Source organism: Rhipicephalus microplus, chromosome 1 (assembly GCF_043290135.1).
Source record: "Rhipicephalus microplus isolate Deutch F79 chromosome 1, USDA_Rmic, whole genome shotgun sequence".
Lineage (NCBI taxonomy): Eukaryota > Metazoa > Arthropoda > Arachnida > Ixodida > Ixodidae > Rhipicephalus > Rhipicephalus microplus.
This window is the reverse complement of record NC_134700.1, coordinates 186,160,288-186,304,466: the sequence shown is the minus strand read 5'-3', so window position 1 is coordinate 186,304,466 and position 144,179 is coordinate 186,160,288. Positions and strand designations below refer to the sequence as shown.

The 144,179-nt window shown below is 44.3% G+C and overlaps 1 protein-coding gene and 1 long non-coding RNA gene across 2 annotated transcripts; one reads left to right on the top strand and one right to left on the bottom strand.

The window, feature by feature from the left end:
• The first annotated feature begins 38,637 nt into the window (after positions 1 to 38,637).
• LOC119178533 (neuroligin-4, X-linked) lies at positions 38,638 to 121,065 on the top strand. Its single transcript, XM_075867983.1, is given in 11 exon segments — positions 38,638 to 38,860; positions 45,595 to 45,744; positions 64,322 to 64,507; positions 77,051 to 77,424; positions 82,715 to 83,199; positions 93,798 to 93,916; positions 97,758 to 98,053; positions 100,630 to 100,842; positions 101,789 to 101,974; positions 111,694 to 111,884; positions 119,052 to 121,065. Coding segments are annotated over 10 exon segments (2,388 nt in total). The 3' UTR covers positions 111,850 to 111,884; positions 119,052 to 121,065.
• On the bottom strand, positions 53,734 to 54,248 carry LOC119159880 (uncharacterized). The gene is made up of 3 exons (XR_012894177.1): positions 54,215 to 54,248; positions 53,941 to 54,147; positions 53,734 to 53,863 (listed from the first exon to the last, which is right to left on the bottom strand). It is a non-coding gene; the product is annotated as an uncharacterized LOC119159880 (long non-coding RNA).
• Positions 121,066 to 144,179: the final 23,114 nt, after the last annotated feature.

Sequence of the window (144,179 nt, the reverse complement as noted above, 5' to 3'; positions counted from 1 at the left end):
CCATTAGATTACAACGTCATGTATCGTCGATAAAACTTGGTGAAGGACTTCTCTCATTTCATTTACTAGCTTTTCAGGCGCCCTTCGTCTTGACGCTGATTAGAAACTGAAAAGATGCCTTATACTCGCAGAAGACAGCCCATTTTCGAGGCTGGGCTTCCACGATATAAAACTATAGCGGCACGCATGGCAGCAAGCTCCGCTACTGCTGCTGTTGTGCTGCGGGACAATATCAACATTGGAGTCTTGGCACGTCCGAATAACAATGTCACCTGTGGAACTGTCAGCCGATACCGAAGCATCGTTGCGAGCGTGGGTCCTTTGGCCATATTCTTTGTGGAGTAGTGACAATGCCCTCTGTCGTATGACCCCTGTTGAATGACGGCTCTTGTTTGTATTTCCCGGAGTGAAGTGCTCCTTTGGTTGTTGCAAGCACCTCGGAGGTGTGGTCTTGCTGCTGGAGTGAACCCGACAGAAGACATTCTCCATGAGCATAAATAATCTTTGAAAACATGGATAGTGGTCTCATAACATGCTTAGTACAGCTTCTATATGCTACAATGATGCATCTCCTCCATCTGTTTTATACGAGTGTGATTTTACTGACTACGACAATTGCTGCATTAATCGTCGCCGAAAGGCACTGGCGTTGACGGGTGAATATTGTGCATGAGAGTTTGATACAAACATGAACACGCTAGCATTGAGCGGGATGCCTTTGCGCATTCACGGCTCAAGCTGAGAACTTTGTATCTCAAGTTTGTGAACTTGAGCGCATCGTGACTCAACTGGCTGCCATACAGACACCTATGCAGGACCGAAATGGTCGCCTCTTTTCCGAAGCGACCCATCAGCAGGACGCTGCTCTCCAAAACGACGCCGCATGCCAACAACCTCCACAGGACGGTCGCCAACGCGCAAATGACGCTTGTTCCGAACCACCAAAAAACGATTAAGTGAAAACCCGTTCGGTTTTGCTTAACGATTTGCGAACACCCGTGGATCAAGTATGATCTGCGCGATGCTCCGGTGGGTGCAATGCAGTCTCTCTGGGAAGTGTATCCTCATCGCGAATCATTGGTTGTAAGATTGAAGAGAATGTGCCACCAGGTGCCAGCATGGGTGCGTCAACATCTAAGAGGGCCGTCGCAACTGAACACCAATAGACATTAGGTACCAAGGTGTAATAAACATTGAAATAATTCTGTGAAGACACGTTTCACTTTCGTGTGTTATACCGATCTTTATGTCGGAAGGATCAGCCACATCTTTAAATAATATTTCAATTATTTCAAACAAAAGACTAAGAATATGCCCAGTGTTTTTATGAGCCCGGAGGTCTTCTGATATTTAGCTCGCGATTCTGTTTATTTTGTTATATAGGACATTGCAAATCTGCAAAAATAATTTTATCAGAGGCTTGTAACATTTGCTAGCCTACAGATTATTTCTTAGTGACTTCTCCAAGCAACTCTTGTTTAATTCATTTGTCTGCATGACATAAGGTTGCTTATATAAGAGTTGCTTGACGTCGATGCCGCTGCATACATATACATTGCCACACCTCTTCTCACTATATACTAAGTTTTTCCTAACGTACACTGCATAGCAGCTATTCCCTTAAGCTTATGCCGAGATTTTTCGCCAATCATTTGGCGAGAAAGATTTTTCGCTTGCTTAGTCGTCTTTCGCTCTTTTTCTTTTTGGTAAGAAAGATATACGCATTTTTCCCTCTCGCGACGGCGGGCTCTCCAGCCGAGAGAAAGGTTGATTGATTGATTTATTTATAGAGTTTAACGTCCCAAAACCACCATATGATTATGAGAGACGCCGTAGTGGAGGGCTCCGGAAATTTTGACCACCTGGGGTTCTTTACCATGCACTCAAATCTGAGTACACAGGCCTACAACATTTCCGCCTCCATCGGAAATGCAGCCGCCATAGCCGGGATTCGATCCCGTGACCTGCGGGTCAGTAGCCGAGTGCCTCTTCCACAAGACCACCGTGGCGGGGCGGCCGAGAGAAAGAAGCGAGACGACTTTCCTGATTGGGTATTCTGAAACGACTTTCCTGTTACAAACTCCTCAATGTGACCGGAAAAAAATTTTTTTGTTCTATTATTGCGGTTCCTGGTTTGATACGAACTATGTATCACCTGTGGCTCATATCTATTTGCGGTTATATTATAAGGGTGTGTGGCATACGTGACTAAATTGATTGATTGATATGTGGGGTTGAACGTCCCAAAACCACTATATGATTATGAGAGACGCCGTAGTGGAGGGCGCCGGAAATTTCGACCACCTGGGGTTCTTTAACTTGCACCCAAATCTGAGCACACGGGCCTACAACATTTCCGCCTCCATTGGAAATGCAGCCGCCGCAGCCGGAATTCGATCCCGCGACCTGCGGTCAGCAGCCGAGTACCTTAGCCACTAGACCACCGCGGCGGGGCTACGTGACTCAATGCAATGGTTTCATGGCGCATGGAACGAATCTTTCATGCTATTCGCCTAATGACCAGTTGATATTGTGGGCCCACTCTAAGACGCTCCCGTGCAAATTCTCGTGCGAGTCAAATAATGAAGATGAAAATGACAGTGCCCAGACGTATGCGGTGAGATGAATAGAGAGATAGGTGGATAAGTAGAAGGATAGATACGTAGGCAGAAATGGCCAAAGGGCACTTGGTTCACTAATACTTCTCACCTGATACACTGTTCTTACGTAGTCCAAACAGACCAACGTTTCATTACGGCATTCTTAGCACCAAAGAAATCCTATAAAAACGCTCCCTGGAAGTATCATTCCAGCGAATGCAGCCTATATGAACGGTATAGCACATTTTGGAATTCTGGTTAGCAGAAATTTTGTCATAACCATATACATGGTGTGAGTTCAATTGTAGAAAATACACGAACACAGTGGGCCCTGATACTTATTCTCAAGTACGTCTAGTTTACCGCCGACGACACTTTTTTTTTGTCACTTCACAACGTACCAATCTTTCTTTGCATTTTGCGATCAGCCATTGCTATCGTCTTGCCGCCATATGCATTTCATTTGAGGCTACGAATTACTCATCTGAGACTGTGCCACATTACAGAGGCACGTGAAAACTAGGAAAAAACTGCATCAAAAATGCGCCCTTAACGCTCTCCTTGCCCCGATGCATATAGTAAAGTACGCCCACACGTCTTGCTTCTATGGCCACACCGTATATTTTTTCTGGGGACGCTGAGCTCTGGCTATGTCTATATTATTTCACACGTGCGCAACAAAGGCGGCAAGCTTGGTATTCATGTATGCCACGGAGTTCTCACTAGTCTCCTACTGAAACAGTGCAGCTCGAAACTTTGGTGTCTCATAACAGCCGCTTTGAAGGCTCCCCTTGCAATTTGAGTGAGAACCTGAAAAAAAAAGGTAACTTATCTTACTTCGTCATCTAGGTTCCGCATTCAGTGTCGTTTCTTTTTATACCTCCTTTTTGCAATTTCTGGTTGTTTGTCACCTCCACCACCACCTAAAATATCGCGGGAATGAATGATTTCTTGAGTTGCTACCCCTTATGTCAACTTTGGTGGTGCTGCTCTGCAGTTCCATTATTCATGAAGGCAGGAGCAAGAAAAAATTTACGTAGTCCGGTGCTCTTTTTGATGTGTCTCACTTCATGCATTTCATACCGGGATGTTGTAGTCTTCTTGGGGTTGCTTATAGCCTAGATGTGCATAGTGAAGGCTGCTTCGAAAGCTTGGTACGCAGGTATTTTTACTACTGTTGCTGGTCACACGTCTGTGGAGGTGCTAGCGTGCTAAATGTAGCACTTCGTCTTACGGCTTCTGCTTATTTATGTACTTTCTGCATTTCTTCGTTTTGTTTACAGCAACGTGCCTATCGAGTCTCGGTGTCACACGCCCAGTATAATTGACGATCAGGTCACTGACATGCTCATGCACGGCATTGTGCATCCTTAAATAAGTCCTTGGCGCCACCAGGCGTTCTTGTTAAGAAAAAAGATTGCTTGATTTGATTTTGTGTCGACGTTTAAACACGACAACCCGGTATGACATTTTCTATTAAAACGACGTTACCACGACGTTACCCTGCAGTTTATGAAGTGTCTCCTGACGGGGAGGGTAGCAGAGTATTGAAAGAATGCTAACGTTCCCTTAATCTATAAGGTAGAGGATGACAATGACTTGAAGAATTGCAAGCTGATCAACTTGCTTTTCGTTGTAGTCAAACTACTTACAAAAGTAATTGCTAAGAGAATTAACACAAAACATTAAATTTGATTAACCAAAAGAATAATTAGGACTTCGTACTGGCTACTCAACAATTGACCACATCGCACTATCAATCTGATAATAGACAAATACTCAGGATATATACTACTACTATACATAGCTTTCGTAGATTAGAACAAGGCATTTGATTCAGTAGAACTATCAGCTGTCATGCAGACACTGCAAAATCAGACCGTCTACGAAGCATATGTAAACGTATTCTAGGAAAATTCTACAGTGGATGAATTGAGTTGTCCATAAAAAAAGCGAAAGAACACCAATTAGGAAGGGTCTTTGACAAGAAGATAAGATTTATGTAATGCTATTTAGCACGTGCTTACAGAATGTTTTCAGAGGCTTAGAACGGCATGAGTTAGAGATTCAATTTAGTGAAGAGTAGCTTAGTAACCACTCTGCCACGGTGGTCTAGTGGCTAAGGTACTCGGCTGCTGACCCGTAGGTCGCGGGATCAAATCCCGGCTGCGGCAGCTGGATTTCTGATGGAGGCGGAAATGTTGTATGCCTGTGTGCTCATATTTGGGTGCACGTTAAAGAACCCCATGTGTTCGAAATTTCCGGAGCCCTCCACTACGGCGTCTCTCATAATGATATCGTGGTTTTGGGACGGTAACCCCACAAATCATCAGTAGCTTAGTAACCTGCGCTGCGCTGATGACAATGCATTTGTGAGTTACTCAAAGGACGAATGGCAATTCATGATTACCAAATCAGACAAGGAGATCAGAGACGAAGGTATTAAAACTATTCCGCAGAAAACGAAAGTAATATACTACAACCTAGGAAGAGAGCCGCGCTTTGAGATAGGTAGCAGTGCACTTCAAGTTGTAGATGAGTACGTCTACTCAGGGCAGGTATTAACATCGGAGCTGAACCACCAGGTTAGAGAAACTATACACATAAGAATGGGGTGTAGCACATTTGGCAAGCATTCTCGAATTATGAATGGTAAATTGCCATTACCACTCAAGAAGAATATATATATATATATATATGACAGCCGCATTTCACCAGTGCTTACCTATGTAGCAGAAACCTTGAGATTTAAAAAAGGGTTCAACGTAAGTAGAGGTCGACACAGCGAGCGATGAATATGAAAATGATAGGTATGGCCCTAACGAACAAGAAGAGTGCAAAGTGTATCAGGGAACAAACGGGTGTTAAGGGCATGATAGTCGAAATAAAAAAAAAGAAGTGGTCATGGGCAGGGCACGTAGCATGACGGCAACATAACCGCTGGTCAGTAAGGATCACAGACTGGATTCCAAGAGAAGGCAAGCGGGTGAAGGGAAGACATAAAGTTAATTGGGAATAGGGGACTAGAAAGTTTGCGGGTATAAAGTGGCAGCAGCAAGCACAGGTCCAAGTAACTGGCGAAGCATTAAAAAGGCTTGTGTCCTGCCGTGGGCATAGCCACACTGATGATGGTGATGATGATGTTTTTGCTGCGAGTGAAATACTTTTCTTCAATGTATTTACGTTTCGTACAGCGGCAAGTTCCTACGGAAGCATCTGATTTACCTAAATTGTATTTGTTACGCCTCACAAATTATACGAATTTGCTCTCATGACTTTTCAGCAACGTCATACCCCAGCCACTTTTGATAGCATCATGAACACAATTTTACGGTGCCTCTTGCTAAACTCACGGTTATGCTATCTCAATGACTTTGCTGTTTGTTTCCACCGATTTACACACATATTTGGGTCATTTTGACCGCGTCCTGGCATGCCTTGTGGACGCAGGACTTCAACAAGGTAACAGAATATCGTTTCGTAGCCCGAGAGGTCACCATCATTGATCATGTCGTATCGCGGGATGTCATTCTTCAAGGCCAGGTTAAGCTTCACACTGTCTCGCATTCACCACACTCAGAGAGAGAGAGAGATAAAGATGCAAGGGAAGGCAGGGAGCTTAACCAGACGCACATCCGGTTTGCTAACCTGCACTGGGGAAGGGATAAAGGGGAGAAAAGAGGTTGCAGAGACATGAGAAGGTACACACAATCACGAGCACACTCGGGGAGCACACACAGTCTACAGTCGGTCGCTCAGATTTGTTGACTTTAGGTAAAGTAGCAGTGCTTTAGTTGCTTTCTGCGCAACTGAGGCAGATGCCAAAGGTCCTAGTATCTTCTGCACACAAAATGGTCCGGGTCAAGTTGATTCAAAACCATCCGGAGCTGGCATCGCTGCGTGTCGTAGCAAGCGCAGCTGCACAGGACGTGTTCGATGGTCTCTTCAGCTCCGCAGTAGTCGCACCACACTCAAACAGCCTAAAGGACCTCAGAGGTTATGTTGGCTTGTCATGCTTCATAACACGTTGATGGTATAGGAGAGGTGGCTAAACAAGCGCTGCGAGCCCATAACTAAACTGCTCGAGCTGCTCGCGTCCATCGCTATGTTTGCTTACAAGTGTGGCAGCTTGGGATAGTTGGTATGACATGACGATTCGCGCTATAACTATCGCTATGTTCCCGATGGGTTTTTGGGCCTAAAGTTACGCATCGCACGCTTTCTCGATGTGGTACAGGCTGGTTATTAAAACTGTTTTAATCGCTTTAAGACGTGGTTTGGGATTTATAAGCTGGCTTGTGCAGCCGAGCCCGGGAAGCGGGACTCGAGCCCGGGCCTCCTGGGTGAGAGCCAGGTATCCTAACCACTAGACCATGCCGGAACCAGAAGGATGGCGCGTGGCACGTGAAGTGGTTCTTGGATCTACGCTGAACTAAACAGACGTCGAGACGCTCTTCTCTTCATCTCCGAGCGGATTAGTCCTTTGAACCCGGTTTTCCACGAAAGAAGTCTTCGAATTTCACAGAGCCTGTCTGTCAGCTTCGCCAATGAAAGAAGCCTAGGTATAAGTATACTAAGCTCCATGCAGCTTAACATTTTGTAATCAGTGGGGGTAACCTCGATAACACAGAGAAAGAGCACCAACCACAAGGAACGCGTTTTTTTAGGAAGTGTACAAACTGTTAGCCAGATGTGTAAAGTACACCAAAAATTATTCGCTTTTCTCTCCATTGCATGTGGGGTTGGGTTTATGAACGTGGTTAACTTATGCTCTGCTGGCTGCAACGAAATTGCATCGTAAAGCGTGGTCACGTATTGCTTCATATGCGTATGTTGCCAACAGTATAGTGTAGCTGGGAAAAATACTGTTCGTGCGTACACGTGCTTTTAGTAAACAACTTCATAACCTCGCTGTCATAATGAATAAAAAACACATGTACGTAGTAGCGCACGTATTAAATAGATCTATGTATTAAGCGTGATTCACATGGCAATGAGGGTTTGTCGCCGTTAGATTTTGAAAATTAATGTGCCTTCAGAAAACAAAAAATCTGCAATAAACAAACAAAAAATGAACAACGGGTCTGAAATTGCCCTACAAGCACAAATCCGTGAGAAAAGTTTGTGTTTGGTGACGGCAACTTTTTAGCGTTATTCCAGACCTCTCTGGTATAGTGCTGTTCGCCACTATTTGTTTAAATACAAAGACGTAAATAAAAATGCAGTTTGAATACTCGCGACGCATGCCGGTTACATGTTTTCGAAAGCACCAGAGTGTAGAAATCGGCTAACAGTAACCCTGCTGCCACCTCGCGGAGAAAGTGCGGCATCTCGTAGACGTTTGTCAAACTCGTGGCACGCTACTGAAACGGTGCCCGTTGGCCACCTCTATTATCAACCACCATGCTTCAGACGCTGCATTCGAAAATTTTCCTGAATATGCGTACTCCTGATGGCCCTAGCCACGACAAGGACTTTCTCGCTTGGTTATCAGACAGCAACGACACCGTCAGCGCGTCTCGCTGCCTTCACCAAACCACGCTGCTTGCTCACTTCACCATGTACTCGTCCTTCCAGTCCTGCCACTTTGGCGGAGGTTCATTCTGGTGCTAGCATCGTAGGACTTGGCACTGTACTTGCACAAACGCAAACATGGTTTCGTCTACGTGAGCCTATCTCTAAAAAAAGGGGAAGCTCACAACTGGAAAGAGCGTTTAGCCATTATTTGGGTTCTCCAAAAATTTTGCCTTTAGCTGCATGATCCAGTGTTTGACGTCGTCACTGACCACTACGCCCTCTTTGGTTAGCATTTTTAAGAACCGTTCAGGGTGACTCGTTCGCTAGGCACTCCAAATAAACGAGCACGATATCCGTGTTATTTACATATTTGATGGTTATCATATGGACTATGACGAACTTTCTTCCTCACCAGTACCAGATGGCGGTGTTTGCTCATCTGCCTTTGAGCCTGCACTTGGACCACCCGTCCTACGCAACGTGATGGAGCAGCGAAGCAATAACCCTTCAGAATGGGACCTTTATCAGCATCCTTTTTTATCATGTTGCCTCTTGCCTGCCTAGGGTCTTACGCCACCAGGCGGCCAACTTCTGCATACGCGATGGGTTTCTATATGACGCAACTAGCCTGCCGACAGTAGAAAATGGCTTCTTGCGATATGCCACACCTCCAATTGCTTATAACAAAGGTAAAGGGCGCAGCACGTATCACGCATGAGGCGTGCCAACCCACAACTCATCTCTTCCCAGTAGAACCAAAAATAATCCTTAGAAGTTCATTAGCAGTGGATGTAGGAGAACGGGCAGCGGTCAGCAGCGGGCGGCCAAAGGCAACAACTAAGATCTCATGTCAAACATCTGAGGAGCAGAGAAATGCCACTTAGGTCATTCTTTTCACAAAATTTCATTCGGATCAAGACGTCCTGTCTGTAAGAAATGCACGTGCATTTTCAGACGTCTGTGCTTGAAAGCATTTGCTTACTTTGTAAAGTCAAGTTTCCTGCTCTGAGGTTACCAGCTTATTCGAGTAAAGTGTAAGCCTATAGCAGATAGAAATAAATATGTGAAAGGCATGAAAGAAAAGGATACCAGCTGATATTTTTACTTCTTGTCGCTATAGGACCATTAATTTTGATGTTTTATTCAGCATGCAGATATTTCTAACTGATCGAACTCAAAAAGCCGACACAGCTCTGCCCCCCCTCCCCTTGGCATATGAACTCATATTCGAACACCTCATACCGGCAGCCTTAATAATTTAAATGTCAGATGCCAAATTTTCTCGAGTTTTGGTGAAGGTATTATAAGCACACGTCACAGTAAACGAATATATGAAAGGGTAAATAAGTTAAGTTAGCAACAGTGGATGCCAATGTTTGTTGAAAACACAATACCAGAGATCCCAAAATGGCATACCGTAGAGTGCGAGCAGCGAACGAATGCATTGTTGTTTCGTTTTCCGAGTTGTATTTTTTTGGTTGTGAAGTGAGGAAATGGCAATGAAAACAACGCAGTCAATTGATGTGACCATGTAGCGTTCCGTCATGCAAAAGGTAGCAGTTCCACAAGTTCACTTCCGTAGTTCAAGAAGTGCGATTACAAAAAAAAAGTGAGAGAAAGAAAAAAAGAAAGAATGGTGACGATAAAACCAAGCTTAGAGATTAAAAAAAAAACAGTACGACACTTTTTGAAAAGCCCTCTATCATCTTTAGCAGTGGTGCGTTTCTGTTACGAAAATTGCGGGTCTTCGTTACACCCAAGTGCTCTGGCCGTCCTGACGCGTGTTGATAGATTGACGAGCCCGTGGACCACGCCCATCCGCTGGTGCTCCCATTTACATGTTCTCACCGTCGCAATAACGCGAATTGTAGCAGCACGCCACCTTCCCCATTTCTTCGCTTTCTTTTTCTGCCGAAAACATGGCGCTTGCTATTTGCCGATTTCTTCGTGCGCACGCATTCCTATTGAAGCTCTGTGCAAGAGGGCGTGCCTTCTCAGCCCCGCTTCCCAAGAGCAAAAAACGAGGATCATGGCGCCGCGGGCGTGTCGCCTTTCTTTCGCGGGATCACCGCAACAATCTGCGCTTCCGTACGCGCCCGAGCTTTACCGTGGCTTAGGAAACCAACACGTAGTGTAGAGCTTGCGAGGAATCCCCGACGTGGCTCTTTTCATCTTAGGAAGGCTATTTGCCTCTGTTCCGGAGATATTAGTATGCCCAGGGGTGTGTGTCTCAACCTTGTCCCTTTTATTGTCATGTTTCATCGCACACGTGCACGCTTATGCACCCACGATAAATCTTCTGCACTTATGTATACGCGACGCAGCACGTGACGTGTTCACAGATTGGCCCTTACAGCGACTGCAAGACCTTAGGCGGGAATGAAGCTACTGAATGGGAGTTCGTTTCATTTTCACGGTGCCTCCAAAGAATATGCGCGTAGCGCCCGTGAGTCGCTGCAGCTGTTGGTTACTAATGATAATCCCAAGAGCAATGCTTTGTTTGTTGTGTTTACTGTATGAGTGGTAAATAATAAATGAATGCAAAAGTAAAAAAAAAAAAACGGGGCGCATATGATTGTATGTAGGAGGGTGCGGACAAGAAAACAGTGCCAAATGCTGTTTCGCAAGCCGACATCGTAATTATTTTCAAAAATGTTGAGCTTCCGCTTTGAGAGTTAACCAGCTGTCTGCGTATAAACAGTTCATTTATGATCATCGACAAGAACACAAGAGGGCGTGCCTTCTCATACCCGCTTCCAAAGAGCAAAAAACGAGGATCATGGCACCGCGGGCGTGTCGCCTTTCTTTCGCGGGATCCCCGCAACAATCTGCGCTTCCGTACGCGCCAGAGCTTTACCGTGGCTTAGGGAACCAACACGTAGTGTAGAGCTTGCGAGGAATCCCCGACGTGGCTCTTTTCATCTTAGGGAGGCTATTTGCCTTCGTTATACTCGACTAATCACATTTTCTCAATTCTTGTAGAGACGTGCCCACAGACTCAATACTTATTCAGTTCAAAATGTTTTTGAAATTGAGATATTGTAGAACTCTGAATATTACTATGCAAAAATACATTCAAATGAAGGATGGTTAGCACAGAAGATGAATATTTGCAGTGGTTAGCTGTGAAAAAAAATTCGTAATTATAAGGCTTTTCGGCAAGTGGGACTGAGCATCACTTCAGGACTCCACTGGCCTTTGCGACTCGCTAGGCTTGGTCGAACAGAATGAGCTGGCTTTTTCCGACCCTTGCTAGCAATCCAGGCACCATGCTATGGCTTGTTCGAGATGTTCTCATGAAAAGGGGAGAATTAATATTTCGGGGTCACCGTTTGTGCTCCACGCACAGCGTGAATTTGACGGTCATGTCATTTCTAACGTTTTATTCTGATTTTTGGAAAGAAGAGACGTTCATTATGCATTATATTTCAAACATTGGATATGCAGTTTTCAATTGGCATGTATTAAAATTATTTATCAATTATTAATTACGTCGAAAGCATTCATGAGATCGCAACAAGGGCCGATTTTGTCGCCGTATTTGTTTGCCGCATCTGCCGTTGTCTGTAACCACTATCACGTAAAATTATAAAATATACTAAGTGAATAAAAACACACCAACACAGTGTACGGGCATCAAAACCGGACCATCTGGGTGGTAGCCCAAAACTCTACGACTGAGCTACGCTGATGCTTGAAACTTCGTTGCAAATTGACCTATGCAGGCTTCAGGTTGAGTAAGCAGTCACGTTAACATGCGTAATAAAAATATTTGGAACAGTCAAGCAACAACCACGTGTCACGCAATCGGAATGGCATAATTAATGGGCCGCGGAATGCCCCAACCCATAAAAACAGCCTCGGACAAAATTATTCATCGCGGTAAGTCAAATGTGGTGGTGGTGGCGGTGGTGGTGTTCCAGTAGGCGAGTTAGCCTGGCCTGCATGGCCAGCCGGTAAATCAAAGCATCAACAACGTGCGCATAATTTCTTACTAGTGTGTAGCGGGTACCACTATTTTCCAGAGAATGACCAATGATGACATAGTGAATGCTTCCGCATTACACAAAGTTTATGATTCACGGCGTGCTGGGAACCGTGCAAGTGTACTTGTAGCAGTTGTCCTAAGACAGTTTTGAAAAGTCTAGAAAGGCCACTCTTCCAGCGTTCACTGTGACTGTGCTGAAAATTCTGCGCAAGTCTGGCGTTTTTTTTTCTTTTTGCTGAAATTCAGTGACAAAAATAAAAGTAACAATTAAAAGTATTACCTCATGGCCCGGAGGAAAAAAAAACAAAACTAGTTGCTTTTCGATGCATCGCCCCTCCCCCCCCCCCTTTTTCTTCTTAAGAATGCTCCGTGTGGGTAGATAAAGCACGAGAACAGAACCACGACGAAGGGACAAGAAAGAGCATTACGTTCTCGCGCTATATCTACCGTCATGTCATACTAACCATCCCAAACAGCAACACCTCCATGTGAGGTCTCAAACGTAGGGCTTTCGCGCAAAGAAAAAAAATCGCAGCATATCCTCAGAGGGAATGATGGAGAGTGGGGCGAAGCATTCGTCCGTCCATTCGTTTTTGCTTTCATCCGTCCATGGGTCCGCCTGTGTGACCATCCATGTGTCCATCCGCCCTTCCGTGTGTGCGTGTGTTTGCGCGTCCGTCCCTGCGTTCGTCCATGCATCCGCCCCTGCGTCCCTTCATGCATCCATCCATGCATCTGTCTGTGTGTCCGTTCGTCCATCTATTCAACACTCCAAGCACCACCATCTCGCATCTTTTCATCATATATTCCCCATATAGAAGCACCGCCATCCAGCGGACATTCCAAGGACTAAACGAGAGGTGGCACACCCACACTTTCTACCGCTTGTGCTTCGGGTCTACTTCCCACCTTTAACCGCCTCGAGTTCATGGTAAATACTAGTTCACTGTATTCATGGCACTGCTGCCCAACGCTCACTAAACCTTTCTAAAACCAAGGACGTCATGCCCAGCAAGTATAACGTAGCAACCTTTTGCTGTCAGATAGTGCTCAATGTACATGCTAATGGCTGCTAATGGGAAATGAGAGACAGGAGAATTCAACTTTTACTTTCTTACGGCTTGCGTTTCCTATCTACTTCCCACCTTTAACCACCTCGAGTTCATGTTATATACTAGTTCACTGTATTCATGGCACTGCGGCTCAACGCTCACTAAACCTTTCTAAAATTAAGGAGGTTACACCCAGCGAGTATAACGCAGCAACCCTTTCTTGTCAGATAGTGCTTAATGTACATTCCAATAGCTTCTAATGGAGATCGCAGCGTGCGCGTCACCTAAAAGCCGAATGCTCCTGTCTCTCATTGCCCCTTAGCAGTCATTGGCATGTACATTGAGCACCATGTTTTAGTGCTCAACAATGCACAGAAGAAATCTCTCACCGGCACCACCTTGGCGGTCAAAACTTTATACCTGTTACACACTACAACGGCTACGAGAGACGAACGGGGGCCGCTATAAAAAGCTTCGCCCCTAAAAAAACCTTTCGACATTTCATCAGTGCCTTGGTGCTGTCATGCTGTCTACCTGACAGATCTAAAGTAAATGATAAACTCTACTAATAATATTCAGGATTAACGTCTCAAAACCACCATATAATTACGAATTTCGATCACTGGGAATTCTTTGACGTGCACCCCAATCTGAGCACACAGGCTCGTAGCATTTTCAATTTTCGCCTCCATCGAAAATTCAGTAGTTCTGCCTATATAGTGTGCTTATGCTTAATCGACGCGCTCTGAGTATATATATATATATATATATATATATATATATATATATATATATATATATATATATATATATATATATATATATATATATATATATATATATATATATATATATATATATATAATGTATATCGACTAGGTTGTCAATAGTCGCTTCTTTAGTTGACTTATATTGTTTGGCATAGTGTCGAGCAATACAGACGAACGCCGTCTGAAAGAGGAAAAAATTTAAACAAAAGCCAATATGCTCAGAACACGGTAAGTTTCACAATCTGCTAGTCGCCTTGCGTCACCAGCGGTGAGCTTTGCGCAAGGCGGTAAGGTTGGAGCTCGCCTTAATGCAAAATCGATTCCGATTTCGGCGGAGAAACCGCCTCAAAATTTTAGGTTGGTGGACAAGGAACCTCGTTTACGTAGCTTGGATATTTTCTTTTTTTTACCTAGTTCTCTTTATGTGCTCGTGGCAAAAAAAAAATGTTTCCTAAAAATGCACCAATTTGCATCCCTCTTATGTTTTCTCACTTGTAGTACGAGTGCAGAGAGTGCGGCATTCCATCAAGATGAATAAAAAGGGAAGATATGTGTGTTTTTTTTTGTTGTAATTTCCCTATGACTCTCTTACATATGGCGCCCCCGTTCCTAACATAATAATGGCGCGTTATATTTCATGCCTGAAAACATTTTGTAGTCTTATATTATGTTGTTTTCTCGGGAGTTTCCCGTATCATTCATAAATCGGATAAAAGTCCGTGCCCTCGAAACGTTTCAGCTATGTATTCTGGCAGTCAGGTCTAAGGTAACCTAGCTTCATATTCGTGTTCCAATATTTGGCAGCAGCCGTAGCCAAGGCGTGAGTTATAACCCACAATACGGTGCTCACGAAGTAGACATTTTGTCTTTGTTCATTATAGCATCGCCCTGTATCATGAAGTATGCTCTTTTTGGCTTAGGGCTCAAATTGCAGTTGTTCAGGTGGTAATGCAAAGCCTACGTGCCCAGTCATTCGGAGCTGAGTCCATATGCCGAAAAAATCGTGTCATACTCATAATTTTGGTAAGTTATCGCAGCTAACGCTGCTATGAGATCACAACATGAGTATCATGGACCGTTTGTCTCCGCCGTTTCCGCACGGTGTCCGTAACCACTAGCGCTCGAAATTAGAGACAAAACTAAGCAAATCTAAAGCACCAGAAACACAATGGAGTTCGAACACGGGTCTCCTTTGTGCCAGCCTTGCGTGCTACCACAGTTCCACGGCAGTTTTTGGAACTCCGTTGCAAACTGGCTTTAGGCAGGTTTGATGTCGGGAAAAAAATCACTTTAATATAAGTGATGAACATTTTAGAACAGCGAAGAAACAACCAGGCGTCACGCATTGCAATTTTCGTAACGAATAGCTTTTCCATTGCTCCCACCCCGATATTACAAGAGCTCCAGGCATCATCCTTTGTCATCGTTGCCTACAGCAGTGAAAAACTGCACAAAATTTCCTGTGAGTGCGTAGAGGGTACCACACATCAACGAAAAAGAATGGAGGATTGCATAGTTATTGCCTACTGCACAAGGAATATGATCAATAAAGGCGTAGTGGGTACCTTACAAGTATGCTTGTAATAGTTACCCAATCGGTATTTAAAAAAAGGTTCTGAAAAGCTGCTCTGCCAGCTTTCGTTGTGACTATGCTGCGCCTTCTGCGCAAGCCTGGCGGTTTTTTGTTTCAGCCAACCATGATGGGGTCAGGTTACTAAGAAAGCGCCCCGCAGAGGGCAACAGGAAAAGTTTTTTTAAAACGAAATTGAGCCACAGTAGACCAAAGGAGTGAATAAAGAGTTTAATACCTGTTGTTACTCTCTCGATAGACAGCTGCTTTGTTTTTTTTTACTGTTCACGACTTAAGTCAACTAACGCCAAAGACAGGCCAAAGTAGCAGTCGTATCGACACAAGGCAGATTTTTTTTATGTTAGGTCATCTACACTATCGTTAAACGACCTGTATCTCTGTTATCGTTGACAAATTTACCCTGACAATGCCATCCCATGTTTCACGCTTCATTTTTTCTTTATATTGGAGGAGCCTACTACACGACCGACTGCCTTCTAGGAGATTTTTTTTTTAATTTTCAGCGGAACCAAGATATTATGAAGTTGCCAGGGCCCGCGAATTACTTCAATAAATCGGGAACTTCGCAAAGCCAATAACGGAGATATTTTGGTCCTTATAAATTAAAAAAATGGTATCACAGAGACTTACAACAGCCTCACGTCAGCGTGTATGCCATGAACTCCTACCGGAGTGCTTAAGAAGCATGTACGTGCGAATTAGCGCACGCTTTACCAGTCGCAGCCGCATTTGTGCACTTTCGCCATCTGGCGGAAGTATATTAAATCCTAGAAAGAAATGCGAAGTCTGCAAATTCGTGCAGTTTTGGTTTGTTGTTTTGGAAGAACCCCCCCCCCCCCCCAAAAAAAAAATGCCTTTGTCGCGCCAATTTTCCCGCTCCTACGCTGGCAGCACACCGCCAGGCATTCTCATACCTTAAGTTTACATGTACAAGTATAGGCATTTCGCACAGTGATTTCTCTACAGACTATGATTTCTCTACAGAACTGTATTAAACCCACCTGATCGCACATTGTGTACAAAAGAGAACTTTCGCCGACTGTTTTTACTCTCTTGAGAACGTAAGTTGATGCTAGCGTCTCAGGTTGTGTCCCAAAAACGGCAAGTGAGAAAATATCCATATTGCAAGATACGGAAATGGGCTTCTTGAGTAATAATTTGTGAACACGATTCCATTTTAAGTTAGCTTTCTTGAAGAACACTCTGTTTAGTAGCAGAGACCGATAAAGTTAACGATTAATTTATCGCTTCACCAGCGTATGTGTATTTCACGCGTGAAGCACGCCACCTGAGGAAAGAAAGGAGCAGATATAACATCACCTCGATACTGGAGTAGCGCACAGTCCGAGCCCAGTGTATATACACACTTTGTATACAAGGTGTGTGTACCTGTGAGTATCGCTTGCGACGTACTCAGCTGAGAAACAGGCCCACATAGCGTTCCACATTTACGACTCAGTGATAATAAATGCTAAGTGATAATAAGTCATAATAAAAAAGTGAAATAAGGAAGGTATACAACAGCTGCATCTTGCCGGTACTTAGCTACGGAGCAGAAATCTGGAGACACACAAAAAGGGTTCAGCTTAAATTGAGGACGACGCAGCGAGCAATTGAAAGAAAAATGGTAGGTGCAACCTTAAGAGACAAGAAGAGAGCAGAGTGGATTAGGGAAGAAACGGGGGTTAAGGATGTCATAGTTGAAATCAAGAAGAGGAAATGGAAATGGGCTGGGCATGTAGCGGGTCGACAGGATAACCACTGCTCATTAAGGGTAACAAACTGGATTCCCAGAGAAGGCAAGCGGGTTAGGGGGAGACAGAAGGTTAGGTGGGCAGATAAGATTACGAAGTTTGTGGGTATAAATTGGCAACAGCAAGCACAGGACCGAGTTAACTGGCGGAACATGGGAGAGGCTTTTGTCTGGCAGTGCACGTAGTCAGGCTGATGATGATGGTGATGATGATGATGATAAATGCATAGATCTTTCGTTATCGCACCAACTAAAGAGAGTGTCGTTTAGAGAGGGCTGCATCAAACAATATTCTGTCCGCAAATAAATCGAAACTTCGGAGTCCTCTTTGAGGATCGCCAATGAGGACATCAATATGTCTGTATGTCTGTCCGTCCGTCTGCTTGTTATAGAGTTACTGTATATGCTACCTTTAGGTAGCAAAGGCGCGCCACTGTTTTCCGGGCGCCACTCGCTCCGTCTACAAGAGTTCAGTGCCCCTATTCGCCGAGCGCCATCACGTGGTCATAGGTGGTTCATTTGCACTGCGGAGAAGCCAACGGGAAGATTACGGGCAGATCAAACAGGGTTGACAACGGCTGTTGTCATTCTCGCCACGCTTCTTCGGTAATGTAGCCATGCTGCCTATTGGTCACGAGAAATGTGGCAGCAAGTGCATTCTGTGTTGAATTGTACTGCGTAGAGCCCACGCGATCAGACGCTGCAGTGCTCAGTCGGAAGGAATAAACTCTTGGCCATTGTCGTCGGCAGGATTTTTACTTGGGCGTGCAAATCATTGTTGCATTGCGGCTCAGGGAGAGCGAGAGCACTGGTCTAGCTTGGGTGAGGTCAAGTGCTGTTGTGGCTTGAGGCGGGCTGCCCACTTCTCTGCTGACGCACATGCGCTCGGCTTTTTTTTTTCTAATCTGTCCACCGCACTGCAAACCTTGCTCTATTTGTATTAACCACAGATGCAGTAGTGAATACGTTATACATGCAGAGTAAGGCAGTGTGTGTCAGCTGCATACGTCCAAGTTAGTCTCGCGGTTAAAACGCTAAAGATAAAGGGAGAATTTAAATTAGAACTATTTGAATCGGCAAGGTGTTGCTGCTAGTGCGTGAAAAGAATGCAGCTTTGAAACCTTAAGCGAAAAGAATGTTGGACTTGACAGGGTTTTTGAACTACGATTCACATCAATTGTCGTGAGCCGCGATTGTAATACGAGCGTAATACGAGATGCGCGCTTAACGCGGGCGTCGTACGCCCACTCTCGATCGCTATGCAGCTCTATTCAGTTGAAGACTACAAAGCTTTAGCTGGTTAACTCACACAGGCAACGAATGATCCCAAGGCGATGAAAATATTCCATCCCTGGCTCGATAGCGATTAAGAGTGAAAAATAATTTCATATATGTGAATAGGAAACATTGTGCAAAAGAAGCCGAAGCTAATCTGTGGCCTACTAAAAATATACTCATGTACCACTGGTTAAAAGAGCTGACGCACGTTATTTCATTATTACTTACCGAAATGGTAAACACAAAATCAAGGCTTCAAGGCGTGACCAGAGTAACTGAGTTTGCCTCGTACTTTTATAAAAAAATGGAAAGAAAAGAAAGCAAAAATTAAGCAACGCTACAAGCGCGAGCGCTACTCCTGCACGGGGGGTGAGTGGCTTTCCCGCAAGACATTTGAACCCATGATGGCGTATCTTGGCGCAACTCTGCTACGTTATAGTAGAATATACAGTACCTTTAGTCTGTCACTCACACTAGCACCACCTGCTGAGAAAGTCATACAACTAGGTGGTTACGAACCAGTCGCAGACATGCATGGACAAACCCACGGCCTTAGGAGCTTCGCCCCTCAAAGTGGGTTACAATTTAGAGTACTTGGTACTCTACTGTGGAAGAGCTTAGAGCCACCCCGTGGGCATCACACTTGATTAAGCTGTCCCGACAAATATAATAGAGTTCTTAAAGAGCTTCCTAATTACGGGTACAACGGCTGCGACCAAAGGAGAGTCCTACAGTTATTATTATGAAGTAATAAATTGTGGTTGTTTGTCATGTCATAACCAAAATAATGAGTCCAATCTACAGTCCTGCTTACTGATCCAAGACACTGCTGTCCTTGTGGTCTATAGAAGGTTCTAAGGGAAGCGTAGATAAAACAACCGCAAGGACATTGCCAAAGAAGCGTTTCTTTTTATGTAACACATTGAAGCCTTTTTGTATATGAAGAAAAATAACACTAGTGAGAAAGGTTATATCTCCCCTTCTGGGCCCCCGCAAACCAACGCCTTTTCGTAAACTAAGGTTCGTAGATGCGTGAGTAGTGAGAGCTGCATTGCATGCTCAATTGAGGCGTGATGTAGAAATCTGTAAGAACTCGAATGCCATTTTTCGACTAATGTTTTAGAGCGTCCAAGGTAGTTTATAGACAAGAAACTATTTGTTGAAAATTGTTATTTTCAATGACCTCGATTGGCACAATGTGGTAGAACATTCAGAATTTTATTATCTGGTGGCCAAATTGCCCAAAGCTGCCCAAATAAAAATTGTATTAGGCAGGAAAGCAGTAATGACCGAACCCTCCATAGAGCTAACAACCCCGTAATCTGCATAACCTACCTGGGCGTTTTTAACTCTTTCGTTACCACACCTATTCAAATCGATCACTGGTGATTCACGCTTTGTATAGTCAATTTTGGCGTGTCCACTTTGCTTCTCCTGCACCCAGCACTTTCTCGTAGTTAGTTCAGCCACTGAATGCTCGGAATCTATACGAATTTGCCTGTTTTGGCAATATCGTGATTACAGACACGCGTTTGCGTCAATCAACGGGGATCTGTTTTTGAGAATATGGACCTAGCTGGTGAACTCAGAGAGGTTGAAAAAAACTGCTGGAGCGGCAATTATTGCCCACGAGTGAAGCCGCACCCACAGTAACACGGCGGCCAGGAGCATGATGAGCTGTTGGCGTTCGGCGATTGACAAGATGCATTTTCCTCGCACGCCCAACGAGTTTGAAGTGGCAACTTTTTCGGGGCAGATAGTGCTAAAGTGCGTTTTTGTGTTTCTAGTAATCTATTGTAACGCTCCAAATCAGGGCAAACTTATTAGAGATTGAGTCGCGAATATTCGTCTCTGTTGGTTATTTCATTGAAAACAACTATTCGTAAATATAATAAAGTATTTTTAGACTAACAGATCACAGCCACTTGATTTACAAGTAGACAGCACCACAAACTAGCAAGTTTCTGAGATCATTGGAGGGCGAAACCTGGCTTCACCATGGCCGGCAAAGCATTCTGGGAGATTTCACTTCAGCCATTTCGCAGGGGTAAAGCTCTTTATGTCATGGGTCGTGCGTCCGCGATGTATGTAGCAGTTATAGTCGTCGTAGTAATAGGTAGCCACTGGTCATTTAGTCCTTGAAACGTCCGCTGGATGGTGATACTTCTATATGATGAATATATGATGAAAAGATACGAGGGGGTTGTACTTGGAGTGTTCACTAGATGTACGCACACACGGGCGCACGCATGGATAGACGAACGAACGCATGAACGGGTGCATGGACGGAGGGACAGACGCACGCACAAATGGACGCACAGTCGCACGGACGGGTGCACAGGTGGACGGGCAGACGGTTGTTGCATGGACAGAAGGTGGTCGCACGGATGGACGGAGGCGTAGAATGACTGACGAACGCTTCGTCCCACTTATCATCATTCAGCTCGTGAATATGCAGTGATTTTCAGGGGCGAAGCTCCTTTTAGCAGCACCCGTTCGTCCCTTGTAGTTGTAGTAGTAGTCGTAGTGTGTAACCAGTCTTACATTTTGACCTCCAAGGTGGAGCCGGTGAGAGATTTCTTCTGTGCGTTGTTGAACAGTTGTTCTGTGCGTTGTTGAAAGCGTGCGCGTTTACTAAAAGACGAATTCTCCTGTCTATCGTTCCCACTTAGCAGCCATTGGCATGTACATTGAGCACTATCTGACAAAAAAGGGTTGCCAAGTTATACTCACTGTGCATAACCTCCTTGGTTTTAAAAAGGTTTAGCGAGCGTTGGGTCGCAGTGCCATGAATACAGTGAACTACTATATACCATAAACTCGAGGTGGTTAAAGGTGGGAAGTAGACACGAAGCGCAAGCCGTAAGAAAGTGTGCGCGTGGCACCTCTCGTTCAGTCCCTATAATGTCCGCTGGATGGCGGTGCATATGCGAAATATATGACGAAAAGATGCGACATGGTGGTACTTGGAGGGTTGAATAGATGGACGAACTGACACACAGACAGATGCATAAACGGACTCACGGATGGCTGCACCGACGGATGGACGCATGGACGGACGCATGGACGGACGTAGGGGCGGATGCATGGATGAACGCAGGAACGGACGCACAGATGGACTTGCGCACGCGCGAACAGACGCACGCACGGACGGGTGAATGGATGCACGGTCGGTCACACAGACGGACTCATGGACGAACGGAAGCAAGATTGAATGGACGGACGGATGCTTCGTCCCACTCTCCATCATTTGCTCCGTGGATATGCTGGCAGTTTTTTTAACCTCCTTGGGCAAACTTAAAAGCAGCGCGTGCCCCTCGTGGTTATGCTACAGTAGCATCAAAGCGGTGTAATCAAAAGAATTTTTACAAGTCAAAAGTCATAATAAGGTGTCAGCTTCGCAATCTCAGTGTTGAGCAGTAAGTGAGTGAGTGAAACAATTCTATTGTCTATCCGGCATAAAGGGAAAAAGGTAGGGAAATTGTCAGAAATTTATGCCAACCGTTCAATAGAGAGCGGTTTCTAGAAGCAGCGAAAATATATTCTACAAAAAAATTTCGAAGGTCCGCCTCATGTGGTTAGTTTAGATGTGGCCTTCTCAGACAGCTGCTAGCATATTTTATTTCCCTTGTATCGTTATATCAGATGCAAGGCCGAATCTGCTTTCACTAGTCGCTCCTATGGCGTTTCCGTCATGTGCGTATGGTTGCGCGCCTGCGCAAAAAAAAAAAAATAAACACGCGCCACTTGAAACTGTCTTGCGACCGCACCTGAAGGGAATTAAGACAAACTTAGAGTCCAATGATGACAGCACCTGAGCCTCAAGCTTTACGTTGGCCACGCTTTGCGTCAGCCCCAGACATCCGATTCCATCCTTAGGTTTGTTTTGCTTAGATCCTTAAGTTGTCTCCTCCACCGCAAATGCGCAACTGCGAGCCTTTGTGCACAGTTTTGTAACTACTTTTGTTACGTGCGAGGTCCCCACGTCGCTGGAGTGCGTTGTGCTGGCGCCAGCTGTGGAGCTACTCCTTTCGAGAAGAAGGCCACCGAGCATATCTTGGCCCGGACTACGGTGCAGCGCAAAACGTGTTGTAACTGCGCGTGCTTTGTTCCTTTTTTCTAACGATGCGCAAAAAAAAGCAAAGAAATATGCTTGGATGCATCTATTGGAACACTAACCTGTGCGGAGTGAGGTGGCTTATGGAAAGAGATAGCATTAGAAGAAATGGCAATGTTCATTGGTCATCAAATTTATAGAGAGTTTATTCACATGACGGGAATCCATCTATAGTCTGCATGCTATCATCGCAAGAAAACAAAAATTTACTAAAAAAAGTGTACGAATTCACTATTGTCTCGCGAAAAATGAATAAATGCTTCACCGCATGACGCAATCAATAAAGCAGCACCACTGTTCTGGTTTTCTTTGTCAATGTGAATAGAAACATTTTGTACTAAGGTTATTATATTTGAATACTGCTCCTGTGTCATTTATCTTCATTCATTAGTTCGATTGCAAAAATTCTTATACAATGATACAGACTTTAAAAGATGCTGCTCTAGGCAGCTTAAAAAGCTTTTGGCCCCCGTTCTTTATGACGGCAGCAGGTGGCGGAAAGAGAAAAACAAGTACTTGGGTTAATATTCAGTATGACATCAACAATGTTTAAAAAGTACACAATACAAACAAAAAGAAATAAAGATACAATATAATATGTAGTACATGAATTTACATGGATGTAAGTGTATATATAAATGTCTTTAAAGCTGATATTCTAAATTTTCTTTGCTCTGAATATTTTGATTATATAGTGTTTTTATTGCGCAGTTTTCCAGCTGGCTACATGAAATTTCATACTTGTCACATTTTTCTTCATTTGAAAAATATTTTTGTTGCTTTACAACTTATATTTTTTGGAAAGAGAATTTCATTATGCGAACATTGATATGCTGCAGTGTGTGCTGGAGTACTTTTGAAACTGGCAAAAGCTGTTTTCCCGAGACACGTGAGAAATAACAATTTTCGTGCGGTAACGAAAGAGTTAGTGCTTTTCGCTCCTTATGAGCGCACAGTGTCCGTAAACCGCCACATGGCACCTACAGCAAATGTTCCGCAGGTGCATGTGAACAAACCGGAAATCATTCGAACAACAAAAAAGGTTATACAAAGGCTCTTGACTGAAACAAACATAAAATGCCTCAATACCGTATAAACACTGACATTTACACACACATTAGTCAAAGCGCTTGACGAAAAGAAAAGTGGACAAGTACACAATACATTAACCAGAACAATATACAGGCCACGATTCATAATAAGATACCCACTGCTTTGCGCCGTCGTCAGCATTAACTTTGTGTATGTGTGTAGATTTTTTCAAACATCCTAGAGATTTACGCGTTTGTTTTTCTTGAAGGGACGGCTTTCAGCTTTCCCGTGGCATAGTATCAAGTACTGCAAATCATTCACCACTTTTTCTAAAGAGACATCCTGATTTTGGTTAGTTGGGGAATCCTGTATTTGCTTTGTCCATGTTGTCTGCTCGCTTCTAACGTCTCTTTATTACTGTTAATATTTGTTTGTGCGCAATCTGCAGGCAGCGCTTGTCTCACGCGTATATTACGTGTCTCATGCTGACCAATGAAGTTCCATATTTTAAGTAACGTACTTTCTTTCCCTTCTTCTCTGCGTTGGTCTAAACTTATTTCACGCAGCTCTTTGAAATCTCCGCTCCACATCGTGCGTGCTCTGACTGTGACGCAAGATATTGCAGCGCCACTATTTTATGTATGCGGTGTCACAAGCTATTCGACGATCTGAAAGTAAGTTAGGCGAGGCGTTCACCTGGCCTTCGGCTGGCAAGAGCTGTATGGCCGGTCTCTAGCCTTAGATTTGCATGTCAATGAAGCTGACCCACGCCTGCCTTGAATGCTCATTGTCCTGGCTTGACCTCACTGCACTTCACTTCAGGAAGTGCCTTCTCAGTGGACGCTTAAGTGCACGCTGTATACGAGCGACAATATCTGTAGTGATCAGGCGTTCTATGTGTTAGTTGGAAGAAAAAACAGCGTGAATGGAATGTTTACCAGAGGTACCACGGTGTTGCTTTGTTTACATGTAATGTGGTTTGTTATGTCTTAGCTAACTTGCTGTGACGAAGTTAATTTTTACAGCACTTTACCTACTTCATTTCTATAAGTTTTGCTGCAAGAACAAAGGTGATACTCAAAATAAAAAAGATGCACAAGTTAAAAAAACACACGTAGCCAACTGTCAGGAGCTAGAAATACAACATGATAATGTGCAATTCGCATGTAGAATTTCCGATTTGCAGTAGGACGCTCACTCTAATGCATTGCTGGTTCTGCCCACATTTCACGGAATGACACCAAATTCGTTGACAGGAAGCCATAGCTGTTCACCACAAATGATTATCTAACCCACTTTCTGGTATAGCCTTCAGGAAGACATGTCCGCTTTTCGAAATGGCGACACGGTACAAATGCTGTTTACGGATTTCTCATCGCAAGCTTCCATTTTCCCCTTCCTATTGTTAAGTGTGTTTTGTTTTTTTTAGGAACAGGTTCGCTTTTTGCTGAAAATTTCTTTCAGGTCATGGTGCAAGTATTATCTGTAATATGAGAGGGCGTCTGTACAAACTCGGTCGTTCCCTCTCTAAACGTTTACTTTTGGTTGCGTACTTGACGCATTTGAAAAGAATAGGTTCGCATGCTCGTCTTCATCACCACACTAGCATTCCGGCGTGTGGAATGGCCGTGTCTTGTTCAGGAAACTGTTTCCGTGTGCTAGGTCCCCATTCATGATTGTGAAGTAGCGTCTCTAGGGCTTGTGAGAGATTTAGCCCTAATCAGAAGGTTCTTTGTCGGTCGACTTCATGAAGTAACGATTGATCCCATTCAGTGATGTAAAACTGAGCTCTCTTAAGAACAACGGTGACTTCCTCGTATTGCAAAAGAAAATTTTTTCCATACATACAGTGTCACTCATGAGCTTAATATTACCGCGTTCTCATAAAACCTATTCAAAATCTATTGGATTCCCAGATTTTACGCAGGAAGATATTACAACAGAAAAAACTGCCGAAAAATCTGCACAAGTCTAGCTGCCATATAAATTTTCAATTTCTTGACTGCATTCAAACTACCTATGTCGTGATTCGTCAGAATAAAGAGCTGCCTGCTGAATAAACTGCAGGGTAGTCTTACCTACTCTTTTCTGAAAAGGTACCTTCAGCTTGCTGTGAAACGCCTGTTATCCAACTCCTACGAGGATATCAGTTGAGAAACGGTTGTCTGCTTCAGATGGGCAAGTATCTGTACCGATTTATTTATGCTCAACAATTTTAGCCCTAACAAAACGTCCACATTGCGAGTATAAGGCTGCATTGTACCGCATTACGTGGGGATCTCTGCGTAAGCTGGGAGTAATGATTCACAAAAGGCTCGTTCCGGAACATTTGTAGGCTGCTTTGAACAGCTCACTTTTAGAACCAAAGTATGCATGGGTTTTTTCTCCATGATTTGAATCTGGGCTTGAACCAGGAAGCCCCAAATGACCCATGTCCTTTTAAGCAAGAAAGAAGACCTTTTGCAACAAAAATAAAACACAATTTTCTGTTTTTTTTCGGCATAAAGACATACAATTGGGGCTTTTAGTCATACAGAGTAGGAAATCTCACAACGCCATGCAGTGCGAGAGAAGACAAAGTTAGGTCGTCCTGCATTGGACGCTGGTTTTCTAAGAGGTATGCTTACATACTGTTATGTTTCTTTTTTTTCCGCCTCTCTCACTGCCTGGAACGTCGCCAGAAAGATAAAAGTGTGGGCTTGTGCAACTTGGCACGTCTATTTCTTTCAGCGTTGTGTATATCAGACAAATTTTGCTTTACTTACACAAGTTTGCTTTTAATAGGTATACAAGATATCGCGCAAAAGTCTATTGAAATGTCATGAACTACTACTACGCATTAACACGACAGGAAACTGAACGCCAACACCAAGGAGGAAGAAAAAAAGTAAGCGAATAAATAGGGAGGTTAGCCAGTTATTAGACCAGCTAAAAACACTGTGCTGGGAAAAGGGGTAAGGGGAATAAGAGATTATCAAAAAGAGGTGTTGTGAAGACAGACAGAAAATGCAATAGATAACGACATAGTACAAGCAAAATGAAAGATAATACGACTCTGTAGCCTGTATCTAATGCCAGTTGTCCGCGGAAAATTGTAATAAAGCTTTCAAATCTTTCTGGGCTTAGAATAGATTCGACCAATAGCCCAGAATCATGTATTTTCGCAAAACCCGATCATCTAGTTTATTTAAAGCTTCGGTAGGTTCTTTTCTGGGCGCGTTGAAACGGTACAGTCGCACAGAAGATGGGCGATTGTTTCTTAGCAGCTGCAGTAATTGCTCGTAAATGTGTTGGCCATTGCAATAAAACAAGGCTATTCGTTCTTTCAGGACACGCCAAGTCACATGTAGGTGGTATAAAAAAGTCTCCTCAGCTCGAGATATTCCTGAGAAAAAAGAAACACTAAGGATTATTGAAATTGCTATGGTTTGTCAGCAAAACCAACAATTCAGGCTAGAAGGAGTGTATTGTGTGTCCTGTGTTTATTAACATTAAAACAGGTGTGGTGCAGACAAAAGCAATAAATACTTTGTAGACTATAAGAAAATTACCCCATTTTTGCAAGAATTGTGAGTAATCATAAACATTCAATACATATTTTCAATGAAATTCAAGTACTACCATTTTGATTGTTTAATTTTACAGTGATCGTTTCAGTCAATACACACTTTCTTGTTTATGTTATAACAGCGGAGCTGTTATTGGTCGAGCTCTTCATGTCCGCTCTCCGTCGTAGGTTGTAGATAATAGTAGGATCTGCCCAGAAAGAGGGGGTAGTCTCAATCGTACTATGAATATGTGCCACTCCTCCAACGATTCGCACTACTCCCATAACTCACCACTACGCCCACCACTTCTCTCACCCTTTCATTCAACGCACTTCATTCAACCCACTTTGTTCAATCCACTTCATTCATCCTAATTCATTCAATCTAGTTCATCCCACTTCATTCAACCCAAGTACAAGTCACTAGCTTCTCTGTTTCACCAGTGTCCTCCAAGCGGCGCTGGCTGAAGTTTTTCGATAAACTATTTTGACCAAGATTCAAAAGGAAGCTCATATTACTATGCCCATCAAAGTTGCCTCGCGAGCAAAGACTTCTGCCCCGCCGCGGTGGTCTAGTGGCTAAGGTACTCGGCTGCTGACCCGCAGGTCGCGGGTCCGAATCCCGGCTGCGGCGGCTGCATTTTTGATGGAGGCGGAAATGTTGTGGGCCCGTGTGCTCAGATTTGGGTGCACGTTAAAGAACCCCAGGTGGTCAAAATTTCCGGAGCCCTCCAAAACGGCGTCTCTCATAATCAAATGGTGGTTGTGGGACGTTAAACCCAACATATCAATCAATCAATTAGCTACTGTGGTTGCCGAGTAAAAGAAACATTAGCTGAAAAAACTGTTTTGAGATAATCGCAATTAAAGTTGAAAATCTGAAGTATTTCAAATGTACAACGAGATAAAAGGAAATTGATGAAGCCGTTCAATAGGCCACACACTCATCACCAATATCATGTTTTTTTTTTCGCGTTAAAACGTCCTGCCTCGTGAACCTCCTTTGTCGCCTGCTATGCAAGCGTGAAGGCACAGTCCTGTTGACACAGTTCAATGTTGCGTAGGCTCTGCACTGTGTAGTGCCCTGGCGAAATCGCAAACTATTTCAGCACATTCACACGGGCTATACTGCCATCATTAAAAGTCAACTTAGCGTCAAGAGTGTATATTGGCGATGTTTGATGTCAGAACAAAACGTTTTTTTAAACGTGCTTCCACACGATAATTCGACGACTTGTTATGGTTTTGAGTTTTCCCATGAATAAATTTGGCAAGTCATTCAGGATGAGCTAGTTCTAGACAATTTTGTATGAAAGCTCAATATTAGATGCTAGAAGATGTTCTTTATGAGCAAATGGTTAACCGTTCTACTGGGCTTTGTGGAATATACACCAAGTTTCGGCGCCCTTCAAGCAAAGGCCGTAGGATTAATTGGAATACTAGTGTGCTCATGATTGTGTGTACCTTCTCATCTTTCTGCAACCTCTTTTCTCCCCTTTATCCCTTCCCCAGTGCAGGGTAGCAAACCGGATGTACATCTGGTTAACCTCCCTGCCTTTCCTTGCATCTTTATCTCTCTCTCTCTCTCTCTCTCTCTCTCTCTCTTTGATGCTATGTGAACATATGTGGACCGGACAGGCTTTAGCATGTCCTCCAGGTTTGCTCTATTTTTTTAACGACCCTACGGTAATAGTTTTGGTGCTTGCCAATGATGACACCACTGAAAAGTTCCCGACCAGATATATATTTTTCGACAAAAAGCTGGATGTCTCTGCTTTATTTTGCTTTTGCATCCCTGGGCTCATTCCTTGCAAACCTTACCTTCTCCATATGGAAATGGTAGCTTGTAAACTGTAGCTTTTCCATATGGCAATGATGTTTGAACTGCAAGAAATCCCTTGTATACGCAAGTATGGGGGCGTGGCTGGCCACCGCTCAAACTTTGAAGTATGCCGTTTTTAGAGAAAAAAATTGTACAAAGACAAAGAAACGACTAATTCGGAATCAGAAATAACTGCAGATTTCAATTAAATCAAAAAGGCAGAAATAAATTTTTCTATAGCTTCGCTTACCCTCTACCCTTACAAAAATGTAGCGACTAAGGCCAGTTACAAAACACATATAAAGAGAAAGAAGGGCAGGCAGAGAGAAACTGCTTTGCGGAGCCGATAATGGTGGAACAGACATTCAAATGTCAGAACAAATGTTCCCGAATTTTCTACGAATGAAAGCGCAGGGGATTATATGATCGGTGAGAGCATTTGAATCTTCAAGTGCCTTTATTACTCTTCTCAAAGTGGCTGCTCTTATTTCGCCGCTCTTACTGCCTAATCAGCCCGTTTATTGTACATGCAGTACGCTTGCTTCATTGCCAAATTTTCGTTGTTTGCTCTAATTTATTGATGTATTTTATACTTTATTAAGTAACCATTTTCGCTGTCCGCTGAACATTGAGAATTTTCTCCACCATTCGCCGTCGACTTAATCATGCAGCTCAGCAAGGATGTACCGACGGGTGATCTTTTTGTCATGCGTGAATGGTAATCTTAATAGCCACTTCAAAAATATTCCTGCAGTATTTCTACAGACACTGCTGACAGAACCTTCTGCAAGCAGCACGTCTTTTTGTTTTTGTTACCTTTATTAATACCTCTCGGTCCTTCTTTAATATACGTTCATATTCATTTTGGGTGTCATTTAGAGACCGACACATTTATTTCAAAGTGTAGCTCGCCTTCTGAATAACATTTGCATTGCTACATAATAGAAAAGAAGGGCGCACCTGTCCTACAGAGAGTCATTACGCTTCAGCAGATAATGCATAATTATCATACTTTTGTCCCAGCAGTTTGCTTAGAAAACTTTTTTTTGTTTTACAAACTTATTTTCACCATAGTCTTTTTAGGTGCGCGGTAATTTTCGCTCTTTTCTCAGTGCCTTGACTTATTTCGTTCTTCAGAGTCTGTTTGTATTGAGGTCGGTTAAGGGTTCCTTTTTAAAAGCAGTCGTTAAAGCGCATTGGTGGCGTTGTAGTTATAGAATAGGACTGTTTCACTGTCAGACCATTTAGATCGATACGTTCAGCGTTCGAAAAAATTCTAATTATTGTTTTGCATTCGACACTCTCTGTTGCCTTTGCAGCAGCCGCATTAATCACAGATGATTTAGAAGAGCGCCAAGCGAAAATGTCAGTACGCTTTATTTTGTTCATTTGTGGGTTTGGCTTATGAAAGGACAGTGTCAATAATGTATTCTCTTGGAACGACATTTTTAAGTATATTTTTTTTCTCAGCAAACACCTTCCGGGACAGGTGCAGGAGGTCTCGAAAAAATAAAATACTAGTATTGATTGCCTCCTAGTGTCGAGACACTGGAATATGGTGCCTGCAGCAAAACAGTGAATGATTTGAGCGTAAGATACTTATTTGAAACGCATAACTTCATAGTAAAATATTTATGAAGAGAATGTGCGCCTTAGCCTGCAAGAGAAAGAAAAAAAAACAAAAGTACCTAATTGACTGGCAGGTTATCATGTTATTTGTTTTCCTATGAGATTTTAGGAAGACCTTTATCATGAGGTAAATGGAACTGAAAACAACAGAGTAAATACACAAAGCATCCAATAAACAGACCGTTTTCTATGTCCAAGGGATGTGTCTTTTCGCAACATCCGGCATTGTTGCAAAAGAGTACACTAAGGCCAACAAAGTACGGCATTTTAATCTTGTTGCTTACTCCTTTCATGAAGATTAAATGATATCCTCATGAAGCGGCTAAAAACAACCATCGTGAAGCGACTAAGAAAGCTTCAGCTTTAGGCTATAAAAATTATGCATGTTCTGGCAAAAACTCATCGGACGCGTGAATTACTGATTTGCTTGAGAGCATACGTGTTAGTTGGCGTTTCAAAACACGGCCAGTATTTTACCTATCGCAAGTACGCTACACGCATGTGGAAATACTTTCATACGTTAGTAGTCCAGGTGTGAAATATGTATACGTTTACCAATATTGAACGTGAGCCGATGAATTAAATGTATGGAAAATATTAAGGCAGCTAGCTCACAGTTGTCGTCCCAAACTTGAAGGAAGCGCAATCATGAGTGGGCGCCTTTGCTTATCTCTATTTTTTTGTTACTTTCTTCTTCCCCTTTTTTCCTGAAGCCTCTGTTTTTTGGTCTTTTTTCTGTGCGTTTTTTTCTGTTTATTTCTTTCTCTTCATGTGTTTATTTTCTTTTCTTTTTATCAAGTTTACTTTTTTATCTTTTTTTCTACCTCTAATAGTTTATCCCTCTTTCTTTCTTTTACCCCTTTTCCTCGTTTGTGTGTTTTTTTGCTTTTGTTCTTTCCAATTTTCTTTGACTGATATGTGGGGTTTAACGTCCCAAAACCACCATATGGTTATGAGAGACGCCATAGTGGAGGGCTCCGGAAATGTCGACCACCTGGGGCTCTTTAACGTGCACCTAAATCTGAGCACACGGGCCTACAACATTTCCGCCTCCATCGCAAATGCAGCCGCTGCAGCCGGGATTCGATCCCGCGACATGCGGGTCAGCAGACGAGTACCTTAGACACTAGACCACCGCGGCGGGGCTTTCCTAATTTCTTTTTTTTTTCAATTCTATGCTATGCTCTACCAGGCACTTTTTTTCTTTCCTTTCTGCTCATGCTCAAAGCTCTGCTCCTGATACCGACTTATCTTTCCCACCCACTTGCTATTCTATGCTACTGAAGGCTACGCTTTCTTCTGCTTGCGTATCAGGGTAGCCAAGTGATTACGACGCTCGCTTTTCAATCATGAGGGCACTTGTTCGAATAATGCCTCGCCAAAAAAGCTTTTCCACCAAAATTTCCTTTCACTTCTTTCACTCTCTTCGCTCACTAAGCACGTATTTTTTCTCCCTGTTTTTTACCTGGTTTTCTTGGCCATTAGGGTTCTTTCAGTCTACGTAGGACAAAAAGGCGGACGTGTTCTTTGAAGATGAGGACGAAATTTTGTGATTCGGGTAATTTTCTGTTTCCTCCACACAGACTAGTGGTTGGCCCAAACAGATGAGCTATTGAAAGAAAACAACAATTACAACCATTGGTGTCTGTAGCGCACTGCCAATTGATTCCTTATAATTCACCAGGTGCGCCTATTCTACGGTTAACCCTTTCACCTTTGAATTTTCAAACAGATAGAGAGTTTTGTTTCTTGTTTATTTGGCTTTACTACAACCCCAAGAGCACTAAAATAGTGTATTTTAAGCAACCCATCAGTATAGAAGACAAATGGCGGTATGTCTAATGTATAAGACACGAGGATTCAGTTGGTTGTCAAGGAAATATGGTGAGCTAAAGTGCTTCTATTTATTTTTCTCTTAGCCCGTGTAATGGTTGTGATACTAGCACGTATGCGAACAACACATTAGTTACAACGCCTAAAGGTCAAAAAGGAGATTTTGCATTCGTGATACACAGCTTCTCATAGCACTTGAATGACCGTCGTCTAACTGTGGGACTCTTTCAGTACCAACGTAATGAAAGATTGCTGAATTCTGCTTCGCAGCACCGAAAATATTTCCGCTCATGTCTGCAAGGGCAAGCTGATTGAACTGCAATTCGTCGGGGTCATCTTCTAGCTCCCGCACGCAGCATTCACATAGTGCGAAAACAAATTCAAACACATTTCGTACTATCTCGCTGTTAGTGACACAATACATATCAACTAAAAGATTACGGCCGAGTTATCGTTTATAATAACAAGAAATTCGGAGCTGTCACAAAAGCTACAACTTCGGAATCACACGAACAGATTGCAGAGCTAAGACAACCAATGTGCACCGGTGTCCTACATTTAAGACACGAAGATTGTTCCTTTCTGAAGGCTACATATTAGTGTTAGAAAGGTCAACAATGGAAGTAGGAAGTTTCAAATTTTAGAAACAATATGAAAAGATATGAAAGCTACCGATATAGTATTTATTGCATAAAACATTATCAAATATACGGTTGGGGTGAGTGTCCTTTTTTTCCAGCTTTCGCCATCTTGCTTTCCGCTTTGCCGATTTCCGAAAAAGGTGATGACACAGAAAAAAAATACTGCCTAATATTTTTGTGGATGTATGCAGGATGCCTCAGATATCTTTTTTTAATTTCTGAGTTAATTCTGTCCCAATCGGCAGCCAAACTATTTCACGTTGTTTTTATAGAACCCCATACCTGAAAGAGTTAAGGCTGTAAAAATATCAAGGACGCAACGCACGCAGACGAAAAAGGGAATCACGAGGCCTGCGTGAAACACGCAGCACAGTCACAACGAAAGCTGGATGAGCGGCTTTTCAGAATATTTTCTAAGCAATGTTTGTGCAACGGCAACAAGCATGCTTGTGGGGGCCAACTACGTCCTAAATATTCAGAAATTAGTGTAGTATGCCGGCATTCTCTATACTATCTTTCGTCATTCTTCGAGGTGTGGTACCCGCTACACGATTACAAGGAGTTGTTTCTTGCAATTTTAATGCAGTGGCTGATGACGACGAAAATTTATGCCTGAAGTGCGTATCGCCACCATTATTAGGTGAACTGGAACAAGCTTTTGTGATGGGTTGGAGCATTGTACAACCCACTCGTTACAAAATTCGTATTGTGTGACGCCTAGCTGTTCATTTGCTGTTCTAAAACTCTTTATCACTCATACGAACGCAATCCATTTCCCGACATCAAGCCTGCCTAAGGCAAGTTTGCAACGGAGTTTCAAGTACCAGCGTAGCTCTGTGATAGAACACTTGGCTGGCACGCAGGGAGCCTCAATTTGAATTTCGTTGTGTCTTTAATGTATTCAATTACTAAATGTTCGCTAACTTCGTGAGAAAGGGGTTACACACACCGGTGGCGGAGGGACAAAAACGGTGCACGATACCATTTCATAAGTTTAAGCTGTAAAAATAAAGGCGACAGGATGGGGCATCAACATTCAACTGATTTTGTTTGCAAAAATAAAAGCTGTTTCTTATTTGCGTGCAAATATGAACATGCAAGTGGTTTCATTCTCTATATTCTTTATTTTTCAGAAGAATTGGTTTGTTCTTCTTAAGGGTCGGTTTATTCTTCAGAATGAAACAAATAGCCCAACAACACGTTCCAGTGGATTAAGCTTTGCTGTCCAGAAGCACCGAAGAATTTTCGTACGTTATATGACGTCTGTAAGACAGTTCTTGGTCTGCAGAAATGACTGGGTGGCCATCAAATGCCGGTCCAGCTTTATCTTCAAAACAAAAGGTTTAGCGTCGGACACAATGCCACAAAGTCATTAGCGGCGAAACAAGCGACAAACAAAGAATAGCAAAAGTAGAGGTTCGATAACAACAAACGAGGCGACGAAATGACAAAAGGCATGAATGTTCGCCTTTAGCTCGTTTGTTTCTTTGTTTTCAATGGAAATGTACTAGTAAAGCTCGCCAGTAGGCGAGCTTTACTAGTAAATTTTCATTTCCAGAAGTAGTAGAAAGTAATAAATTGAAATGTATTTATTGATGTACGAGCACGAGCTGGGAAAAAAAATGTTCGCGAGGAGACGCGAGGTCGGCGCTTTTTCTGGCTGACCGCGCACAGCGACAGTCACCGCAGTCGCCGCATCACGTCCAGCCGCGTCCGCTCTGCGGACGCGGCCTGCTTTTTTGCATGGCTTGTTCTGAAGCTCTTCGGGGCCTCCAAACCGTTCTTGGCGACGGCCGCTGGCTGACTCTTTCGGAGAGTCGCGCTCGTTTGTCCGCCTTCGTCGCGTCCACGCTACGCGGTGTGAAGAAACAAGAACAAGCAAGGGACATCAGTTGGGAAATCAAACAAAACAACTGAGAATACTAGCCTGAGAACTGAGACCGCTAGCCGGTATGGGTGCCAAAAGAAAAACACTAAAGAAGCAAAGCACAAAAGAAAGTACATCAGTGAAAACGAATGACAATGCTAAGGGTTATCCGTGGCAAAGCGACAGGAAGCAGGCCTGCGGCGAACAAAATGGGTGTAAGCAGGACAGAAACGCGAAATAAGGAAAATAAAATAAGAGAAAAAGCTGTGAAACTACTCTGAGGTGCTAGAGCGCGAATAAGCTTGTTTATTTGTTTCTTACGCATGACCAGTGACAAAGTGGACACATAGTAACCCCAGTTTATGTGGTTTCCGCAACGAAGTTTATTTTTTTTATTTTTTACTATAGTACCTGTGTATTCATTCCTTTTTCAACACCGTGACTTCTTTCGTGTTGGCGTACTCCTCTACTGCGTTTGTATATAACAAACAAATGCCTAACAGTCCATTTTTTTCCCTTTCCGCGTTTCTGCTTTTTCTCTTTTGCACGATGTATACATCTGCATCTTCCTGCTTTCTTATCAATTGGACTTACGGCCGTAGCGGATCAGAAACGCGCTGTTTTGACGAATCCCTATATGTCTGTTTCAAATCCGAATTTCTGTGGTAGGTCGGTTCTTGTCGTAGTTAGTTGCCTAGATTTGCCGCCATTTGGATCCACTTGACTTTTGTCTTTCGCCTGCTCACTCCTGCGAGCTTCTTGGTACACGAGAACTCCTCGAACACTTTTTGTTCGTGTGCTTTGTGTTTTTTGTTGGCTTTTGGATACGTCACAGAATGGTTCCTCTTCACTCTCCACCGTTATTTAGCCTTTACACCATTCTCTTCCTCTCCGTTTTTGCGAGGTTGACCATTCCGCACGAACTCGTTCTATGCAACTTGCGAATGACCAACTGTGACAAGTGGAGATCTCTAGAGATCAGCTACATTTGTGGTTTGGGTGACTGGCTTTTAAGGCTCCATTAAAGGAAAGGATCTTTAGGAAAATAGGGTTTCTTACTGCAATTTCCCCACAGCTAAAGAATAGTACAGATCTGTCATGCTATATAGATAGCATGACCAAAATTAGAAATTTAAGAGGTGTACTTAAGCACGTAAGTGCAAATGGTAGTATTACACGTTGTTTTTTTCTTTAACGAAGGTAACCAAACCACATGTGTATTTTCTGTATTCAAATGAAAACCACGAGTTTTACGCATGTGCCATCTATCGAAACGTTTAGAGCAAATACCAGCGGTTATACGCGTCCTTCGCGTACACGCAGGCAGGCATGCCACCGAGACCAGGAGAACCCATATTATACAGAAACGTCATATTTCGAAGCGTTCCTAAACAGCTATTTCCCACCAATTTGTGTGTCTGAATATTTAGAGATGCCTAAACATAAGTCTATGAATCCAAGACTTGTGACCGCACTGTCCGCATTACCTAGACATTGCTAATTGACGCACCATTTGAACTTCTGATTCTAGGAAAAAAATGTCTGACGAAAAACATTTAAGATGAAAAGTAGCCTGCATTCTTTTAATCTGTAAGTCAAACTTGCCATGAAACAAGTGAAAAAATGTGAGGTGCCGCAGAGAAGCGTGCACGCGGATTCTCCCGTTCGCCACTAGTGCATACGGAAGAGCAGTTATGAATGTCGTACGTATGAGTTACCGGATTACGCATGTTGTCACGTGATTTATTTGCGTACAGACGAACTGGAAGGCCGAGGAACGTCACCACACCGAGGAATGTCAGTAGCCCAAAAACCAAGAAAGCGCCAGCTCGGGTCATGCGCCTATATCACCAACGCAGTACGTGGCTTGCCTTGCTTGCTGATTCGTCTTCGTCTCGCATTCTTCCCTACAAAGTCAAGAATTTTAAAAAGGGAAATTTAGATAAAGTTCAGTTTTCTTTTACCAAGAAGGCACTTGTTCGCAAAAGTTTCAGGAAATAAAATTACCATTAACCCGCTAAAACAATAATTATGCCAACTTTGCAACACTGTGGTCTAAAAATATATGCATAATAATTGGTTTCCGCATATCATGGCAGTTATTATTAGGGCATAATCAATGATTATGCCTTGAAAAAGACGGGGCTCCCGTCGAAAGGTCGGGTGAATAAACAAGTTATGTGAAAGCACATTATATATATATATATATATATATATATATATATATTATTTTATATATATATATATATATATATGAGTAATTTTTTTATTAGGCGAATGCACTCTGAAATCAACTTTATCAAAATAGTGCTGCTAAATATGTTTTATCTGTGGCTGTGCAATTAATGGCTCGTAACTCTCACACAGTCTCAATAAATAATAGTTGCGTGAACCAGCCATTAGCAGTTTATTCCCTGTGCCACATTTCTACCCACATGGTAGATAGGCGATCTTACTATTGACTGACCTCACTGTCTTTCTAACTATTGATTCTCTTCTTCGCACTAAAAATAAACGTGGTTAAAATATCAAAGGTAAACATCACAGATGTATATATCAGCTCGCATTTAATGATGACCGAAGCGTATTGCTTATGCAAAGGCGCCGGTTTTGTTCACACCTCGATATGAATTCTTGGTGGCACATCAAAAAGAGCATCGCGCAAGGAGAGCAGGACAACGGTCATGCAAGTAAATTAAGTACAATGGGGAACGAAGCAACGTAGAAGCATTCAACGGCACCCTTTACCGACGTTTACTTCGAGCTCTCGCTGTACCGCCATGCATACGCAGTAGATTGCTCTTACGCATGCACAGATTGCGGACAGAGACGAAAGAAGAGGGCGTCGAAAACAGCTGCTCTGCTGCTCGGCTCGTCCTACGAGGCCTGTCCGCTCGCTTTGCTTTCTTTAGACAACGACGAGGCCACCCGCTTCGAACGACGACTGCTCCGCTCGGCTCGTGGACTTTTGTGGTCTCGTCGGCATGCATAATCAACTAGAATCACACTCCCGGCATCACAGACGAAAGAAAAAAAAACGAAGATCAGCCAGCATTATCTCCCTACACTCTCTCCTTCTACTCAGCTGTTCGTGCTTCTTTAACCACCCGCAGGGGCATCCACGTATGTGCGCTTCTTTTCGTAGATCTGCCCTGTAGCCAAGAGTATACCTTTTGTTGTACGTGGTAAGGGCCCGTTGAGACAGCTATTTTTATACGCAGAGCTTGTTACGCATGCGCTCGCGTTCTTGAAATGCCTGACGGCTACTTTGTGGTTACGACACTGCGAAGGATTCACCAAGATTTCACTGAAGCGCTTGCTCTATGAGACGGGTGTCGTTATCGAGTTATGAACGGCTCCACGTGTTGAAATGAATATCCACGTGTCAAATGAATGAGCAGTGGAGCAGACGCGTCATTCTTACTACACACTTCGAACGCAGCCGTCTCAAAGGACGGTGATACCTCTAGAGGCAATGCGGGTGACGCTTGGCCCGTACTCCCAGAGTTTCATGCACCTAATGAGAGGCATCAGACTTCGACAGTGAGGGTCACTTCATTGGTACCTCATAACTTGACGGGCGAAGGACAGCTGATCGGCATGGTCAGCAGCCTGGTCAGAGCTACGGGCGTGATGCTGAGCAAGATGCAGGCACCGACAGCTCGAAGCGTGTTGCAACTGCTTGACACCATCACTTCAGTTCTCGCAATCCTTCAGAATTCTACTGCTTGGGAACGCAAGTGGAACTATCAACAGAAAGATTTTGGGTGCATGGGACCACGCATACAAGTTATTTCAACGAATGAGCTCATTTCATCAAGACGTGGGTGTAACTCACCGTCTCTGATGCTAAGCACATAACTGCCGTTTTGGTCAACGCTGTAAGCGACAGCTCTCCCTTTGTTTCTCTAACTTTTATTCCCCTTACCCTCTCTCTAGTGCAAGGTAGCTTACCAGGCCCAGCCATGGTTAACCTCCCTGCCTTTCTTTCAACATTATTCTCTCTCTCTTTTACTGTGAGAAGGGTGATCAGAACATGCATATTTAAAGTCGTCCCTGTGGCAAAATTATAGAACTACCTATCTCTGGTTTTTGTATTTGGAATAAAAGACGAGAAAAAGAGGCCAGTAAACACCGGTGGGCATTTGGCACACTTAATCATTGCTATTATAGTACCAGGATTGCTCTAAGAGAGCGAGAGAAATACCTTTTGCAAAGTCCAATGAGTATTGGGGATTACGTGTGCGCCTGAAAGGTGGACAGTAGCTCTTCGAGCTTGGCGGGAAGTTCGGCTGGCTGGACGGCCACTAATTTGGTCTTTAGGGTCAAAAATGCAGGTGTAAAGAAGAGAGAATGAAAGCTCTTCTTCTGATTCCATTCTCCCTCGTGAATTTTGTGTTCCTTATCCAACATTTCAAGCAACTCTACCAATCACTGGTGGACTTCTTGGTGCGGCAGTTTTCTGCCTGACCTCGTTTTCTAATTTTAGTCTTAAAGGGGCCCTGTCACACTTTTACAAGATGCCATGAAATGAATTCACTGAAGGCGCTTATTGCCTCACGAATTCACCGCCGTAAAAAAAAAAAAACTCACAGCTTTGCCGCAAAGACGAAGCATTGAACGTGATTGCAACCACGTAACTATGTGGAAGGTCACACGCACAATGACATGCAGATTGAAACGTGCCGCGCGTTTCTCAAATTTCCATTGTAAATGAAACATATAATGATTTCATTTTTTTAAAACACTTTCCAGTATTTTAACTTTGTTACGACTTATCTTAATAAAGAGTGACGCGCGATATGTACACATTTTAGAGCTTTATTCAAATTAACATTCTATTTTAATTTTGCTTTGAAATCCTAAATTAAAATTTTAATTCAAATAATATCTTAAAAGAATTGTAATTCACTTCATTCTTAAATTTTTACTGCACCTTGACGTTTTTCAATTTATATAAATTTTATAAATTATTAATAATAATTAATTTAATAGTCGTATACAAATTGACTTAACAAATTTAAGAAAGATTTAGGTGTTTTATTCATTAAAGAGCAAATTTCTCTGAAAAGCTTAAAGTACCGCCATAATTTTTTGCTTTCGTAATTAATCTTTACTTACAATGTAAAGCTCTAAACATTTTATTTATATGGTTGATATGGCATATTATTAATAATAATTAAGCATGGTTTATGTATATCAGGGCTTTTTTGTTTAAGTAATTTAATTTATGAACGATTTTATACCCGAAATAGTTTTATAAATAAAGGAATAAATTTAATTTTTCCAAATTGAACTTTATGATCATTTTTATTTAGAATCGTAAATATGTCAGCTCCTACAACAATAAATTTATTAAGAGAATAATTTTTAGGTTTAAGAGTAATAAAATTTAGAATATTAATAATAATTCCAATAATAATATTAATTTTTTAAGAGCTTGTTGTTCAATATTTATATATAGATATATATAAATGACGCGCGAAACGTACTCACAGTTACAGCTGAATGCGAATAGGCGTCCCAGTTGTTACTTCGCTGTGTCTGAAAAGCACGCCCTTTTCGAAAACGGAGGCTGTGCAACGATTTCAGTAACGTTTGTGTGCCCCGTAACTACAACAGAATCGTTTCAAGCCTAACGCCAGCCAAGACGTATGATCCTCCCCACCGGGAGATAAGTGTGGGCGAGAGGTCGTCCACTCTCTTTCTCTCCGCGGGCCAAAGTACGCGTGAGAGATGAGAGCCACCGCGCGCTCGTGGCGCCATGTTGCTGATAATGCTGAAAACACGATAGTTCCCCCCCAAGGCTTCCAAGATGCCTGTCAACAGAAGTGAATGGTAGGTATAAATAGCTTGCCATTTGAGCAACCTCGAGCCTAGACAATTTTCTGGGATGTCAAACACACTTTGCAAACCTATAGTTGCATCATGAAGCAAGGTCCGTATTACATCTTGGCAATAGAAATCGCAGAACTTATTCTGGTTGTTTCAACAAACGGCCATCTTATCACTTTCTAGTGGATTACCGCTCATTGCGGCGTGATGCGAAACGAAGAGGCAGACGCTGAAGCTAAAATGCTTTAAGCAGTGCCTCTGAAGTACGCATTGCGTTTTCACGAGCTGACATAAACGCCCTGCTTCCCGCAGGGCGTTCATGTCAGCTACACACTTGCGCAGCTACACACTTCAGCACTGGACCAAAGGGAATGACGACACCAGCGACTTCACAAATGGGACCCGGAAACGAGGTTCCGCATGTCCCCTAAATTGAAACGGCAACTCGCAAGTACGGTTCACCGCATTCGTCTTGGTGTGGCATACACCTGACGTTACGCACTTATCATCAGTCGCAGTGACACAGGTCCTAATTGTGAACACTGTGATGTGCCAGAAACACTTGCGCACATATTTTGTGAGTGCCCAGCATACGCACGTGAACGACAAACACTGATTTCTTCTACTGAACGATATCGCAGTAGGTCAATAACTGATGAGACCATGTTGGGCTCTTGGCAAGACACCGACAGTGCAACTGGGATCATAAGAGCGTTATAACCTTTTTGGAAGTAGCTTGAATATATGCGCGGCTATAAAATTTTTCGCAGCTAGAAAGACTTCTACATTCTCACCTCTCTATCTCATTATCGTCATATATTAGCTTTTCGTCTCCCCTTTCCCTTCCCCCAGTGTAGAGTAGCAGGCAAGAGCAAGCTATCACTCAGGCCGATCTCTCTGCCTTTCTGTAAATAAACCTGTCTCTCTCAAGCGTCGAAGAAGGTGCATCTCGGTGGCTGAGTAATTAACGCCTCGCATTCATGACACGGAGTTAACACATTCGATTCCGCACACCGGAGTATTTTTTTCAGGATTTATTTTGCGTTTTCATACATATGGATACGTATACATATACGGTGCATGACATTGACGCTGACGTCGACGCCGACCCCGGCAGCAAAATGCAGCCGAGAGTGCCCATATAATTGCTATCGCAATAAAAATAAGAATCTATCTAGTTCAAGCGGAAGTGCGAAGATTTCTTGCACGTGTGTATTGCTTTCTCTCGTCTCTCATCCAGACAAAACAGCTGGAAGCTAAGCAGAGCGGGATCGTACGATGGTAAAAAATACGTCACGCGTGCCTGATGACTTTCAGCACTTCTATTGTAAACGAAGAGGTGCGTATAAACGAAGAGGTGCGTCTTGCCGAACCACGTTATATTTTAAACATTTCAGTCTAAGAACTTTTCATATGCACTATTTCAATAACATTCCCTGCTCCACATTGTGGGCTTGTATAAAGCAACAGATAGCAATGCACTTAATGAACACCTCACCCAGTGCCGGGACTCTCGGATGGGGAAAATGGCATCGTCGTTTACCACAATTACTCGCAGTTTTGAAGATCCTACTTCTTTTAACTACAAAAGAACAGAACAAATACATGTTCCCCGTTTATCTTTCCGTTCCCGGAATGCTCAAAAAGTTTTACCAACCTGTTTCGGTACTATTTTGGTTGGCCCAGTCCCACCTATTTGATAAAATTCACTGGTATCTTAAAATTTTCACAGACAGATCTGTATGTAGTGACGGCCAAGATGGCGCTGCTGCTTTTTTTTTCCTTTTCAATCAGCGTCTGACGGGTGTTTCGTATACCGCATCCATCGTGTATAACAAATGCAGAACTAGCTGTAATTGATGTTGCTCTGAAATACGCACTAGAAGAATGAGAAGTATCAAAAGAATGTATCAAATGATATCATACTTGTAGACTCTCGTGCTGCTCTAATATGATGGTTGAGCAAAGACTTGAATGAGCCAGTTATATGCAGCATCGTTAAATCTGCCACAAAACCTATTACTCGGGAGGTGTCTCTACTGTGTGAAGGGATACCTTTGCATGTTGGAGTTCCTGGGAATGAAAATCCGCAAACCTCGCCTACATTTGTGCCCACCACAAATGTGACTGCCAAGAAATTTCATGCAAGTTTCACAATGCTCGTCTAATGATCCGCCGATTTCTCTTGAAGCAGCTCAACGATCAGCGTGTCGCAAGCGGATTGTTTTTCCCTCGTGCTCGTGGTCGCGGATGGGCTCCTCATGAGAGAACCCCGTTGTATTAGCTAAAGGTTGGTTGTGTGTGTCTGTGCGCGATGTATTATATCGTCAAGGACGTGTACACATGTTCGTCGTGTAGCTCCTGCGAGACACTACAACAAATAAGTTCAGAATGCCATACATTCGTTGAGCAGCGAGCACTGCTAATGAAGAAAAATGAACCTATTCGTCTTAGGTGCATGATCCTTGACGACTGCCTGTTTCTAGGAGAATATGCTGCTAGGCGTGATAAGGCACATCAAGCTCTGCTAAGGTTCCCAAATAAAACAAGCTTGTCGCGATCAGCGCCAAAAAAGCACAAAAAACTAATGATAGTTCAATGGAGAAAACGGTATAACTTAGAGGCGCAAAAGAAGGCACTGAAAATCTCAACTTCCACTGAACAAGTAATTACGTATGCTGTGGATATAAAATCTCTGCATCCGTGAGAGTGATTGAAGGCTGGCTCTCGTGCCTGTCTCTGACTTTTATGATTTCAAACGCTTCTGTGATTTTACGCGTGCGCTGGTACCAGCGCATCATCACCGCAGCGATTTTTTTGTAGTTCGGCTGCGCAACTGCGCTGCCGACAATGGAGGAAGAGATGCGTAGATGGTGTACCTTTCGGAGAGTTAGCGTGCCTCCTTAGATGGATGTTGAGACAACCTTCCGTCTGCCTAATGTGCGTACCACCACATGACAAAGGGTTGGCCCATGGCCTCAGATTTGAATGCACGTTAAAGAACCCCAAGTTGTCAAAATTGCTGAGGCCCAACACTGCGCCGTCTCTCATAATCATATCGTGATTTTGGGACGTTAAACCTCACATATCTATCAATCAAGGAATGAAGTACACCACTCCACTCGCATAGTCAGTGAAACCCCCGCCGCGATGGTTTAGTGGCTAAGGTACTCGGCTGCTGACTCGCAGGTCACAGGGTCAAATCCCGGATGCGGCGACTGCATTTCCGATGGAGGCGGAAACGTTGTAGGCCCGTGTGCTCAGGTTTAGGTGCACGTTAAACAACCCCAGGTGGTCGACATTGCTGGAGCCATCCACTACTGCGTCTCTCATAATAAGGTGGTTTTGGGACGTCAAACCCCACATATCAATCAATAGTCAGTGAAACGCTTACATTGCTTTATAGAGCAACCTTTAGGGCAGACAGTGGCCTGCTCTTCAGCACTCTTTTTATCAACTCTTTCGCACACGCTGCCCAGCTTTCTGCCAGCACGTAATGCAACACTTATGTCATAATGACTGGCAACATTCTTCAAATGTTGTGAGAGCAAGTGCAGGTATGAAATAACAACAAAGTTTTTTTCGCCTATCCGCGCGAAAAACTACAGCATCAAGGCTCTCTTTTGGTTCTCTTTTCGAGTGATGAAACACTCGCAGTGAAGTGGAGGCAAGGACCAGGTGCGGCAAACCAGCCGCTTCCAATCTGTTAAACTGCTATAAAAACTCTCACGTACAGCGTGAGGACAAGGCCCTGTCTTGTTTGAAGTGGAATCAACACATGACCCGCAGTATGATATTCACACGGAGGAATAACACATGACCGACAGTACGATATTCACAAAATGATCCTGATGACGTCAGAATTACAGCCTACAATTAATCACTAATAATCAAACTAGCTGCACTAAGTGAAGAATTTCGAGGAGATGTAATAAAATGCTGCTTGTTTTGCTTTCGTTTGAAATATGAAAAAAAAAACGCTAGACGTTACTTTGAGGATTGGTGCGAGTGATTGAAAAGTTCAATTTCAGCCTGGTTAAACTGTACAGGTTATGCCACATAGCGGGGTCTAGTTGAACCAAGCACGTCTGCTATCTCGGAGCCAATCGCAGGAAATTGTTCAATCACCGTTGTTACTACTGTGGCTTCCGCTGCTTTCGTTGTGCCGCTAGTGTTGTCGGTCACCGCACAGTAATGCCGAAAACGTTCTGCACAGCAACAGTGACGTGAGACGTTCTGCTTGAGGCTGATATTCTGAATTGCGCTAACCCGATGTGGACTAATAAAACCAATTTTATTTCAAAATAAGCACTTCCTTGGCGCAAAAGCAACACTATGATTTTTGTGGACCACTATGTCAACAATCAACGTCGACCTAATATTTGCCTTTATTGGAGCTCTAAAGTTCCCTTCCACGGCATCTATGGCTTTCTTATTATACAGATTTGGCCTCGTGTTTACAGACATTCTTCATGTGTCTATTTATTTAAGCTTACGTGTTATTTTCTTTTTTTCTTTTACTTTCCCCTTTCTTTCCTTTTTGTCTGCCCTCCTGCATCCCTTTCCTCTTTGTCTCCCCTTCAGGCAGGAGTTGTGCCCCTATAGGTGGCAGTTGTCAGCCTGTTCTCTCCCTGTTTTCTCTGTGACTTCGTGTTTTCTATGTATACTAACGAAATAATAACATTGGAGTAACCTTTCGCATTTCGTTTTTTATTTGTGCAGTGGCGCGGGATCCTACGAAACTTCCGGTCATCATGTTCATCCACGGCGAGCCATATGAACGGAACTCTGGGAATGCTTACGATGGCTCCGTACTTGCCAGCAACGGAAATGTGGTCGTTGTCACCATCAACTACAGGCTCGGAATTCTAGGTATGCCCTGCATAGACATCTTGAGCTAATCACGTATCTGAAGGCAGTTCAGATACGAGATACGTGTGTGGAATTTTGTGATTGTCACTTGTGCCTGTCACAGTCTTGTTGTTTTTGAATATAAAGGAGGCAGTAATTAGCGTTACATCGTACGCCTCGAAAAATTAGCTCTTCGAGTGAGCCATCCATAAGTGTACTCACTTGGTGTCCTTGAAAGGAGTCTTATATGAGACAGCATTACCACATACACTGTGTTTATGAATTTGCCAGGAATAAGATAATAGAGCAATAATCAATGACACCACGTGGTATTGCACTGTTCCTGTCAAGTCAGAAACTTCTTATTGAGCCCACAATCATTCAAAATCACACAACTATAAAACCATAGAGTTTCCTATTCGAGGGAACTCTGGCGCAAGTGTCTATGAGAGCTGCAACGCACGGCACTTCATCGAGCCTGGGAACGATAGGTAGTAAGCACATTTGTCTAATCTTCATACTTCTGGCCTGCTTTTCACTCCGTGTGTGTTCGTGTGGATTGGAGATGTTTTATCACGAAATAAAAATCGGCAAATGTTCAGTGGTTGCGCTTCACCACCTTATTCTTTTAGACTTACCTTTCCAAATCCGGTCACGAAGTTCAAAAGGGGTGAATCTTTCTTTCAAAACGAAACCCAAACACAGCAATAAATGAAGCCGCAAGTACGATTTGCCACCCGCAAGTACGAAGACTAGGCAAATGTGTGTACTACTTGGTGGCTGAACGATTGCAGTGACAGTTTTCCCTCTAGCTAATTAAAAAAAAAAACTTTATGTGTAAAACAACTGCACCATGAAATTTTAGACACATTAGTTTGACTGTAGCTTGTGAATGGATAAAATGCTGAAAAAACGGAGTTGTTATTTTATTTGAAGTAATTCTATCACAATGAAATCACCACCGTTTCGACACAAGTTGTTCCGCGATTTGATAATGGGCTGAAGAAAGAAAACAGAGTCAATGATAAGGAACCACAGTGAAAATTTTGACGGAATGCAGCGCTCTTTAGGTGGTCGGTATAAACGGAAAACTGCTAACAAGTTTGTCCAAGCAAAACTTTTACAATATCGCCAGGATGAAATGTCACAAATGAAAGCCCTGCAAGCGCTACTGCACTTTTTGCAATCGACCGGCCTTTCTGAACGGTTGAAGCTAGCACGCCCTTCCTGTGTGCGTTTTTTGTTTCCTCTCTTTCTACACACTCTCGTGCATATTGCCCCACCAACACTGCTGGGTAGCGAACCGAATGCCAATATATGGTTAACCTCCCCGCCTTCCTCTTCTCTTTCTCTCTTTCTCTGCTAACAAGATTGACTGGGACAATATACGCTGGCATAGCATGTCAGCCGAAACGTTTCTTTTTTTCTTTACGGCTACTACCCAGAGTTGACACGAAAGAATATACGCCGCCCAAAATCATAGCAACAGCCGGTGGTTCAATTTAACTTGGCTTTTGATGCGAAGCAGCTTACGGCGGGGGCTTTGTCTCTTACCCCCTAGTCCTTCCCACGGCGTCCACACCTCCTTATCTTCACTGTGCATTCCCTCCCTTTTTCTATTTCTTCTCCTATGCCCACCCTCCTCCTACTTCCTCTAGGAATCATCTGTTCCATGGAGTGGTGCTAATGACAGGTGGTGCGACAGCTGCATACTCTGCTGGGGGTGCCAAGGTATTTCCGCAGTATAAAATGACGGAGCGCGTGTGCCTCAAGGCCTGATCCCACGCACCCGTTGAAGCTCGTCATTGCACGGCTTTTTGTCGCGGTGCCCTGTCCTGTGCCTATGAACAGAGAGGGCGCCTGGCTGCCAGATGCTTCGCGCCTTCTTTCTCCATATATGGAGAGGCTGCCGCGCCGCTTCGAGAAAGCCGCTCACTCACGCGCTGCAAGAAGTGCATGTGGTCAGGAATCCATTCTCTCCTGTGCAACGCCGAGATGACCACCGGCATCCACGACCCCGCCAGTGTCAGCGTTAGCGCTAGAACAAGCCCTCGATAAAGTACACAGTCTCTCACTGCTCAGGGGTGCAACACCTGCGCCACTTACGCCAATTTGATACAATTCCCTATTGTTGCGCCGAACTGCGCCAAGACCATGAAACATGCTTCAATTTCGTCACGCTGCGCCAAAATACCCGACCAGCCTGGAAATTATCTCAGGTATGCTAATTCCAGCAATAAATGGGTGCCACATTGGCCACCTGCACTTTGCTTCATCATTCAAACCAAGCACGTAGACCCGTTTGCTAACTAGGAAATGTCAGCAAACACGGTTACGGAATGTTGGGAACGTGTGCCGCGTTTTCCACGTGCGAATAAAGCTGAAGTGCTACGAACTCCGTTGTTTCCAGGCACCCCGTCGGTTACCATAGCAACAGCTCAGAAAACATTTTTCTGGGTTTAGGTTGCGTCATCGCGACGGCAGATATTCAGCGCCGCCGCCACGCCACTAGATGCGCGCTGTTGTTACTTTATATGGTTGAACGCTCCTTGCAAGCGAGTCCAGAATTTGCGCCCTAAACCTAGCCCCATTGAGAAAGAAAAAACGAAAAAAAATAGAGTGGGGGTTGGGTGATGGGTGCAGTGGTTCGAAATCATCCTGGCCTTGTTCTAACCCACTCAGAACGCTGCTTAAACCACCCTCGGCGCAGTACAATGGTGTCCCGCAAAAAAGTGTATTATAATTTCGAAGGGGCTGTTAGCGTTAGTCACGGGACACAGCACATTTTGTTCAATTAGCCATGCATGTATGCGCCGCATCATTGTGAGTACTAGTATGACCGCTGACGTCTAAAAAAAGTTACTGGCAATCATCTGTAGCACCAAATGACATTTCTGCTGCCATAAAAAATAAACACTTGAGCGTCACCTTTTAGTTGTTTTTTTTTTCGCCACCCCTCTTGCTCGAGTTCACGAATCTCCTCGATTTGGATGTCGCAAACTTGGCAGATTAACATTTCATTTCAAAGAGTGTGTCGAAGAGTTTGACAGGCATGGCAAAGGCTAATGTAGACTTTATTGTCTGCTCAGTGGGCTAATTAAAAATACTACTTTAATTGGAATAGGAGCGCTCATGTTGACTCTGCCCAATTTAGGTGGGTTCAACACTTTTTTATATATCTATATGTTTTTCTAAATGAAAGCCTTCTTTTTTATATTGCGCCTAGTTTAGATTCTAGTGCTCCAATAGCAACACTTTGCTGCTCAAACAATTACTCCGAAATTTATTTTGGCTGTTGTACCCCGGCTCGCTCAAGCGAACCATCTCCCCGCTGCTTCACATCGACACATGGTTCGCTTTGGCGGGAGATGGCGCATTTTAAATTGGTGGTATTGTTGTCTGTCTTGTTTGTGCTTATTAACACGAAAGTGTTTTATGCCAGGGTCCAGCAAGGTTCCGCTGACGTAATTCTATTGCTGATGTGAAAACAAATTCTAATATATTGCAATGTAAGAAATCACCACCATATCCATTAAGTCAATGATGTTAGAGGGGCTTGCTTGGAGGTGCACCAGGTGTTTCTTAGCGATACCATTTCTGTTGGCGGGTTTGTTACCGAGCCAGTAAATGATGTATACAGTACGTTGAAGAAGCGTTGTCAAGCACGTTCTGCGGTCGGAACTGCACAGTGCTAGCCATGATCAGCATGATAACCACCTGACCATTTATTCCATACTAGCCGCTGCTATCAGTCAAATGCCTAACGCTCAGAAATGGCAGACGCGAAGCTATGAGGCGTTCTTCAACGGGGTTGAGAGCAGGCAGGGGAGGGGGCTTGAGGAGATATCGGCACCCGTGCGTAACACTTACTGTAGGAGCTTGTCGTGTACCGCCCTGACTACGAAGTGAGGAGAACGAAGTGGAGGAAATCGCGAGGAGTTGAGCGCGTGGGCTACGGAAAATCTTCGCCTTCTAGGAAGCCTTCATTTGTGCGCTGAGTCACCTCTTCTGGCGCGCGCATGAAGACTTTCTAACGCCCTGGGTGTTGGAATTGGGAGAAGTATGCTCTGGGAACACTGGTGTTCACGCCGGCTGCCGGAGATTGCCGCCGCCGCCGCTGGACAAGGCGCGACCTTTAGAACCTTGGCGTTCAAGCTCCTGAGAAAAAAAAAAGAAAAGACAAAGAAAACACTGTTACAGGGACTCAAACCAGCGGCCTTTCACTGCGCACAATGCGGTGGTAACCACTATAGGCCACGCAGCACACGTTGTCTAAGATGGTGACGGCAAATCCTTTATATACACCGTCTGCCGTTGGTGGTCGTCAGGGCTGAGCAGCTTCAGCGTGTTTTCGTCATTAGTAGCGAGATGGCGCGAGAAGCGCACATTTTGAGCACTCGCTCAAATGGTCGTCCCCCTCGCGTTGCTGAACTGACTTAACGCCTCGCTATGCGCGCGCACCTCCACATGGCGTAGTCATAGTGCGTATAGATGCTGGTCGCTCAAACTGGTCGCTCACTAGCGCAAGCGCGATTATCTCGTTATTCAGGTGCTTTGTACTGTTGTCCTTTCACAGCCATGTTGCTTCGAAGTTACAGTGGCTGAAGAAAGCACGAAGGTCACTACTCCACCCACTGTTATAGCCGCGTTTATGAAAAGAGCAGGCTGCTCACACATGAAGAAGTAAAATTGTCACAGTTCGCGCATGTCTTAGGTATGCATGTGCATTCGTTTCCTGCGTCTTTATTTCTGTTTGAGCAGCGTGCTTTAAGTGTGGAGCTAGTGCAGTTATTGTCCGCGCCCGTCCTGTGTGTGCTTATTCAGTGCGTCCTTTCTAATTGAAATGCATGTGGCATGTTTTGAGCTGCTTGCCGTTATTTGCCGGACATCGCAATTTGTTGCTGTAGCATTCGTTTCTACGCCCTTATGCTGGAACAGTACACAAGAAACGCTCATTTGCCTCTGTGAAGACGCGTTTCACTTTCGTGTTATACCGATTCCTAAAAAGAGGGATCATCCACGTTTTATTTTCTTTGTGCCAGTTTTAACTGAGTGGCCGAGGCCAGTCACCTAGCTCCCGACTCAACCTCACAAGATGCTCGATGATTCGTTTTATGTCGAGCACGCAGCGAAGCCATGAAGCAAGCCATAATAGCCATAATGAAAGAAAGTCGTGGCGAGGAATCCCTGCAGTTAAGAAAGAGAGCAATTCGAAAAAAAAATATGAGGATACCCTAACTAGTATAGGTACTCAGTGAAAAGGAGTGCTTACAACAGCCAGCCCAGTAGAAGAACGAATGCACAAAAACGCAAAAGTATATAAGTACGGCCCGACGATTGCGGCAAGACTGTGTGGCGGTGACAGCTGCGACACAGTAGAGGTGAAATAATTCATTAACATGTAATGTCTGCAGGCTTCCGGCTCCTTGAGCTTTCGCTGCAGGATGGAGTTGTCGTTTCATCAAAGGTCGCTCTGAGAATCCCTGCGATTTCTCTTTTGCGCGCCCGCGTGCGACTGCTTAGGAGCAACTGCGGATAAGAATGAGCGGCAAAACAAGGAGACGTAGCAGCGAGAAGCCGGTGCAACATACTGTTGGCCCACCACGTCGTAGCAGCGCCAGATGCTGTGCTTAGGTTAAAGGCACCAGCGGCAACGCCCCCCGATTCGTCAGCTCTGAAGCAAAGCCGTTCACTTCGTGGAAGGCAGAGAAAGGAGCTCCTTGCTTTGATTTACCGTGGAAGGGCAGTCATAAAGACTTGTGGCACACCCACATTTCCTTGCGCCTCCCTTTCGCTGAGCTCCGTTCTAGCCAGTCCTGTTTTCGCGGTGCTTCTTCTTGGCTGTTGTACTTTCCCCAGTTACCACTGACCTTTACCAGAGTCCTTCAATGCTTTTCTGGTCACGAAACTCCGGCCGAAGTTTCATTCAGGGACAAAAGCTGCCGCTAGGATCGCCCCTGTTAGCGTGAAGGCTTCGCCGGCGGCCGGCGACGCTTGCGGGCCGGCTGTTTCTCCGTCGGCAATGCGCCTAATTTCATCTGCTCTTCATTTCCACCTGTAAAAACGCGACCTGTAAAAACGCGAGCGACGCGAGCGAAGTGTGCGTGTTTTTGATTCAGTTGACGCTTAGCTTAGCTGTGAAATAGAGGCAAGGCCACGCGTGTTACTGAGTCGTATATGTTGCAGCGTTCGTTCGTTGCGGTAGTCACGGCCGCTACGTTCTCGCTTTGAGAAAGAGGACATCTGGCGTTTTCGATTTTTGAGTAGTCTTTTCAGTTTCCTGCATTTGAGTTAACTAGCACCAGATTTAAATCGGTATATACAGCCCTGGGCGACATGCTGCGCTTAGCAAATAGGTGTGCAAACATACAGCACGTTGGGTTAGCGCTGTGTCTGCGCGATTTTATAGCGCGCTAATAATGTACAAAAATTACCTAGGTTTGGAAAGTGAGCATCAACATGATGAAGAAAAACGCTCACGAAATGGAAGCCGCATAATGAGCGCGCGTAGGAGTAAATGCTACACACTTGACCGACTTTCCCGGCTGTCAACATAGGTATAGGGTGTCAACAGAAAAACTCGTATGGTCAGTGTCTGACACACTAGTCCCACCAAAACGACAAGTTAATTGATTACTTGGTTATGAGGTTTAACGCGCTGCCGCTATGCAGGCAATTGGGCGCGCGCCGTAGTGTAGCTCTCCGGAATAATTTTAACCACCCAGGTATCTTTAACATGCGCGGGAATCTCTAAAACACAGGCATTTTCTCTTTTCGCCTCCATCAGAAAAGCGAATGGGAACCCGCGTCCTTGGGCTCATCATCATCAGCACAGCGCCCTAGCCCCTGAGCCACCGCGGCGGGGACACTAAAAAAATTAAAAAAAGAAATACAGGCAAAGCTAGCCATGCTCCGCTTTGCAAATTCAAAATACCTGATTGGATAATCAAAATGTCGCCGCCGTGGATTTTGGTTCCGCCACACAGATGACAGTAACCTGACTGGCCACTTGCTGATCGTCGCAGGCAGCTGCCAAGCGCATGCAAATGACTAGAAAACGCGCCGCGGCTGTGGTGCAAGTGTTTATTCATACAAGTTTACGGCAATAGCATGGCGGATAAAGGAAATAAACAACGTCACACAAGCAACTAGGAACACAAATGTGCGAGTGTTTTTTGTCACTAGCAAACACAAAACACAACAGTTGGGCTTTACATAGCATGACAAACAGAACATCTGCTACCCATGGGGCTTGTGGCCACCATTTGCTGGGCAGTTTGCTCGCCGCGTCGCTCGTGTCAGCTTGTTTTTTTCCCTGGTGTAAAAGTGCAGGCGGCACCTCAAGAAAAAATGAACAACCTCTGCTGTGGTACCCACATAGTGCAACCTACAGCCCACACCAGCAGAAGCAATGCGGCTGTCGAGCAAAACTTGGTCAACAATGTTCGCATACACATCGGCACATGCAACTGTGTCCACAGTCAGTTCTTCAACATGTCCTTCCACAATGCGCAACAGGCTGAGAAGCTGGGATGAGGGCACTTGCAGGAATCCTCTTGACTTCTTCTGGATTAGGTCAGTTGGCTCTCGTGTCTGGCTCTTGAGTGTTCCCACGCAGTCAGTGCAGCTTATCGTTGAAAACTTCTTTACCACGTAACCGGCAAGATAATCAAGAATGCACTCTTTGGTGGAGAGCGTAACGTCAGGCACGGATGCATTGTTCACTGCCTCTCCCGGCTCCTCAAGAACGTCATCAAAGAGGACCGCCGACAGGTCAATCTGCAAAATACATTCCAAGTTTCAAATCTTTCAATGTATAAGTTGAGATTCGTAAATGCAAAAACACATTATGTTTCATTTGGTTATTTGGTCATTTGTGTAGTGAAACTGCTCCTGAAAAAAAGAAACTAGAGCTAATAAATAAAAGCAAGGGGCACGTTACCTGACTGGAGGCAGGTTTTCCCTTGTCAAAGAGGCCCTGGAGCTTGAGCAACAGCTGGGGTCCATCTCCCTTGACCGAGGCCCGTTTTGGCGGCCGAACTAGGTTGTTTACAGAGAGCATCCGATAGATGAACAAAAAATGTTGCACAGTCGGCTGCCCTCCGTCACCAGCAACATGCCTGACGATGCCGAAAAACCTCTAGAAAAAAAAATCAATTTATCGCAACAATGAGAAATTCATAGCACATTTATACACATAAAAGTGATCATGTTTACCTCTAGAGGATCTTGTCCGAAGTTCCCAACGAGAACGTAACGAAACCCAGACAACAGCAAGCTCTCGATGAGTGCAACTGAGCTATGCAGTGTCAGTCTGAGGGCTCCACATGTCTGCTTACTCAGAAAGCAGACTTGCCTCTGGGTCGGTAATGTCTTGATGTATTTCTCCCAGTTGTCCAGCCATGCAATGCTGTCCTTCAACACCTGGAATAAAATTATGCTTCATCTATAGTACACGAAAAACACTTCATAACACATCTAATAATCTCACAGCAATGTGTTGTGCTTCGTTGAATCGAACATGGCCTGGCCTCCGAGAGTTCAGGCAGTCGAACAGCTTGTTCAATGTTCTTCGGAATTGCGATGTTGCAGCCGAGCCATGGAGCTTCTTGCAGTCTTCCTGCTCGCTATAAAACTCCATGGCCGAAGCAGTACTCTCACTGAACAGCTGTAAAATGTGTGGAAAAAAAGGATTTTAAGTTTACTTCCCAAAAGGTGTGAGCAGATGTTTTTGAAATACACTTTGCACTGAACATAGCTGCGTGCATGACTTGCCTGGACAGCCAACTTCACGCTCATCTTTTGGAACGCATTGGGGAAAATATGGGCTTTCGTTAACTTCGGTACAGCCCGGAGTCCAGCCTGTTCTTCTTCATAGTCCAGTAAGTCCTTGTTGTGACAGTGGAACACCTCCTGTCCTTGAGGTAGCTGCAACATAAGGACAAGTGACAATTTTTTTTTTAACTGAATAGTATATGCACAGGTCAAGGCATTCACATGCAACTTTTTTTACTTACCAAAAACTTGCCCACTTTGAGCAAGTTGTTTCTGATGCACTTAAATATGTGCGGTGGATCAATTACAACGTGGACTTGCTTTGAGGGCTCACACGGGTGTTCAAAACACGTTTGAAGCTTGTGCATGTCCCCGTTGACACCTTGAGAGAAAAACAGTTTAATAGTACACTTGTTTTTCTACTACATCACTAACCACAGCTAAATAAAATTTGAAAAGACGTACCCAGAGATCTCAAGGCTGATTGGTTTGATGTGGACTTGTCGCAGGTCACTGCGTCAACAACAACACCAGCGTTTGTAAGGTGAACAATGCACTGCAAAAGGAGCTTCGCCACGATTGATCCTGGGGCAGCACCAGAAGCACAAAATGTGCCCACAGTTTGTGACCACCCTCCCAGAAAAGGCCAAAACAGAAAGACCAGCACGTGGTCGCCGTCTTTGCCATGGTCACCTGGTCGTGTGTGTTCGGCGAAATCCACCTTGCCCAGCAGTGCCACGTCCGACTCGCGAATGTGGACGCTTTTTCTGACGCTCATTTCATCGAACATGAGCACTCCTGGAAAGTTTTGGGTAGGTTAACATCTTGTCTCAATTGCGCTGCTGAATATAATACAATTATAAAAATGAGTACTGCTTCTTACCTCGACGCTCTCTTTCTGGAACTGCTTCTAGCTTTTCACACAGAACCGTGAACAAAGTGCTGTCGAAGCCAAAATCAGCTTTCAGATTTCTGAGGTAGCCATAGAGGGTGCGGGGATTTGGAAGGGGCAAAAATTCATTTTCATGAAGAAAAGTGTAGACTGCTGTGGACTTTATCTTTAGCAGCAAGCAGTCATAAATCCACTCTTTTTTGTACTTGGAGAAAATGAATTGCAAATTTGTTTTCCACAATGAGCGTGTTGGAAACTATTCATGCAAAGCAAAAAAATAATGAGAATGGTGTTATAAAAACTGAAGAAAGTATATTTGCCCAAACAAACCTGCAATTTTTCCCGAAATTAGAAATAACACTACACAAAACGGCCAAACCAACGTCTGCCTCAATAGCATATTGTTTTGCGGTACAACAGATACAAATACATGATGAATAAATGAAGGCTACACCTTGAGATAACATTTTCAAACGCAAAAGGGGCAATCCAACAGCAATGTTACGTGTGTGATGGGGTATTTGGAACTTACCGCGCAGCTGTTGCAGACTTCGCGTTGGCTTTCTTGAGCCAGTGGTCAAAAATGAGCTTCCCGCGAGCCGAAAGCTTCTGAACGTCTTGGTGCGATCTTCTGCTCCTATTCGCTTGCACTGTCAATTTCGCAATCTTCACTTGGCGCAAACGAAGTTGCTGCTTAGTGCTTCGAAGCTGGTCTTTAACTGCGTGGAGCTCTGAGATGGAGCAGACATTTCCCTCTGTCTGGCATGCCATCTCTGTGCAGCTTCCAGTGCTTATCACTCCACCTGTCAAACGAAGAAATATGGATCAATATAATGCGACATCACGCAGCACACAGGCAATACAGGCTCTCAACATAGTGAAACAAGAAAACAAGGCAACGCGAATGGAGGCTTACCATCATCTCCGGCTGCTTCAGGATCGCAGGGCTCTGTGATGGAGCTCACAGAAGCTGCAGTGCCATCGTTGTTCGGCGACGAAACGCGACGACGTTTTGCAGGCGGATTTTCTCGCTGTGAGCGCGACCGTGGCTTGGGCTTCGTAAGATACGCCGGCAGGTTTTCAAATATCCGGGGTATGGCACCGACGCGGAGCTTAGGCTTCTCGCGCTGCAGAAGCACAGATTGTCCACTTATTCTGAACTCATCGGCTCGAATAATGTCCGTGGTGTCGAAATGTTTCTCGCACACACGAACGGCCTTCAACTCGAAGTTGAAAGCGCCCGTCTTCTGTCGTGGAATGGCTCGCTTCCACCTGTCGCGTTGTTCGCGGTCGCTTGGGAGGCAGAACAGCGAAGCTTTTTCTGTACAACTCCGATAGCCAGAGCGGCAACCAGGGACGCAGCACGTCAGAGGCATGGTAGTTCACATAGTTTGCCGTCCGTGATGAGTGTAGACAGCTATACCCCACAACAAACAAACCAGTAAGCTCGCGCTCCAACGCACTGCAAACGCTGCAAATGCGGCCGCCGCCGTCCAAGCCGCCTTCACCAGACTCGTAGTGCCACCGCGCGGGAGCTTTGATCCTCATATGAAGCTCTCCCATAGCGTTACGGAGAAGTTTCGTGACCAGAAAAGTATTGAAGGACTCTGCCTTTACTAAGGAGTAAAAGCGACAGAAGCCAAGGTCATTACTCCGGTTCCTTCATCGGGACTCGGACATGGCGAGGGAGGTATGCGCTATATATATCAAGGTCCTGACGTTTGCCGAGGTTCTTTGGTTATGTGCTACCCTGCCTATATTTTCTTTGCGTTCCGTTACGTACTCTTCCTTTAAGAAACATACTACTGCGTCCTTCTTTGAAGTACTCTGCTGGAAAGTAGTGAAGTTTCAGATAAGCGATGGAGCCGCTTCCCTTAGTCTCCTTTCCTAGCTAGGTCACTGAACTTCTCTGTGCGGCGGCAACTTGGCTGCTGAACTCTGCGGTAGAATTACTACTTATGCGACGTCACCCGCTCTTTTCTAGCTCTCGCCATTTTATTTGCGTTTTTCTTCGATCGACTTCATCCAGTTGCTAGGTTGTCCCTAGAAGAAACGCCGTGCTCTGAACACCAATTATTCATATCTATTTATTTCGCTCTGTTAATTTTGTTTCACCGTCCCAAGACAGTGGATAGTGCAGTAACGTGCCTCTACAGACAACCAATATATTGTGCTATTGTATTTGCGTTTGGCTTCACTGCAAAGGGTAACTTTTGTTTTGCTGCACGCCCCCAAACTGTACTGCATACTCTAACAGCTGATTCAAGTTACATATACAACCATTATTGTTACTTCTTTTCTTCTACTTTGTTTGTTTTATACTTATTAGCATATCGACATTTGCAACCAGGCGTAATATCTGAACCTTACGTCTTCACATGTAAAGTCATCTTATTATTTGATGTTATCTTGTTCGCTTTTATGGTTAATTTTACCCCAGCCCTCTCTGTAATAGTTAGTGCTATGAAGGATAAAATAAATGAAATTAAATGAAATGACTTGTCTTCAGCAAGCTTGACTGAAAGTTACTCATGGCGTCTTTATAAGCAACATTTATTGGAAGAGAGTACTGAAAAGAACAAACGGCTAATGTCCCGATACAGTTTACTCATAGGAGCTGTTTACTGGAAGTCTAGTTGGTTGCTGAGTCATGTCCTAACAACATGATTTGGTGATATGTGTCTTTTCTCGTTCTTTTTTCTGTTTCGCTGCCGTCTTAAAGGTTGCGCCTGACGTACATAAGGCTTGTTCAGGTGGCGCAATAAAAACAAACGTTGTTTGCAAAACTCTCAAGCTTAAAAAAAGTCCCCTTTACTCTCGGGACTCAATAGAAGAAAGACACGCTGGCTCACAGCTATATATCGGCTGCTTAAGTGTCACAGTAGCCACAGAAGCCAGAGTATGTTGACCGGCAGGAGGCGCCCAAAGAGAAATAAATGCTCTATTGCAGCATCACGACTACTGTTAGAGCTTCACGGAACCCACGAATGTGATACTTGATGTCCACAAAATTATATCAACTAACACAGAGAGTCTATTTCGTCATCCAGCATGGTTGCTTTCGAGCTACAGAGCGCTGCGTCGGTAAGGAAGAGGTCATGGACTTTGTTCCTGGTAACATTTAGATGTGAGATAAATGCAAAAGCACCCTTGTATGAAGAGAAAGAGAGTGATGGAAAAGGTTAAGTTAAATGCAGAGAGGGTAACCCTAAAAAAATTTACGGATTGATACACGGCAGCTGGGAAAGGGATAGAATGGTAAGATAAGAAAGAAGAAAGAAAAGAAAAATGCTTAAACAGATAATAATAAAGAAAGAATTATACGCGTACACACTCATGCTCGGGAATGTTATAATTGTTTTGCGAGACTGGTTGACCTTAGAAACGTCCGCAGCACCTTCGTCGCTTTAATGACTGGAAGCTCAAACGTGCCGGCACTTTTAAACTGACTGCTTTGATAGCGACCATGTGCTTAATTTTAGGGGCAATTGAAGGGATCTTGAAGTGACTAAATAAACTGGTAGTTCTTTACTGCGCTTTGCGCTGCTATCACATACTTGGAAAGAGCCAAAACCAACGAAAGATAGTGTTTTCTCTTGTATGCTTAGAAGCAAGAGCCGAATTTGAAGTACGCCTGATTCGAGCAATTTTATGATGGGGACGAATGTGGTTCCCATCAGCATGCTAGTTCCGTGAATGAATGTGAGTTTAATGGGTTAAAATTGATGAAGTCTTTGGCTGGTCAGTGTTCCTTACCATTCTTTCTGTTATTTACACTAACATTCGCAGTTTCCTACCCAAACGGGAACTTATATCTAGCACTGTATCATCCTCTGAAAGCAATGTGCTATTACTTACCGAAACGTGGTTAACTGATGACATCCGTGATGACGAAGTTCTGTCAGAATTACCAAACTTCCAGTTGTACAGGAATAACCGCGCATCTACTCGTGGTGGCGGTGTACTCATTGCTGTTCACGAGCAATTATCTTGCTCAGTCGTACATATTAAAACAGAGCTAGAAATGCTCTGGGTACTTATTAAGGCACATCCTCAGTCCGTTGTACTGGGCGTTTGCTACCGACCACCCCGTGCTAGTTCCAATTTTAGCAACCAACTTAATCAGGCCATGTGCCAGCTCACGTCTGCTCATCCAAACGCGCACGTACTTTTATTCGGTGATTTTAACTTCCCACAAATAGAATGGAGCACCAGCAATGTGCATTCATCTACGGGTGTAGGTGAAGCTAATGCGTTTCTTGATATTTGCCTAAACTTCAACATGACCCAACTAGTCACAGAGCCAACACGTGTATCGCAAGATACAGCCAGTGTCCTGGATCTGATACTAACCAACAATCCTGAAAGCCTGTCACGCATTCACTATCTACCCGAAATCAGTGACCATAAGACAATTCACGCCACTTTTTCTTTTCAACCGCTTAAACGAGAAACCTACAAAAAAACGATCCATCTATATGACAGAGGGGATTACGAAACAATAAACGAAGCTCTTAGCGCATTCTTCCACACTTTCCAAGCAACTTTACATCAACACACAGTAGATACGAATTGGACCCGCTTTATCGGTAAACTGACGGAGCTAACCGATAAATTCATACCTAAAGTCAGCTTCACAAGCACCTGCAACAAACCCTGGTTTACTAAAAATCTAAAATGCCTTGAAAATAAAAAGAAACGTTTATTCCGATCTGCCAAACGTGCAGGTCAACCGAGTGTATGGGATAGGTACTATGAGGCTGACCGCAATTATCTTTTAGCCCTGCGCAAAGCAAAAAACTTCTTCTATAACACAGACCTACCCAAGCTACTGCAGACTAATCCCAGACAGTTCTGGAAAACACTTAAGGCTGACAAACCGCGTGACACTGTACTAACCCTTGAATCTGGTGAAGCTATTACTGACGGGGAATGTGCGAATCTATTCAACGCTTCTTTTGCTACAGTTTTTACTGATGAACCAAGCATACACTCCCGCATACCTTCACTTGGCTTTAATTGTAATCATGACATGCCAGCAATCAATTTCTGCGCAAATGGAATATTGTCTATAATAGAAAAAATGAAATTGTCATCCTCTGCGGGCATGGATGGTATCAATTCCAAAATTCTAAAAAATGTTAAAGAGAGTGCTTCGCTTTTTCTTGCTCTAATATTTTCCCAGTCCCTTTCCTCAGGAATCATCCCATGTGACTGGAAGATAGGGAAGGTCGTTCCGGTCTTCAAATCAGGCGATAGAAACTCTCCACTTAACTATCGCCCCATCTCCCTAACAAGCGTCCCCTGCAAGATCATGGAGCATGTCATCTACTCCCACATAATGAATTTTCTCGACAGCAATAATTTTTTTCACCTTTCACAACACGGCTTCCGCAAGGGGTTGTCGTGTGAAACACAGCTGGCAGCCTTCTTGCATGACATTCATACTAACCTCGACGTTAACGTGCAAACTGATGCCGTTTTTCTTGATTATGCTAAAGCATTCGATAAGGTGCCTCATCAACGATTGTTCGCTAAACTTTCCCAACTAAATTTACATCCCACCGTCATAAAATGGATAATAGAGTTCCTTACTAATCGATCACAACGCGTCGCTGTAAATAACCACCTGTCTACTGCCATCCCAGTAACATCAGGTGTCCCTCAAGGCTCCGTCCTTGGCCCGCTACTATTTTTAATCTATATTAACGACTTACCTTTGCATGTAACCAGTAATATACGTATGTTCGCAGATGACTGCGTTGTCTACCGCACAATACTAAACACCTCTGACCAGTTAACCTTAGAGAACGATCTTACTAACGTTTCGAAATGGTGTACCACTTGGTTAATGACACTAAACGTAAATAAATGCAAAACTATGTCATTTACGCGTAGCAATAATCCGCTCATGTTTCCGTACACAATCAACAGCTTACCCCTAGAACTGACTAACTCTTATAAATACCTAGGTGTCACCGTGACTAGCGATCTGATCTGGCGTACGCATGTCCAAAACATCATTTCATCGTCTAACAAAACCTTAGGCTTTTTAAAACGTCACCTCAAAAGTGCTCCAATGCAAGTAAGATTACTTGCCTACACATCACTAGTGCGACCGAAATTGGAATACGCATCCGCCATCTGGGACCCGCACAAAGCATACCTCATCTGCGCTCTAGAATCAGTTCAAAACCGTGCAGCTCGCTTCATTCATTCTTCGTATTCATACGACATCAGCGTCACATCACTAAAATTACTATCCAATCTTCCATCGCTCGCTCTTCGTCGGCGCATTTCTTCTCTTTGTCTTTACCATAAATTTTTTCACAGTTCAATCCTGCATCAACCATCTTACATCAAACCCGCAACACGCATATCAGCCAGGACAAGCCACACGCAGCAGGTTTCATTAATGCGCGCTCGAACATCAACATTTCTCGCGTCATTTTTTTCCCGCACAGCAAAAGACTGGAACGACCTCCCTTTTTCCATTGTCGACATAATATGTCCATCTTCTTTTGCACAACATGTCACTGACCATCTTCTAACAAATAACCTTTAAGTGCTTTTTTGAATTACATGTTGGTTACGTGTGTTATTTATTGTACATGCATATTTCCTTGTAATATGAAGAAATGTATATAGTTGAAACCCATGTATTGATTACGTTTGTTAAATATTATTCCCACCCCTTATGTAATACCCCCATTGGGGGTCTTTAAGGAAAATAAACTGACTGACTGACTGACTGACATTCACGGGCAGGAAGGCGATTCGGTAGTGTCTCTTGAAATTCTTACACACGTACTTTTGATTGATAGATATGTGGCGTTTAACGTCCCAAACCGACCATGTGATCATGAGAGACGCCGTAATGAAGGGCTCCGGAAATTTCGACCACCTGGGGTCCATTTAACCTGCTCCCAATTTTGAGCACACGGGCTATTTCCGCGCTCAACACTCTTTGAAAAACAAGAACACAATATTTGTAACCATTGTGACATAAACGTATTAGCAAAGCGCTATAAATAGGGTCAAATTCGGAAAAATTAGATGAATATATTGGCTTGATTGGAAAATACTCTACTTCCAATAGATATACTGCTTGCGTCATTATTGTCTTTATTTTCATAAAAGAAGGTGCTGAAGTAAGTGACTGTCTCCAGTTCCACCCAGAATATCGTTTTACTTTTTTACAACACAGTATACTGTGCGTTTGCTTGATTTTTTTTTATTTTTTCATCGAATGATATTAGTCATATTGAAGTTAGAGGAACGATGTTACCAGGTGGCAGCTATAGAGCTGGTGTAATAAAGATTACGAAAAAAATGATGGTTATAAGAAATAAAGTTTATTAACACTGCCCGAAAACAAAAGATACGTTTTACAAAAAGCTTCTTTAAAATTCTTGCAATAAATAAAATAAAGCATACCACGGTAACTCGAGTCGGACAAGTCGCCTTAACGTATACGAAAAGCTTACCATCAGTAATATTACCAATACGCGCATGCGAAGCATTGTGTACCTCGCCCGTGGTAGAAGGTGACATTGTTCAATCGCATAACATTCTAAGCTATATAAACTTAGTCGGGTGCTTAGACGAGGGGCGGGTCACTGTAAGTCGTGTATGGGGATATAGTTAGTTACAAGCAAAAGTGGTTGACCCTAAACTTAATTTTTAGGAGTTCAACGCGATAGCGATAACCTGTTCCTAGTGCGTACATAACCGCTTAGTGCATGAAACGTCTTCGAACTTGGTATGCATGCACATAGCGTTAAGAAAATAGGTGCAGTATCACATGGGGCTTTTGTAGTGTGTAACCAGCTTTAAAGCACGAAGACGTTATGATAATCAGATGTTCTGACTCCCACTGTCAATGTACCCTTGAACCACGCAATAATGGGAAGCATATATACAGGATGCGTGTGTCTGTAAAGCATGAAAGCTATTTTCAATGCATTTCCTAGCAGAGGAGGCTTTTTTCATTGTAGTCACAAGCAGACCCGTCGGCATGGCTCGGACGCTGACGCCGACGCTGACGCCGGAACTCCTGTGAAACAAGCTGTTTAACGATATCATGTCAAAATTGCACGCGAACGCACACCCAGCTACCTACTTTTGAATATATCAGAACTTTCTATTTCTAAACTCGTTATTTCGGAATGTCGGGTAACTGAGGCACCTTCTTTGGTCCCGGCCAGCATATACCTGTTTTAACGGCATCGAACATTTGTTCAATTTTGACGGATGCGAAAATGCTGTAGTCCCGTGTGCTCAAATTTGGTTGCAAGTTAAAAAACCCCAGGTGGGTAAAATTTCCGGAGCCCTCCACTACAGCGTCTCACATAATCATATGGTGGTTTGTGGACGTTGAACCCCACAAATAAATCAATGGAACTTTCGGAAATTCGGCCACATGTGATCGCAACTTGGTTAATTGGTTTCATACCCGAAGCGCCGCAAATGTGTTAATCAGAGGAACCAAGACAGAGTTCGCGGACAGCCGAAATGGCCGCCGTCTTTCAGAAAGACATGCTCACTATCTGCAATTGCATTGTTGGTACCTAATACTTTATGGGTTCAGTGGACGTCATGGACTGAATCGCAGATAACTTTAGCCGCGTTCACAGTGTTAACAAAGTCACGGGTGACAAAAATGACGGCATTTGAACAGCTTTATAATTACTGCATTTACATATTGTTTAAGAACATGAAGGAAGCTGTTTTATTTGACATATATATTTATTGCTACCTTGAGATTTTCAATAATACTACATTTAGTTAATTCGGACAGTTCTTACGGTCACGTGCGCTTTCAATCATTAGGTTTCACTGCGCATAGAAAACGGGTTATTATACAGGCAGTCAAGGGGTCCATCATCAAGTCGATTAGATGCTTTAAAGGCTCGCCTTATCGTTATGCAGGCTTCCTGCCCGCAATGGACGGTGCCTCTCGGGCCAACAACGGGCTTCTCGATCAAATAGCTGCACTACACTGGATCCACGAGAACATCGACGTATTCGGAGGAGACCACCAGAATGTCACCATACTGGGACATGGACATGGAGCAGCATGCGTCAACTTTCTCATGATGTCTCCTATGGCGAAAGGTAGGAGCACGAATGCCTTGTTACTCTAGCGTAGAGGGCTGCTTACTAGAAATTATGCAATACGCTGGGGCCATTTCTGTCTAGATGCAACTGACCTGAATCGCAGACCTTCAAAATTTCTTTTTAGCGATGAACGATATGTTCCATAGCAACTTGTGGTTGCTGTAGCTGAAAACGTAGTTAGCTGAAATATGGATTTGTTCACAAAATCATGTCAATGTTTCAAAATATGGCGTCATTATTATGCTTAACGACAATCTGGTCCTGGTTCCACACAAACACACAAATGCACACATACACAAACACACACACACAGACACACACATACACTAGCACGCACGCACGCACGTGGACACACACACAAAATCAAGCACATAATGAACATTTCTACGCAGTACTCACTCCTTCAAAGCGTCGTCAAGTGAGGATTGAAACGGCAAGTTGTACGATCCAGAATGAAAGGACAACATACTTCATGCTTGTACATAAACCACTGTATAGTGCTCTTCGGCAGCGCGGGAGGCAAAGACTTATTACTTGAGCCTGAACGTGCGAAGGCGTTCCTCGTCCTGATAACCTTTGTCTCGCTCCACGAAGGCACCCAATTAGCCCGCTGACATCGTCGCCTTTGTGTGTCACTAACAGTAGCAATCTTATTTGCTGGTTTTATTGCACTCGAAGCAGTAGGCGGCATTGGTTAGAGCTTCACTGCTCCCAACGACGTGTCCATCGTACAGTAATAGGAAGCGAAAAACAAATAAAGGAAAGTGACTGCGCCTAGGCGGATCGCATCACGCTAGCTAGCATGGTCAGCACTCCGCGCTTGCTTAGAGATGCTCTAACTCCATCGTGGCAAAATCGCTCCCCATCAGGGCTTGGTGTACTCAAAAGGTTTACACGCGTAGCAAGCGCGAAACGTGGTCCTCGTCGTCGTAAAAATTGTTTTCATCACCATTTGCTCAAAAAGCGGGTTTTTCTCCACTCAAGCGTGACGCTGGTCGAGGAAGGGCACACTCACTTTATTTTACGCGTAATGTGCAATTTTATGCGGGTGGACTGGAAAACTCACTAGGAGGAAAAATTTGCATTACTGATCACAGTTCTCGTCACGCGAATATTGTTATGTCTGCGAGTCCACAGCAGACGTCCGTGCCTCTGAAAAAGGCAATCTGTGTCAAGGCCAGCCCGCCTGACGCGAACAACTCAACAGCGTAAACACGCGCGGCGCCTTTCTGTCGCCCACGTGCAGTGAGTCACCTCAGCAAGCGAGCCCGTCGAGTAAACAACTGGCGCCTTCCTGTCTGGCGGGTCTGACGCAATGCCTTGCGACGTAACTCCTCCTTGGGTGCAGCCACCTGCAGCGCAGCCTCCCCATATTTGAGGAGAAAGAAGGATGCGGCCCAGCGGCGACCTCATTGGAGGATTCGGACCTCGCGACCACCGGCGCTTCGGGTTGGACGTTTGGGTTGGACCCGGGGCATATAAAAGAAGCCCTGCGGCGCGTCGAGAGAGACCCCCTTTGACAGCGGACCCATTTGAGAGCAGACCTATGTGTTAGAGAGGAGTGCTCGGCTCTTCGAGTCTCTGTCGGCCCCATTCCCGAATTTGTAATGCCTCTGTATATATGCTGTACATAAACCTTGTTTAACTCACCGTCGTTTAGTCCGCTCGTCTATCAGCTCTGCGCAGAAACAGTCGCGAGCTGAAAAACCTACGCTACCAAACGGCAGGTGACGTTTCCGGCGGAGTTCGAAGCAGTGGCGCCTTCGGGACCGTGTTGGCGTCGCCGTCTTTCGAAACAGTGGTTGCAGCGGTGAGATTCGTAGCGCCCTTCGTAACGTCGTCGGAGGTGCGCGTCGCAACAGTGGTTGGCAGCTGCGGGATCGGCCGGCGTCAGCGACATCGTTGCGGTGAGTGCCTGATGTTTTCCCTTCAGTTCACCAGACTACTGTAGCTCAGGTTGTAGTAGTTTAGAGGAGGGCTGTGTGAAGCATTAAAGTGAGCTTTGATCGTTTCAAGCAAAGTCGAAGTGCTTTGAAACCAAAGTTAATGCGGAGGGGGTAAACTCGGGAGTGTGAAAAATTGCTTGCGCGTCTTGCTAGTTGACTTATAGTGGGTACGGCAAGTAAATAGTTAACAGGGGCAAACAGCAAGAGGCTAGTGTGAACGATGGAGAACCTTAAAGTGAAGGAACTCATCGAAATTTGTGAGGAACTCGGCATTACTTTAGGCCGTGCGAAACGAAAGCAAGTGATCCTTGAGATCATGAAGGATGAGGGAGTGTCGGCTGAGGAAGTCGATGAGGCCTGGGTGGATATCAAAGCATGCCGCGAGGAGGCTGAAAGGCGAGAAGCTCGCGAGCCTGAAGAAGCTGAAAGGCGAGAAGCACTTGAAAAAGCTTTAAGGCGAGAAGCTCGTGAAGAAGCTTTAAGGCGAGAAGCTCGTGAAGAAGCTGAAAGGCGAGAACGCCGCGAGGAAGCCGAGAGACAGGAGCGCCTCGAGTTGAAACGAATCATCATCATCATCATCATCAGCCTGACTACGTCCACTGCAGGACAAAGGCCTCTCCCATGTTCCGCCAGTTAACCCGGTCCTGTGCTTGCTGCTGCCAATTTATACCCGCAAACTTCTTGATCTCATCTGCCCACCTAACCTTCTGTCTCCCCCTAACCCGCTTCCCTTCTCTGGGAATCCAGTCAGTTACCCTTAATGACCATCGGTTATCCTGTCTACGCGCTACATGCCCTGCCCATGTCCATTTCTTCATCTTGATTTCAGCTATGATATCCTTAACCCCCGTTTGTTCCCTAATCCACTCTGCTCTCTTCTTGTCTCTTAAGGTTACACCTACCATTTTTCTTTCCATTGCTCGCTGCGTCGTCCTCAATTTAAGCTGAACCCTCTTTGTAAGTCTCCAGGTTTCTGCTCCGTAGCTAAGTACCGGCAAGATACAGCTGTTATATACCTTCCTCTTGAGGGATAGTGGCAATCTACCTGTCATAATTTGAGAGTGTTTGCCGAATGTGCTCCACCCCATTCTTATTCTTCTAGTTACTTCAATCTCGTGATTCGGCTCTGCGGTTATTACCTGCCCTAAGTAGACATAGTCTTTTACAACTTCAAGTGCACAATTACCTATCTCGAAGCGCTGCTCCTTGCCGAGGTTGTTGTACATTACTTTCATTTTCTGCAGATTAATTTTAAGACCCACCTTTCTGCTCTCCTTGTCTAACTCCGTAATCATGAGTTGCAATTCGTCCCCCGAGTTACTCAGCAATGCAATGTCATCAGAATAGAATTGGCAATACTGCAGTGTTCGCAGGTGCCTAGCGTAGCTTCTCCGACGATTCAGGTCAGTGGTTGTAGAATTCGGGACCAACTGCGACTGTTCGTAGTAGGCGAGGACATGGCGAAGTATCTCGTCAAGTTTGAACACGTCTGTGAGCGAAACGCTTTGGAGCGGTCTCTTTGAGCACAGAACCTGTTAGCTCTTCTTCCCGGCGAAGTGTCCGACGCGATAACTTGCTTGTCGAGGGAAGCGTTTGAGAGCTATGACGAGGTTGACGAAGTGCTCTTGAGACGTTATAAGTTGTCGCCCGAGGCTTTCAGGCATAGGTTCCGGTATGCTAAAAAGGGGAATGAGTCAAACGTTGACTTCGCGTTTCGTCTTAAAGCCGATTTAATTGAATGGCTCAAGTGCGAAGGTGTTTATGACGACCGCGATAAAGTGGTGGAATGCGTTGCATTGAAGCAATTCTACCGCTGCATCGAGGAGGATGTCAAACTTCGGCTGCAGGATAAACTTAGTAAAGTACAGCTAAACAAGGCAGCAGAGTTAGCTGAGGAGTATTATACTCGCCGAAAGTTGCATAGCAGGGCAGTGCGCGTTGATAAGGATGAAAGAAAAGAGGGCTTTTCAAAGAAACCTGTTCAACGGAAACCCGCTCCGCACCGTAATTTCAAGAAGGACCCGTCTCTTACGAATGACACTGTAGGGGAAGGGCAAACGGAAGCGGAGAGATCGAGTGAGGTTTCTACCACACGGGCGTTTGAATCACGGAAGCCGCTAATCTGCGACAACTGCAAAAAGGAAGGGCACATCGCGATAAACTGTCAGCAAAAGTTTGCAACTATCCTAGAATCAGAAAACAAACGGAAGCCGCTAATCTGCTACAACTGCAAAAAGGAAGGACACATCGCGATAAACTGTCAGGAAAAGTTTCCTTTCGCAACATTCCGAGAATCAGAAAAAAACATGCGGTTGTTGGAGCCGTATCTCCAAGAAATTAGGGTGAATGTGAAAACGTGCCGAGCACTTAGAGACTCAGCGGCAACCATGGACGTCGTCCATCCTTCATTGGTGTCTCCGGATGACTTTAGAGAAGAATGCGCGTGGATTAGGCAAGTCGCCGAGGAGCAGAGTGCTTGCTTACCAATCGCTATGGTTGTCATTGAAGGCCCGTTCGGTAAGCTTCGCACCAAAACGGCTTTGTCTGCCGCACTTCCCGATCGTTTTCCTTTTCTTTTCTCCAACAACTCAGAGCAGCTTCTCAAAGAGCAGGGTAAATCGTTCTTCCCCAACTTAGCGTACATGGCCATCACGCGATCGCAAGCGCGGAAGCTTTCACAGGAGCTTATTCTTGTTCAATGCGGTGAACTCTCAAATGACCTTGTCGGCGGGTCGACGGAACCTCAGAGAGGAAATTTTCCGCGTGAGTCATGTGAGCAGTCACGTGAGCGGCCCGTCGCCGAAGCGACCGGCGCGGTTTCCGTAGAAAGGGGAGACAACATGGCGCCATTGAGTCAGAGCGAGAGAACTGCAACGCTCTCGCCTGTAGCGGAAAGTTGGAGTGAGCTATCGAGGGTTGATCGGGAGACGCTCATTCAAGAGCAGCGTGCGGACCTCTCGATTACAGCGCAAGTGGAAAGCCACATGAAAGTTTTACAAGTGTTGTCGAAAGAGTACTACGACGAATGGGCGAAGGAGCGCGCTTTTGAAGTAGGAAATCGTGTAGTGCTGCTGCGGCCGTTCAAAAGGAACAAGCTTGAGGTTGATTGGGAAGGGCCTGCTAATGTAATATCGAAGCTTCCCGATACGAATTATGAAGTGAAATTGGGAAGGCGGCAGAACAAAATTTACAACTTGATGAAACCCTACATTCAACATCAAGCGCTCGTAAATATGCTTTTGAATGCTTCAGAGGAAGAGGGAGCAGAAATTTTTAGTTCTAGTGAGCTAATTGAAAGCGAATCGGAGGTAACCTTGAAGCAGTTGAACCTAGAGCCTAGCTTAAGTGAAGTCCAGAAGGAGGACCTGAGAAGGATTGTTTCCGAGTTTGGAGACGTGTTTTCGGACCACCCCGGAAACACGAGAGTGATCGAACACGATATCGAGCTAAGCGGTGAGGAGTCAATCCGTAGCAAGCCGTATCGTTGCTCCCCTGTGCAACATCGCAAGTGTGAGCCGCTCTTGGTACCGCATAGGTATCGTCGCCTAAAAGTGGCCGGTTACTGAGGTGGAGCATGATGCTCCAATTGCACAACTTTGACGTTCGCTAAAAAAAAGGGAAAGCCTAACGCTAATGCAGATGCATTGAGCAGTGCGTTCTAGCTAGTACCTTCTCAACTTTTCGGTTTCTCGCTGGCGATTCGGGGCAAAATTTTGACCTCATCACAACCTGAGCTGAGAGTTCTCGTCCAGAGTGAGCTCAAGGAGCCAACCTTATGTTCTATTCTAATTCGTTACGTTGTTGTACGTGTAAAAAATTGAGTTGTCATTTTAAGAGTCTTGTGTCCCACATGTACCTCTTGATGTAAAGGGAACGAAATTCCGATAGACGCGTAGCTAGGCATATGTTGTACAATACTTTGTCTGGTGTTCTGTCGGGTGACCGAGGGCACTTGCTTGTGTCATGTGTTGTCTGTTGTCGAACCATTCTTGGCAAGTTGCAGAACCATCGACAAGTGCTGAAACCAAAGATTGTCAGAAGAGACGAGCGAAGCTGGTCGACAAGTTGTGGCGACAAGCCAGTGGAGCTGGGATCTGTCCTCAAGAATGGGATGTGATCTCGGAACGGAGTCTGGAGCTGCATTCTCCCCATGGCCCTGGAGGTAAACCTGGAGGGACCTGGCGAACAAGCGCGCCTGTCATCCGAGCAACGTGGAAGCAGCTCGTCTTTTCGGCGCATTGTCTGGCGGTGGGGGTGCTGTTATGCCTGCGAGTCCACAGTGGACGTACGTGCCTCTGAAAAAGGCAATCTGTGTCAAGGCTAGCCCGCCTGACGCGAACAACTCAACGGCGTAAACACGCGCGGCGCCTTTCTGTCGCCCACGTGCAGTGAGTCACCTCAGCAAGCGAGCCCGTCGAGTAAACAACTGGCGCCTTCCTGTCTGGCGGGTATGACGCAATGCCTTGCGACGTCACTCATTCTTGGGTGCAGCCACTTGCAGCGCAGCCTCTCTAGATTTGAGGAGAAAGAAGGACGCGGCCCAGCGGCGACCTCATTGGAGGATTCGGACCTCGCGACCAGCGGCGCTTCGGGTTGGACGTTTGGGCTGGACCCGGGGCATATAAAAGAAGCCCTGCGGCGCGTCGAGAGAGACCCCATTTGACAGCAGATCCATTTGAGAGCAGACCCATGTGTTAGAGAGGAGAGCTCGGCTCTTCGAGTCTCTGTCGGCCGCAGTGCCAAATTTGTAATGCCTCTGTATATATGCTGTACATAAACCTTGTTTAACTTACCGTCGTTCCGCTCGTCTTTCAGCTCTGCGCAGAAGCAGTCGCGAGCTGAAAGACCTACGCTACCAAACGGCAGGTGACCTTTCCGGTGGAGTTCGAAGCAGTGGCGCCTTCGGGACCGTGTTGGCGTCGCCGTCTTTCGAAACAGTGGTTGCATCGGTGAGATTGGTAGCGCCCTTCGTAACGTCATCGGACGTGCGCGTCGTAACAATATATATCCTGATACGATCAAGACAGGCGTGCAACGTCACCATTACCCATTTTTGATTGGCAGGTGCGGCTTGCGTCTCCTTTCATTTATTTTATTGCCAACGCGATGGTCTTCAAAGGTGGCGCCGGCTGCAGTATATACTTTTGGCAGGAAAACTTGATTAGAGCCGTTAGAGACATTCACTGAGCAGGTACTTGGCGTCATCTCTGCCAGGTGTTTGCTTGCCCTTCGTGCGTGTACTGTGGGAGGAAGGGGTGGAGGCTCGCTTTGTGTTGTTAAGAGTGGTTAGGAAGGGACGGCTTCCTGAATAACGACATAAATTTACCTGCGTGGTGTGCAGTGCGTTAGCTGCAACAACACCAAATGCGAGTGTCTGGAATGCTCGTGCAACACCGCGACACTACCTTCACCCTGCATACTGTAGGCAGTCGCCTTCCATTCAAAACCGCTGGTAGTAGCTGAGTAAACAAATTAAACTGAAGCTTCTTGGCTCATTGCACATTTTACATATATTTTCTGAACAGTTAGGTTCTTAGTGTATTTTGTACACCTTCGCATTGATCTCTGAACTTCTCATAAGTGCCAAGGCAAGTTCTCCGTATGCAGTACTCATCAGTTGAAACGCGAAAACTTGGGGCTAAGTAATTCACGTAGTGCGAAATGAAAAGGGAATGTTGATATTCGCAATTAGCTAATTAATGCCGAGCATCAGTAAATATACTCAGCAAAAGTGTCAAGCCCATATAGCACAAGAAATATTGTAACGTTGTTGAAGGACTCGGGGTGTAATAAAACGTATTTATTAACGGGCGAACCTGTGCCCACAACTCAAAGGGACTATGGTCGTAGAACGTTACAGCACAACACCAAAGATGTCTCTTTCTTCTACTTCTTCAAGAGGAGTCCCAAGCGCGTGGTGCACATCAGCCGGGGCCAGCTGGGTTCTCGTGCTATCATCATCGTCTCTGCGCAACACTAGAAGGCGCCCTTGTATGTCCCTGTGCGCGCGGTGATGGGCGCGTTGTTTGAATGCAGGCACTATGCCGCGGCATAATCCCCCTCCTCATACGCATCGTTCCGATGCGGCAGGCATTGAATAGATTTGTGGTAGGCGTCACTGGTCTTCCGGTGATCTTTCATAGTAAGGCTTCATCCGGACTACATGTACAACCTCTGTAGGGTTGCGGCGTTTTGAGCTCCCATGTATAGCGGATCTGGCTTGGTAAGTTACATCACTTACACGATGGAGTACTTTGTAAGGCCCGAAGTAGCGGCTAAAAAGTTTTTCAGAAAGTCCACGCCGACGCACTGGGGTCCATATCCATACTTTGTCACCTGGTTGAAAATGCGCGTCGGTACGATATCTCCTTTCCGCTTCCATATTAGAATATTTCTAACGGCCAGAAAGGCATTTAATGTACAGGAGAATGGCGCATTAAGTAAGTACAACTTATCTCCTACACAGTCTCTAAGCGTGAGAAAGGTCGCTAGCCATGGTGTGGTGCGCTTAGCGTGATAGTGTGAAAGCGCACCACGCGTCCATCGAGCGTGCAAAAGTTCGCCTCCAAACACAATTGCTACGAGTGAAAATTCTGGAGCTCTCACGACGCAGCAGTTTCTTTTATCACTCCCATATGGGGGCACCATATCGCTTCATCCAGAGCCGCCTTTACCAAGACCACCATGCAAAGAAAATCTGCAAGAAGTTTAGGGCGTGTTTGTGTAGTTTCGAACGTATGCGACGACAGCGTGGTGAGTAGATGGATGGACACCTATGTAATGAGCTGAGATGTCGTCGTTTCAGTTCCCAGCAATAGAACTTTCTCGTCATTTTTGTTTGTCATGCCATAGAGTCGAATTCATAATTGACACATCTGTGACGAAAATACGTCGCTGACGTTTTATTGAAAACTGACATAAAAAATTCACCTAAAAGAGACCTTTAGACGCACAATAACAGTATTATTAAACGTCTAACACGTTTTATTTCATTGGTATAATAGAAATATGCATTAGATGCACCTAAAGACTGCTATATCTCTAATTGGCGATGAGATACATATTCTAAACTATATTTTGCTGTACCTATGCAGTTTTCTGGAAATATTTTTATGAAATTTGACGCCCTATATTAAACTGCTGCTTCTTGCGGTTGCGAAATTCCCTAAAACGTGCCACGCTTTTTATTCAACTAAATTACTGCTCTTTGAAAGCCATTGTTCCAATTTAAAAAGTCTGGAATCTTTCAAAACCAGCGAAAGATTTCAGACATTTCAAAACGGAACACCTTTTAAACTAGCAAAAGAATGCCCTTCAATATAGCTTCATAGAATATTATTGCTAAGCTGGCGTCAGATTTATTGCCTGCTTTGTTTCATACTTTTTGACGTGTCACTGCGTGGGCAAACATGGCTTCAGTGCTGCACGTGTCACACTGCTAATAAATGGCATCATTGCGATAAAGCGTTTACTCTTTTTGCAATATCTTCTGACGGTAGCGCGACGCAAAAAGCAAAACTTGCGCGCCAGGAAAGAGACTTTAAACCAGTCGATAACGCCACCACTCACCCGTTAGATGCACTTATGCTATCGATTGAGGACGGGCGTCTAGAAAGTCCGTACACTCTGGTATTAAAACCTCCGTTATGTTGCTTGAATGGCCACTTTTTTTATTTTTTGTGTGTGTCACTTCAGGTTAACAAGACTAGTCGATAAACCTGATAATGCGCTGAAAATAGAAGAAAGTCAATAACAGCAGCATTGACGCTTTGTCGGGTAATGTAATGAGATCGTGTTGCTTTCTCTTATTTCTTTCGAGTGTGGAAGCATTAGAAGTCACGCTTACTTGATTTGCTGTGAACTCCTCAGAACTTTGAATAGCACATATTGGTTCTTCTAGCTGGCAGTGTAAGAAACGATAACACGAAGAAAGCGATTCGATTTGCTTCTATGATGCGCTAAGAGCTCACCTGACATCGTCTTTTCCTGTCATCGTCTTCCATATCAGTGTCGTCGCGCGCATGAATAATAAACTGAGCGGAGCCCCTATCTTGTCATTGCTGGTTTCTCAGTAAGTAAAAATTGGCCCAGCAGGGTTTCCATGCCAAGAATATTTCTGTAGTTAAGGAAATTGTTGTGCAAGAGTAGCACTATACAGTGACATGGGATCTCACATTGCCTTTCGTGCATCTATGAAGATGCCGTACTTAATTTATTATTGCAGCATTTTTGGTGCTTTGACGTTACACTAGCAGCATTAAACATAGCGCACAAAGCGTACCACAAAACCGAGAAATTATTGAGTTTGAGAAGCCAAAACCATGCATAATGGGGTTTTCTCTCTGAAAGAGTAGCATGTTTTTTTATCAGTTATCTTTGCAGCGTTTTCTGCGGGAAAATATAGGTCTTCGTGACAAAAAAGATAAAGAACGAGTGGGGATGTTCGAAACTTAAGGAACGATGCATTGGCCGCAAGAATTTTGCGAATACGTACTCTACTAAAGAAGTACAGCGGTTATAACATTGGTTTTAGCTGGTTTCAAGTTTTCGCAGGACTTCGTCACCCTTCTCTGTCCCAGAGAAAGACGTAGCCTATCGTCATGACTGGTTCAGACCAATCAACGAGCTGCATGCTAGCAGCGTCTTGCGCGGAGAGGAGTATTGGTAAGGCGTAGGAAAGGAGCGCGGGAATTGTTTTTCGAAATAAAGGCTGTGCTAATATTCGGCTCTGCTATAATATTGATAATAATAAATATTCCGAAAACGTGATCGACGTGGTCTACTCTACGAAATGCCGTGATTCTTTGAGGGTTGAAAAAAAAAGCGGGAACCTGTTGACGGGAAAAAGAAAGCGCAACCGCGGAGCTTGACGTCATTATCAAAGGAGCCTACCAGACGGCGTCATTTCGGCGACGTCAAAAGTGCCCGGCTAAAAGTTCGGGTCACGGCGGTTACTAAAGCAGGGACATCACAAGCTGATCGCTGTCGCTTGCACGAAAAAAAAAAGAACCGTGGATGGAGTACAACGAAAGCCCCGCCGCGGTGGTCTAGTGGCTAAGGTACTCGGCTGCTGACCCGCAGGGCGCGGTTTCGAATCCCGGCTGCGGCGGCGCATTTCCGATGGGGGCGGAGATGTTGTAGGCCCGTGTGCTCAGATTTGGGTGCACGTTAAAGAACCCCAGGTGGTCCAAATTTCCGGAGCCCTCCACTACGGCGTCTCTCATAATCATATAGTGGTTTTGGGACGTTAAACCCCACATATCATGAGTACAACGAAAGTGATCCCAACCCTTTCATGTACTTTTGCTTGTGCTTGGGCGGGAAACTGCTGATACCGTTGCTGCAGTTGCATCTGACTGTTATCTTCTTTACTCCTTGTAGGCCTATTTTGCTCGTAGGTATTTCTTTACCCTTACTTCAGCGTGGTTTCTATATCAGCTAACAAGGAAAAGCCGTGTATGGCTTGGCTCTGAGCGAATGGTTGTGGCGCCAGGTCGTGGCGTTGATCGGCAGCCGCCGCGGCCGTAAAGAAGGCCGTTCGTCGTAAATTCCTAAACCGTGCTCTAGCCGCGAGGAGCTTGCAGCGTCCTCGTAAAGCGAGGACATCTATGGAAGGCGAAGCGTTGCCTAAAAGCCGCTCGTTTTGTCCAAGTGCCACGTTGTGAGGTGCGAACGTAGTACGCTGCAGTGTGTAGGCACCTGGTAGCCGATATATACCAACGCGTGGTTTGGAGTGTTGCAGTGCCTTTTAAAATTTTGCAACTTGAAGACCTGGGACAGGTTACCTCGCCGTAGTTTAGGCGTGTTGGCGCCTTCGATGCCTCGGTTTTACAAAAGAAAATGTGTGGCCTCTTTTGCTTTATGCATTGACGCGTGTTATATCTCGCTGATGTTAAGACGGCAGTGGCCGACAGACAACAAATAAACAAAAGAAAGAAAGTAAAATAACAAAACAAGAACGATCGAGTTAACGAATTAAAAGAAGCAGAAAAAAATTCAAAAAAAGAAAAAAAGCAAGAAAGAGAAAAATAGAAACAAAGAAAGTATATATAAGAAAGATTGAAAGCCGCGAATATTTTCTCAACATAATAGTCGCAACAAGTTTGACGTTGCGTTATTTAATGTACTTAACTCAACATGAATACGCGTTGCCTTTTGCGTTTTTTTTGTTGCTGTTTTTCATCTTTTTTTGCACTCTTCTTTTTTTTTCTCTGAGGAGTTTTCACCATCTTACCGGAACACTGCATCTCTTTCACCGGTCACTAGTTTTCTGTAATAAAGAAAACTCAGTTTAAGAAGAACCAAAGCTTGCCCCAGGCTACACTCGCCGAAAAAAAAAGAATAGGAAACAAACGTTAATTTTTTATCAAGTTGTTTTACAGTGTGCCATGTTGCATGTCAGTGCCATCCAACTTGCATATTTTGCTTAAAATAAAGGTGTTTCGTTAAGAAACTTCCTGTTCTCCCTATGTAGGTTCTCGTTTAATAGGTTTATTGCGTCCCACTATAGACTAAACTTTCTCTAAACACACAACTCAATAGACATTGTGTCACTCTCAAATCTATTTTCTGTTCTTTTCTACTGTTCCCGCAGATAACGGACTATTTCAGCGTGCTGTGATGATGTCCGGTTCGGCGCTGAGCCCATGGGCCATCGCACGGGACGCGGTGCGGTACGCGCGCCAAGTGGGCAGGGCGCTGGGATGTTCGGAGTCTGGCACCGGCGCCGCGCTCGGAGACTGCCTACGTCATCGGCCCGTACGCGAACTAGTCGACGTCCCTCTTGCCGTGCCCGAACACCTCTCGGCATTCGGCCCCACCGTCGACGGCACCGTGGTTCCTGCTGAGCCCCGTCACGAGATGTCCTCGCCACGTTCGTCCTACGCAGACTACGATCTTCTGTTCGGTGTAGTGCGCTTCGAGGCGTACTTCTTGTTCACGGCTTACGAAGAGAAGCACGGCTTTGAGGTAAGCGCTAGCGTCAACATTTTTTTTTTTGCATTCATAGTAACGTTTTATTCCTTTCCTTTTGACTGAGCTTTGATCGATTCATTATTTTAGTCTACTTGCCCAGTGTCACTCTCACCTTTCACACTGCAATGAAAATGATGTCGAAACACACCACAATGATGGAACGTTTTATTCCTTTCCTTTTGACTGAGCTTTGATCGATTCATTATTTTAGTCTACTTGCCCAGTGTCACTCTCACCTTTGACACTGCAATGAAAATGATGTCGAAACACACCACAATGATGCGACGTACTTTGCCATCAGATCTTATCTGCTTATAAGCACGAAACTAAATTTCTGCAGCAATGTGTAATATAATTTTGAAACTAAGTGAAATCTGGTGTGTTTTGAAACTTCCCGTTTTTCTTGCTTGCTTTTTCTTTATGCCTTCAATTTTGCGTATGAAGCGGCTGTTCCAGGGCCTCATCTTACGATACCCTGCAGGGACAAAGTAGATACGCACGTTTGTTTATTTGTATTTGAGTGCAAGTTCAAGTTTGACTTTTACCGCGGCTGATATGTACCATTCCCCCACACCCGACGAAGATAGCACCATTACTGCCATTGACGGAGCCCAGATGTTGGCAGTCCGGTATAGCGCCAGATTGTCGCTGTATACGATAAAGCCATCCCTCTTAACCTGCATCGCTTTTCAATATTTACACATTTTGCGTCATTTAATTTCATACCGAAGTTATGCATGCATATCACTTCTTTCCCTCCATTGGCTCCTGAACATTTTGCTCTGCGTGGGACATAAAATCGGATGCATATCTGGTAGAGCTTCCCTGACTTTGGGACGTTAAACCCCATCATTCGCAATTATTTTCCGGCATTTTTTTTATGTTCCGCACTCTCCAACCAGAAAACATGTCAACTATCCTCGAAACCAACGTGCATCGTGGCACGCAACTCTTATTTCACTGGGCTGTTCCTGTAGGTCCCTGGTATGTTGGATCACCGATGAATGTCAATAAAAAGTTCTGTTCATCAAATAGACAGACAGTGAACTAACTGTATTTGGTCCTGAAGAGCTTTCCTTGGAACCCTTATCGGGGACTCGCGGACACCGCTAAGCATGTGCACATGTTACCAAATTCTGGGAACGAATGAACGACTCAGATTTCTGGCCTCCAAGCTTTCACCGAACTAACATTCATACTCATACGGTCAGTATAAAACAAAGCAACGGCTGCAGTGTCTTTGCCTTTTTTGCCGGGTATATATATAAATATATATATATATATATATATATATATATATATATATATATATATATATATATATATATATATATATAAGTTTTTCGCTTGTTTGCGGCCATGGTAGGCTTCTTCGAGCTTAGAATCGACGCCCGTGGTTTTCTCAATATTATACAGAAACTGCACTTGCACGTCCAATAGGTGGTACAAGATACGAGTACTTGATTGCCTGTACAGTATAATATCAATTACTATTAGTATTATTATTAACTTGACTTTTGTTTGCTACTATAAACGTGAATGGCTTCGGAATGAACGGCTTGCAGAAATTTGGAAATCTGTCTGCACCTGACGTTAATTGTACTTTTCATGCTGTCACATTCATTGTAAGTATACACCACTAGCCCTTTTAAAACATTTTTACGTCAGTGTCACGCCTCATCATTGCCTCTCAAGTTATGCATGGTGGACGAGGAACTTTTTTTTGGGGGGGACCGTTCTTTCACTTCTTTTGCTCTTTGTTACAATTTGCTATATACAAAGAAACATTGAATGTGCCACACATTTCAGGGCTGATTATACTTAATATTTGTTTCATTGGCGTGATAACACTGATTTGTATTATCACAAAACTCAGCTTTAAAAGTACCGAAAATCCATTGATGCCGTGTTACATACCGTGCACAGTAGCCAGACTTTCCAGACTTTGCCAGAGATGTCATCCTGCTGTGTACAACCGTATACATTCAAGTCTTTTGTTCGTGATGACATACTGTTTTTTGCTTTCTCTGTCTGTTTACTTTTCTGGCCACAAACAACGAATTTCGGCCTAGAGGTAAAAAAGAATGAGGTTGGGGCTCTGTTGTCCATGTTCAGGAGAAAACACCGGAAGAAGGCCTGTCACGACGCCTCTCTGCCCTGGCTTTCCGGACTCGGTTTGCCTCTTATTCTCATGGGTTATTTAGTGGGTTTGCTAGAGCTGCTCGGATTGCTTTAGTGGCTACTTCTCGGGTGAGACCACCGGGAAGCCACTTTGTTCGTCAATGAACGAAGCCTGACGTGTATACATGGACATCGACCACACCTACAGAATAAGACAGATGCAGGCCCTAGGGAACCAAGAAGGCCGAAGCGAAAACTCGAGCCACGGTGTTACGGTCATGGTAATGAATGGCAACAAGCCGTCCCCAAAGGATAGGAAGAAAGAAAGAAGGTACCATACGTGGTGACTCTATACTACAGACAGCCTCCTCTTCGGTGGTCTCTTGCGATGCTCCGCCCTGCTCTTTTAGCACGGAAATTTCAAACGCTTGTGCTTATGTACTTTCAAGAGATCTGGCGGAGCGAGTCGTTTCCTGTATTTTTGCTATGTCTGCGTTTTAGAGTAAAGCTTGTGGCAAAAAACATCCTCAAATAACTGGGCAAGAAAAACAATGCATGCTTCACGATAGTGGCATACGCACTGATTTCGTACAGCATTAGCTATAAAAAACAAAAGTCATGCTAACGTCTTATGGCAGCAAGCTCGCTTTTAGTACTTTTTGCAATAACTTGGCCAGCGCGCACTTACCTTGTCGCCTTCAATCATGAGCATATCCAACCATGGTTTCAATCTGCGATCAAATGCAGCTGGTGAACGCTCTGCCGCTGGGCTCAATGGTTGGTTGTAGGAAGCATTAACTATAATGAGAGAGAGAGAAAGAGAGAAAGAGTTTCAAGGAAAAATTAGAAGGAGAAAGAAGAAGAAAGAAAGATCGTGAAAAATAAAAAGAAATAAAGACGGTGGGTCAGAAACTCTTGACGAAAAAACTTTGCTGATGAGGTGGGATTTGACACCAGGTATCCACAATTTCAAGGCAAGCATGGCAACTACTCGGCTATCAAGGAACGCCTACAGGACAAGAAATACTCTTGTGTTATATAATATAGTCATCAGGAGGAAAAAAAAGAAGTGATAAAGTGGAGGGAAAGGTCAATATAACAATATTATCTGGGGTTTAACCTACCAAAACTACGATTTGATTATTTGGGACGCTGTAGTAGAGGGCTCCGGAAATTTCGACTACCTGGGGTTCTTTGACGTGTGCCTAAATCAAATGCCCAAGCCTCAAACACTTTCGCCTCCGTCGAAAATGCAGCTGCCACAGCCGGGATTTGATCGCGCAGCCTTTGAGTTAGCAGTCGAGCCCCATGACGACTAGACTACAATAGTGGGGCAGAAAGGAGGAGAGGGAAGAGAAAAGCAAAGCATAGAAAGACAAAAAAAGAAACAAATTACGGAAGGGAAGAACAGCAGAAACAGAAGAAAGAACCAACAGACAGAGAAAGCAAAAAAATGAGATAGAAAAAAACAAAAAAATGTGAAGATTGAAACAGCCAGAAAGAGAACAAAACCTGTATGAAGAGAAATACAGAGATAGAAATAGACACGAAAAAAAAAAACATTAAGAATAGAGACCAGAAATAAGTAAAGACATGAAAGCGTGAAAAAATAAAAGACGAAGAGGCCCACACAGCTCCGTGCTTCCTTCAGGCACTCTTTTATTCTTATTGCCTCTCTCTCTTTCTTGAAGCTTGGCACCACTGGCGCGAAACTGCCTGTATTCTTTATAAAAGCAGGTAGCCATGACTGAAACCACACTTGACGTTCTATAGACATGACCATCGTGTATGCTCTGAAGTCGATGCTGTTTGAAACGCTGATGGGGGTCTCTGGTAGAATACAGAAAAGTCATGCAGGATGCCGGGCTCAGTAACGGCTCGAGCCGAGATTTTAGGAGCTTCCTCGCCAAGCTTCTTTTGTTCGGAGCACGTTTCTTGGCGTATACGATAGCTCTCAAATGGAGCGCGAGCGCTTTTGGCACGCTTCCTTTCCCATTGCCGGGAGCTAAGCGAGTGCACATCTCCACGCAGCTACTTATGAAGAACACCTTGTAAGCGAAGGTAGCGGTGAGGAAAGCTCGCGACGTGGCTCCAATGCAGGCCCGCGACCAAGATTTTCCTATGAGAGCTTGCGAAACTGAAGAAAAACGACAGCGTCGGAAGCAACCACCAGACTGCACCAGCATCGATTCTACGGTGGCGGCAGTGGCGAGGGCTTGCGCCACCAAAACAAGCTCATTGACAAGCGGATACCCAAGTGAGAGCCCGCGAAGCTGAGGCGGCACGCAAGTGGCGGAAAGGGAGCCTCGTATCGAAGCGGGTGAGGGAAGCAGTGGTCGAGCGCCGAAAGCGGTCGGTATATCTGAGGTTGGTAACACCAACGCACGCATGAAGCGCGACATCTACCATCGCTCGTTCGGACACGGTTGTGTGACCGTTTGTGGTTTGACAATAAGCACACTGCCATCGCCTCTACCCACAACGTCCCGTCATGCGCCAACGCCATCGCCATGCTCCATTAAGAGTTTCCTCTCGTCTAGTGCCCGCAGCGGAACGTGCCCGACGACGCTGAATTTGACGTAGCGTGGGCTGTGTAACAGCCCGCGTAACAAGCGCGGGCTGTGTAACAAGGCATCCTTCAAGAAGGGCCTCATCAAAAGAACTCACGGGTTATCTCGATCAAATCTCGGCGAGCTTTTTCATCATCATTCCCTTGGTAGAGATGGCGTACTTTTATATTGTTTGCTTATCTAGAGATGCTCAAATCACCCATGACACCGGTGACCCAGGCACCGCATTTTCTGTGATGCGGGCTCCAACTGTGAACCTGTGGCTCATTCCCACACACCATAAGCCTTGGTATGTGGGTATGTGCCGCACGTGACAGATAGGAGTAATTTCCCGATGTAAATGACACAATAGTCACTTTAGTCACGTCATGACCCGTGCACTATGTTCGTTGTGCATTCACGCCCTCCTTTCCCAATTTCGGAATAAGCCAAGCTATAGAGATGACCATGACAGCACCCAGATGTAGATAGATAGATAGATAGATAGATAGATAGATAGATAGATAGATAGATAGATAGATAGATAGATAGATTCAAAGTGACTTGGGTTCGATAATCCAGTGGAATGAAAAAAAAACTGCTGTACTACCCAGGTGGACCGCCGGGACCGACTTCTGCGCACGCTAGTGCGCAACCTGTACAGCTTCCACCAGCAGGAAATCTTTCTGACCGTCGTCAACGAATACACAGACTGGACCCAGTCGGTGCAGCATCCGGCCAGCATACTCGAAGAAACGGCTGAGGCGCTCAGTGACGCGCTCGTCGTGGCGCCCGTCGTTGAAGCCGGCACGCTTCACACTGCAGCTGGGGCCGCCCGCAAGGCAGCTAAACAGCAAAAGGGAGGTGGCAACAAGGTCGGCGGTCGCGTGCCGACGACGCACTTCTACTTGTTCGGCTACCACTCGGACGAGTCGTCATTCACGCAAAAGAACGGCTGCGTGCACGGCGAAGACCTGCCGTACGTGCTTGTCCTGCCCATGCTGGGATCAGGTGCGCCGCTGTAAGGTAACTACACCAAGCAGGAGGCCGCGCTCTCTGAGACCACCATGTCCTACTGGGTGCGATTCTTCCGGACGGGGTGAGTGTGATCGGCCCTTTCTTTCTGCAATGTTCACCCTTTTTGTGTGTATGTACTGGCGTGCATATCAAGTACATGTGTTCAATTTATGTGCTTTTATTAGGTGTAATAATTTTTATAAAAATCTAATAACTTCAAACTTCGCGAAGAATATCGAGACTCCAGTTGACGTTGATGTTCTACATTGAGAAGCCACATAAAGCACACACAAACTACACAAAAAATGACGAGTTACCGTCCTCGCCGAACAACTTTGAATAAGCTATATTTGTGGTACAATGGTACCTGTGAGTGCTGTTTGTGGTGAGTGTTTCTTGAGCGGAGGAGTGTGTGAGTGTGTGAGTGCTTTGGAAGATTTCAAAGCTGCGCCAAGTTTACTTACAATATTCTCTAGTAATGCCTGCGTGGTGCCATACATGGCTTAGCTATGCTTTACCTAATAAAAGTAAAAAGCCCGAAAAGAACAATCTATTGTTATTTTCGCACTGTTTATAAGTATTACGCTTCTGTATCAATCAGCATAGCTTACACTCTTATGCCTTAGCCTCTCTATTCCTCCTCTACATTTTCTTCAGCCTCACTCCTCTTCTCCAACTCATTGTTACAAACGGGTGTGCCATACATGGTTCTCTGCAGCAACAGCATTTTCGATGGAGGCGGAAATGTTGTAGGCCCGTGTGCTCAGATTTGAGTGCACGTTAAAGAACCCCAGGTGGTCAAAATTTCCGGAGCCCTCCACTACGGCGTCTCTCATAATCATATCGTAGTTTTGGGACGTTAAACCCCACAAATCAAATCATCAATCGCCATACATGGCTCTCCCTGTCTGATGCCATATATGACAATGATATGTTGTATCTGTAGCAAGATATGACGCTACATATTTTTTCCCTTTTTCCTTTCTTGCCCCTCACACTAATGTAACTCCACCTTGCCATCACTTCCTATTCATGTACTATTGCAATACATGGTTATGCTCTCGGTAGTTCTGCCAGTAAAATACCATGCAGGACCATGCTATGCATTACCCTCTCCCCTTCACATTTGCCTCCTCTTCACTCTTATTTCCCATTTTACTAGCCCTGTTACACAGGCTATGCTATACGTGTTGCTGCCTGCCCAGTGTCATGCATGACTTCTTTGCTTTATCCCCCTCCTTTATCCTTTCCGTCTTTCTTCTTTTGTGCCCTCTTGTTATAACACAGCTCTGTTACGCATGGTTCTGCTTGCGCGACGCTCTACACGAGTATAGTGTGCTTTTAACGCACTACCATACCATACCAATACCGTTAATGAGCTCATTTCGCAGAAATTCCGGCGTCGGCGTCGTTGGTTGTGAGGGAAAAATCATCGTTTTATGCGTCAGCAAAAAATTAAGAACGATGCAAATAAATCGTATAAAAGATTCTAGAGCGAAATGAGGACAGAACCAGAGTTGTTGTGGTCCAACTGGGGATCAAACAAGAGTTGTTTGCACGGCAAGGGGATGTTCTACCACACGGCCACGCCTCTACTTGTAAAAACAGTGAAAATATCTTCCTCTGCTTGGAAATGCAATGAAACTAGCTTTCACGCTTCACAAACACACGCTTCGTTTATACATGCTTCACAATGCAACATAAAATATTGCAGTATAATGCGTAGTGCCAGTGTTCATTGCTAACAGGTGTTAGATAATGTGAATATGAAGGCGGCTCAGTGGTTCAAGGCTGGTACTTCACTAAAAAAAGCACACATGCTACTGCGCCTATTCGCTTAAGGCTACGTAGTGGGTGCATAGCAAACTTAAAAAAAAGTTTCATGCACTAAGTCTTTCAGTTGTACATTAAGAGCAAGATGTCGCTATCGCGTTCAACTCCAAAAGGCGAAGCTTTAGGGTCTCTTAATTTTATTCTCGCCCTTCCCCCTTTACATACTCTAACACCGTGAAATTTCTCCTCCTCACCCTCACTTCTCTTTCCCGCTCCTTTGCTATACATGGCTAGGACATACAGGGCACCGTGTGCCAAATCTCAAACGAGATAATGCTATACTTTACCCCCTTCTTTCCAGGAATTCTTTCAATTCTACTTACCCTTATCGACTCCTCCTCATGCTCACTTCCTTTTTTTACCCCTTCTTGAACCCAGCTGTGCTGTAATGGTTTTGCGCGCGTGATGAAATACATGAATGTGGCACTTTTTACTTTCGTCTTTCGCATTTTCCATCATCTTTCTCTTACAACGCCCCTCCCAGTCTGTTCTCTTACGCTGCCCCTTGCTATGCATGGTTTTCTTTACGTAGTTCTGCCTCTATAACTTTATGCATCTCTGTGCTATACTTTACCTTTTTCCTTCCTCCTTCAAATCCTTTCCACTCTCAAATAACTCCTCATTCATACGTCCCTTTCCACTCCCTTGCCATACGCGTCTAAGCTATACACAATACTCTTGCCTAATGCCATACATGGCTAGCCACGATTTCTTTTTCCCCTTCTCATTGTCCTTTTTCTGATGAGCCTCGAGACATTACTTCCGCTGGCTTCCCTTTCCCCCCCCTCGTTGTACAAGGCTATGTTATACATTGTTTTGCGAGTGTGACTCGAAGCGGTGGCATATTATGACGGAATACAGTGGCAAAGTATTGCCTTTCTTCTCCTCATCTGTTCTTTCTTTCCATCAGCCTCATCACGACGCCTCTTCTACTCAGCCTCACTTTTGTTTACCACAACTCTTTGTGTAGGTGGCTGTGCTTTAGATGACTATGTTATAGGTGACTTTGCCTGCTTAGCGCCAAGTGACGATGACAGCTTACGACAGCCGAGCACCTTGCAATGCGTCTCACTCGAACCGATGGTTTTCATCAGAAGCGCGTAGAATGTAAAAAAAAAAAACACGAGTGTGTGATCTCTGGCACTGTGGCTGTGTGGCTGCGTGGAACACACAGCAGTAGCTTTGCTGCATGCGGAACAGTGCGAACGTCAATTTTCGTTAATAAGTTTTTGCTGCTTGGAACGACTTTGTACATGCCCGGATGCCTACGCTGAACAGTGAAAACGTGGGCATTTTAACTATGCCGTTACTCTTTACATCAACGGCCTAGGCAATGTAGAACGTTTGATATTCGAGTAGAAATTCTTTATGGGCTGGTTGGTGCATGTTTTATGGAAGTAATAAAGCGTGAACAAAACAGACACAAAAAGAGATATGGGCGAACGCCTACTAACGTTCTGTCAGCAGACGTTTGTCAGAATTTCTTCTTGTGTTGTCTCATCTTGTGTCTGGTTCGTGCCTGATTCCTTCCTGAAAACCTTTGACATATCGAGAACCTGAATTGACAGTGGTATAGTGCTGCTTCTCTAATAATATAAACATGCATTGAGCGTACCGTTCTCGACAGGTAAATGCGTTTGATTTCTATCAGTTGAAAAGACAAAGATTCATTATTTGTTGAAAATACAAGAACTGCACCTGCCAAAAGCTTTTTTTTTGCTTTCATAAAAAAAAGACTTTACCTAGATATTCTGGTGTGTATTTGTAGTTGAAAGTTGAAATATTTCTTCGATCGTCTCTCGACGTCACTTTACTGTTCATGCTCATCATCTCTTGCTTTTTCACTGTACAGCCGATGAGTTCACTTTGAAGCTGCAAATAGCTGGAGCTTGCTGTTATACTGCTAGGATTGCGTTTAACCTCGAAGCAATACCCCTTTCTCTTATTGTTTCCCCGAGCATGCTGGGCGCGTTTCTGAGTATAAATATTTTCACAGGACGTCTTATTCGCAGTGCTTCACTAAGTATCACACTGCTGTTTTTCATTCGGAAATTGCAAGACTTTCAAAACAGTTCTCCTACATTTTATATTTGTGTAAAGCTGGCCATGTTTATATTTGGGCTCATAGGATTTGCGTTGGCCTATACCCTACTGTAAGGCTCTCATCATTTTCTTCGTAATGGTAATGCAGCTTCCACAAATGCTTCACGAAGAGAATATATTTTCCCCGAATTTCGGGCACTTATATAGAGTTATCGAAGTTTCTGTTTTGAATATTGGGTTGGCTACCTATATATATATATATATATATATATATATATATATATATATATATATATATATATATATATATATATATATATATATATATATATATATATATATATTTATATATATATATACACATATATATATATATATATATATATTGAGAATCCTGGGTTGGTGGATGCTGGAATCATTGGTGGATATGGTGGAAAGAGTAGTGGATATGGTGGAAATATTAGTGGATATGGTGGAAACTGTAGTGGGCATAATGGCTGATGACGGCGAGAGAGGAAAAAATGATGGCAGATGGTGGTGGTGGCGGCGAGCCAATGTTGGTGACGGTTGAAAATGCCGGCTTATGGTGGTGAGGCAAAACGTGTTTGGTGGAAGGTTTGGTGAGCAAGGTGGATGACGGTGGCGTGATGGAAGCTTGGAGGATGGCGGTGGCATGATGAAAAGCACAATACAGTATGTGAAATTACTTATTTGTAGTGTTTCATTCTTGAATGCGCAGAGATATATGTTTACGGTAAAAAAAAAACACCAACGCTACTCATTACGCTTTCTAGTACATTTGTTTTTTTAATTCCTGTGGTGTCAACAACGCTTCAGTTTTTGTGGAGCATAGGGTATGCGGCCGGGAATATGTTTACATTTCGCGCACGTACTTACATCAGTTGGACATCCGCGATGTGTTTTTTGTTGTTGTTGAGATGTTTAGAAGAATGGAGTTGTCACTGTGAACATGACACGCAGTGACACGCAGTACATCGGCACGCAGTTGTCGACAAATAAATTGGCTCCAGTTAGCGATTGCCCCTTTCAATGTAAGAGCAGAACACAACGCGGTCACTTGATGCTGCCACGCTAGAAACGCAACTCTAGTAATTCTTGCACACTCTATTGTTTGAGCCGTAACTTTAAGTTAACAAAGTGCGTGCGAATACGCATAAACTTTCAACTTTCGACACGCGTCGAGATGAGCCCCAGTGAATTGGACTGTCACCTTTCTGTTCTACCACCACGATTTCCACCAAAGGTTAGTCATACCGACCGAGCCCGTACAAGTGTTATCGGCGCTTCTGGGTTTCAGAATACACAATTTTGACGAGAAAAAATTACAATACAGCACAGCTGTGGCATCACTTAACCTAAATGAAGCCTTTTTTATTGTGTACGGTGTCCGCGCAAGAAGCGACAAACATCGATGCGACACGCTTGCAGCACTTCCGCCAAAGGTACGCCTCGCCTCACCGACAGCCACCGGTCGTACTCGCCGACGGTTCACTGGCTCTTATACGAGAACGTAGACACGTCAATTCGTACGCTTACTGAACCAATATGATAGCATAATGTTTTTCGCGCACTGCATTTGTTTTGGACAAGCCGTTATGTAGCTGTTCTTAATGACAGAGCAACAGCGGTGCGCTGGCACGACTGCGGTGCGCGTTGCGCGAAAAACATCAAAATCAATTGTGTTGGCGTATCTATTGAATGAGCATAGTAGTGTAATAAAGCCTGAACTGATATCGCCCTTTCGAAGGAGCGAGAAATGGATAATAAACTTGTCAGTAAACGCCAATAAACTCTATCTGCTCCTCAGTCCAATGAGTTGTTTTTTTCCTTGCGGTTGTAAATTGTAACAAAAACACAACGCCGCTGCCATTATCGCAGTGGCAATCGTTACAAACAGCAGTTGTTCGTGTTTATCAAATGTGCAAAGTTTAGTAGCAAGTGCAGATCCCGTCCCTCCCAGTAAACGACAAACAAAACTGAAGTTAAACAGTGACTTTCTGAGTTGACTACTTGGATGGATGGATGGATGGATGGATGGATGGATGGATGGATGGATGGATGGATGGATGGATGGATGGATGGATGGATTGTGGATGGATGGATGGATGGATGGATGGATGGATGGATGGATGGATGGATGGGTGGATGGATGGATGGACGGACGGACGGACGGACGGACGGGTGGGTGGGTGGGTGGAATAGTGAGGATGAGGATTCATACTTTGCAGTGAAGGGTTTAATTTTCGCTTGCGCCTGGACTTTAGCCACAAATCAGATAACCTCCTTCTAGTTAATCCTACCCGCTTAAGGTCTATTTTGCCCTCACTGTCTCTAAACCCCAGTGCTTTGAAAAACTCTGCGCCATCATCCTGAACTATAGGGTGAAGCCCTTTACAGAACAATATTAAATGTTCGGCAGTTTCCTCTTCCTCTCCACACGCACTGCATACCGTGCCTAACCCTTCGTATTTGGCACGATATGTCTTGGTTCGCAATACTCCCGTCCTGGCCTCAAACAGTAGAGAACTACCCCGAGTATTATAATAGATCCTTTCCTTGGCAATTTTCTGCTTAAAAGTTCAATAGATCTCGAGTGCGGACTTCTTAATCATGCCATTTATCCACATATCGGTCTCAGCTTCCTTCACTTTCTTCTTAACCGATAATTCTTTTTGGTTTGGCCCCCTGCCGTTTTGCAAGTATTTACCAGTCAATTTTCTGGTTCGCTTCCTTCCTTTTGTATCGACATGCATCATGTACAAGTAGCTGAATACCTTCCTAGCCCAACGCTCCTCCCCCATTTCTCTCAATCGCTTCTCAAATTTTATCTTGCTGCTAGCTTCCCTACCCTGAAATGATGTCCTTCCCATATTACCACGTACTCCCTGATTTGGTGTATTCCCGTGAGCTCCTAAGGCAAGCTTACCTATTGCACGTTGCTTAATTTCTAATCTTGCTTGAACTTCTGATCTCATGCACAAGACCGCATTGCCGAACGTCAGACCAGGAACCATGACCCCTTTCCATATTCCTCTCACAACATGATACCTATTGTAATTCCACAGTGCCCTGTTTTTCATTACCGCTGCATTCCTGTTACCTTTAATCGACGCGTATATTTCGTGTTCCCTTAGGTGCTCGGCCCCATTGCTTATGCATGCGCCCAGATATTTGTATTTATCTATCTCTAGCGTGACCTCCTGTATTCTAAGCTCACTACCTTCATTGTCATTAGAAATAATGACTGCTGATTTTTCCTTACTGAATCTGAAATCTAACCCATCTCCCTCATTACCGCAGAATGCCCCGCCGCGGTGGTCTAGTGGCTAAGATACTCGGCTGCTGACCCGCAGGTCGCGGGTTCGATTCCCGGCTGCAGCGGCTGCATTTCCGATGGAGGCGGAAATGTTGTAGGCCCGTGTGCTCAGATTTGGGTGCACGTAAAAGAACCCCAGGTGGTCGAAATTTCCGGAGCCCTCCACTACGGCGTCTCTCATAATCAAATGGTGGTTTCGGGACGTTAAACCTCACATATCAATCATTACCGCAGAATTCCACCAATCTCTGCAAATCTTCCTTGCTGTCGGCCATTAGAACTTCTTTAGCAGACAAAACGGCATCTGTCGGCGTGGCGCAGTAATTATTGTGCTCAGTTCGAAACTTGGAGGTGTCAGGTTCGATCCCACGCTGGCGCAGCTTTTTTTTTACGGGGTGCTTGATACATTATTTTATACAATACTGTTTATTATTTCTTTATTGGCAGCTTGTCACGGTGGTTCTGACGGTCGCTCCACCATTGCCGGCTGGAGCGCGCCATCCACCATACGCTCCACCATATGCCACCATACACCATGTGCCATGCCACCAACGTTTCCACTGCCATAATCCACCAAAATAGTGGACGTTTTTTCAATTGGGATATATATATATATATATATATATATATATATATATATATAATTTACGTCACCATGGTGGTCTAGTCATTACGCTCCCCGGCTGCTGACTGCAATTTAGCAAGCTTGGTCGCGTGATAGAGGGTCACTTCAATGCCCGTTACAGAACCGAAGTAGGTTTAATTTCAGGAGCCCTTCACTACAATGTTTTGTATTTTAATATATTGTGGTTTAGGGACTGAACAATCCTAATATTTTCATTGTACAGGTTATTTTCCGTGAGTTTTCAATAAATAAATACAACGGCTTAGCGTGTGCTTCGCGATTTGACGAGAATTTTGATTTATAGAGTGTCAGTAGCCACAAGATATTTACAATGGGTTCTAGAATTGTCGCTCTTCCAGCTTATCCTAAGGCTGTGCTGTAATATTCGCACAGGCCAGGGGCTCTTGTTGTAGGGTTAAATTTCCGACAGTTTTTTTCGGTGAAATAACAAACAAATCAAAGCGCAGTTAAGGGATACGCAGCGATTATATATCATGAATAACTACATGCATAATAAATAAACAATGCAGGCAGGCTGACTTCTGTAAAGTGGTTTTCTTCGCTATCATTAATATTTTGGCCCATTAAAATAGAACGTGCTAGTTGAAGTAACATTGGTGGTTGCTGCATCAGTGAAAATCCCAGCCACAACTGGCTCATACGTTTGCAAGAGTGATGGCAGTTGAAGCGAAATGCTAGAGATAATATACCAGTGTATCTTGCATGTGCGAGCAAGTGTGTGAAAAATTGAGACAGATCCCACGAAATGCGAAAATTGATTTCATACGAAAGTATTAGAAAGTAGAAACCGACGCCACGCTTCTCGCTTTGAGCCAAGCGTTACGCTGTACATAGATGTCATTGTGTCAATCGAGTATAGCTGCGCGGCACGTCGCCCGCACCAACCTGTAAAGGGCGGCTCAGAGTCCGACTTACTATCAGCACTGCAGCACAAACGTCATTTTAATCGCAACAATGTCCACACTACGGTGTGATAGCGTGCATATCAAAAGCAGCGGCCATTGGTGTACTTCAACAACATTTGACAGTAACATGCAGACTCATAGATGTTATGTTTATTGCGTTTTCGTTAAAGCGCATTGCTAATACTACAACTATAATCGGCATTTCCTCAACATGACGCTTGTAGAGGAGCTTTTAAAGAGACATGAGTCCTAAGAAGTAGGCGAGTACTACTAAAGAACGCTTCATATTTACCATACCGAATTCTTTGTTTTTGTTGCGTTCCCAGTTAGACTCTCAGATAAAACCCTCCTGTCATATTTCGTGCTTATTGGTCGCTATTTCGTGTACTAAAGTGGACCGATCTTGGATCTGTCGAGCTGCTGATGGCGTTAAAGTGAACATGTTGTTCTGAATATAAACGAAAAACACAGTCAAGGATGAAGTTTTTCTTGTCATGTCAGACGTCATAAGGCCTCTTTCAAACTGCTCCATAAAGTGAGATTTTATTTCATTTTGTCTTGTGTAGTGGAAGTCTTGTTTTTTGTTAGATAAAGTACCGTTGATAGCCAGGAAAAATGCTTCTTTTGTCACGTGTTTACGTTATATACAACTACTTTTGATTTTTTGCACATAAACATACCCTCCGGCGCCGGTACATTCTTTATGATAGTGGTGTTGATTGTTCAGAGTAAATCGCAGTGGATGGCTTCATGGTTTGTTAGGGTAGCAGCTACCAATTAAAAATAGGTTACACACACACACACAAACACACACACACACACACACACACACACACGCACGCACGCACACGCACACACACACACACACACACACACACACACACACACACACACACACACGCGCAAGCACGCACGCACATCGTAAGGCGCAGCACACAATGGCAGGATTTGAGGACGCTCTGTCTGCTCGGGAATCAAGAGCCAGCAAGAAGTAATTGAAGAAGAGTGAAATGGTGAAATAAAGCCTCCGAAGAAAACGTCAAGCACTTAAGCTTTGTATTCAAAAGCGTCGAACTGAACACATTTGTTGCTACTGCCATCGCTATCGTCGTCGTCATCATCGTCATCATAATCATCAAGATCATTATCTCGGACTATGATTGTCATTATCGTCACCTCTGCTGGTTTGCTTGTTGCTGCTGTCTTGAATAGCTAGTGCACAGAAAAGCGCTTTTATTAGGATTAGTCCTATACTGACATGCGTACTTGCATACCGAGACTATAAGCACTTTTTTATTCGTCAAAAAGACTAACCAAGCGGATGCAGCAAACGTGTGAAAGGCAGACCCAAAGCCTTGCTTGAGCAAGAAGGCGTTCGGAATTCCCGCGAATTACATAAAAGCCCGTGGACAACAGGAGCGTCTACCGGCAGGTGTGTACAGCCAAGGTCACGGTGGTTTAGAGTGCGCGAGCAAGCGATTTTTTTTCCTCGGCGGGGCGACACCTTGGGGAAGTTTGCGGTTCTGACGTGGTTTGCGCGTGCTCTTGACGCACCTCGTCAGAGTGCGAGAATGCCTTAAGGTGTCGCCCAGCAGAGTGGAAACCGGCGGCTTGCGTGCTCTACGCAAACGTAGCCGTAGCTTTACACTTCGCAAGACACATTGTCGCCTGTGTTGTCACATAAATTTTGTGTTTGCCCCGTAATTACATTATGATGAGGGGCGGTGAGAGGACAATTGCTTTGTGGCAAAAAAAAAAGAAGCGAACCTTCGAGCAATGACCATTTCGCTAGAGATTTCGCGCTGGAACAGTCAGAAAGGGTTCAATTGTCTGTATTAGAGGCTCTACCGAGATCTCTGACACCGCCTTCAGATGCTGGCAAGCAGTTCTTGATATTTTGTTGCTTAACTGTGCAGTTCACCAAACTTCACTACCACAGAAACAGAAATCGAACGCAGCAAAGGTGGACGTGGAGAAAAAGTCGGCTGGCCTGCCTATGATCCTGTGCATCAAAAGTACCTCACTCTAGGAAAGCGTCACTTTGAAACGATCTCCTTGAATTGCCCATCGCTCGACAGTTTTACGCGCAATCATCGCTCACGACAACGCATGAAAATTTCTTCTTCGTACAACGTTGCTTTCCAAATTGCTGTTATAATCAAATAATATTGCCATAACATCACGTTGCTTCTAACTTCAATTCAGATGACTAGTACCATGGTACAATGCTCTTTGCCCAAGGCGAGCGCAAGGCTTGCTATCAGGGGCGAGGGGGCAGAGGTTAATCTCAATCCTTCCTTCCAGCTTAGTCAGTCTACTGTGTAGATTTTGCGCCACCCTACTATGTAACTAGAGGAGGGGGTAGATACATCAACACTAGAGTCATGTCCAAAAGAGTACAAAGGAATAATAAGCGAACTTGGAGGGAAAAGGCCTTCAAGAACGAAGCACTACTTCAGCTGATATGAATGCCAGCAATAGATACTTTTGAGGAAGAACGGAACTCATTGTATGCATTGTACAGTCACTGCTAGGTTTTGAAATGTCGATAATAATGAACAAGACTGATCTCTAAACAAGCATTAAAGTATATATAACTTAGATATAAATGTTTAGAACCTCTTAGTTCCAGAGTTGCTTTCTTCATAAGAAAAAATAAATGACGAGGCGTAAAATACTTTTAAAAGAGTATTTAGGTTTGTGCAGCACCGCATTCCCTTCATAAATAAACCTGCGCGCATGCTGTTTATCCTGTTTCCTGAGACTTTTCGGGAGTGCTCGAATTTCATTACCACTAGTTACGCATATTGTACCAATACGCTCAAGTGGGTGCTGCATGTGCATACATCGTGCCTCGAGAATTTGAAATTTGAAGCGTCATTGAATGTCAGTTTTCGCACGTGGGCGTAGAAAACCCAAGGGAAGTTCAACTAGAAATTCACTGGCGCTCATTGTTAGCTGGGCCGTCAACCGCAACTTCGGGTAAGGGAAGCGTGAAAGTGCTTATGCATTACTACTTTTTTTTAAACATACGCTCGAACAATAAATTTCCTTCGATTGTCTGTGCGTCTGTGTTCACGCGTGGCAGTCTAGGAGTAGGTTAAAATTTGATCTGCCTAAAGAAGTTGTGAGTTTGCAGCAATAAACTTTGGAAGCGTGGGCTTCTCCACGAGTTGCTAGATAGCGTTAGGATCATATTTCGCAAGTTCGTCAGCCGAGTGTAGAACAAACAGAAAGGGTGATGCTGAATGCTGGCTTTAAAGAGAGAAAATCACCCAGTACATGAATTGAATTGACCTGACTGAGGAAATAACTTTGCATTGTATTGGATGGAATAAACACCGTCTTTCTCGTGAAATGCGGATTTATACTATGATTTTTCCCCTAAAACACAAAAACACTCTTGGCACCCAGGTAGCAAACAAGTGAAGACCCCTAAGCTCCGTGTCACGTCACCATTTACACTTGTACGTTGTTATATGTCATTGCTTTTTCTTTTAATATCAGTGCACTGCTTTTGTTATAATTTTAAAACTCTGAACAAAACCTGCTGATAGGCCTTTTTTTGAGAGTGGCAAAAACAGTGACGTCACTTTCGCTTCACGTATGATCCGATGCTCATGATGGGCAGCATGTGCTTTGTTGACCCGAGGATCTAGAAACACCTGCCTAGAAGTTGGAGAAGGATGGAGAGTAAGTCGTGACATCCGTGATGATATAGGTATTGCTGGAGATAATCACAAAAGTAATGAGTACCTTTCTCGCAATTCGGTAAATAAACGTAGTGCGATAACAAGCTTCGAAAAAATTCATTTTAAGTGCTTTTCATCTTCGAAAACGGTTGAAAACATCAGCTTGACAGCAGTTAACCACAGTTGTTGCATTAACCCGTATGGAAGAAGAAGCTCAACCGCAATGAGGAGTTCGCGAAAAGCACTATCAGTTCTGCTATTGTTTTGCAGCTGGAGTAGTTACTCAAAAGTTTTAGTGGCTACTTGCTACAAACATTTTTGTGTACAAATTGCCCATGACCCCTACTGCATGAGAATTTTCTTTGGAGTCTTAAGAAACTGGGCAGAAAAAAAGTTGTGGCCCGTTCCTTTAAATTCAAAACTATTACATAGAACTTGTTAAGTGGCATGCAAGAAAACGTGCGTTTTCAAAAAAGAAAGGAGAACCCCAAGTTTTGATAACACGTATTTTACGAGGTGACAATGAATGTGTTTGGTAGCTTGGGATGCGATAAGAAGCATGCATAGATGAAAAAAATGTAGCTGATTCCTCTTTCTAGGAATCGGTAAAACACAAAGGTGACATGAGGTTTTACATAGGTAGTTGAGCGTTTATTGCGCATTGGTGAAAGAATGAGTGCTAAAAGAACAAATTACAATATTCAGCAAGGAAAGGCAAGCAGATGGAAACTTACTGCGCGCACATCAAACCGAAAGCACGCAAGGAGCATATACAAGACCAGCACGCGATAACAACTGTACCAGCTCGACACTTAAAGCACGCTGTTCAAACAGAAATAAAGACGGAAAAAACGAACGCACAAGTATATTTTTGCACAAGGCAAGCGCCAACAACTCTCATAATTATTACTTTTTCGTGTATGAGCAGCGTGCTCCTTTCGTAAACGCTGCCGCGGCAGCGAGTGAAGTGACCTTCGTGCTTTGCTTAACCACTGTAACTTCAAAGCAAACTTGCAGAGAAAGCACCAGAAGTACAAACTTGGGTACAAACCGCACAAATCCTGAGATAAGCGCACGCGCACGTGAGTGATGTGCGCGGCAACGACCTTTAGAGTGCGCTTGCCCTACGTGCTCTTCTCACGGCTACTCGCTGCTGATGACGAACACGCGCTCAAGTTACTGAGCTCTCAGATCTGCCTACAATGCATGTTGTATAAAAATAGTTGGCCGTTAGCAATGGATCGCTCTGTCGTTTAGTGAGTTGTGCCGTGTGCTGGAACGCGTGAAGTAGATGGTTCGACAGCTTTCGATGGAACATTTTCTTGTCGTTTTTTTTATCTGCTAGTATATTTTACATCATGTTTATGACAGAAATACGTCAGCGGACCCATGATGAACCCCGGCATAAAACACTTTTGTTTCAAAAATTTGGCCAACCAGCCTTTCTGTAAGTCGTCGTCATCATCGTCTTTCAGATGATTGAGCTTCAGTTTAACTATACAGTATAATATTATGGAAAGTAAGGCGAGTTGGCTTGAGAAAATTCTTGGAAACATTTCGGCACGCAGACAATAGATGATGTTTGCAATGTCTTTCTTGCGTGATTTCATTCCCGAACTATGCTGTCTCACCACTACTACTTTGTGTATTTGAATAAATTAGAAATACTAAAGATGCTTGGTCTTTGAATGCCTTGTGCCTCAGTCAATTACTACCACTCCGTTGTAGAGATCAGCGTTTAAATGAGCGAGAGCTCGTAGCGAAAGAGCATTCTCTACATGGCGAACAAGATGTACTCAGAAAATTCGACGCAACGTTCAACAAGCTCGATGGCCCCCATGGTGTTTCTGTTTGAGCTTTAGAATAATCATCGCAACATTACTGTTTTCACTTTCGGAAGTTCATCAGCATGCAAACTAAGCAATTTTCGGTGTGAAGAAAGGCGTTACTTCATAGTGGGCGTGGAAAGAATAACGCAAGTAATAATAAATGAGGCGATGGTGTTGGTGATTATGATGGTGCTGTTACAAAGTGGCTGCACGTAAGTGTAGAGACATGACCTCCATGAATAGTTTTAGTTTTTGGTGTACGCAAGAAGTGTTTAGTTTTTTTTATGGAATGTTCGCTGCATATCCCATTAAAGCAACGAAATTGTGGACACCGAACCAGGGTTGGGGCACGCAGGCACCAAACCCAAGGTGCGGGACCACTACCACGCGCACCGGCTGTCGGTGTGGACGCAGCTGATTCCGAAGCTGCACCGCGCGGGTGGCGGGGACGTGCCCCGCTCCCACCACTTGCTAGAAGACTTTGATGACGCAGCCTCGTACGACGGCGTGGTGCGCGAGGTGCCGCCTCCGCCCCCTTCCATGTCGCCTTCACCCACGCCCTCCCTGCCACACTCCACCATCGACTCGAACTCGGGCGGTGGCGGGCCGCTCACCACCAGTGGAGGAGCGCGCGCTGGGAAAGGGGCACAGGTACGACCTATTGTTTTTAGTCTGTCATGTTAGCAATATTCTAATTGCAACGGACATCAAATTGCCACGCTGACCACAGCCAATAAATATAGACAGCTCTATTTAGTTCGTAAACTTGGCAATGTCTGTAGATACAGTATTAGCGCTTCCTTTGATAGCACTAGCAAAGCTAATAGTGACCTGTTTGAGTATTTTTTTTTGAAAAGGGACATGTTGACACCCATGACAGCGTCCGAAAAAATGATAATATTACTGTGAGTTAGCCATTACGTCACAGTCAATGTCGAACTCAGGTTAAAAAAATTGTCGACTTACCTCCCTGCTTCGCTGCAAAGAACGTCGAGAGACGATAGTGTTCTGCCTGGAGGCGCCACGCGAGAAATGGTACCACCTGGCAATAATGTGAAGACACGAAAGTTTTTTTTTTAATGAGCGAGTCACTGGTAGGTGGCTGCACCAGGTCGTTTTAGTGAAGACCCCGGAATTTTCCACGAAGAATAGAAAACACCCGTTCTTTTTTTGTTCATAGGATCACATTGTCAACGCGGCGTAATATATATAGGCACTTCGATCTTAAGAATAACGTAGCTATGCATTTCCTAAACACAAAGAGACACTGCCTAACACTTACGTATCGATATAGCGCCTCAAATATACTTAATATTTGCTTTTTGATTAACAGAGTTCACAAGTATGAACGCCACCACCAGATCAAGATAGGTGGGAAAGAGCTTGAACTTTCGCCGGGTGACTCAATTACTGGACAGACCCCAAGAGATAGACCAAAATTTCTGCATTGATGTATAACGTATGCATGTGGTAGGTAGGGGAGGGTTAGGGGAAGACAGAAGGTTAGGTGGGCAGATGCGATTAAGAAGTTTGCGGGTATATATTCACAGCAGCAAGCACAGGACCGGGTTAACTGGGCGAACATGGGAGAGGCCTTTGTCCTGCAGTGGACGTAGTCAGGCTGCTGCTGCTGCTGCTGATAATGATGATGTATAACAACAAAAGCTATCGTCTTTATTATAACGTGTTTGTTGGTCATAGGTATAAAAGAGGTGTGTCCGTGGTTAGTTTCTCCAGTTGTCGCAACTGGCGTTGTCAATCACGTACACTTTTCTGTCTACTTATAAACACAAATCATACGAAGTCTATGGACCTAATAATCTTTTCTAATAACTGCAGAGCCGTTGTAGCTTATCGTTTGTCAGTAGAGCGTGGATGCAAAAAAGAAAAACGTTTGCTAGCAACCATTTTGCAAAGCTGTGCTTGTCTTCTAAGAGAGAGAGACAGAGCGATTGGTTTGCTATAGGCGATATAACGAGAGAAACATAGAGGAAAAAAAGGGAATGCAAGGAAGTGAGAAATGTAGATAAAAAGAAAAAAAAGGACGTGGAAATAGAAAGAAGGAGAAAGAAAGAAAGCATATCAGTGCCCTGTGTGGAATAGCATACCAAGGAGATCGAAAAGAGAAGTGCGAGTGAGGAATGGGAAGAGAGAAATACAGGGTGGGGCATAACATACCTATGTAGAGTGCATCAAAGTGTGAGAAAGATAAGAGTGAGAAAACGTGATAAGCGGGTAAAAAAGAGGGTAAAAACAGTAGCTTCGCTAGTGGCACCACTGTTTCGTAGCTTCCTGAAATGTATTATCATGTAAGGTATATTGAAGTACGTGATAGCACCAGCCAGATACCGGGCTACGGTATATTAGTAGCGATATGATATGAGCTTTTATAATTCTAGATAAGTGTTTTACCACAGATATATTTTTGTGGTGCTGCGAGTTTTTTTGTGTGTGTACAAATTTAAAGTGCATGAAAGGTGCTTGCATACACTTAGTAGTCGAAATTCACATGGTTAGCGAAATAACATGTACTTGCACTGCGCTTGTGTGGTTAACCGTTTGTGTCAAAATATCACAACAACATCTCGGCTACTAAAGTTTAAGCCTAGGGTACACAAGTTTCCGCAAACGTTTTGAACTTAGCGGCCCTTCTTATTACAATCAATTCTGGATGATGTTTGTGTTTCGAGTGTTACGTTTTCGATACAATAGTTCAAGTAGCACTTACTATTTTATAAGTTGTACCATTCACCTTCTTAAATATCACCAATATATGTGGGCGTCTCATTGCTTCAAGAGCTAAGTGGTGTATTTATTTTGTAGAACTTATGATGTAAAACGAAATGTGTTTGCACACAGGCATTACTTCAAAGCCTTTTCGGACTCGAATAGCATTGTTTTTGTTTAACGATCACCCGATATCTGAGGAGTATTCTTATTTCACATACAATCCAAGAAACTTTGTTGGAGTTATTGCGGCAAAATATTTGTTTCTTGAACGTTATCCACAGACGCAATATTTATTATTTCTTATGTTATACTACGCATGATGTCTGTATTTCAAGACACACTCGAACCTATTGCGTCAACATAAACACACTATTAGGAAGAGCAACCGAGGGATCGAAGTCAAGATATTCAGTGCATTTCACTTTAAACTAGCTACACCGTGTGATTTTAAGCGTGATGGAAAGTGTCAAACTGGGTCGATACTCGCGACCATTTAGGATGGCGGCCGTGGCGGCGTCACGACACCCGGTGACCCCAGCCAAACGGAGGCCATGGCCATGCCCCACGGTGGCTACTCTACGGCGCTGGGCGTCACCATCGCTGTGGGATGTTCGCTTCTCATCCTCAACGTGCTCATCTTCGCCGGCGTCTACTACCAGCGGGACAAGGCGGGCCGGGCCTCCGACAAGGCAAAGAAGAGGCCGTTCGAGGTGTGTCAAATTACTCCGGTAATACGTCCGCTCTATATACAAGTATTTAAATGTTACCGAGTTACAGTAAACAGCACTTCTTATGGTCACTTTTATATTCATATTGACTGTTTGAACGAAAGAAAACATACGCAAGGCATTGAGTAGCAGCAAGCTAAGTGTGCGAAACAGTGTACGTGGTGCATTTGCTGTAATGGCAGCGATGGAGAACTTGCCAGCATAATCTTGATCCTTCTTGAAAACAAAAATGAAGCAATACATAGATGTAGCTGTTTGTATATTGTTATTCTTCACGCTAGACAGTACAATGTGTGTGGTTTCGTTGTACTAACATATGGCACAATACCTTTACTAGACAAAAATTTGTTAACTTGATGTCGTGGTCTGACCAGTTTATATTGGCTATTTATATTTCTTTGTAAAAAAACATACTAGAATGAACCCACTTGAGATTCCACTAGAACTGAACTACGGCACCTGATTGTGGCTTAGACAAGAAGGTTTTTTGTTGTTTTATTTGTTTGGTGTTCACTTCTGCCATTTGTAGTCAGTGCTAAGACAACAGGTGCACTTTTCAATAGCTGGCGAATGTATTTATTGCTGAAATACTATTATTTTGGAAGTTTACCGTCCTGAAACTATTATATGATCATCGGAGACGCCTAGTGAAAAGCTCCGGAAATTTTGATCCTCTGGCGATCTTAAACGTGCGCTTAAATGGCACAGTACACGGGTCTTTGCCATATTACCTCCACCGAAATGCGACCGCCATGACTGGGATCGAACCAGCGAGCTTTTAGTCCGCAGCCGAGCACCGTACCGCTGCATCGCCGCTGCCGACAGTATGTAATTCCGAAACGATGTTCCTTATTGTGCATATATGCGAAAGTATACATGTATGCTAGGCATTGGGCTTATAATGTCACTCTCTATTATACTATTGCAGCCTCCGCGCCTGGGCGACGAGCTGGGTCGTGGTTCTCCGCCGTCGCAGCCGGCCTCCATCCTGGCCGGCAGTGGAACGCTCAAGCGACCACCTCCGGCGTCTCCTTGCGCTGGAGGATGCGAGCACCTGGACTACCAGAGCACGCCCGCGGTCGTCACCGGCTGTATAGCCGTCGCGCCACCCAAGGTCCGTGTCCCTATTCCCACTATGTGTTACCAAGAAGTGCCTAATTGTTTCTGTCCTTGCAAATATTTTATGTAGTAAATCCTAAGTACATTTTTTCTTGCTAAGGTGATGAGTTTTAAATGATCGATGCATGTGGCCAGTGTGGATCAGGCGCATTCCTTTTAAGGCACACATCAACATGCGCTTCGACACATTGATTAGTTCCACACCTAATTAAGTTATTCTAGCGCTTGACGCACTTCTGACAGAGTGTCACAAAATTACCAGTATTGCATTTGCATTTACAATAATACAGGAGAGGCAACTTTTAATGAATTGTTTTATATTATTACATTGTTCGTATTTGTTTTTACTTTAAGTATTATTTTGTACTAGTTTCAAGAAGGAGATTCGCTCACTTTTCCTCTATGTTGTTTTCGCGAGTTTTAGTTTAGCTTCCCCACAGACATCATCTATATGTGGCCGTGCACGCTTTACAGGCACAAATCGCACTTTTGTTTAGATAATGCTTGAAGTATTCTCGCTTTAGGTTGATTTTCTTCTACGAATATGAGCACGGAATTACATCGCCATAACGTTATGCTACATGTTTGGCAGCAATACTTATTCAGCTGCAAGTCATGAATACTGAAATATTATTTAATTACCTTAGAGGTAATAGGTGCACATCGGTGTACGTTGCGAGATTTCTCAGTTGAAGCATGAATAGGAGTTACAGTAAATAACCTAAGCGTTTTGTGAAAATTCCCTCATATTATCACATACCTTCAGTTAAAGCACGTCGAGAAGTGATACTTCTTTACCACAAAAAGCGGTTAAATTCAAGAATAATTAACTATGAGTTGACGGCTGGATTGAGATACGAGAAGTGTTTTAGATTTGAGAAAACAAGAACGTCAAACTCGCTCAGGAAAAGGAAAAGAGACAAATATTCTGAGATCAGTCCCAGTGAATGTTTCATTTTGAAATGCCACACTCCGCGTGAAACTAATGCGTTGCGGTTTTGTAGGTGCATCCTGAAGAGTGGTTGCTTTCGAGTTTAAGTCAAAAGCATTACCCTAATTCTTAGGACTCGCACACGTTTCACAACAGTGTGTGTTAATCTGCATATGCTTGCTTTATTATCGTACACAAAAACCGCCTTCATCAAATTGCATGAGGCATAAATGAAGGCAGCTTTCGCGCCAGTCTTATGGCCATTTTAGCATTGTAATGAGTTCGTCATAAAGACGCTTACCGAGTCCTCATAAAGTAGAAATGCTACATGCAGATACCCCTTCAATCAAACGTGATTTTGGATGCCTGCAGCGAATGATACTGCACCAGGATGTGTAGTCGTGTAATAAAAATAATAACAAATCTGGAGATTATTGCTATTTTTGTCTACGATTCATCAGAAAATTGGGACGCTTTCGGAGATGCGGACAAAGAGAAATCATGTTCATTTCAGCGTAACGTTAGTACTATCTCTCTTCACTACATTAAATTCTATATCTTGTACCGCTGCTGTGGCTTTGAAATAGCCGCAACGGGCAGTTTCACGGGAACTGGAGAGTTTTGGGTAACGTTGTTTGTGCTCAACAGACCTATGGAGTTTATAGAAGGTGAAACTGATCACCTATACCCGAGGATTGGACACTGGACCACGATGTCTGCAAAAATAGAACATTTATGCTTTGAGTGCTTTGTAATTATTTTAGATGAATGAGTGCCTCAGTAGCAAGTTTATTGTTTACTTAGAACTCCGTATATACTTAGTGTTATAGGCCTAACACTCAGTCTATAACAGACCAGTTATGTGAAGCCCACAAGGTAAGGTAATATTTCTAGCAACCTATTTGTAACACTGCATACAAAGTGTCGCCATGAAAAAAGGGGGCACATACAGTTAGAGTTTTTTCACTAGATGGTAAAAAGATAGTTAACCACATGTGATCTATGCCTGCGCCTGGGAGCAATTTTTGAGGTTTAGAGACTCTACTTGTAAAAACGTTGGAGCCGACTCAGCATAATATTGCCGCGCGCTTGATCTGCCAGCGCAAAAGAGGCAGACGAAGTGGCAGTTCCCCTGGTGCCATTGTTCTGTTTTTGGCTGCGCTGAGCCGACCGCTCTTCGGACTTTTGTGAGGACGCCTTAAAAACGTCTCCTGTCTCTTTAACGTGACATTTTAATGGTGGAGGTGCCGGGTAACCTCACCTATGCAACAGACTCCTTCTAGCAGCCGGAACGTGACCCAAAACCCAGAGCTTACGCCGGTACACCGTTTCAGTCGGAGGATTCGAGGACTGTCCCCCGAGTTTGTGCCTCACAGTACAAGTACGTCGACTGGTATGGAGAATACTGTTGCTGTCACCGCTTCCCCTACCGCTGGAGCCGCCGCTGCTCCAACCGCTGCACCCGCAGCTGCACCCACTCATTACACGCTACAAAAACCACGTGTTCCGAGTCCCTTTCGTGGTGGCCTCTATGAAGATGTGGAAGATTGGCTGGCTGAGTACGAGTACGTAGCGGATTTCAACGGGTGGGACGAAGTAGCGAAGCTCAAGAATGTGTACTTTAGTCTTCTGGATGGTGCTCGCACATGGTTCCAGAACCGCAAGGGCCTCCTAACGTCGTGGCATGAGTTCTGTCACAGGCTCCGCGAAACGTACTCGAGTCTCGATCGTCGAGAGCGCGCTGAAAGGGCCCTCCAGTCCCGCATGCAGATGCCTAATGAAGGTGTGGCTACATACGTGGAGGATATGGTTCATCTGTTCACTCGCGCCGATCCAACCATGCCGGAAGACAAGAAGCTGCGACACTTGATGCGAGGTGTGAAAGAGCAGCTCTTCGCTGGACTCATTCGTAGTCCGCCTAGAACGGTCGCGGAGTTCCTCACTGAAGCCGTCGCCATGGAAAAGGCGCTGCAGCAGCGGAACCAGTACGATCGGCAAGTGAATGCTACCTATACCACCGGGCTAGGCTCGTTCCCGACCGACGTGGGAGCGCTTCGCGAGCTGATACGTTCGGTTGTTCGCGACGAGCTACAACAGCTGCAACAGCTGAACCAGGCGCAGCAGCAGCCTTCCACGAATTGCATCGCCACCATCATACGTGACGAAGTTCAGCATGCGCTCGGCACACCTCGCCGCGAGACACCAACGCAGGTTGCTGCACCACTTCAGGCGTTCGCAACTTCAAGTGAACCTCTAGGGGTGACCTACGCAGACGTATTGAGACGCACCGTTCCGTCGTCCACGACACCATCCCCAGTGAGTGGTTTCCAGCGCACCACTTATACCGACACGTTCGAACACAACGCACCTGCACCAGTCCCACTACCAGCCGCAACCCCGTACGCCACACTGCAGTCCGCACAGGTGGTCCCTTATTTTGCAGACACTCGACCCGTCATGCGTAAATCCGACATATGGCGCATGCCCGACCGACGACCGCTTTGCTACCACTGCGGTGAAGCGGGTCACCTCTACCGAGACTGCCAGTACCGCCGACTTGGGCTGCAGGGTTTTCCTGCCAATTCACCCCGCCCCCGGTTTGGACAGAGACCACCAGAAATTGAAGATTTTATCGCTCGGCAGAACGTCCCACTCAGGCGTCAGTCGCGCTCACCGTCACCGCGGTCGTCATCTTATTCAGGCAACGGAAATCGAAGGCCGCAAGGACGGTCTCCGAGCCCTCGCCTGGAAAACTAACGCCAGCGACCTTTCGAGGCGAGGCCGCTGATTCTCGACGTGATGAAGACCTCGCCCTCCAATCGACGCGACATCGGACCAACGGAAATTTGACTACGCCGGCGCCTGTATCCCAGCTGAGCGACTTTTCAATGGACATACCTGTGCTGCTCGACGGTCGCAATTTAACTGCCTTAATAGACACTGGTGCTGACTACTCGATTATTAGCGGACAATTGGCACGTACCTTGAAGAAAGTGATAATGCCTTGGACAGGATCGCATGTACGTACAGCTGGCGGACATGTTGTAACGCCGGTTGGTTTGTGCACGTCCAGGCTACAAATACGAGGCTGCACGTTTTTGGTCAGCTCCATCGTGCTACGTGACTGCTCCCGCGAATTAATTCTCGGCCTCGATTTTCTTCGGGAATATGGCGCCGTAATCGACCTACGGCGACGCTGCATTTCCTTTTCGACAGTCAACGCTACGTCAAGGGACTCCAACCGCCGTACAACCGCCCTCCGTGTTTCCGACGACAGTGTCACAATACCACCTCGTGCAAGTATCCTAATTCAGGTGACTTCCGAAGGAACCAGTGACGGTGAAACAGTGGCAGAGTGCAACGTCTCCCTGCTGCTGGCGCTTGGAATTTCTGTGGCACGAGGCATCATTGACATTCGGAACGGTACAGCCGAGGTCATGATTACAAATTTCACCAATGAGCATCGTCACCTTTTCCGGGGCACTGCGGTCGCCTACGCTGAAGCCTTGGAGGACGTCATTGAGTGTTTTGCCTGTGAAGACAGTAGCCGCAATGGACAAACCGTAATAGATGTTGACATGAACAGTGCACTGCCAGAAGAGAACCAGAGGGCCTTGCGAGAGCTATTGTTTGAATTCAGGGCGTGCTTTGCTCAGTCGTCTAAAGTGAGTCAGACGCCAATTACACAGCACAGGATAATCACTTACGACGACGCAAGACCTATTCACCAACAGCCATACCGCGTCTCGCCGACAGAACGCGCAGCTATCAAGCAGCAAGTGAAAGAAATGATCGACGACGGCGTTATCCAGCCTTCGAACAGTCCCTGGTCCTCACCGGTCGTTCTGGTTAAGAAGAAGGACGGTACGCTTCGCTTCTGTGTAGATTACAGAAAGCTCAACAACGTCACAAAAAAAGATGTTTATCCGCTGCCGCGTATTGATGACTCGCTTGACCGACTACGACGAGCGAAGTATTTTTCTTCCCTGGATTTAAAGAGTGGCTACTGGCAAATTGAGGTTGATGAGCGCGACCGCGAAAAAACCGCCTTTGTCACGCCGGATGGCCTCTACGAATTTCGGGTGCTACCGTTCGGACTCTGCTCTGCGCCAGCTACCTTCCAACGCATGATGGACACTGTGTTGACTGACTTAAAATGGCAAAGCTGCCTTGTGTACTTGGATGATGTGGTCGTGTTTTCAACCAGCTTCTCCGAACATCTGAAGCGACTACGACAAGTACTTGAGGCGATTCGGACGGCTAACCTTACGTTAAAGCCGCAAAAATGCCATTTCGGTTACGAAGAACTAAAGTTCCTTGGACATGTCGTAAGCGCAGAAGGCGTCCGTCCTGACCCTGAGAAAACCGCCGCTGTCGCAGCCTTCCCGACTCCTGCCGATAAGAAAAGTGTGCGGCGGTTTCTTGGTCTATGCGCGTACTACCGGCGCTTTATAGGCAATTTTTCGAAAATTGCCGAACCATTAACTAGACTCACTAGAGACGATACGCCGTTCGTTTGGAGTGCTGAACAAGAATCAGCATTCACAGAGCTTCGGCTTCGCCTGGCATCACCACCTGTTCTTGGACATTTCGACGAGGAAGCCGAAACAGAAATTCATACCGACGCCAGTAACGTCGGTCTGGGCGCGGTACTCGTCCAACGGCAGGAGGGAATTGAAAAGGTTATCGCCTACGCAAGCCGAACCCTAACACGCCCGGAGTCAAACTACAGTACCACGGAGAAGGAGTGCCTTGCTGTCGTGTGGGCAATTGCTAAGTTTCGACCTTACCTTTACGGCCGACCATTCAGAGTAGTGACGGATCATCACTCGCTGTGCTGGCTTGCGAACCTCAGAGACCCCTCCGGACGACTGGCAAGGTGGAGCCTACGTCTGCAGGAGTACGACGTCACTATCGTGTACAAGTCCGGTCGTGCACACGAAGATGCGGACACGTTGTCACGCGCGCCAGTTGAGCCTGCCGCTCAGAGCTTCGAAGAGGACTGCCCTTTCCTTGGCTCCGTAAGCGTAACAGACTTGGCTTTACGGCAGCGAGCAGATGCTCAATTGCGACCTATCATTGAACATCTAGAGGGCCGCAACGTATCACTGCCCCAGCATATAACTCGCGGATTGTCATCCTTCTGCTTACGACAGGGCGTGTTGTACAAGAAGAACGCAGCCGCCAGCAACAAAACTTACCTGTTGGTCGTCCCCGCAGAGCTGCGTGAGGAAATTCTATTTGCCTGCCACAACGAGCCTCCATCGGGCCATCTGGGCATCACCCGAACCATCGCTAGGGTACGAAAGTCTTACTACTGGCCGAAACTTGCCGCTTGCGTTAAACAGTACGTTCAAGCCTGCCGCGAATGCCAGCGCCGAAAATCCCCATCTGTTAAGCCTGCGGGATTACTTCACCCTATCGAGCCACCCAGAACACCCTTCGATCAAGTCGGCATGGACCTCCTGGGTCCGTTTCCCTTGTCATCTTCCGGCAACAAGTGGATAATCGTCGCTACAGATTATCTAACCCGCTATGCTGAAACTAAGGCGCTTCCTAAAAGCACGGCTTGTGAAGTTGCTCAGTTTTTCATCGAGAGAATTGTATTACGCCACGGTGCTCCATCCTGTGTCATCACAGACCGAGGAACAGCGTTTACAGCAAGGCTCCTTGAACAAGTTTTTCAGTTAAGTTACTCCACGCATCGCAAGACAACAGCGTATCACCCTCAGACAAATGGACTGACCGAGCGGCTTAACAAAACGATGACTGATATGCTGTCTATGTACATAGACGTACAGCACAAGACGTGGGATGAAATACTGCCTTACGTAACATTCGCGTATAATACCGCTACGCAAGAGACCACACGATTCACTCCGTTTCGTCTTCTATACGGTCGGGACGTTCAGACGATGTTGGACGCAATGCTCCCATGCGACATTGACAACATCGAGAATCTCGACGAAGATGCTGAGTGTTTCGTGCAACGAGCCGAGGAAGCACGTCAACTAGCCCGCGTAAACATCAAGAAACAACAAGGCGTCGATGCACAGCGCTACAACCGCTGCCACAGACAAGTCGATTATAAACCAGGTGACCAGGTGTTGGTTTGGACCCCTGTGCGCTGCAAAGGTCTCTCTGAGAAGCTTCTCAGTCGGTATTTTGGCCCGTACAAAGTGCTACGACAAGTGAGCGACGTCAATTACGAAGTCCTTCCGGACGGAAGCCAACCACCCCGACGCCGACAGCTACGACCCGAGATTGTGCACGTGGTGCGGTTAAAACCGTACCACACACTGTGACAATGTTTTTTTTTTACGATACACGCTTCGTTTAGCATCGAGGCGATGCTCTTCAGGGAGGAGGGGCAGTGCCGCGCGCTTGATCTGCCAGCGCAAAAGAGGCAGACGAAGTGGCAGTTCCCCTGGTGCCATTGTTCTGTTTTTGGCTGCGCTGAGCCGACCGCTCTTCGGACTTTTGTGAGGACGCCTTAAAAACGTCTCCTGTCTCTTTAACGTGACAATATATACATGAAATTACACCTCTATATTGAATCTACGTACTTTAGGATTAACTCGTAAGCCGGGAGTGGGCTGGACAATGCTTGAACAAGCGCACTGCTTTTTTACATGGCTGAATCTCGCAGTGCTTTAGGAGCTTTCAATACCAAGGTCCAACTATCTCCCTGACTCCTTTCTTCTCTAGTTTAATGTATTTTCAAATGGTTTATCGTATGGCGCTTTCGCCCGAACTAGAATAAAATAGAAAGTGAAAGTGGAATAAATCGAAAGAGAAATGCTGAGTTGAGTGCATAATTTAGTTCAGACGTTTTGTTTTTGCTCTTGAGAGTACAAAGAAGCTGAAAAAAGGTTTTGCATGGACACTAAATATTTCGATGGTATGTAATTCTTTTTCACAATTTGTTTCATAATTTCTTGAAATTTATAAATAATTTAGACAGCTGTTAACTATGATTTAGATAACAAATCATGCATAATAAAATTTCATTTGAGAACATTCAGCGGTGCTGTCGCACATAATGGGTAAAAACGCACATTGAAAATTTATATCAATGCATCGCGATGATGAAAAAAACACCGAATATTCACGAAGTCAACGACGAGAAGTCGGTGAAGCACGGGAATTACTTACCCACTTTGAACCATGCAGAGAAACATTTAACGTTCCTTTACGTTTGTTTTATGTGGTTCAAAACGCGTAAGGTTTTAGATTTTGGTGGGTAGCAGTAGCCGTACGTAACGCTCATTTGCGGGACTTCCCGTGCCACCAAGGAGGGATCTTTACAAGTGGAGCAAACCGTGTACCTACTGTTAGCTTCATCATCGGTGGCAAACCCTCGCTGCACCACGGTGACGGCACTGTCGTGAGTTCGTTCGTTCCAGATGTTAGAAATCTTCGTCAGGTTATTGTTGAACACCAAGCGGTCGAAAACCTCACAGCTGTATCCAAAACTATGGTAGAAAAAATGGCGCTTACATCGCGCATCGGTGCCTTTCAACCTAAGGTTGCGACCACTTGCGGCGTTTTGCAGCCGTTCCCCGCGTTCTCACTGCCCCCGGATCCGCTTACCAGCGTTGACATGCCGCTGAAGCTTCTCTAGTCAACTCCAGGTCAGCTTGCAGGTGCTGCCATTTCACGGCAGCTTCACGAGCCCGCCACTCTGGATCCACTTGTCTTCATTGCCGCGCTGCAGGCGCTCCTCAAGCTCTTAGCTACGTATGCAGTATTGCCGTCCTGTTTTCATTGTCTTTGCTGTTGAAGAAAAACAGATTGCACACCAGGAGCGAGCCCTGGCCGCTCTAAGTACTATGTCACGCCGACGGGAGGACAAGGCTCGACCCTGAGGAGCTTCGACCCTAAAAGATAAAAGTTTTTTGGTGACGCCATTTGCAATCACACCGTGTGTCACAAATACCTGGATTAACTGTGAATGGTTCCTGCGGGACCATAGTACCACATACGTGGGCCATATTGCCTGGTTAGCAACCATAGTTACACGGCAAAGGCGCGCTATGTTTTTGCAGGCAACTTGTTCAAGCCTGTCGCTGATCGACGAAGCGTGCCGCCGATCACCAGTTGATGTGCCTGGCGTTTCAATGACCGGCGAAAGAATAAGAAAAACTTGCTTTCGGGACTGTTTCAAAGCATTTTTTGAACTGTCCGTTAACGCGAGGCGCAAAGGCGTAGCGTAGAGCTGAATAACATGCACCGCCGCTGCTGCATGGTCAAGTGGCGCCCTCTATGTAAAGTAAGCAACAGTTCACAAACACTAAGTTTAGGTTCTAAGAGATTGCTTATGTTAGTATGTTTTTTTTTTCAAATAGTGCTGAATCGACGCAAATAGTTTCCTATCGAAGCTTAAGGACATGAATCTTGAGCAAATAAAAGCACCACTTCGTAGCTAACGGGCTACCGAGCGCACGACGGTCGCATGATCAATTGAGATAGACGGCAATCGCTTCCGGTGGTGCGTCCTGTACACCAGCTTCTCCGCAGTGCGTAATTCCTAGTGGCGTTCGAAAAAAAATTACTCCACCCTGCTCTCTAAAGATAGCATATACAGTTACTCTACAGATGCCCCACATGGAGCGCCATCTGATTGGGTCTAAGTAAAGTAATGCCTACCTTGCGAGAAATTCAAGTTGAAAGAAAAAAATATGTTTTGGAACGAAATACGCTTGCTCAAAGAAATGGCTTCAATTTTCTTTTCTCTTTTATATCTCACTAAATATTTCGATGGCGGGCATGACTCAACTCAGGTGCCTCCGAAGCCGAACAGCCTCCTCCCGTCGGATCATCCGGAAGCCCAGTCCTTGCTCCCTCTGTCAGCGTCTGCGCGGGTTCTTTCACCTAGTGCACACGCTACGCTTCTCAGGCATCACCAGCAACAGCAGCACCAACAGCAACAGGCATAACAGGTCTCGGGCCACAACACACAGGAGCTGTGCGTGTGAGTACGTAGACTCACCTTCCATTTCATAGCCTACGCTGTCTATTCTGTGCGTGCTCTTTGCCGTAAATGTTTCATTCACAGAGCCGGCCCAACTGAGAATATTCACCGGAAAGGAGAAAAAAAACTTAACGCAGAATTTCTATTAGCTTTCGTGGAATATATTATGAAAAATGATTTATTTTGATGCAGGCATGTGGTTCCAAAGGTAAACACGTTCATAATATGTTTTTCTAAATTTTCAGAAATTTCGCCCAACATACTTATCACAATTTTCAATTTTCTCTGAAATTCTAAATTTTACGCTGCCGGAAAACATTACTCTCACTGATAGAAAAGTCAATTCCTTCTGAAACGCTTTCTGCATGACTTTTGAGAAGTTTCAGTAGTAGGTTAGCATCAACCTTTTGTTTTGTTCCATTTGACGAGTGCTTTGCTATACTTGAAACATTCACCAGTGCATAAATCCTAGCGCAAGATTTTACGAATAGATGGTTGATCTGCAGCAATAAAACCTGGCGGTTTCACTTGCACATAAGTAGCTTTCTAGCAAGTCCCTGCAGGCGGCTCTTTTCGTAATGTTGTCAAACTCGTAGGCAGTATATAAGGCTATGTGCTTACTATATTGCAAAAAATACTGTTTTGCTATTAAACAAACAGTATACTTTGTATCTTATTGTTTCAACAACGATATAGTCTCATTTACATACGAAATTTCTTAAAGATTCCATGGCCTCACTTTCGCAGGTGCAGACCCCTGTTAGTTATTAGTTTGTTATAGACTAAGTGTAAATCAGGACAAAACAGTCTACATCGCAAGCTTCATCAAGGTACAAGTGTTATTAAAAGTTTTATGGGATTAACAGCAGCCATTACAACACAAACATTCTTCTAATTTGTTTCCACCTAAACGGTTGTTTACGACGTTTCTACAATGCAACTTCTATCTCGAAATTATTGTTCAAAATGGCTATTCAAGTTCAGCCAAATAACCCGCTGGTGTATTATAATAGCTATTGTTATTAGTCATTATTGCTAATTATGTTCTTACGCTCAAGTTAATGGGATGCATTCTCACTAACTCCTTAGACGCGAAGCGACAGTAAGTTTCGAAAATCAAAATAACCGGTAATTCAGTTACCACTTGCGAATCAGGCATGAGTGGCCAGAATGCGTTGTTGTGAAATTTACTCGCCTTGCCCAGGTATCCGAACTACAAATGCAAGGCTGGTTCAACTTTTATTGGTGTGCGGAGCTGCGGCAACGGCACAACCAGGGACTAGTTACGAGCTGTAAGGCTGGTCACCGAGATTAAAGGCATGGCACCACGTGAGGCAGAAGAGCTCTGGTAGGGCTTGTCTCCTAGCTCACGTTTTGCTAGACACCAGCGCGGGCGCAAAACTAAGTTGCGTCCTTCGCCCACTTCACATTTACCAAAGAGAATCACTTCATTTTTATGTATTGACCAAACTACCTCCAACCTCCTCATTCCGTTGCTCATGATAAGTCTAAACCACCTGCTTGCTGCTTGGAGTATCGTTTTACAGCGAAAGCTGGTATGAGATCACAACTCTGGTCACGAGTTGCGCCGTAGTTCTCCGCCGCAGCTGCCACCGCCACCAATGTCTGTAACCGTTTTGCATGAAATTAAAAAAAATAATTAAGTACCGAAGACAAAGTGGGGCTCAAACCCGGGTTCGCTGGGTGCAAGCCCAGTATTCTACCTCTGAGCCACGCAGGTGCTTGTGACTTGTTGGCAAACTTGCCTTAGGCAGGCTTAATGTCGGTAAACCAATCGCGTTAATACAATTTTAAAGCGTTTTAAAACTGTGAAAAAACAACCAGTTATCGCACAATGCGAATAGCGTAACGAGTGGGTCGTCCAATGCTGCGACGCATTACGAAAGCTTGTTCCTGTTCACATAATAACTGTGGTGCATACCCACTTCAGGCATAATTCCTCATCGTCATCAGTCTCTGCATGAACACTTAACACAAAATTCTTTGCAAGTGTTTAGCGGATACCACGCTTCTCATAAAAATGACGAAAACTAGCACTGTGAATGCCGGCCTACTACCCCCCAAAATTATTACTAATGCAGTATGAGTATCAAGCAAGTGTGCTTGCGGTAGTTACCCAATGAGTGTTTAGAACAGGCTCTGAAAAATCGCTCTTCTAGCTTTCGCTGTGACAATGCTGTACCCTCCGCGCGGGCCTGGCATTTTTTTCTCTTTTTTTGTAGCCCGTGCCACAATTTGTCACCATGAGTGGCCGCGCATTGTTAAACATACTTCATGGAATGCAGCAATTAAAAACAGCGTCACAACCGTAGTCGGTGGGAAGAAATGCACCGGAGAAAAGAAATGTGATGTGACCCATGTTGTCGTCTGTAGGCATGCATTCCTGCGAGAAGTTTCCGATGGCCCACCCTGTTAGGGTGCTGACAACCCTTGTTAAGTTGTTTGCACCTGATGGCGCACGTGTCTCGTGCATAAGCTGCATTCAGGGGTGACAACTATCGAGTGGTAGGGGGTGTTGTGCTCGCGAGCGTTTATCACCACCGCCATCATCATCAATGTTAGAACGATGGCGCCGGCAGTGACGCCTAGCGGTAAGCCTCGGTAGCAGCACTGGCGAAACGAGCGGCTCTTTTTGCGGGTGGCGGGTGACCGTCCACTGCAGCGGTCCGCAGTGGACGGCACAGCGGCTTGTCTGCAGTGGGCCGTGGTGGTAAGTCAGGCGCTGACGACGCCGCCTTGTGTTTGTCATGTTGAGTGTTGTTTAATATTCTGTAAGGTTGTTCTACCGTGTGGATCACAGTTGATGTCAAAATTATTCGGCGGGCGATATCGTCGATCTAGAAGCAGTTAAATAAATGTGGGTTGTTCTGGTGCGTTCCGACCATGTCTACTGTGATCAATCACTTCAAGAGCGTGGTGTTCTCAACTTCAGACCCCACAACCCACATAAAAAAAATAACACAATTGTTAAGCGGAGGTAAAACCCTATGGGCCTTTTCTTAAATTCAAATACATTAAAAATGTTCATAGTTTAAAAAAAAGGTTTTTTAACCTCAAACTTGATAGAGCGAAATATATCCAACCATCGAAATTGCAAATAACATGGTCGCACCATTGCAAGGAAGTTCAAGAATTTACATGTAAAACAACTACTTTCCCAAAACCATTATCTCCTCGAACAGCACGTAGTTGGAACGCACTGCCCGATGAAGTTGCATCATTTGCAACTGTTCATCGTTCATAAATGCGATAGCGAATTGGCCTTCCATCCATTGATTGTTTTGTTTTCGTTATTATAATATTAGTATTGGCACTGCATCTAGATTGTTCTGTGTGTATGAGTTGTATTGCTTTGGTATGTTAAGCGCTACCTCATACCTCATTTGTAAGTTACTTTGTGCGTACTTTTACTTTTTGCTCATTGTGTTAATTTGTCAATTTGTTCGTTTTTGCCCATTGTGTTGCTGTATCAGTCACTCGTGCCTTCTTCTTGGGCAAAACTCGCTCATTCTGTCGAAAATGTTCAATACGTGTTACATGAACTTATGTTTTCGATGTTTCTAACTTAGAACGTTTCTAGATATTTTCCTAGACGCAATAATTTTGTTTCATTCCAACTGTTTTCTTGCATAGCACAATGTAATATCAAATGCATATATATCTACCCACTTGTGTCTACGACTTAGCATAGAAGCCGGCAGTATTTACTAAAAAAATAAATAAATTTCTTAGGCGGGCTATGTAAGGCAACCGTGCCGACAGCTGTTATCTCTTTGCTCTCACTTCCTCTCCCATTGCAACAGCAGCGGGCGCGCAAGCTTTCCTTAGCCCCTAGCAACCGGAACATGTGGAGCGAGAGAGTATTAGAGAGGGTAGGTGCAGTGCTTCGCCCACGGAAGGAAAGATAGAAGAGGGTATGCCCAGCCTGCGCGCTACGTGAAAATTGTGTAGGAAATGACATCATGGCGGCCATATTCACTGGGCACAATAGCGGCGTTGCTATGGTTATGTGTTGAGCAGTGTAGCTGGTCTAGCCGTGAACGGCTGCGGCAGGCGGCGGCGTGTGTGCCTCCGCAAGTCTCGTGCTTAGCCATGGCGGACAATATCCGTGCTCTGCGCCGCATTATTGGTTATGCAATGTTCTCTTGGCAGTTACGGCACTCTTAGAAACGTTTACAAAACCTTTCGTCTACAACGGGGTCTGTACAGTGCGTAGAACGAGCGCATATCCATGTGTCATGCGGCGGATGACGCGGATGAAGCACTTGAAGTGTTCAGCGAAAATGCGTTGGGCACCACGACGAAGGGGAACGACGACGAACGCTTTGCAGGTCAGTGACGATTGGGCAGTGCTCCTGCTTGTGGCGACGGAAGAAACTGTTGTGCCCAGCAAGATGCAATGAGGACCATGTGCACATACGTAGTTTCGTGTTCGGTATATGTACAGCAACAACTTGTATTTGCGTAATAAAACACCTTTTCTGTTCCGCTTGTTATACTCGCCCCCAGCATTGTAATTTCAACGTTAGAGAAGCCGCATTCAAGTCTTGCACCGTGCTCAAAATCACCACGTTCGCATGCTGACACCGGTGTGTTTCACGCGGAACACTGGCCCAGTGGCCAGGTGCTGCGTCGGCCTTGTGTCGGAATGCAACCGTAGAAGAAGGCGCACGACCGATCGTGTTGTGTGTACAGTTGTTGAATTATTGACGTAAAAACACGCGCCATTGTCAGTGCATCTAGCGCGCGTTCTCTTGTACTTGCTTCGTTGTCGGTGAGCTGTTACTCGCTGTTAATACCCGGACAAAATGATTTCGCCGAAAGTGTCGCGCTGGCTCAGAGTGTTGAGCCCCGTTCCATTGGTTTCAGATCGCCACGACAAGCGCGCTGCGCATCTCATGTGCTTTCCGTGCTGGAGAGAGAGTCGCGCCTTCTGCTTTACATTCGGATGTAAACAAGAGAAGAGAATTTGTCCAGTCAATAAGGCCGACTTCCGGCTTCACGATAGCTTCACAACGAGAGACGTCGGAGCCTCTCCTAAGTTTTTTTTTCTTTCCTCTATGGCTTCGCCGCTCCTTCTCTCGCCATTCGCTCTCTCTACTCCCTGCGCTCTTCCTTCCCGTCCACTCGCGCCTCACTCCCAACCGATGGCTAGCTTGGCGCCTCTCAGAACATTCGGAAATGTGTGCTCGAGACGCCACTGTGAAACGCCAAAGCAGAGACGAGAACGCCGGTGCCCCCCTCTTTCGTCCGCTCGCTCCTCACTCTTGACCGTTCACTGGCTGGGCCGCTCTCGAGACGATGGCAGAAGTCAGTGAAAGCGAAAGTCTGACGCCAACGGTGCCCTGTCTCGGCGCAAGAAATGCATTCGCATTTCCTCACGATTGCCTTCAGGGAGGTAGGGTATTTATTTCTTTCGTTCTACGTCAGGAAAACAATGTTTCAATATCCATTCTTGCAATGCTTCTCATATGCGGTGCGAGTGGTATCGGTGCTGCTGGGATTAATTTACTACATTTATAGTATTAAAGCATACTCAGCGGCAAAAAAAGCAGGGAGGTTAGCTTCTGGCTAACATCCCTGAAATCCTTTCTTCTCGTTTCTATTATTATCCTAAAGGTTGCATGACTCTGTTGTTCCACAGAAATGTATGTATGTAGCAAGGTACAAATATTTCTGGGCACATTTAAAGTGTGATGACCTTCGCGAACTTTCACGTGATGCTTCATACAGGCAAAAAACGAACAACACTTACATATATTTTTTTCAGTGCATGATAGATTTAACGACAAAGCGGAAGCTGGTTATTCTCGCTTACACATAGCTATCGTGACTAGAATATAGCCTTAGAAAACACGAGAATGCCATGCGCTAGGTATGTGCGTTTTGGAACGTCATAACAATGTGCGGTTGCTCATTTTCTTTATTTCTTGCTCTCGGAAACGACATCGCTAACAATCAGAGCGAGAATTTCTAAGATATTCAATAGAACAAATTATTTTTGCAACTGATTACTTGGGCACGCACGTGGAAATTGAACAGCGAACATTGATCCTCCAAGGTTTTGTCGCGGGAGAGAACATTTGAGTCGTAGAGAAGGCGCTAAATCAGGTTTTATTATCAAGCTGAGTCTCTGCCTTTACATTTTTTTTAAGGACCATTACTCTCTTTCAGATTAGCCAGCTTCCAGACTCTAGTGCTTCTAGTCCATCTATTTCACTACTGCCGCAAATAGGCAACAGCTTGGTGAAACAGTTTATTTAGCACAATGAAAAGCTATTGCACTAAAGTGTGTTAGAACAACTTTCGAATAAATATCGGTGTCTCTTCATACCTTCAAACTATATGAGAAGCAGCTGACTGACGAAATGCAAAGAAAGTGAGGAACAAAAAAACTGCCATTGTCGCTCGTAACGAGATACTCTACTCGTACGAAGCAACTAAAAAATGTTCGTGGTAGCGTCAGAGATAAATTACATGGTTAGCGGCCAAGGAATGACACATCACTATGAAGCTTCAACTGGGGAGCGCACAAGTTAATATGCGAATACCTTAAGAAGACCTAAGAAGTAGCTCAAAGCAACTCAAGATGAATATGCACCGCAGTCCTGTATTCTTTCACTACTACATACAGACCAATATTGAAGCGAATTTAAGCAGTGCAAGAAAGAGTCACATTTATTTCACATTACCAGGTGATGCCCAGCAATAGACCGTAAGACTCAGGAAGTTAACACAGGCCAGGGGGAAGCTGTGCTTTGCAGCTCTGACCCTGACCAGTGTTGCAGGGTTATGCAAAGATTAGAAGATGCCGGCTGGGCCAATAGGCTTGTGGTCACCTAATCACAAAACTGCCCATAAAAATACATAGATATGAACGTAAAGTTTTTACTCTTTCACCTTTTTTTCATGGCTCTCTTTTCTTTCGCTTTCAAGGTTCACTTGACCTGACGAGCGCTTTGGTTTTGTGCTCACGTAAAGAGAAACGTTTGATGCAAATATTTCGATAACCTAAAAAGGGTGCAAACATGCGAACACCATAAACACCCAGAAAGAGGGAATAAATGTTGCGCACTGCTGCAGCCTCCAGTTTTTCTTTATTCTTCATCTTTGTGGCGTTTGTCTTTCTTTCAATTCTATGAACAGAAGTTTCCGGGACCGGAGGGAAGAGACAACGGTCTAGCATCGGTGGTGGTGGCGCGGTGGCCTTCCGGGCGTGAACTGTGGCGAGGAGTTGCACTGGATACCAGTGGCCCCTAGGGACAATAATTGACTGACAGACTAGGCCGGACATTCCCCCTTTGGCTAGCCCGCGTCATCGGTGCGGGGAGGGTGGTGAGTCACGGAATAGGACTTACGCCCCAACCAACCTATGTTCTTCACTTCGAGAAAGCAAAAAAAAATGACTCTACGAGAAAAAAAACACACAGACATTGTTACTGTGGAGAAAGGAGCAACATATTTTTGTTCCTCTTGTCCACTACACTGCATCCTTCTCGACAACCACCAGCCACCACGGCGAATCTGCGTACGAGGAGTTCATAGCGTCGCTCTTGGAATGGCGCTGGCTCAGACATCTTTTGTGTGCCTGTGTGTGCGTGTGTGTTTCTGTGCGAATACCGTTCAACGTGTCTCGCGGATACGGTGCACAGTGGGTTCTTTCTGTTTGGCTCGGCTGACTGACGCGCGTGTTAGCCGGTGGGTGGCGCTGCGTAGTCTTTCCGAGGCTAACGAGAGAAGACGGTGGCCTCTAACGAGCCGTTGTGACAGGCCTTCGGTTGTGCTACTGAATGCTTCCTTACGGCGTTGCCCGTAATGTTTACTGACGGCGTATTTTTCCGTTTCGACCTAATTATTTGTCATTGCCGCTTCTGTGATATGTGCGTTGGTTTCTGACAAGACTTGTTGGCCATTTTTTGCTTTTCGTCCCTTTGAGTGAGTCAGCTGCATAATGGTAGCGGCAGCTGTAGCCACAAAGGCGTCCTATGACGCTAGACAACAAGACCGTTAAATTCGTTCTTTTTATTATTTTTTCACTTTAGCAAACACTTGGGTGCCGATCCAGCAAAGTATGATGAATAATTTTGTACCAGTGCTCACAATACGTTCCACGTGGCGCTCACAGACGCACTACGCCGACAAATCTACAAAACATGTGTAAGGACATGACTGCTGGCCACCCCTTTTGGACTGTTCCCAGAGCTCGCGATGTGGAATTATAAAAGAAAAGAGTCGAGCCCAATATTCTGCCACCATCAATAATTTTTTGTTCGACGCACATTTTAGAGAATCTCAGGGGTCACGAGTGGTAAGCACTTTTTTCGTTTGTAGTGTGTGAAGGATTTGTACAACCTTGTTCAAATGAATAAGACCAGTCGCGTGGATTGATTTTCAAATTATTATGTTACACCTCAAGACATAGTTACGACAATGACATAAGCGATGGATCTCAGGGCCGTATGCATCTATCTGGTTTTTCTAGATTTTTGCTGACGGACTTCGGTGAAAAGAAGTGAACGTACGATTCGGGACACAACTCATGCTCAGTAAGCGCAAGCTTCTTTCACTTAGTTAGTCTGAAAGAACTGTTGTAAACCGAATGCCATTGATTTGTATCATACACACATCGCAATATTTTCCATCACGCTTGAAACCAGTTAACGCTCCCGTGTCCTTCGATGAAGTAACATGTTTAAAGAAGCCATTTAATTTTTGAAGTGCATTTCGGTTATCTTTATTTTGTAGATTTTGTTTCAAGGAAGTGTTGGTTTCCTTTAATCAATTGAGAAACTCTCTACAAAGAGGATTTTCTCGAAGTTCCTCTAGTGATTCTTATTTTGTCGCCATATCTTGGCTATGTGCTAGATTTGTACAGTACTCGTTGGTAATAGTGATATCATTGGCCATTCAAGATTTTGCCGTTACAAAATCCAAATACAAAATAATGGTGTAACTAAAAATGCCATCTCATTGTGACACATTTAACACCGACATCAAATCAATACTTCCTTATTTAGCGCATTACTGTTAGCGATCTGCATGGAGCTGTGAAAATCATCAATAAAACACATCCTTTCTTGCCGCCCCAACATTTCACAATTAACTGAAAATGTTACACATATGGGTCTCTATTGTTTTCATGTGCCCTTTAGAAGAAAGAAAAGAGCGTATGATGTGTTTTCAATTGTACAAACAAATAAAGCTTCTTATTATGAATTTGCATGACAAACTGCTGGAAAGATGAGCCTCAAGTAGCAAAAAGGCTTTATGAAACAAAAAAATTAAGCCACTGCTAGAAGATTGTGAGCAGTTCGTTGAAGTCTTGAATATTATGCCGAATAGGCATAATGCATTCACATTGAGAAACATTCACAGTCTTCACTCGTTCAGAAACAGGCCTAGTCCAGAACATTGTGCTACATAACGACCCTGAAAGATGAAGGCATCAAAGGTAATGTTTTCTTCACTACTTATGATATGTTCAAATCATGTTGATACATTTTACGTACTGTTTCGGGCTAGTGCGAAGCAGTTCGTGATAAAGGTTACTTGCGCACCACACAAAAAAAGACGTCGTTGAAAATACACACAATAGTGAAATTTCAACTGCTATTTATTGGGAGAAAACAAAGTGGTTTGTTAAATAGACATTAGTGATGTAGTTTGACGGAAACCTTGAAATATAAATATGCAATCATTAAAGAAAACCATGTACATGTAGAGATCCGCTCTACTTCCTGCAAGAAAATTAAAACTTTTAGCTATTGTCTGTCTTCTCGAAGTGCTAGTTTTACGTGATGTGCTACCAACCTTTGTCATGGCTAAGCACAAGGAATTCTCTTTATCAAAGTATACCGAATATCTAACCATCCAGAATTATAACAGTCGTCACAGATGATGTTTCGTCACCAAACTCTAGCATTGCATTGTAACTGAGACCTATGTTACGTACCATGTAGTTGTTCGTAGCCTTGTACAAGCTGTTGCGGACAGTTGATGCTATTGTAGTGTGTCGATGTCAGTCTCTGACTTGGTTGGAAATTTAGTGTCTTACCCTTGAGTAAAACTGCTGCTTGGGCAAGTTGGTTTATGATTAAGGCAAGCTTACCAGCTCAAAAAGAAAAAAAAAACACTGGTGTTCCTTTTTGTATTTTGTCTTTTTTCGCGCAGCTAAATCCATTGTCCTCTTCAGGTATGAAAAAATTGGCCTCGGAGAATGCCCTCGAAAGGCGAGAGAAAAAAAAAAAACGACTGGTGCGAGGGCGTCAATCTTTCATGTCTTTAGGCCAATATAACGTACTTTGAGGGTAGCAGTGGGCATTACAAATTATACTCATGGTGCATGATACAGTTTAACTATATGTTTGATGTCACTCCTCATTCTAAACTTGAACGGTGGGCAGTGGTTTTGTAAGAGATGAGAAGAGAAAATTGAGTTCCGCAACTGTGTGCAGCTAAGTGCAGTGCGACACCTCAGCAGTAGGTGACGAGAGAATGGGATAAGGACGGATTAAAAGGTATAGAGTGACTAGTGAAGATAGAGAAAAGAAAAAAACTCCCAAGCATTTCGCCGAGGGTGAACATGGTTAAGTGCGAATACACGGGGTGATGCTATGAGGGGTATTTATAATTCGCACTATTATATTTATTAATCACACTATGGTGCCTTTATGGTGTAATGGTTCCTGGGAATCGCAATTTGATCACACGGGGGAGTTTACGTTAACTCACTGGCGAATGCCAACGGATTTTATTTAACTTTACACCTCTCACGACCCGCTCTAGACGGGAGACTGAGAGAGAACGCGGGCACGCGAGAGAGAGGGGTGCGCGCGCATCTGCAGCGAGCGAGGAGAGCGGAGGAGCGAGCGAAGGGGGAGGGGGTATAAGGCGCGTTACTGACACCGATATCAGCGTCGCGTTCGTGGCTTATTCGGTAGAGCGTCGTGCTGCGCCCCGCCAAGTCCTCTTTCTTTTAAAGATAGAGAGAAGACTGCGGACGCCGCCGACGGCGGTGGATGGTTTGGGGTCGCTTATAAAGTGTATTCACACTTAAAAGACAGGGACTTGGTCGAAGGAGTATGAGGACGGGGCACCAATTGGCTAGAGCTACGCTGGCGTCTCAGATAGTGGACGACACGACCGTTAAGCACGGAATCCACCAAGTGGCTCATAAATTTAATGTGACCGACATGGTAAGTTTTTTGCACTGTTATTCTTAAGCAATTTTCATTATTTAAATAGACACGTACCTGCTTCTGCTGCATGGGCTGAAGATGACTGCACGTCTCGCTGGTTGACCGAGCACTGTCGAAACAACCATTAAACAATCGATTTTAACGTGGCACTACAGCTGCGAGGGTCTAATAAAGCGCCTATTTGACACTTGTTCACAGTGAATAACGTGTCGTGTCCAAAAGATAGCAACTAAAGCTGTAGGGCCCAAGCAGGTTGAGTGTCAACAGAGATCTCGCATTTCTCTTTCACGTGGAACTACAGCGGCAAGGGTCCAAGCAAGTTGAGAGTCAACAGGGGTCTTCAATTTCTCTTTCTCCCCATACGTAGTCACGTATGGCTTCACACGAGTAATACCATACAGGATATTGTTATTTAATTTACAGGATATTGTTATTTATTTTCTCGTATTGTAAGGCCGCAAGGAAAGAGAAGGAAGGGTGAGGAGAAGTGTAGAGGGTAAGGCATAACATAAACATGTATGGTGTCACGCTGGAAAAATCATTTATACAATGATATATTAAAGACGATAGTCTTTCTTGGGATTCTTGAATGCAGAACTTTGGTCTGTCTGTCTGCCGCATAATTCAGGCACTCAGCCAAAATTAAAGCACTTGCTGGGCATCCACTCATATTGAACTGTTGATTGCGTTTATACTTGTAAGCATTGTCCAACATTAAGCGAAAATTACGCATATCTGATGTGAAACATCAATACGTAAGTATGCGGTGGCGTGTTTATTTATTATAAACTAGATGGATATGACATTTTAAAGACCCTAGTTTTTCTTAGGCGGCTCTAAAAATGCGACGCTATGCACAAAGTTTCCCCTGGCGACGATATGATTGTGTGACCTGGCAGTGTTCTACACGCTTTCCTGTTTACCAACACCCATGTCAGATGCAGATCATATCTTAGGCAGTGCTTGCGCTATATTATTAATGACAGCCGGATGCGGCCAATTCGACATAGAGGAGGTGCTGTCCTATGCAAGGCAAACATGAATGACTACTTGATGAAATACAACCCAACCCACAAAACCTGACCCAGGACAATCTCCTGCCAGCCATTAGGTATGGCTGGCAGGAGACTAAGGCCTTTCGGCGACATTTGCGGCCATGCGTGCGGAAATGCGGCCATTTTTTTTGATGGCTATAAGTACATGAGTTTGCTATGCGTTACCGTCATCTATACAGAAACGGAAATTGGCGGATGCAAATGCACATGGTATAGGATAAAAAATAGTTATTATAGTAATGCAAAACCATGCGTAATAGAGTATAAAGGTAAAGTATATTGTTGTATTGTCTAATTTTCGCTGACGTACAACTATGATATTTAGATCACAAACCTTGACACCGAAGCCAACACCGGAACTGCTGTGTGAAACGCTCTTTTATGTTTAAAAGCCCTAAACTTTGAAAACCATAAAAGTAAAATGAACATGCTTGAAACTGGCGACGTTCTCAGCGCTGTTCACTAGACTTCCCCAAACAGAACTATCCGGACATTGCTCTAGACGCCCTACAAGCATGGACACTTACGGTAGCACGCGCAAGATTGGGCGGCAGCTTGTGCAGGGAAGCCGGAAATAACATCCTAGCAGTGGTATCCGGACAACTCCGACATAACCAAAATGTCATATACAATATCGCCTTTCAATACGGCAATGGACATCGCATTCGCGATGTCCATCGCCGTATCCTTAGGTAACAATCCTTGGGTAAGCCGCAGTTGATTAGAATAAATGAGTTTCTTTTAAAGATATGCATATCTTTTTCACCCATGTTACCGATATCAACAAAAAGGCGATGAAAGAACTGTACACACACACATTATCAATCCAACTGTCACTTCTGGAGCAAAATACAAAAGGCGTGCATGACTTTTTTGGCTTACAAAAGAAAACCCGCAAAAGCTAAATACAGAAAAAAACAACGCCATCACGTGCACACCAACGCTACTCGCCACCGAAAGTAGCTCTCTTAAGAAAAATATTTTAAAAAGCAAAGAAAACGTAGCTTTATTCTTCATGCTGCTCCATGTACAGTCCCTTAATGTTTGTATAGAACTTTAGTCTATACCACTTTGTGGATGGGGTACAGAGAAAGTGCGTTATGTTTTTTTCCGTTTCTCAGTACTCTTCGCAACAATCACGGTACCCAGTAAACCAATCCAAGGGCTCTTCTTTTTGCAGCCTGCTTTCCCGCATGTTTTCTACAAAATTCCGAACGCTTTAAACAATTCAACCTCAGCTTTAAAAAATGAAACATCGTTGAAATAAGACTGGGAGCCCCACATATATTTGTGAACTGCTTTCGATTTTTCGTTGCCAGATCACATTGCCAACTTGGTAGTAAAAGCATTGAACTGATAAGACAGAAGACACCAGCTTTACTGTCCGCCCCGAAATCTTAATTATAAAGAGGTAGAAGCGAGAGAAGTACAAGAATATATCGGTTTAGGGGCTGTTACAGAACTGAGCTTGCTCAATTCATTCCACAGTTCGAGCTACAGCGTCCCTCATGAAAACATATATAAAAGTTCTGAATCTCAGGGAGTTATCGTGTTGCACGAATCACTTCCTGTTTTCATAAATTACGCGCATCACCGGATAAGCCTGCTACTTGCCACATTTATACATTCATTATGAAAGAAACGCCAAAAAGTAATAACATGTGCATGCACAACTGGAAGTCATCCTATGTTTATACAAATTGTCGCCTAAATTTGTGAAGATTTGAAAAAAAAGAACTGCTACAATTGACTAAAAAACCGCAATAATGTAGTGTTCAAATAAGAAATTATTGTTGTAAAGCTGTACTAACCTGATGCGCTCCATCACACTTTCACAAAATATACATACACTAGCTTTGAGGCTAAGGGGACAGATGCACTTTTCAAATATTCTTAGACCTCCGAACATTTTATGAGGTTTACCCGGACAAAGTGTGCTTTACTTTTTCAAATTTATCAAGAAATAATAATAAAAATGTTTTAATAAGTGAGGTTCATTACTTTTCATCCGATTTATTTTGCGTAAATAAAATGCAACCTTTGAACTTGCTGTGATTTATTCAGAAGTCGCTTCTCCTAAATGTCGGGGTTTAGATCATAAAACCTCGTTATAAAGTCGGAGAACGCCGTAGAAAAGGGCTCCCTTAACTCCCACCATCTTATAGTTTATATCGTACACCTATACATGACACGGGCTTCAAGGAGTTTCACCCTAGTCTGAAATGCAGTTAACATGGCCCAAATTTCAATCTCCTCTTTCGCGTGAGTCGTTAAGCACTATAGCTCGACATTATCGCAGCTGGTGATTCCCAAATTAGAAGTACAATCTTTTGCCACCGCAGTACTGTTTGAAAAATATTTACGTTTTTGTTAATTGGGCATATTTAAGATTATGTGCTCTGCAACCAGTGTTTTAAGTAAAAAACAAAACAAAAACTAAGAATACTTTGGTGTGAAGCATAAGTAAAAATAAAAGCAACAGATTCACATGGATGCACCTGCGCCTATTATTTCTCTGCAATATTTGCCCTGCTATTACCGATAACAATCCCGTAAAGAAAAGATCAACTGGCACGCGTCTACTGAAAGATTTTAGCACTCTCTTGAGCTCTCCTATCAAGCCGTCTTCATTTCCCTATAACGTTCCTTTTTAAATTGTTTTGTCTCTCTCTCACTGGTGAACAACGAGTCGCATACTCAATGGCGCATGAAAACATGAGGAGGTCGTTGTTTAGGAAAGGAAGCGGATGTGGCTTGGCACAACCGCAGTGGGAAGCTGCGAGAAGAGGAAAGAGGGAATCGACGCTCTTCCACGCACTCCCGCTACACTCTCCCGATTGGGAGAGAGTGTGTGTCTCTCACGCTCCAGAAGGGAGAGTGATGCGGGTAAACGGGAGCGTGCAACCCCTTGCGCAGTGGGAAGTGGCGTTGGTGAGGAAGGCACTGGAGAAAGGAGGATGGCGACGGATCTGACGGAGACTCGCTGGCGCTACACACTCGGACTAGACGCAGCCAACGGCGTTTCCGTGGGAGCGGCCGCGCTGCTTCGGCAACGTGCTGCCAACCGTTGTTCATCATCGCCAGACCACATCGTGATTCATTGGCTACCCTCAATCTGTCCTTAGGCGCCAGGGTTCGTCACAGAGTGTGCGCATTGTGCTCTGCTTCTGCTAAAGTGTTTTTGTTGTTCACCATCTGTCTGCGGGAAGAAAGTTCAGTTGCACTTTTTCGACTCGTAAACCGGTAATCGTCGTGTGTTGTCATCGCCAGCAACTTGAAACTCAGCAACGTTTTGACGTATATGCGCTAGTGTTAAGTGGCATCGCGGTGGACTATCACATTTTCGCACTATGTTGCAGCTGTAGGCATGATGGAAACTAGGTGGACAGAGACGCGCATTTTATTTTTGTCTTATCAAGTTGTTCGCGTGAATTTGGTGCGGAAGAGGTAGCGTCACTTTTGGTGTTGGTATTCTCTTGTTGAACGTGCCAGTTGTCTTCAGCTCACCATCGTCCCTTCGCAGTAATTTTTTCGGGCTAGCTGTTGGCTTTTTCCGTTTTAGTTTGTCATTGATGAGTATTGGGAATCACCCAATTTCTGTAGGGCGTACCTATTTGTGCTGATACGTTAGGAAGGGGGTGGAGCAAATACACTGCGGTGATCAACTTCTACGTGAAAGGCTTACTTAGCCATTGCTAAGCTATAATTAAACAAGATGAGACAAGTTACAATTATTCAGGTCTTATTGAAAAATAGAAGACAATGCTGTGATAAGTCTGATTGCGACGTGAGTAAAGATACTGCCACGATTTCTTAAACAGAGCTCGCTATGCCGAGCTTGCTATAAAAAATTTTCTTCAGTTGCCTTGCTACAGAATGAAATTTTACTCCTATCATGTGTTCATTAGCGCATCCGATCCCAAGCTGTGTGTTGTTCATGATGAGCTTTTTCGACGAGATCGCGCGAATCAAAGAGTATTTAGGCAAAATGTTTCTCTCTCTCTCTCTCTCTCTCTCTCTATATATATATATATATATATATATATATATATATATATATAACGAGGCGCATATATATATATAACGAGGCGCAAACCAAAGCAAATGAATGTGGAACTAGTTCTCGTTATATACCAAAAGGTGCCCTCTTCGTGGTTCTTTCTCTGACCACATAATGCTCAGGAGGGCGTTTGGGTAACCTCACAAAATGGACGGAGACTGTGCCCTTTCGGTGCCTCGAATTTCGCGTAGGTACAGCTTTGGACCATAGTGTGGCACTTCGTACGCAATAGTTGTGGCTTTGAAAATGCCTTCAATCGTTTAGCATTCATAGATGCTTTGCTGAGTTTGAGGGCCTTTATTCTTCACCGCTTGATTGTGTCATTTAAAATGCCTGCTGAAAGTACACCCAGACAAGTCGATGGGTGAAGACACAGACGACTACCTTCCTTGTGTATGTTGTATCTCTACATAACATAACACTGTGTGTAGAAACCATGAAGCCGTTGCATTTGTTGCCAGTATGCCGAAACAGGAAGCTTGTTTGCCTAAGATTTAACCCTTACAAGCTCGAGTTTCATGTTACAGCAGCTGTGGGGTGCCCTACATCGTACTGGGTTGCTCCAATTCTTCCCACGCTGCTCGCATACTTCCTTTTTTAAACAGAAATACCCATTACCTAGCTCATTAACAAGGCAACTATCTCAATTCAGAGGGCGTAAGTGTTTTCGCTCCAACAGTTCACGCAATTTAGTATACATATTTGTGCGGCGTGTATTTGTGTATACATATATCGCAAACGTGATGTAATAACAGACGTAGGAGGGACGAGCATGCCGTAAAGCATTACTATGCGAGGCTTTTTATACTATTATGAGCGGAGGGTTTCGCCACTCTACTAGTACGCATCCCGTGATCACGCACAAATACCCATTTCAACACGCAAAAGAAATTTTGTCATCGTTCCCTGTGTCTTTCCACGAACGTAAGTAAGTGCATCAATTTTAGGATGCCACTTACTAGACTTGTCACATGATTAGCTTTTATTTATTGAATGTTATTGTCTGCCTGAATGTATGCCTGTCTGAATGAACTTTTTTCACGTCATGTGTATATAATCAGCACTTGAAGAACACTATGAGAAAAAAATGGCGGCGCATTATCGTGCTTTGCTGGAAACGCCATCGAAAGACGACAGTCTTTTTCGTGCATGACGTCGCATTTTCAGCGCAGCCTATGAAACACTAGAGTCTTTAGAATCGCGTATCTGTGTACTTTATAGTAAAAGAACATACCACTTAATACTTACGTATCGATGTTGCGTGGCCGATATTTGCAGTATTTGATTCTTGATCTACAATGTTCACATGTATGAAAGCAGCCATCAATTCAAGGTGGCTGAGCATTCAGCAAATGCTTAATTTTTGCCGGAGTGGTTGAATTGTGTGCCAGACAGACAGGTAGAAAGACAAACAGGTGAAAATGTATGCGTGCAAGTATTTCCAAAAACAATATCTTCTTTAAGAAGGAGTGTGTGACTGCTTCGGCTGGCTCCTCACTTGTCGCGTACGCAACTCTCTTTAGAAAGACACGTTACTTAACTTGTGGGTCACAATACTCTCAGATGAGAGGATAATGACATGAAGAGGAAGTTCACATGAATGATCAAAGAGACTCATGTACGTTAAAGCCATGACAAAAAAGTCGAAATGCCCCTTTTTACATTGACGTAGTTAACATTTTCTACAATGTCAGAGCTATTAGCCATTTTAGTGGACACCACCTTGAAGGGGCCCAGAAACACTTTTCAAGTAACCATAAAATGAATTCACTGGAGAAGCTTATTGCCTCGAAAATTCAACGCCACAAAAACTTTAAGAATTTGTCCAGTGTGAGTGGAGTTAAATGGGTTTGTCGCATGCTGCAATTGCATTCTCTCTTCTCTCGTCCCGACGAAAGTGCTGGAAGCTAAGCAGGTAGGCATGGCAGGGCGACAAAAAAAAAAAGTCACGCGCGCCTCGTGACCTTGGACACTTTTTCTTTTCTTCGAATGCGCGGATTTTTTTAGTTTGACTGGGCGCGCACGCGTGCACAAGTAACGGCCTCCCGCGGCGATATCTCTAGCGAGTGAGCACGCCATGTTGAAATCAGCCAATGGGTGATAGATGGGCTTGCTACGTGAGATTTTTTGGCATATTTCGGGGTTAGTCAAGAGAAGAGAAAACAATTTCTATGTGAATTTGATAATTTGTCGTGAATATCGGTCCACATGCTGCGCTAAAATATTTGGCTCGCGTGTTGTCGGGAGCCTCTACTACAAATAGGCAGCGTTTTCTGACCATGCTCAAAAAGTGCTGCAGGGTCCTTTTAATAAAACGTTGTCAAAGGTGATTGTTATTTGCGATGTTTTGTCTCTCACATGTGCCGTATATTTCCAAGTCTTTAGCGCGAATGTGTGATGGCCATCATATTGCTCAAACTCATAATGACACCGAGAAATCACATTGCCATTAGCAATATTTTTATATCCCTTTCATGTGTCGTACACATAAATGCACTGCAAACAGTCGTTCACGTTTCCAAGTGTTTAACGCGAGTGCGCGAGCGTCGACCACCAGGTTGATAAGTTCCGTAGAAAGAGACACCGCCATGACGTCAATAAAATGACGTGCCCTTCTGATAGGTTATTTCCAGACGCCATTGCCAGCACCTTTATAGTAATCCCGTTTTCAACAGCGAAGTCAGTCTTCGCCATCCACGAAAAGAAGTTGGCATCAGCATTAACCAGCACGCGCTGTCTTTGTTCTTACGTTATGTCCTTCGTGATCTTATTAACTCTCGGAACACCTAAGCCAATTTATTTTGCGTGGTGGCATGCTAACCCATCTACTCATCATCCGAAAAATAACGTCGTTCATTCGGCTTTTGTAATTTGCCGTGAGATGGAATACTGTTACAATTCATGCAATTTTTTCAATTAATTATGGCAAGGATATAGAACTCACCTACGTCAGCCAATTATTGGGGCGTATATCGTGAGTGTCTAGATTGAAACGAGGGCGGAATTTACTAGTGGCCGAACGAGAACCCGACAAATGAGTGTGGTGTAGGAGCTAAAGAAAAGGAGAGAAGCGGTTTTTGAAAGTGCCACGACATAATAAATGCTCAAAACATTTATAGTACACGTTGGTTTTGAGCACTACATCAATGAGTTATCGAAGTACGCTACGCGCTTTACTTATTCAGCTTGAATAATTTCTGCGAAATGAACGTACGCGCGCACGCTCATCATTCACGAATGCAGTTTGTTGGTGAAAGCGCATAAGAAAAGTGTGTGTTATAAAGGCTTAGTTTTTTTCTAATTATTTCTATCTGTGCAAAGATTATTTGACCCCGCCGCGGTGGCCTAGTGGCTAAGGTACTCGTCTGCTGACCCGCAGGTCGAGGGATCAAATCCCAGCTGCGGCGGTTGCATTTTCGATGGAGGCGGAAATATTGTAGGCCCATGTGCTCAGAAATAGGTGCACGTTTAAAAACCCCTGGTGGTCGGAATTTCTGGAACCCTCCACTACGGCGTCTCTCATAATCATATGGTGACTTTGGGACGTTGAACCCGACATATCAACCATTCAAATATTTTATCCTTCTCTAATGCGTGTGTTTTTTGTTATTTCACACGTGCGATCTATTGTACTCCTTTCATTTACGCAACGATGAAGAATAAACAGCTTGGCACTATGCTTGTTCATGTTTATTCACTTTTTCGTACTACGAAAGGCTTTGGCAGCCCACCTGATCGCTAAAGAAAGTGTACTCTGTCACTAGTAGGCCTTCTAATACTTTTCGTGTGGTGATAGATCGCATATGTTTACGTAGTTCAAAGAAAATTGTGTCCGCATTGAACACAGCCCAGCAGGACACTTGTAAAATAAATGATCACTTTAGGCAGAACATAACATGCGATGCATCATAACGCGATGTGGTTACTGTACAACAGCGTATTTAGTTATTCAGTGTCCTTACGCCAGAACTCTTGTCATTAGTTTTTTGCAGATGTTCTTTAGCATTCGCCTCTAGTTAAGGCAATACATTTGCTGTCAAGAAAACTCTCACTACGCCGTCTATCTTGTTTTTTTTCATTCTTTGTAGAGAAAAAATGAAAACAGACAGAAAGAAACCAAGATATATAGTGTACGGGAAAATGGAATAAGTTGGAAAGCAGGAAGGAGTATCAATTTTGCCGCAGCGCTTGCATGGAGGGCGCGAGTTTATATCCTGTCATGGCGCAAAACGGAGTATGCTCAGAAGGTGGCATAATATTCACTGAAAATAGATTGGATGTCCTTTCTCAAGGCGACATTGTTCCACACTGCCCCGGATGCGCGAACGTGGGTTACCACAGCAACCTCATCTAGGGGGTCACCTTCTGCTGCTCTCTTATCGCGGGTGCCCAACCATTGCTGGCGTGCAGGTGATTTGTTTCGATGAAATAATGTCCATGCAATGCTCCGAGTTGGTTAGTTATTGGCGTATCACTGTGAAATATGATCCCACAATATCCACGCCAAACTGGCTGCGATAAATCAACACAAGGAAGAAACAAGTAACTCAAGAAGGGAGACAATATTATTTTCACGAAGGAATTTTTTACGAGATTATTCATCACGATCTTAACTGGTTATGCAAGAGTGAGTATACCCAGGGGGCGGAAACTCCCAATACCTTCCTCGTGTTCGTTCTCACATGTCGATACGCAGCGGAAGCACCGTTTTACCACGGGAAGTTGCCGGTCATCCAACCGGAAATAAATCACAAACAGAATATATCTTTCATGGCGTCACTGGTGAGGCCGTCCAGTAGAGGGTGACGATGAAACACTGAGAGGTCGGTTGTCCCGGAAGCTCTCCTATCCCAGTTAGCATGCGAGCGGAACGCACTCAGAGTTCTTTCAGATGCACTGGCCGCTTGGTCAATGCGGCGATTCTTTAAATTCAATTCACACCTTTTATAATTTCTTCTCACCTTCGCAATGGGCGAAAGATAGGCTGACCGACTTCTCAGTAAGACAAATATTTTGATCGACAAAAATAAAATGGTCGTTCATATTACACGTTTTGTATATATATATACATGAGAGAGAGAGAGAAATATACTGTGAATGTGTCAATCTATAAAATCTTCTTCTTTACCACTGACATGAGTTTATTATGAACAAACATTGAGCGTAATATATTTGAATCAATGCAAATACTATGAACAATCACGAGCAGAACATGTCGTATTTGACGTACAGAACTTCAGTAACACTGAGACTGAAGTTAAGAGGCACGAAGAAACTTTAAGCGGTTAAATATCTCTCAAGAATGTCACTGGAAACTTTTTTGGCTACTTTTCTTGTCCTCGTCAAAACAGAAGCGTTGCCTTGACTAAGAAAAGTTCATTTGTCAAAAAGTTGGCTCCAGTAACAGTCCCTGTTATGATTTCTAGAAGCACTCAGTCCACGACATGTATTTAGGTGACAGTATTAGAAGTAAAGAGTCGTTAAGTTTCAAACCATGGCTACATAAGTTTTATGAAGAGGAAGCAGTCTATTTACTTGGAATCATTTGAAAAACATTGCGAAAGTAGAAGCAAATACTTTTTAGCCAAGCGAACACGAATTCAAGCTTTTCATTAAACTAATTTTGTTGGCAGCAGCTTGGCTGCCGTATTTAGTGACACCGCACTTTTGTCAGTCCAGTCAGGCTTGAGAACTGGGTTTACTCTTGCACATCCGTCAGCACCTTGATCTCGAACTCCCTGGCGCATAGCCTCACCTAACTTGGACTGAGGTGAGTGCCGCCAAACGTTGAAAATCATATGCTTGCTGCAGTTAACGATAAATGTAGCACGCGTCGGTTCCACTAGTAAATTGTGTATCCAGTCTGCCAGAGCCGACGTATTTCAGTAACGTCGGCTTGAGCGGTGGATTCAGTGCACTTACTGAGTACTTGGCATCCCATTTTCACCACGTTTCGCTCGCGGCTAAGTTATCGCGCGCGCCCATGGTGTTCCTCATCTACTTATCTCGACAATGAACTATCGAGTTTGATGCCTTATACGCACCTTTTTGAAGTTTTGATTCGTAGCTGCTGCTCAAACAAAGTCACCTGTAAAAAAAGCAGAGCAAACTCGCGTTCACGGCATCTGTAAGAGCTGCATAATAAATAAATCTGGGAAATGATTTAAACTTCAACCAAAAGTTTGTGAAGAAACCCGACGTTTCGGAACCGACTTGGTTCCTTCCTCAGGAGAAACTGGGACTGGTAGTGAAATGCGATGACGTTGTTCATGTTCTAATTACTTAATTTTTATACTTTCTGAGCTAAACTGTTCTTACAGTTTGGGGTTTGTCTTCTTGTTCGGTACACGCTGCACAGAAGATGTGGTCTTGGAGCGCAAGATTTCAGCGTGTAATAAAATTTGTAAACGTATTATTATAACTTGTGCGTGTAATAGTTTGTGCGTGCAATAGCGATAAATTTAAATGACATAGTTATCCTTGGCTTGAGTTATAGCTGTTTTAAAATTCATTTAACACCCACCCTGTGTGCTACGTTTGGGAGTGTGAGGTGCTTTGAAACTTTAAAAAGAACAGATTCGTGCAAGAAACTTTACATGTAAACCGCAACCAAGTGTATGTTTTCTTGACAGGGCACGGTTCCGCAAACAGACACCTGTATTGAGTGATTCTAATTTTTTTGACTGAGTTGATCAAGATTATAATTGCAGCTGATATCAAAACAAGGCAGGACATTTTGCAAGTCCTACAAAACGGCGGAAGCTTCGATTAAAGATATCTGCATGTATCCTAATGAAGCCTAGTTGGTGGCGGTGAAACTTGCTGGGGAGATAGTGAAAACATTTATTGCCAGCAAATGGCGTCAGTGAACGCAAGTCTTAACAAGCTTTATTCATGTTGTTGCCAGTAAAGGTATGTTCAAGTATCAAAATTAAGTATAATCAATTGTCCAAGTTATTTCTCTTAAAAAATAGCCTTTGGAATCGTTACGGCCACAGAGTGTTGGGGTACCCGCATCAATTGTTTGTTGAACGTCTGAATAAATATCCAGTTAAATATAAATTGCTTAAGGACAGCCAATTTGGTTTCCGTCCAGGTAGCTCAACAAGTCTAGCTGTGCTGTCTCTAACTGATTACATAAAGAAAAGTATTGATTCGGGAAATTTAGTGGGTTCGATTTTTTTAGATCTCACTAAAGCCTTTGACACTGTAAATCATCAAGTCTTATTGCATAAACTTCAGTCCTGTGGAATAACAGGCCCTGCGCTTACATTCTTAAGAAATTACCTACTTTACCGACAGTACACAGTACACGCCGCAAATACGTTCTCTACAACAAAATATGTTAACCAAGGAGTACCGCAGGGCTCAGTATTGGGTCTTTTGATATTTATTTTATATATGAATGATCTTCCTGATATTCATAGCTCTTTTGACTGTGGTCACTGTGTTGTATACGATGATGACACAATATCTTCATCTGATAAAAACATTGATGCTCTTGTTTCAAAGTTAAATCTGGCTTTAGGTGCCCGTATGAATTGGTGCAGCAGTAATAACTTAGCGATCAACCCCACAAAAACTAAACTTATGGTGTTTAAATGTGCTCAGAGGTCATTATCTGCTATTCCCTTAATACAACTTGGTATTCATTCCATTTCTGCTTGTTCTTATGTCGTATTTCTTGGCATACATTTTGACCCACGCTTTACCTTTCGCAGTCACTTTAAGCAGAAGACGGCGTTTGGTATCCGCGCTATAATCAAAGCTCGCCCTGTCTTTTGCATCGGCGCTGTATTTTGCGTTCATTCATAGTCATATTACTTACGGTGTAGTCTCATGGGGCAACACTTATGCTTGTCATTTATCATCATTACAGCACATTCAAAATCAGTCAATCCACATTGTCACTTCTAGTTCTTCGCAATCCAACGCGTACACATTACTACGCTTTTAAGATATATTGCCAGTAAATCTTTTGCTCCAGTTAAATCTTGTGATCTTATTCCACAAACTGCTGTATAATCAACTCACATTCTCATGTATTACATCTGATCTTTTGTAGAATAATAATGTGACCAGGTTTGTGGCTGATAAAAATTTCCTGTTACCTCCCGCTCATACTAATTATGGGCAAAAAACTTCCGCTTTCAGTGCGATATCCATTTTGAATGCGTTACCTTATAGCATTAAGCGTTGCACTTCAATTCATTAGTTCAAAAAGCCCATCAAAAATTATTTTCCCGGATAACCCTACTTGTGATCGTTTACCTGTTTGACTCGTTTGTTCTTAGTTTTTTTTATACCATGTTGCGTGTTTTGTCTTGATTTGTGATATAAAATTGCATTTTGATGTCTGTATATTGTAAGAATTTTCTGTTGCTTTTTATAAAATTTTACCTTCGATTTGTATCGACAAACCTAGGGTTCCACTGAAGTCTCTGGCTCTGGGACCCTCGTCTGTATATCTTAGATTTTGTACCTTGTTTTTGGAAATAATAAAACTTGAAACTTGAAGATGCGACGGGACGACGAGTTATTGTATGTGCACATTCACACCTCTACAGTCTAGTATATTTCATTTATGATGAATATTTTTCTTTTTACTTGGACGGTCACTATCTTATTTGACCAGATATCTATTTAAGTTTTTATGCAATACCAATACGCACGAAAATTGCTTTGACTACGTTGTATCCACGCGTCTTCCTTGCTGAGAACACGCACAAGCATTGCGCTCCAAGACCACATTTTACGTGCAGCTTCAATTGAGCAGAAAGACACATCCTAAATTGCGAGACCAGTAATATATTTACGCTGTCTGAAAATCAATGAATCGGAACACGAACAACGCCACCGGGTTTCAGATTTATTTATTGTTCAACTTTTGCAAACGCCATAAACGTGCGTTTGCTCTTGTTTTTATACATGCCATCTCTTCTGAGCAGCAGCTGTGAATTAAAACTCGAAAGGTGCACAAGCTGTACCACGCAACGATTCATTGTCGAGATAAGCAGACAATAAACGCATTGGGTGCGCACGATAACGTTGCCACTATAGCGACACGTGGCGAAAACGGGATGCCAAGTGAGTGCATTCAACCCACTGGTCAGGCAGGGTGGAAACATAAATCTACTATTGAAACCAACGCGCGCTCCATCTGTCATTAACTGCAACACGCACATCATTTTCAACCATTGGTGGCGCTGACATCAGTTCAAGCGAACCGAGGCCACGGGTGTGAGGGCTCCACTCATGCAAGATCAGTAGCTGTTCAAATAATGGGTACAAATACTTGTGTTCAACCTTTTCCCCTTGTAAAACTGCGAACCTTGGCGGAACTGAAATTCACCAAGTTAACACACTGCATAGCCGTAAAAAAAAACATCTTGCATGATTTAACTATCTTATTGGTATGCGTGATTTACCCGGCGTAGCACAATGCGGCTAATGTTACCCACCCGTCATAACCGGCTGTCGTTATCTTTCTCTTAGTTGGCACACCAACTGATCGAGATAACTGAGCGCGATCCAAGTTGCAATGTCACTGAGCAAATTGTGAGATAGATCAAAGGCAAGTGCTGCGAACTCAAATCAACCACTTCGTGCGCCCCGCTGATTCAAAATTCGCACAATAGGAAATATATTGATTTGATTGATATGTGGGGTTTAACGTCCCAAAACCACCATATGATTATGAGAGACCCCGTAGTGGAGGGCTCCGGCAATTTCGACCACCTGGGGTTCTTTAACGTGCACCCAAATCTGAACACGCGGGCCTACAACATTTCCAACTCCATCGGAAATGCAGCCACCGCAGCCGGGATTTGAACCCGCGACTTGCGGGTTAGCAGCCGAGTACCTTAGCCACTAGGCCACCGCGGCGGGGCAATAGGAAATAGAAGAGACATACTAACAAAAGAAGAGTTCTGTACAGTTATTTCAATTTTTTCACTATTTGTAAAAAAAAGCTTGTGAAAGCCAATAAATGCAAACATCCACATTAACCTCTCTCCGTTCAACCAGATCTGAGCATGCCTGGCAACCACAACGAACGTGTACGTTCCATGAAACCGAAACTAGCGCCGAGTTTCCAGGGCTTGCTATGCCAACGATTAGTGCATCCAAGTTTTCGCAGTTCTATGGTCACGGAAAAGTGCTGTATTACCACATGATAAGGTGTTTTTTACACAGGGAAGCTTGGAATGCATGTTTTTGACTAACAGAAGGGGGCGTGTAGCGACTGCTGCTTGCTTTGCTGCTAAATCACTAGACTCTGTATTGCCTATAGGGACGCTCTCCACCCATCAACTTAAAGGAGGCTCAGTAGGAACTGCTTGCAGCTTAGAACGCCGGGTTAATTGCACATACTGCAGCAATTACCCCAATAACACCACACCCAGTGTCACATGTGTCACCTTTGACGCTGTGCTAATAGTCTTACACAAAAGCAAGAAGCGTAACTCGGCTACACAATAAAGCACAAGCCGATTTGCGATTTCGGGCCCCTGAACTTATAGATATTCAACGAAAGCCGCCATCTGATGTTCCGATGTTCGTGCCAGTACAGTTATTTAAGAGAACAAGGTGAGCCTTATACCCGCCATGTATTTTAGGCAATTTTTATCTATTTTTCTCCATAACTATGAAAGTCACAGTATTTATTATGCTATCATTGTGATCATAGGTGATTATTCTTCTTACTCAATGGAGGCGGAAATGTTGTAGGCCCGTGTGCTCAGATTTGGGTGCACGTTAAAGAACCCCAGGTGGTCAAAATTTCCGGAGCCCTCCACTACGGCGTCTCTCATAATCAAATGGTGGTTTTGGGACGTTAAACCCCACATATCAATCATTATTCTTCTTACTCAAGCATAATAATTCCTGAAACTTGTAATGCTACTTTTTCCATTTTTTACTTGAGGTACCTAATTATCACCCGTTTACTGGTATTAGATGTTGTGTTTAAAAAAAGTACTTCCTCACACAAGAATAATTCTGCTTCAGTATATTTTCTAGCATGGTCTCTGAACATTGGCTGAAATTTTTGTTTTTAGATAAAGAGGGTACTGAGAGCAAAGGCGCAGAAGTACAAAAAAAGCATTTATTGAGATAATCACGTTCCAAGAGGAAAATATGCTTTATTTCTAAGATACCACAAAATAACCACCACGTGAAGGACATTTTTAATAGACACGAGCCATATACTCATCGCCAATATCACTTTTTCTCTTTGAGTTGAGGCGTCTGGCCAGGCGGGCCTACTTTGTCGCCTGCTTCGCAGTTCTGTCAGCAAAGTATGGTCGACGCAGGTGAATTGCGTAAAGGCCCTGCACTGTGTAGCGACTTGGCGAAATTTCAAACAAGTTCAACACATTCACACGAACTATATTGCCATCAATAAAAGTGATTACAGCGTCAAGACAGCATATTTTCACTGTTAGGTGCCCAAGGAAAATGTTTTTTTGGAGCGTGCCCCCACATGACATTGTTGAAGGATTCATTGGGGTTTCGGTTTTTCGATGGAGGCATTTCGCAAATTATTAGGGATTTCAAAGTTACTCAAAAATTGCCCTAACAGCATCAAGAACAGATGCCGGAAGGTGTTCATTGTGAGCGTATTGTTCACCACTGTGCTGGGCTTTGTTAAATTTGCCCCAGGTATCAGCATCCTTCAAGCAAAAGCTGTGGGATGGACTGGTATCTATTGATGTCAAGTGGAAATATGTGTCCCAGACAGCCTTTCACTTGTCCTGTAAGCTGCCTGTACTTCTTCTGCAGCTAAACCATAATACTTTTGGAGCTCTACGAGCAATGTGCGCAAAAAAACATGTGCAAAAAAACAAAAAAAGCTCCCGCAAAGTACTTTTACCTGCGGCTAAACATTGACTCGGCCAATGAAGCACTTGTTGCCCGACGAAAGATTATTCCCACTAAACTTGTCAAAAAATTAGTGCTGCTCTTTACGGTGCGTTTTTGCTGCCCACGTGTGCACTCAGGTGAACGTGCCTAACGTGGGTGAAGCAGGCCGCCAAATAACTTTCGAAATATGTCAACTTTAGACAAAAGAGAAATGTCGTGCTAGAACAAATAAATGATTGATTGTGATTCAGAATATGCCGAAGACTTCAAATTGTGCAAAAAAAATAGTTTTTCAATGCTGTTGCTTACCCTATCCCCTCAAAAGTGTACTGCCTCATGCCCGTGCGCTTGTCACACGGCTGGTTGAAAAAGATAAAAAATCCCGCCATCTTCACGAAGCTCCATGAGCCTCTGTGGAGCCCCGCTCTTTACGACCAAACCTGGGTGACCCAGCACGCCCATGAGGCAGCGACGAGGCAAGCCCTCGACGCCCCCTCATGGAAGGCTTACGCCCGGGCAACTAAAACTGCTGGTTTCTTATAATAAAGTTTATTCCTCCTCCTCCTCCTCCTCCTTGACGAAGTGTATGGTGATGGAGGAGTTTGCTCGGAACTGATCGTGAGAACTTGTGAATCCTCCGTACAATTCATCAACTATCACATAACGGCGAGACAAGTTGTTATTGGGTTGATTGTATATACACTTATATATACAGAGGATGTAATCACTTAGATATCGATGCACATATATACAAGGTCTACATTACTGATTACAAAGCTGCGGGACGCGTTTTGCTTCGAGGATAGCAATTTTGTGGTTGGTGAATTATGTGGGGAAGTGATCTTGAATTAGAGGTCACAGTTGCAAGTTGAAAAAAGCAATGTCGATACAGGTCCTGAAACGAGGTTCTGTTGCTACCGCTTTCGTGCCACCTCTGCTTCGCGGACTCTCGCTTCAGGATCCAACTGTGGATGAGCCTTCTTTGCCGCATAAAGTTTACGTAATACCTTACAGATGGGTGGTGAAAACTCACTTATCAGCAGAATAGCGAAGGGCATAGTGGCATAGTGGTCGCTTTTCATGACAGTTACGATGGGCGTGTATTTGGGTACATTGCATGGCTGTGCCTCTAGCGTCTACACGTCAAAGGACATCCTCTGAACTTAAAAAGCTTGACGAGTAAGCTTCTAATAATTAAAGTTAAGAAGATAGGGAGCCCCGACACTCTTATAGTAGTACGTGTATTGAGGGAAGGTCATCACCATGGGGCATAGCAAGCGGCCAGTACTTCGTTCGTGTAAACACGTCGTTCTTTCGTATGTAACGCGGTATTAAGCGCTCCGATGACCGTACCAAAACTCAACAGTGATGGTACATACGGACAAGAACACCTTTGTTATGCCGCTGAGACTTGTTCTTTAAGCCTATTTTAAAGACCGTCAGTGTTATAGAGTTTCCATCATTGCGTTATGAGTTTCAGCGAATGATTGTGCAGCCTAGTGGTAACAAGCCTATATTAGACTATATGCGAGACGACCACGGTGAATCTGCAGTTGCGGTGCTAGACTACTGACTCGAAATTCGTGGTTTTGATTGGTCGCTTTTCGGTGAAGGAAAAGTGGTAGAGATGAGGCCCATGATCGAGCTGTGATATAGCAGCGCACGTTAGAGAGCTCCACTTGGTTGAAATTTTGTAACCCTATACTAGAGAATCAGTCATAACTATACAATTTTAGGACTCGACACCCCACTTACCAAAAAAAAATGCTATATGGGCAACAAAAACTACATTGCGATAAATCTTCGGCATCTAGGGAGAATATCATTTTTGAAAGGCAGATATCAAAATCGGACCAAACGCAAGAAATGAAAGTAATGAAAGATCATAATTATAGTTCGTAGTTCCTAATCGGAACAGGCTTTATATTCTGTCCTGCGCACGACTATATATACGTGAAGATTGTTCGTGATGCACGGTTTTATATCGAATCAGCACTGCACACAATTTGTGAGGCCAAGTAACGCTGCTGCGTCGATTTGATTGAACACCAGGCAGAGTGAGCAGACAGGGCGAATGCGGAAGCTAGTCCGGAAGAATCGGGAGATAAACTGCGTTCCGGACCACTGAGTAGAACGCTGCTGCCCGGGACCCTTTCATGAAGAAGCGTTTCCCGGCTACGCAAATCAGTGCAAGCGGAGATAGGCAATAATAAATCATGCTTATATTAGAATGCGCATGAAGCTTGTACAACCGGTGCGAGCTGTAGAGAAGTCGTGGTTGTGGAAAATGACGGCCTTCAGTTTACTCTTTATATATATACGCTTCATGTAATGAAATGATGTGTATGATTTCTTTAGAACCACTAGGAATCGATAGGAAATCGAAGTTTCCCACTTGTATGCTCTCGATGCCTTGTTCTATACAATTTAATTTTTGTGTTTGGCTGTGAAGCAATGAAAGGTCTTGCACGAGATCTAGGCCTACGTTCAACGAATAACTCGTGTAATAGGGATGTTGAAGACCAGACGCGTACGAAACGGGCCCGGTAATACGTTAGTAGACAAATAGGACATTGAAAAAAAGGGCAGGGGTGTTAATCGGAAGATGGACCTTTCGCCAGCTACTCTTCGTTAGGCAGTAGAAACAAGGAAAAGGAAGTAAATGGACTATGAATATATTATATAGTATTGGGGCCTGTTGGCGCTGGGGCCCCATCTTGCCAGAAAACCAACATGAGCACCCAAAAATACGCATTTCAGTCTCAATACTTGGAGACTCAAACACTATTGTTATATAGTGAACTGCCAAAGAAGGGGATAGAAGGTTCAAATCTCACCGAAGGAACGGGCGATTTTTCGGACATTTCATCTGCTCTCACTTCATGTGGAAATCATTACACTACAGTTAAATAAGCGGAAATTCATTGTTTCCTCTCATTTCTTTACCTAAAAATACCTTAAAAGTTTGTCTCATTCACCAGAAATAAACTGTGATGACCAGAGCTGCATGCAGATATTTTTTTACGGGGGAGGAAGGAGGGTGGGGGCGAGGGGCACCTCCTTGAAACGAAATGGGGGACGGGCGGGCAAATGGTCATTTGGTGCTACAGATGAATGGTGAAAAAATTTCAAGAGGAGGTGGGGGGGGGGGAGAGCGCTGGTGCTGGGTGCCACTCCCTAGTTAAGCCCCTGGTAGTGACATATAGCTGGCACGTTTTGAAGAAAAAAAAAACAAGTGTGGCGCGAGCAAAATTACTATTCTCAAAACATCAAGGTGACCAATAAAAACTTCACTAATGCCTTTATGGTACCATGACCATTGTTGAAATACGCGTATGACTGATGTCAAATAGTTCTTGAGAGCTAAAGAGAATGAATGAATGAGTAAACCTTATTTAAAGTCCGGCAGTTTTCACTGGGTGAGGTGTTGGAAGAGGGGATTAACCTCTGTCCATTCCCACACTCCATCGTTAGCTAAAGAGAACGAAAAAAATAATATAATGAAGGTAGAGAGGTTAAATACACTGTCCAGTTTGCTATCTTACACATGGGGAGAGGGTAAAAAGGAAGTAAAAGAGCGAGAGAGAGAGGAAAAAGAGATTGCACGTAACGCGCACACCACCCACACAGTGCGGAGTTTCACAGGCGGTCGCTTAGTGATGTTGCCCTTAAGAATTGTAGAAGAACTCGTGTGGCTTACTGGTCTAATTTACTTGAAGGCCACGCACCCAACCTTAAAAACGTAGCTTATGGCGTGAAAAAAACACACGAGAGAAGAACAAGCGCAAACTACAAACTAAATTTCTTCGAAAAAGCGCACCCATATATACAGGTCTACAATGTCACAAGTCATCTTAGCAGAAAATAAATTGTTTCAGTGGCAAGCACTCAGGTAATCAATCTCGGGGACATGTAACGGGATTGAGGGCCTCGCCACGCATGCGTCACCTAATCTATTAATAAAATATGCCTCCTCTATTTCTCGTGCAATTTTTCCTTTCATTCTTGCGAGCACCCTGGCCTCTGATAGCAAGGGTGCGCAGCCGCACTCCCTGCAGTGTAATGAAAGATTTGAACAAGGTGTCCCCCTCAAAGACTC